This window comes from Phalacrocorax carbo, chromosome 2 (genome assembly GCF_963921805.1).
Source record: "Phalacrocorax carbo chromosome 2, bPhaCar2.1, whole genome shotgun sequence".
Lineage (NCBI taxonomy): Eukaryota > Metazoa > Chordata > Aves > Suliformes > Phalacrocoracidae > Phalacrocorax > Phalacrocorax carbo.
The window spans coordinates 90,053,606-90,186,887 of NC_087514.1; the positions used below are offsets into that span (position 1 = coordinate 90,053,606).

The 133,282-nt window shown below is 40.6% G+C and overlaps 1 protein-coding gene and 1 long non-coding RNA gene across 2 annotated transcripts; one reads left to right on the forward strand and one right to left on the reverse strand.

The window, feature by feature from the left end:
* The first annotated feature begins 6,938 nt into the window (after positions 1 to 6,938).
* Positions 6,939 to 112,729, forward strand: CDH6 (cadherin 6). Its single transcript, XM_064443430.1, has 12 exons — positions 6,939 to 7,149; positions 60,514 to 60,870; positions 82,849 to 83,143; positions 84,641 to 84,760; positions 86,804 to 86,971; positions 88,532 to 88,719; positions 90,213 to 90,466; positions 96,125 to 96,261; positions 100,814 to 100,935; positions 101,744 to 101,861; positions 101,949 to 102,200; positions 105,876 to 112,729. Exons 2-12 carry the CDS (start codon positions 60,640 to 60,642, stop codon positions 106,364 to 106,366), a joined length of 2,376 nt encoding a protein of 791 aa, XP_064299500.1. The 5' UTR covers positions 6,939 to 7,149; positions 60,514 to 60,639; the 3' UTR covers positions 106,367 to 112,729.
* Positions 15,227 to 35,591, reverse strand: LOC135311976 (uncharacterized). Its single transcript, XR_010371567.1, has 2 exons — positions 35,014 to 35,591; positions 15,227 to 16,706 (listed from the first exon to the last, which is right to left on the reverse strand). It is a non-coding gene; the product is annotated as an uncharacterized LOC135311976 (long non-coding RNA).
* Positions 112,730 to 133,282: the final 20,553 nt, after the last annotated feature.

Here is a 133,282-nt window from a genome sequence, read left to right on the forward strand (position 1 = left end):
TAGCCTACATCAGCTGAAGCATAGTAACTGTTCATGTAGGCACTCTTAGCCAGGAACAAATGGAAGATAATTCTTTTTGGCCAAGTCCACAGTGAACAGGGATTGACAAAGTCGGATTGCATGGTGTTCTCTACCTCTGAGAGTACCCACAGACAATTACTGTGGCTCAGGCAGTGAGGAGGAACTGGTTAAACCATGGTAACTTACACAGAAAGTTTGAGCCCTAAGAGAAGAGAGAGCTGATGGATACAAACAGACAGGGGACTGGCAAGAATGCTAGCTTCACACAAATAAACAATAGATTCCATTGCCAAAGTGGGACATCTTGATAGCAAAAGCAACCCTGCAGAAGAGTTCTGTGGGCTCTGCAATAAATTAAAGGGAGGGTTTTTTTCCCAGAAAATGAAGCATTTTTTGAAAAATACTTATTTTGTAAAATATTCCCAAAGCACCCAAAACTTTGACAGAGCTGGCAAAATGGCATTACCTTCTTATTCTACTGCAATAAGATTTCACGTGGAAAAGAGTAACTTCTACAGATACTGACTAGAGTCCATGACTAACAACTCCTACAAGAGCCACATCAGAGGATCACTGATAACATTTCTTATCAGTTACAGGGAAGTTATCAAGATTCTGATTGTAGCCAAAAGACTTACAGTGAAATTTGGTCGTGAGCTGATTTTATTTCATAATGATTATTCAGCTAGAGGGATAAAATCTGATTTTCCATTTGCTGCTATCCCATGCACGCAGGTATACGTTGGCTCCACAAGTGTGGAGCATCCTAATGCTTGCATCCTAATGATGCAAGGCCATTTAAAGACCATAGTGGTAGTGATGTATTTGATCTCTATGGTGTTTTGAATAGAAGATGCGTCTGTCCTTTCAGGCCTCTTCTATGGCAAGTAGAAGTACTAACTGCTTTTGGGAGTGCTGATTACCGCAATTATAACTTCATGTACCTGTTGAGGCAATGAAACTCCCGAGGTGTTAGCTGCTGTTTACATGTCTTATTTGTTATGCTCCTGTTTTTATGCTTCTGTCAGGAATGATCAGTCAGATATACTAGTACTGCAGAGGTGAAGGACTCCCTTACTGTCATTCTTAACAGCAGAGTTTCCTTGTAGTTTGTATTGAGTGAGGGTGAACCTTGAAGTGCAAAGGTTCAGTTCAGCTAAACATACCTAAACTAGATGTATGTGAAACTTACTTGCCACCCTTTAGCTTGTTATCTTCACAACACAATTCTGTAATTACTGACTCCAGAAGCAACATAACAACAGCTGTTCTTGTGATATTTCAATACCACTGGAATTAGGAGAGGTAAGAAATTCAGAGGTGTATGACAGCTTTGAAAATCTCTTTTTCAGTATGAGTTTAACTCAAAATAAGACTGGTTTTGCCATCCTTAGGCAAAAAACATACATGACTAGACACCAGAGGAAAAATTCGGGGAGGGCCATGATCATCAGAATTATTCAATTCATGAGCAAAAGCTATTTCTTAAAGAAAAATGGTACTGTCTGTAACAGTTCAGGTGGACACAGAGCATCAGAGGAATAGCGAGCATGGTCACTAGCGGAGTTCCACAAGGAATCTTAGGGCTGATACTCCTTAAGGTGTTCATGAATGGCTTAGATGCAGGACTGGAAGGAATACTAATTAAATTTGCTGACGACACAAAACTGGGAGGAGCTGTTGACACTCTCGAGGGTAAAGAGGCCTTGCAGAGAGCTCTAGACATATTAGAGAGCTGGGCAATCACCAACTGTGTGAAGTCCAACAAGGGCAAGAGCCAGATTTTGCACCTGGGCCACGGAAACCCTGGGTGTACATAGAGGCTGGGGAACGAGAGGCTGGAGAGCAGGCCCGTGGAGAGGGATCTGGGGGTTCTGGTTGACGGCAAGTTGAACATGAGCCAACAGTGTGCCCTGGCAGCCAAGAGGGTCAGCCGTGCCCTGGGGTGCATCAAGCACTGCATTGCAGCTTGTCGAGGGAGGGGATTGTCCCGCTCTGCTCTGGTGCGGCCTCACCTCGAGTACTGTGTACAGTTTTGGGTGCCACAGTGTATTAGGGATACAAAGCTACTAGAGAGTGTCCAGAGGAGGGACACGAAGTTGCTGAAGGGTTTAGAGGGGAAACTGTATGAAGAGTGGCTAAAGTCACTTGGCTTGTTCAGCCTGGAGAAGAGGAGACTGAGGGCAGACTTCATTGCTGTCTGCAGCTTCCTCACAAGGGGAGGAGAAGGGGCAGGTGCTGATCTCTTCTCTCTGGTGACCAATGAGAGGACTTGAGGGAATGGCAGGAAGATGGGCCCAAGGAGGGTTAGGTTGGGTATTAGGAAAAGCTTCTTCACCCAGAGGGTGGTGGAGCACTGGAACAGGCTCCCCAGGGAGTCAGTCACAGCGCCAAGACTGAAGATATTCAAGAAGCACTTGGACAACACCCTCATGGATATGGTGTGAATATTGGGGTTGTCCCATGCAGGGACAGGAGTTGGACTTGATGATCTTTGCTTGTCCCTTCCAACTCAGGACATTCTCTGATTCTCTGATTTTATGACAGTTGACTGGAAAACTGAATTTCCAGGATGATTTTAAAATCAATTCTCATCTTGAACTATGACAAGAAGACAGAAGTTCCAGATTGTTAAGAGGAGCTACACCATTAATGAATAAATACAACTGTTTCAAGGAGAAAACAAAAATATTATGACTTATAATATATATTAGAATAATAATATTATTCTAACTATCTTCATTTCCTGACTTTCACTACTGAAATGGGGAAAGACATTCAAGAATCCATGAAACTGCAAGAATTTTCAGTTCCAGGTTCCCTACTTGGGAGGCAGATAAGAGGTTCAGACAGCAAGCTAAGAAAAATGTTTCCACAAAATCAGCAAGCTCTAATGCAAACTTTGCTTCTTTGTTCTTTTGTACCTCTATATGGGGATTTCTTTCACCTTAAAATATCTATGCAATAGGCATAAATGGAGTAGTTCCTCATGTGGCTTATGACGCAACCAATAAAGCTGCCACTTACTTTTCTTCATCGCTGCTAGAAGGGGCTAAAACATAACAAACTCTGGGGGCCTCATTAGAAGAAGGACGTCAACAAAGAACAAAACTATTCAGTGAAGGGGAACAAATACATGATGCAGGGTTGCACGCAATCACTGGGATCCATCTGGCAAACCATCACTCCTCCAGTGGTCCAGCACACCAGGTGTATGAAAAAGAAAAGAAGGGAAAGATGGGAAAGATGGGAAAGTTGTTGGAGCTAACCTGTTTCTTTTGTATTTGCAACAGATCAGCACTAGGAAACCACAAGGGGTCATTTTCAGTGCTATGAGAAGCATGTCTGGCTTGCAGAATGGTAAGTTGCAACATTTTACCTCAGCCCCTTACTAATCCTTGATCACTGTACCTAGATCTACAGCATTGGGTTTAGAGGCTTAGAAGACATGGCATTCAAGCTTGGGAAAGCAAAATTTAAATCAATCTGAATTCTATTAGCAAGAATAAATGAAAAATATGGTGAAAACTATCCAGGAGCTCATTAGTTTCTTGATACTTAATATAAAACTGACACTGAAATTAAAAGGCTATCAATATAAAGCAAACAAAGAAACAAATACACATTTATGCTGTATGTGATTCTCCTGTGGAATTCATTATCACAGAAGGTCAGAAGTGTTAAACTGTGGATTTTTAAAGATCTGGATAGTGACGATGCATAGTGTCCGTAATGATGCGACTCCAATATAATAATTTATTCCACCTCAGAAATTTTGGGATCATCTGATTGCTTACCAGGATCATGTTAACTTTTTCCCTTATGCCACAGCGATGCAAAATTGTAGTTATACTCTTTTTTTGGAATGTTTTCTGTTTCCCTGTCCCTTCCACCACTTCCCCCCACCCCACTCCACCCCCCAAAAAAAAGGTAGAAAAGAGTGAAAAGAGATTCTCTTAGACTGAGGTTTCCTCTTTATAAATTCAGAATCAAGTTCGTCCAGACCTTTGGAAAATAAGCAGGGCTGGGAACACTCTGAAGTGCCTCATTCATGTGAGGAGTTACAAAGTGAGATTTTCAGATTGTTTCATAGACATTGCAGTTTGTAATGAACCATACGTGGCTTTTCACCAGCTTCAGGATTTCTTTCTTGGTCCTTAAATCCAACATAGACATCTTCCATTGTTTGGAAATGGGACTTCTCCTGCACAGCTTAGACAAAAGAATCACATGTTCCTAGCTCATTCTGTATTTTCATTTTGCGCTGATGGCTGAGATTCATGGACATTTTGGTCATAGTCTGAAGGCTTTGGGCATTCCACAGAGACAGAAGTTGCCATTTTGTATCTTTGTGCTGGCTAATTCCGAGCTGTGTCTGCCCAAGGGCAGGAATACTTGCTTCAGAGAAGAACCACCAACAAGATATGTGTGAGACAGTATGTTTTACATGGACTACTGATCACAACTTCCAAATTTTAGATTGGTTCAGGAGCTGAAAAAAAAGAGTTTTATCTCCTTTCCAGTCTTAGCTAGGCTCATAAACATTCAGTCCTTCTTTGAATCTTCTTAAATTCTCCACCTCATGACAGGGCAGTTGATTTCAACCAATGCTGTTCTTGATTAATTTTCACAAGCCTGGCTGAGCCTTTCACTCAGCTAATGTGTCAGGTACAGGACACTTCATGGTCTAATGACCTGATCTAGTCTGGGAATTCTATTATTATTAAAGCTGTCAACAGAACAGGGTTGAGGAGGAAGAGCATCCTCTTGACAATGTCCCTCAAAAATGGAAAAAAGTCTTCTTCACACAGCTATGGACTTAAAATTGTCAACCACAAATTCATATCATTAAAGAGAAGATAAAAAACCTCATGAACATGCTCTGGAGAACACAACAGTCCCTGCACTAACTCTTCCTTTTTGACAAAAATACAGAAGTCCATTTTGGACATAAATAACCCTGTCCCATCTGAAGAAATAATGGGGGGGGGGGGGGAGGGAGGGGGAAGAAGTCTAAAGCACCCTTATTAGAGCTAAACTGAATGAGACACATCCGGGAATGAATAATGCCCAAGGAGACCTCAGGGTCAGAGTGGGCAGTGAATCAGACATTGACAATGCAATACGCAGGGCGAAAGAAAACCTGCAAATGTGGTCTGTCATAAAGGAGAGAGAGACTGTGTCCAGAAGGCTCTTGTGGGAATACTCTGCAAATACTCACTGAGCTCCTGACCTGTCACTGCTGAAAAAAAATAAAAAATAATGAGGGAACTAGAGGAAGTTCAAAGAAGAGCAATCAGAATGATCTGCAGGCTGGAAAAACTCAGCTCTGCAGAAAGACTAAAATGTCTAGGTAAAGGCAGTGGTACCTAAGCGGCTTTTCCAGGTGATTTGCATAGAGTCCACAAAAATATGGAAAGCAGAATCCAGCCTCTTTACACTGCTTTGGCTTTTGTAGGTATCACACAGAGTCCTTAAAAGTCCAATGTTGCACTGAAAAGGGACTCTGCCAACACAGTGGCTGTAGGGAATAGCTTGAAGGCTTCCTTAAGTATCCCAAGACCAGTTTCAGGGATAACTGTGCAGTGGAGATGGTGCTGCAGCACTGTAGAAATTACAGCACAAGCAGCAGGATCGTTACCTGAACTTCTGGTGCTCAGAATATTTAAATTATACTAAAAGCCCTGAAATGGTCCAGAATCAGGAGGACACAAAGGTGGCTTGGAGCCAGCGCAGCCTCATCCTTAAGACATACAGCAAGCAGAAATTGTGAGAGGTGGGTAGGAGGAAGGGAAGAAGGGAAAAAAAAAAAAAAAAAGGAAAAAAAAAAAGATGGTTTAAGATTGACTAGCAGGGGAAAAAAACATCATAAAGGTCATACCTAAGACTGTGGAGGTATGAGAGGCAAATAGCAGAAAGCTTCACTTCTTGCAACATTTGCCATGAATCTTAAGGGGACACCATGCAGCTGCATTGGAGTGGACTCTTGTCAGGTAAATAATAAACTGGCAGGCAATTTTCATCCTGTCATTTAATATTCCGATTAAAACACCTAAAGCCTTATTTCAGGCTAGACTTGGGGAGGGGTGGGGGGCAGGCTGTACAACATGCATGTTTGTGGGGGGTCTCCACGAGTCCCAGGGCAAAAGCCGAGATTTCAGTTCTTTCTGCATTAAGATTAGTCATAGCCTCGTGAGTGGGCAGCCCTCTGGGAGAGGGGGCCCGAGCAAAGGCAGGCACCTGGAAAATCCTCCTCCACTGCTTCTCATTCACATAGAAACCGCCACATGTGATCACCCCCAGGAAGTGTCATCTCCATTAATAATTCACTGAAATTCTTGATTCATCAAGTCCAGGAAGTTCCCGGGAAGTGTGGGAAAAGACCAGTCGGGCATCTCTGGTGGCAAAAGGACTTAAAAACGGCTCCGAGGATGAGAAACCGCAGGGCGCAAACACACCGTTCACAGCAGAGGAGGATGCCTCTCCCTCCTCTTTATCCCCCCCTCCCCTGCTTTTATCCTGCGTTTACTATCACTACCAAGCGATTAGGAGGAAGCTGGCTGCTCTCCACCTCAAGCACGGAGCGGCTCTCACAGGGAAGGGGGGCTCCCCAGCGCAGCCCTCCCGCTCTGCCCTCCCACGGCATTCACTTGCAAATCCCTGCCCGCTCGGAGGAGCCCCCTCCGCGCCCGCGCCCCCTCCGCGCCTCCCCCCCCCCCCGCCCCGTCCCCAGTGCGGCAGCTCCGGCATCCGCAGCGCCAGCGCCAGGGGTGCTTCTGTGTCTCTGCGTGTGCGTGTGCGTGTGTGTGCGCTTGTGTGTGTGTGTGCGCGCCGGCCGGGGAGGCAGGCAGGCAGGGAGGGAGGAGTTTGGCTTCCCTCCCCCCTTTCCCTCCGCCCCCCCTTCTTTTTTTTTTTTTTTTTTTTTTATTAATCAGGAGCACTGAATGGAAACCAATCAGACAGAGAGCCCCCTCGGCTTGGGCTGCCTGCATGCTGGAGTTAAAAAGTGCTGCGGGCCGAGCGGGAGCCCCAGTGAGAGGCGGGGAGGCTGAGCGGCGGGAGAAGGGGCCGGGGAGCCGCGCTGCCGCCGACCCGGGCGAGGCTCGGCCCCGCCGTCCCTGCGTGCCGGTAAGGGGATGCGGCTTTGCACTTCTTTGCGAGCAAGTTTCTGCTGTCACCAGGCAGCTGCCCCCTTCCCTTTTCCTTTTTGCCGTGCTTATTGGGAATGCTAATGAAGGGGGGGGGGGGGGGGCGGGAGGGGGGGGGTTGGGGAGCCAAGCACTTATTTTGCAAAGTTGGAGCTGTCTTGCGGAGGGCTCTGCACCCCACGGCCGCGCCGGGCTCCGCGCCGTGCCCGGCGGCTCGGGAGCGTGGGGGCCGCGTTTGCTGTCGTCTTAAGTCAGGCGAAAGGATGCGGCGTTTTCCTGGGAATTGTTATCGCCCGCAAGACACTTGGGTCGAGGGGAGGTGGTGAGAGCAGGAGGAGGGGCGCGTGCGTTTGGAAGGGAATAATAATAAACAATAATAATAAAAGGAGAAGCGTGATGAATAATTAGAAAATAATAATAATTAAAAAAACCCCAAACTGTCTCGGTTTCTTGCCTGGATGCTGTGAAATGGATACAGGGCAAAACCTCTCGGATCACGAGCAAAATCCGAGGCGAAGTGCAGAGCCGAATGTAGAGCACAGTTGAAATGAGGCTTTTCCTCAGCAAAAAGAAGGGGGCAGAGGGGGCAAATCCGGGGACGTTGCAGGAATTGACAAATGCGAAATCTTTTATTTGTTAAAGGAACGGGCTGGGGAGCGATGAAGGTGGTGGAAGAAAGGGGGTAGGCGTACAGGCATTTTACAGGAGAGAAGTTGGATAATTGGAGAAAGAAAGCGCTGGATTTAGTTATGTTATAAATGTTTCTAAGGAGCTGGTAACATACTTTGCATGTCAGGTAGATTGAACTATTTATATATTCACATGTATATAACACCTACTTGCACACACAGGGAAACCGATACCCGGCATGTATACTATATATATGTGTTCTGATGCAAAAGGTTGAGTCAAGAGATAAGCAATAGCAGCAGAGGTCAGTGGCTGTGGAAAGAAGTCTTGTCACTGCTGCAATAAAATCCATATTTTATGGAGAGTTAAATGCAGTACTTTGTAAGTGCAAGTGGATGGTCACCTAAGAAACTCCTGATGACATTCAAGGATCAAGGAGTTTAATGACCAAAATTACTCCCAGCACAATGGCACAGCTGCTACTTTTATACAAACCTAGAAGATGGGGCATCTTTTTCCTTGTACTTGAGGATGATGTGGGATTTTAAAGTTCTGTTAGCACTGCATGGGAAATTGTGTAGCAAAAATTACTTACAGAGTGTAAGGTCAGTCCTTTCTCCAAAATTACTGTTTTTCTAGTGCAGCTGGAATAGAGAGTACAGTTGTTCCTGTCTATTCAGGAAGCTGCGAGGACAGTACATACATCCTACATGGGTACTTTGTGAGCTATGTGCATGAACATATGCGCAAGGTGAACACTACAATCAAGAGCAAGGAACTTCCATTCCCTTTTGTCATAGGACCGTATGTAATAGCACCCTGCAAATAACATAATTCCAAGGGAATAAAATTGCTTGAACATGCAGACCTTTTTGGTTTTAATCAAAATAGACGTAACTATCCCAGTCAAGACAAAGGCTTATCTCATGTATTTGCTGGGCTGAAATCTCTATTATGCAGTCAGTTCTGTGCGAAAGTGCTTGCATATTATTTAAAGCGTTCCATAAAATTGATTAACATCTGTTCCTGAGCAATATAATGCTATGGGTAATGGTGCATCCTTATTCATTTCTTTTTTTTCTAATTCCTGTTTAAAGGCAATAAGTTCGCATGTCACAGGAGAGTCAGTAGGGCTTGGAGGCTTTTGATCAAGATCAAGTAGATTCCTTTATCGTGGATATATATGGTTTTAAAGGCCTGGCAGCAATGACACAATTGGATAGCTCCTTTAAACAGCCCAAACATGCTAATAAAGACTGCAGGGCTGAATCCGTTTTTCCTCTTCTCTCAGATGTTATCTGACACAGCACCGGTAAATATATACTCTCATATGCTTCTGGCTTTCAGCTGCACCATAATCTTTCTGGACATATTTCTAGTGGCTTGCAGTTGACTTTTGAGCTGGGGAAGGGAGGGGGAAACCAGTCAGTCTTTTCAGAATAACGTAATCAGAGACAGCAATACTTTATTTTTTTTTCCCAGGGAAAATGGCATTGATTCAGTCCTGTTGTAGTTCTCTGCAATTATCCTTCGCAGCCATTTAAGGACCCGGGGTCCCCATGGGGACTTATTAGTCCCTCTAGGTATTTTAGCTTTCACACCAGTTCACGTGTCTTGCATATCTCTACGCCATCACTCCACAGATTACATTTATAGATATGGTCGTTGTTTTCTAACCAAGTTGTTCAGCTAGAAATATGCATCTTAACTTCTGACTCTTCCCTCCCTCCTTCCCTGCCTTGCACAGCTCTCCCATGCAGACTGTAACCTGCCACTTAAGGCAGCCTTCCTTTTCATGAAGTTTGCATTTTGCCATCTGCTGTTTCAATAATATTTAGTTGAGAGACTTCCTTGAAAGCAAAACACACGCGTTAAAAAATGTTGTGGGTTTTTTTTCCTTCCTTTCTGCTGAAGATCTCGAAACTAATTCAAACTTGGTAGGAGTTATGAATGTGCCTGTGCTCCTCACCAGCTGAGACCCTGCCAGAGCACCTTCTTTCTGCAAGCAACCCTCTACTCAAGGGCACACTGGCTTCCTTGGACCAGGATCCTCCCCCCAGTCCTCTATCCCCTCAGGTCTCCTACGTAATTTTTGCTTTGACTGAAGATTTCAGCACACTGATCTGCTGCTTGTTAATAGAGTCCTGCAGTATTTTGAGGTTTGGAAGGAATCACTCTTGGGTTTTCCAGTGGATGCCTGTGCATTGTGTAGTGGTCAAGCACATCTAGGGGGCATCGACATTTATCTGTTGATAAAGGAAATGGTGGTCCCCATCTCTTGCTTAACTGAACTTTTTATCATGTTGTCTGCCCGTTGCTGATTACTTTTAAACTATGTTCCCTTCCTAGTGCAATCTTCTAGCATTATGGCTCAAGATGGGCAGGAAATTGCTTATGGATCTCCTTAGAAATGATGGCTAATTACTAAAATGAAAGGTAGCTGAAATCTATAAAAACGACTGGGTAGAATCCATTGGAAACAGCAGGCCCCACTGTGATGGTGCCTCATCTTGCATAATGGTTGCAATTCCTCTAGTGGCTCTACTGCAATTATACCAGAATAAAGTAGAATTGGTTTTCAGTATCTTTTGATTATCATAAGCGTGCAAGAAATGCCATGGAGGGGCTGTGCCTTGGAAGCTGAGTGTTAGGAAGACTTCTTTAACCCCTTAAAGACCTAGTTAGCTGCAGTAACTGCTCTGATTTTTTCAAAGGCTTTGCATCATTTGGGGTTTGCTTGTTTTTCCTTTTCTTTTTTCTAAATAAATACGTGGGTTTGAAACTCTCAGAAACACGGCTGATAAATTTAGTTGTGATTATCCTGACTGCCATGTGGGGCCAAATTCAGGATCTTTTTAGGATAAACCTTTAAAGTGTGTCCCTCATCCTGCGCGTGAAGTGAATGTGTCTGTGTGCCGCCAAACCAAATCTCTTCTGGTGACTCTGTGCAGGATTCAACTTGCAGTATAAACACGATTCTCAAGTTTAAATATGCTTTTGTTGAGATAAAAATCTAGTAGCAGCTGGTTTGCTCATCCTGCTTGCTTAATCATGGCAGCCCTTTCTGAGGGGTCTGGAGAAACTGAGCTCTGTGAGGAGAGAGGTGTTATGACATTTGCCTTGTTTCATTTAGGATGGGGAGAGATGAGATATAGAGGGAATGTTCAGTGTGATTAAATCCAGCTGTTATGTGTCTTTATTGTTTAACAAAAGGTACAGGGCAGATTATTAGTCCCTGTCTGAGTTTTTAAAACACCCTTGAAGAATGCATAATTAATGCGAAACATCAGCAGAAAAAGTCATCCTCTCTGGGTTGTGTTGTGAGTGACACTGCAGTGGAACTAGGTGGAGAAAGTGCTGGATAAAAGCGTTATTATAGTTTGAATTTGGACCCTTCTCTTCCCATCCAGTTGGGTTTTCTTGCTGTGTATCTCAGTCCAGGAGCTTCTCTCTCTTCCTTCCCCCATGACTGGCTGATATCTGTTGGGAGTCCATCGAGCCTCAGGTTCCTAAGCTTTTTCCAGGGCGCTGCTGTGTCCCCTAATCCTGATCATCCATCAGTGGCTTTCCCGCCTTATTTCAGGCAGCGTTATCCCTCCTTGCACCTGTGACCATCTCCTGACTTACTCCAGGTGTAGCTGGTTGCCAGCATTGTCTTCCACTTTATTTATTTTCCCCGTTGTGCACTTGGCACCGAAAGGCCCAAACAAATACTGTGAATATTTATATTTATGATTTTGTTTGTTTGTTAACAGGAGCATTCCCAGAAGAAACTGGGATAATTGTAGTTCAGGATGGTTTAGAGCAATGTGATCTAATGTTGCTGGATGTACCAACCAGTCTTGTGGAGCTGCCCACTCCTCGAGTATTTTTCTCTTTCAAAACAAACCAGAAAAGACTTTTTTTCCTACAGCTGCAAAACCCTCAGCAGCAGCGAGGAGCAATGCTGATGGGGAAGGGAAACTGCGTCTTTCTGGTGAGGGAAGCCTGTGAGCCCTGCCAGGGTGGAAAAGGTATGTCTGGCATGGTGTCCTTCATGAGTTACGGTGCTGGACCTCCAAAAAGCTTTAAGTGAAGAAGTGATTGCTTAACTGTGACGGTGCCAGAGCACTTGATACCACTGTGCTGAAACATCCAAGATTACACTGATACTGCAGTATCTTTCTTCACACCCAGCCACAAGATACTCTCTCCATACCCTGCTCCTCACCAAGCACACAGACAAAAAAGCATATACATTTCCATCTGGTCGCATTCAGGAACAGTGCCAGCCTTGCTATGTTTTAAGTAACCTGTTCAATAATGGCTATACTCTGGCATTGTGGACAAATATTTTATGGATTAATTAGCCTGTCTTGTCAGGATATACATATGTATTTATATATAGTCAGAAAGTGCTTAGTTCTAGCCAGAATGTGACTATGAGATTTGATTTGCAACATAAATCCCCATCATAACCCCTCAGCTCTTCCCTAGCGACACACCACAACACAGAGAAGAGAGCACTTTATGAATGAGATCAGTCCTGTACTATCTGGGTACCTTAATTCCTCTCAGCTAAACTAATTCCATTATCTTGCTGTAATGTTTACAGCTGCCTGTGAGATAATAGGTAGTGTATCTTTCCAGCATTCCCACTTCTGCATTTAATTGTAGAGCCAGAGCAGGAGGACCTAGAAGAAGGGTCAGCAGGAATTGAAAATTAGCACAGAAATTAAACACTAGTCGAGTTTCCCCAGGTACTGCAGGTGTGTGCTTGTCTGGGTATAAGGCAGAGCCACCTAATCCCTAACTGCTGTGTTTCAGTGGTCAGATAGTAGCTTCTATAAGCACAACAGCTGCTTAATCAACACAATCATTAGCATGTAGCTCTGCTTTGGTGTGAAGGGTAAGACCAAATGTAAAGAAAATACTTGCCTCTGATGGCAGCTCTGCTTTGCGTTCTCGAAGGTCATGGGGAGCCAGACCTGTCCTGCGTGTGAGACGGTGGGGTGGTGGGAGAACGACGTGTGCCTGTGGGTCCCAGCCAGGGTGCTGACACCATGCAGCACAGGAGCCAGTCTCTGTACTGACATTCTCACCTGAGGGAATGCCCTCTCCCTTAAAAAGATATCTGTGTGTCCTCCTCCCTCATGCCCCCCCAGTTCCAGTACATTAACAAAAATAATTAAAAGCACAGTTGCTTTTAGTTTTGCCCTAAGCATTCAGGTGAAATCTGTTTCCTCACTCAATTGATTCTCTTTGAGTGCCTGGTGGTTTGTAATTTTAGGGTGTCATTAGTCTGGCAATCATTATTTGACAAAAGCATCTTCATGGACAAAAAGAAAATGAAATAGCTTATAGTATCCTGCCAAATAAAATAACACTATCATTGTGAGATGCTCTGTGGACATTTGGGAGTCTTGCTTCAAATAAGGGGCAAGGCATAGTTGATTGGCATGGGGCCCTCACTCAAAAGCTGTTCAAGTATTACACTATGTCTAAAAAGCACATCCTCACCACACGCCCCCCCCTGCAAGACTGGTCTGTATAATTGGCCTTGGTTCACAGCAAAGGGAAGCGAATCATGACAGAGGTGAGTGACTTGCCCAAGGTCACACGAGGAGGCCACAGCACAGCAGGGATGCTGAACCAGGATCTACAGCGAGTACAGCTTGCAGTCAATCCTCCTGCCTCTCTGCTGCTCACTCGAGTTGTTGGAGCTGATCAAAGAATGGATGGGGAAAGAAGTCAGATTTGGGTTTCTTTTTTCATCCAAAAGAAAGCCAATTATTTTTCTCAAGGACTCCTTGCAGCTGCTTTGACACTCTCTCCCCAAAGGATTTTCTGGATGTTTTTTGCTTGTTTTTTCAGCCGTGTTCTGTGTGGAGGTGAAGGGGGAGGCTGGGTAGTTCCAGAGCTCTCTGGGACAAGACTGAATATCTTATTCCCAGGAGAAAGTAATCTGAGCTGTCCCCAAGCAAGGTGGTGGTGACCTTCCTCTCCGCCTTGGCCCAGTTGGACTGGCCACAGAGTTTCTTTGTCATTCCTTGCCTTATCCATTCCCACCTACTTATGCCTGCGGGACAGAAGGGGATAAAAAAGTCTCATAAAAGGCTGCCTTTTCTGCATGCTGCTGCCCACGCTTTGGGGCACCCAGGGGTCACAATGCACTCTCCTGTTCACCTCCATGCCTGTGTGAATTCGTTTCAAAGCACCCCTGCTTTGTAAACATCTAAGGAGTTGTATTCGTAGTGCATAGATATGAAGGTGAGTCAAGGGAAAGTTACTTGAATAAGGACATGGTGTACACCAATACCTCCACCATGGGTATTGATCCTAGTATAAATAAATAGAGGGAGAAGTAGGAAAAGACACATAAAAAAGACATGTTAAATTTACAAGTTACATGGCAGGGTTAGATCCAAATAGTACCAGGTTCTGAGCTGCGTCCCACCTACTATGACCTAATGCTTTTGAAGCTGGCCTTGCAAACTGATCGACCACTACAAGAATTCAAGAGAGCCTATTTCCTCATTTTCACAGCGCGAGCAGTGCTCTGGGAGATCACAGAGCAGGAATATATAGTGCTAGAATCCCTTTCAGGGAGAAAATTCTTTTTGTGAAATTGGTGCTCAATTTAGCTGTCACTGCTGAAAGGGAAAAAGATGCAGAAGCAACTTTTAAGTCCACCAGCCGCATCCCTTTAAGCAATCCATGCTGTGCCAACCAGTTTTATAAAACTCTGTATTTCATCTAAACTCCCTTTAAGTCTAAATAATATTAATGCCCTGCTATGGTATTTCCCTTCTCAGTGCTGATAATTACCAAGTTATTTCTGCTATAAACAAAGCAGTGTTCTTCTCTCTCTCTGCCTTATCATACCTGGTCCCAGAGCAGTTTACTTTTAAACATACCAATAAACTGTACTGAAGTACACAAAACTGTTTAAATACTTAAGCGCCTTCCTGGATCAAGATGTCAGGATCTGGTAATGAAGTGTTTACAACTTTGCAATTATTTCCATGATGACCAAACTGTGACCTCCAGTACTCTGTATACTTGGTGTCCCTAACTAGAAGACTAGGAAAAGTGAGGATGGAAAAAAAACCTGTGTAAGGAATGATCATCATTTCCCACTCAAGCCCCTTCAGCAATATAGCCCTGCCTCATTTGTACAGAATGGAGATGGATTCTCTGCTGTCCTTCTGTTCCTTCAGCAGCTGGGGGCAGTTGCAGCGGGGACGCGGAGGACTGGACTGAGATTGTCACTTGCTGTCTGGGTCTGCTGGAACCTAGCAGAACCATCTTTCCTTTGTGCAAGTGTTGCTGTGTGTTACATCTCTAAAGCCAACTCTTAGCTCAGATTCTTCCTTTTGGTGCCTATGTCTTCAGGTCATCTGCACTTAAGAGGAAGCAGTGCGTAAGCATCTGAGGAAAAAAGCTGGCCCAGTGTTTCTTATTTATTAATATTTACAGCCATCAGCACAATTCTGCAGACAATCTAATCTCAAGGAGCTTTGAAATTCAGTGCTTTTCAGGGCAGCATTTCCCATCAGAAACAAGAGTGTGCACACTGATTTGTAGAAAGGATTTCTCTTCCTCTTGGGGAAAAAAACAAACAAACAAACAAACACCCCACAAAACAGGCTCCCACTTTCTTCAGTACAGAATTAAAAGAAATGTATTATCATATTGTAACTTGTTAGGGTGTCTTTTGCAGATTTTCTGAAGTGGCTTCTCTTTAATCTACTGTAATACATTCGTCAGGTATCTCAAAGCTACTTGATATCGCAGTTACTTTAAGGTATGACGAAATTTTCCTTAGCAACAGGTTGTAATTTCAACCAGGCTGGTAAATGTGAGGTCAGAAGCTGGGTGCTGCAAATCTAGGAGGTTAAAATACACTGCACATCCTTGTTCCCTGTTGCAATACTGTCCTGAATCCTGGATGAGCAAAAGTGAACACTGAGCTTACTCAGGAACAGTTTTTGTCCTCTTGGAATGGCTTATTTATATTGGGTGTATTTTTGTTTATTACAGAGGTATTTATGTTTGGTCAAACTGGCATTAAAACCAGCCTTCATGTGATGCAGGCACTGCAGGTGCAGATTTGGTTTCGAGCCCTGACCGAAGCAAGTATCATCTATTATATCTCAGAGGCTGTGGGTCACCACAGGATGGAGCTGCTGGAGCAGTGGTGTTGCCTGAAGAGGGACGATGGGCAGCAGGCATCCTGACACAGGCAGGCATTCCAGCCCTAGGAGGCAGCCGGAAAACTTACTTTTGGAGATTGAACTTAGCAACAGCAAGCACAAAGACTAGATGGCTACCAGTGACCACAGCTTCAGTCAGTGTTTGACCGGGGCCAAGTTGGTGCAATCCAAAACACAGGAGTTCTTTTGTTAAGTCCCAAACCTAGTGTGCTTGGCTGCCGCGGTGATAGAAGGTACTGGATTCTGGCAGCTTGTGGCAGTTTCCAGCTCTGGGAATGGTGGGGTGAGTACAAAGAGGAGATACTCAGCCAGATGGTGCTTAAAGTCCCATTCTCCACTTCCTTCGAAGATGTAATGGTGAAAGGTCAATGGTGGTGCAGGATTCATGGTTATCCCAGCTTTATTTATGGGATGTGCCATATAAAGGGTAACGAAGACATGTTTTCAGGCAGCACCCAAACTCATATGTTCCCCTTTTCTTCCATATTTCTCTTCTTCCATTGGACTGTTTCATGCTCCTCTGTTGTTTCATAAGATAATGATCCTTTGCCCAGCTCTGTGCATGTTGCCTCTAGGAAGACAAGGCACGCCAGGAAGCCAAAAGTTCAGTAGACATCAGTGTGTTGGAAGTAGGTCTTTGTCCTCAGTCGGTGTGTCACGGGGCTGGATGAACTCGCTCTGTGCTTGCTGTTTTACCATTGACTCCAACTGTCTGAAAAGAGCAAAAAGACCAAGCAGGATTCAGCTGCAAGCTGGGATAGGAAGAATTATTGTAAATAACTGAGCTGAGCCATTAGAAATAAGTTGCTAATGTAAGCAAGATTAACTTGATGTGCTGCCTAAAATGAGATATTAGAGATGATAGGGGAGAGAGAGAAAACTTTTCATTTAGATGGAAACAGGACTGATTAATTAAGCAGTAACGAACAAGGAACCTTGCCTTGAATTGATATGAGGCTTGCAGTGCTAATTTAACACAAAGTACAGCTTCCAATTTGTTATTAAATTAAAATGGCTTTTAAAATTATTTACTTTTTTTTTTCCTTATCTGCTTCTGTGTGGCAAAATGATTATTCTGGCTAGTTAGAGAAACCAATCAGAGCAACAGAAAGTGTAGGTTGAAGGGGGAAAAGATTGTCCTGTTGTGTAATTAAGAAATATACACTAATATCCATGACATCATGAATAAGCACTTCAAAGTAGTAAGTGTGCTCTGTATTGCATATTAAACCAAACAATTAGCATGCTAACAAGCTGCTCTGGACATACAGTGAAAAGGCATTGCACTGAAGGAAATTACTGCTTTTTTTTTTTTTTTTAGAGTCTAAAGATCTGCTCACCTGACTGACAACTATTATTAAGGAATAATGAGGAAGAAACATTTCTCCTTCCTTTCCCTTTTCCTGTGATTTGCAAAGCAGTTTTATCTTGGCAGTCTTTATGGTTGCCCCATACAAGGGAACTTTTGCTACCCCCATCAAAGTATACGATGGAAATGTGAGGCATTGTGTGTGATAGACAAATCATATGGAACAACAGGGAAAATAACCTTGTAGCGACATTGGTTTTTTAGTCTCAAACAAGTTTTACTCTTGACAGGAATGATTCTATGTAATTTATTGTAGGATAGCTCAACGGTAGCAATTTGTCATGCATTGTGATGTAATTTGATGGGCTCATTTCTTAAATGAGCTATGGATTATGGATTACCTCTGTATATCAACAACAGAGCTGTATCTTTTATGTAAATATTCCCTCAACTTTTCCTTCCTTTTCCAATCCATTTTCCGTCATACAGAGATGACTTTTCTTCCATCTAATCTTTCTACTAATAAGGTGTTTAATAATTTAGCAGCCTAAAAAATGAGCATATTTCAAAGGAGTTGGTATCAATGGTAGTGTAAGAGCCTCAGGCTACAAAAATGTGGATGAGGCTACCAGAGTTTTAGAGTCAGGATCCCAACTGTCTCTCTGCTTCAGGCAGCTATTTTATTAAAGTTGGTATTAAACAACACTGCCTAAGGTCTGATTAACAATTTATGACTTCCTAAGAAGGATTAGCAGAAGCCTATCATTTTTATATTTAAATCTTAATTTGCATCTAAGAGAAACTATACCCAGGTTTATATTTTCATTTATTATTTTTATTATTACTATTGCTGCATCTGAAACATTGCCTATGTGAACATTGCAGGTACTAGTTTGTTGTCCTGATCTTTTAGTACCTCGTCCCCTCACACATGCCAGAGGAAAAACTGTCCCCGTGCGTTACGCGATGGGCTTGATCCCACAAAATGATGGCTTTCGTCTCTTCCCAGGCTCAGTTGCTTTTCACTGACCCTGCAGTCCATTGGGATGGAGGGTGATCAGCACTTGGCAGAGTCGGGCTGAGGTCTGCAAGCCCAGGAGCTGAATGTTGTCCAGCTAACATTCCTTTAGAGAATGAAATCCAGATGTACATGACCAAGGCTTGCTTGACATACCTTCCCAGAGAGGAATTTTCCTTTTTGACATTTACTTTGTGCAACTAGTCGTATCTCTTGGTGATGTTTTCCTGTAAGTCTCCCAGCCCTGCTTATTAGGTTACTGCTGGGCAGCCTCTGCTAGGAGGGGAGGCAGGGGGTGATCCTGCTGCTATATTCTGGGAAACAATGGAGCAGGAGCTGTTGCATTTCGCTGCTACAGAGGCAGCCCAGGAAGGAGCGTGCTACCAGGTGGAAGGGGGTGGGGAGTAGATACCAGTAAATCTGCTGGCCAAACTTTGCTCGCTCTCTGATTATAGAATCAGGCCAAAGACATGCAGCTTAGTGGAAGAGAGTGGAATCTATTCCACTTCTGGCAAAGCTATTTTTGATATTTAAAAACTTTTAAATGTTCAAATAGAAAATAATAACAATGTTTTGTCTTGTTATCTATTTTCAAATTGGCCTAGTGCCCCCCCTTGACTTTGTCTTCTCCAAGTTCAGCTACTTCAGAAAATTGTATAGCTTTTTTTTCCCTCTGAATATTTGCATTTTTTGTTCTCTTCAGCGGATTTAACACTCGTTTCACCAAGGGTTGGATATGATGGTCATAGCCTGTAGAGCTAAGGGAAAAGATTGTCAGCTAGGGGCTATGAGGTCCACTGGCTCACAGGGGAGGTGGGTGCGGCGTTATTTTTGTCCTCTTGAGCTTCCCTAGTCAGTAAGACACTAAAAAGCTCAAAAAAATGCTGATATTTAAGCATCTTCATTCCTTTATTTGAACTCTCAACATCTCCATAGCTTTTCTTTTAATCAATAGCTTAGTTTTTGTCTTGGACTCGAGGGCTTTAAGTTTTAAAATACTAGAGCCATAATGTGAAAACTGCTGGTTCTTCAAAGGAAAAACTGAGCATTAATACATTCAGAGGAAGATTTCTCATGCTCCTGGCTTTTCAGGATGTGATAAACTGAATTTTAGTTTTAGGGCTGCATTCACATTTCAAGGATCTGCTGTTAGGAGGACTCTGAGAACCACAATCAGAATATTTTCTTGTGGCTCTTGCGCTCAGCATGTGCTTGTGGGTCTTTACTGTCAGTGGGATTTAAGTAAATGCTCAAGAGATTGTGCTGAATCAGGGACTGAGCAGTACCTGCGAGGAATAAGGCCCTTAGATTCGGGATTAGCAACACTCAGGGTTTCTATCTTATTCTTAGTTCTGACTGGAATTTTATCTACTCATATTCTCAGTCAAAAGAGGACAAATGAATATTATTCCATTGACTTCCAGGGAGCTGTAATGATAAACATGAGCTGAAAAACTGGACCAAGCAAGCAGAAGGAAATGCATGAATAAATTATCAACAGTGGACATGTCCAGGAACTGAGAGCAATCGTCTCTCCCCTCTCTCCTCACTCTCCCATTAAAAAAATCCTCAGCCATGTAGCCAGAGAGCAGGAGCTGTATCATGGAACTTCTGTGGCCAGTGACACAGCAAACAACAGCGCAAGCAAATAGTTCATAATTAATCTGTGTGATGAATTATTTATCCAAACTATTCTACAGCAACATATTATTAATTATTTGTGTTACGTTAGTGCCCACAGGTCCTAACTGTGTGAAGCGGTGCTCTAACCTAATAGAGTCCCAGCTGGCAAATATGTTCAGAGAAATTAGTCTTGGTTGCAGGATTATTTGACCAAAATGTGGCTAACTTCACAGCAAATCCTATTAGAACAGAGTACTTAAGTGAGTTCTACCCTGTAATAAATGTATAAGTTAAACATGTCAGTTATACTTTTGTCCAATTAAAGCACACTTATTAAAAAAATAGCTAAATGTCTACTATATTATGATTCATTCTGTAACCACTGGAATGATTTTAAAGTCTTTTGTATACAGAATTTTCAGGTGAGGTCAATGTGATTTTCACTCACAATTATGAATTCTTGGTTCCCTTAAATGAATCAGGAATTTTTTTAAAAAAAAAAAGTAGACCTGACCATAATGCACAAGAATATCTTATGTGAAGGAACAACATGGTATCAGACCTAACATAAGGATATCACAATTCTCTGATGAAAGGAAGAGAAAGAACTAGGAAATAAAAAGTGAGGTACAAAACGTTTGCTGGAAGCTCCTCGACGTCAGTGCAGACCATAATACATACATGCCTTAGTGGTCTTCAGGGTAAATTCTTCCCTCAGTGTCACACATCTTTCCACTGCAATTGCGGATAGGCCTGTTGTGAGGAAAATGGCCTTTTCCTTGCTTTTACATTTTATTCCTATTCTGTGACTGCATAGTCTGAACTAGGCACTAGCTAGTGCCCAGTTATATATAAGCTGTTCAGCCTTGGTCAGTAGGTGTTTTATGGTTATCCTGAGTTGCCTTCTGCAGCTAGGATAATGGAGTTTGTGTTTTGTTCCACATGAGTCTGCAACAGCATGCTACAGTTTGCAGACACAGGCACGGGATATGTGTCAAAAGAACTGCTAGATGAAGAAAATCTGTCAGCACCTGGTTTGTACACATCTCTCAACCTCTACTTTTGGATGCTGATTACTAATTGAGTTCCACCACACACCAATGCACTAAAATTTTCTCATGTGGACATCGTTCCCAGGAGAATGTGTGGATATCAGCTTGCAGTAGAGTGTCAGCTGGCCTGAATCCAAACCATAAAGCCAAATACCTTCACATGATGAAGGTGTTTGGAGACTGAACTGAGGTCTATGTTGTGCAAGTGACCTCATCTTGACATGACTGAATGAGGGAAATGCGTGAAGTTGTGCTCTCTTCACATCTGCTCCTGTCTTGTTTTCTGAATCTCTTCAGAATGAGCAGTCACCCAGCCCTGCATCCACACACCCCAGCTTTAAATGGGTTACCTATACCCATATCTGCACTTTGTGGCTTGAGTCTTTCTGCTGCTTCAACCCAGCTCGAAATGTATCCCTCCAGGTTAGCTTGCATAAACATAAAACCCCGAATTAGCATTGCAAGCAGCCATTGCCCTCAAAACCCAGTAGTCTGTCTGTGCTCAATGCATATTTGCCATCTGCTAATGCATTAAAAAAAGAAAAAAAATCCCAAAGAATCTGGGCCAAGTCTTTAATTGGAGTAAATCCATGTGTAACTCTAGTAACTTTAAGAAACTGTCATCGCCTTTACCAGCTGATGAACGGGCCTCTGCGACTGCAAAGCAGATGAAGCTTTGGAGCATTTGGGCTATGCATTGTTTCTGCCTGACTGAAGGGATGCCAAAGGGAGGGAGTACATTTTCACGAGGCAGCCCTTCTGGTTGTTGTCCGCTGGGGTGTATACCTACAAACTGCAAGCCTTCTGCACTTCTGACTGCTTGGCTCTAGGCACAACCCGCATACCTTATAATATAAATACTCAGCTTTGCTTTCTCAGCTCTAACCCTTCCCATGCAAAGTCAGAAACATGGGCACTGTGCCAAAAATAGGAAGCTGAACCCTTGGTCCTGCAGAAATGATCTCTTTAAAAGCCATAAGCAAAGAGGGAAAAGGATGAGGGACTATCTCATACCAGGAAGGACATTTTGGTTGTCTGTGGGATTTTTCCTCTATCAGGGGAAAAAAAAAAACAAACTTAAAAGATTAAAATAACCCCAGTTCTTTTGGACACAAGAGTAAGCATTTTGACCTGGCTCCTGCTCAGGACGAGTAGCATGTGACAGCCAGGCTCATGCTGCACCACTGCTATTCAGGCCACTGGCAATGGGAAAAAATACACACTGTCAAGGAAAGAAATGTAGAATGGTGTTTGTGGATGAAACTGCTTTTAAATGGATTTATGAAGAATATTATTATATTTTTCCTCTAAAATTCTCTCTATTTTCCAAAAGAAAGAGAAAGAGAGACTCAGCATTGATCTTTTCCCTACAACACGGTAGACTGGTAAATGCCCTTGGGAGAAGGATAACTGGGAACAGAGCACTCTCCAAAGCTTTTAACTAATGCTAGTTGGACAAGGTAATTCAGTAAGAGTGTTTAAAAGGTCTCATGAGAAATTTTGCGTCTTTACTTCACAGCCCACCCTCACATGCCTGTCCCTTTCAATAAACTATTACTCTGCCATTGAGAGCACCTGGCTTTTGGTGGCTGGTATCACACATCTTTCAGTATGTGGATACCAACATAGCTGGTATTCCTCAGGGGCCTGGCAAACAAACAGGTTTTGAAAGCCTTCTGCCTTCAAGGCCTGCAGTCAAGCCCCAACTAGAACAGATGCCAGCAGTCGAAAGCACCGTTAGTACCACCTAATGGCTCTTCAGAGGACCTTCTAAGCAAAACAACTATTTCCATTCCCTTTCATACAGAAAGAAAAAATAAATAGTGGGGGGTTGTAATAATAGCATCATCTGTTGAGAACTTCAGTGGCACTGGCCCATGAACCAGTAGCAGAAGTGGTGTGGAATACATCCCTGCAAAACAAGCTCTAGGCTCCTTGGCGAGTTGGGCTGAAGAAACTCTCATTGCTGCTGTTTATCCATTATCTGTTCTGTGGACAAATAAAGGTCTTCAGCTCCACAGCTGCCAGTATCTGCACTGCAGAAGCTTTGCATCAGTAGAGAGATTTAAAAGAAAAAAAAAAAAAAAAAGCTCATTCCAAAGTACCTGATTTGCAGTGGAGGCAGGCACAGGAAGGATTCCTGAACTTTTGGGCCCCTGAGTTACTCAGAAAGCCTGTGTTTTCTCATATCTGCAGACAACTACAGACAGGGGAGTCTCTTATCTCAGGGTGGAATTCACTTTTCTCACACTCTAGTCATGCAGTGAAAGACCTGCAGTGAAGATAACTGATGCATTTAGGCCACATTTTTAAGTCTTAAAAGCTTGACTTGCAGTATCTCCTGTGATGGAGGGGGAACAGGAAAGAGGGGACAAAAGACACTCCAAGTTTTGCAACCACCCATTAGAGACCAGTTTTTAAAAAGGAATTGGGTAACTCAAGGTTTAAGCATCAGTGCCCTTCCTTTCATGAGTAATCCTTACTCATGCTGAGTTCAAATTTTTTTATAAAGTGCATTTTATCACTACCTTCTAAGGTCTTTATACCCTAGAGCAGACCATTTGCAAATTTACAATGGAAAAATAATTTCATTAAGACAGTGGTAACTCACTTGAATAGGAGTTTACAGACCTGGACACTAGGATTTGAAGATTCTCTGAGTATTCATACTTTGTAGACATGCACCTTAACAGAAGCCCCTTAACGGCATGCGAAAAGAAACCATATGGCATGCATTCATAAATAGGACAGATTTTGCCTTCACACAAATAGATGTATATGCATCTAAAATGCATATAGCTGTTCATCCCATGCGGACATCTTTTTCGTCCACTTAAATCTAAGTCAGACCTAATGCTCAGCCTTAAGTTTCAGTTCATCAGACCACCAAATCAGCATTTTTTCAAGGGAAAAGCAAAGCAAAAATGTGAAATCTGTAACAGCTGAGGACATGATCCTGTTTTCTGTCATTTAAGCTGTCTGGTCAAATGACAGGACCTACATTTGCTCTTATTTACATTGGATTATTGGTCTTCCCTCTCCACTGGAGGTGCTGGCAATATTTTCATTGAACTTCTATGAGTTTGGGAGATTGAAGATTTTACCCGTAGATTTTGGTGAAATTATTCTCAGCTGATGTGACTAGTAACAATGAATCAGGCCCTTATATCTTAGGTTTTTGGTGGTGTTTGTTTCATCTTGAAATCCACTGCATATGTCATTCCTTGTTGTCCACTCTTAGCATTCATTTTCCTTAAAGCTCTGACCTGTTAAGGTAAAGATGTTATTATACAGGGATTTTAATTTTCACCAAAAAAGTAAAATTCCTAGCTCTTGCATATAAAGAAAGCCTTGAAAACATGAAGTCTACCAAGGGGAAAAAAGACAAAAGAACAATCTTAAGTTATTTTTAAGTCAGCCCAACTTATGATTTATTTGGAGACTCGGAGTTGGCAAAACAGTTCATTTAATTGCAATAACTTCTTACTTCCTTACTAACTAATAGCTTATTACATTGCCAGCAAACTTTTCTCTCAGCTCTCTGGAGCAAGGCAGGCTTCAGGACTCCACCCCTCAGTTCCTGTGGTCTCACTGTCTCACCCATGCACAGCCTGGTCAAAGGCATACAGATGCCTTGGTCACAAGCGGCTAAATAAAATGGAAACCTGTTAAAGTAAAGGTGGATGATAATGACTGTAACACTTAGCACTTACATGTTCCTCCGTGTCCAAGTGCTTCGCAAGCAGGAACTAATTACGATACGTTCAGTAATAATGGTGTGTTCAGAGACATGCTAAATTGTGTCCTTACTGTAATAAACTGCTGTGCTGGGATAAGAAATCACTAGATTACAAGATAGAAGGAGGCAGCTTTAGGATAATCCTTCTGTAACCTCACGCACCCAGGTCCCTCACTGGAGATGGCACACATCTAGATTTCCGCAGAGAGACCTACTCTTTTTTTGAGGGGAGAGGTTTACACCTTGCCTGCGTTGCCTTTGCTTCAGCTGTGTTGGTGTGAAGGGGCTGCAGGGCTACAGGAACTTCTGCCTTTGTCTATTCGTGATAAGACACAGGAGAAGGCTTGGGAAAACACTTTTTAACTGCCACAGGTTTAAAGAAAGCTGACTAACCCTGAAAGCATTTTCAGTTACATATTGCAGAGCAAGAGGGGAAAAAAAAATCCCCTCTTTGCTGCTCTGCTCGCACTGCTGTAGCAAAGTCATCCTGTGTTTTCTCCTTGAAGTATGTGGTGATGTCACAGAAAAATTAATTGCTTGAGCAAAAAGAAATAGGATTGCAGGGGAAAAACAGATTTGTAATATTATCCTGATTATAGCTACAGGTAATAGATAATCTCCTGCTTTCTCTTGTGGGAGAAAAGATAGCTTGTTTTAAAAATTTACTAAAAATTGTTCCCATTTTTTACGAGGTGTCTAGCAACAAAGAAAAGGAAAAAATGTCATCCATGGATTTTTGCATTTATTTATTTACTTGTAGAAAATCTTTCAATGGATAACTCACATTTCATTGTTGTCTCATTTTTTAACTTCAGCCGATACTCTTTTCAGGAATTAAGTCCACTGCCTGGAAGAGGTGGTGGCAGATGCTTTCTAAGAGGCAACTAATCTGTGGGGGTTGTGCTTTCTCTCTGCTGAACTGACCTCTCTCCAGGTTCCCTGGGGCTGCCCTGGAGCTGCTCCTCAGGGGTGCCAGGACATGGTGTCGCAATTCTTTTTAAAACAGAAGTGCAGTTGAACCCCAGGGAAAGATGAAATCATTCTGGGTGGGAGGGAACTATTAACCAACAAAGTTTTTAGGCATTAAATGAACTCTGAAAATGAGCAGGACGTCTGTTGACTTGGCCAAGCTCCCAAACAACTGAAGTTTATGGCATTTCTGAGCTTGCCCAGCACACATCATTGAAGGCAATTTTGCTTTTCCTTGGAAGGGATGGTGTATAGGTGAGCTTCCCTCTCAACTTGTGCTCAGTGTATAGAAGTTCTTAAAAAAATATACAGCCATTAAATGGCAGTGGTGGATATCCTAGTTACTGGCAATGTTCAGGGTTATGGAAGAACATCCCCACCAACTTTAGTTTCTTGATATTAAAAATTTATATCAAAATACTGGCCCTGTAAAATCCATTGATTACTTGTTCTAATGCAAGAGAAAAGGCATTTCAGAGCCTCTTCAGTGTTTATAATACAGTTTTAATGAAGGTGGATGTTGCCAGCTTCATGGATGGTAACGGCTCAGGTTGTATTCTTTCTGCTGGCCAATGCTTAAGCGGCATTCGATGGCAGTTTCCCTAGGCTAAGCTGCTGAACATCTTTTTCTCCTCTCAGCTTTCTAAAAATTAAGTGTAATTCAACTCCTGTGAATGTTAGCCTGCAGATTACAAGGTAGCCAGAATTCCAATTGGTGCCCATTTAAAGAGGTCATTACTCTTTTTAAATAAATTAAAAAGTTAGTCCTTTCTTATTGGCAAGAAATATGATTACTTTTCTCCTCCACTTACTCCATGTTCAGTAAATCTTATAACTTGGAGAAATTATAAAATCATTTTTAAAGGTATTACAGTGCAATGTTACTACCGATAACAGGCATGTTGAAAATTTATCCTTTTTTTTCCCCAAAAAGCTTCCTAAAGTGGTATCTCTTTGACCTAAGCTTTCATGGTTAGCAAAGCACTAAACGAGAAGACGTTAGATTATTGGCATAGTTAGCGTAGCTTATGATTTATTTAACTAGAAGAAATAGTTAATTTTCTGAAATGCTGTTTTAAGAAAACAATAGCAAACAGGAGGTGTTTATACTCAGAAGACTAGGGTAATGCATTTATCAGGAAAAAAAAAAGAAAACCCAAACCCAAAATGAACAAGGCAGGGTCGAAAAGAAACAAACAAACAAAAATGCCCAGCTACCCAAATAGACTGTGGAAAATGGGAACGATTTAAAAAAAAAATCTCTGATCAAAAAACATCTGCATGCTAATCCTGGTGTTTTCAAGTGGAACAACAGAATAAGAGGAAAAACCCACACATTTAAGAAGAAATGTGAGAAGCAAACAAAAAAATAATGATGAATGGAAAAACATGACCAAGTCAGAAAAATTCAGAGAAAGAAACAGATTGAATCTGTGCGTTCTTTCACAATGGAGCTTCTGTTGGTGTGACTGCATATTCAGCAGTGTGAATATTATAATTAAAGAATGTCAGCTCAAGCAAAATGTTTTAAACCTTCCTATTAATAAGCAGATAAACTGCTTAAAAATACTGATTATACTAGGAAAAAGGGAAGTGTTTGTTTTTTGTGTTTCAATTCCTTTCATCTGCTATAACACATTTAAATAGCAGATGTCTCTCCCAGGCAGTGTTTGATAGCAGTACTGTTGATTTCGATACCGAGGTGACTAGAACATCTTTATGGAGGGATTCAGTGCTGTCCTACTGGTCCCAGAGCTCACTGGTACCCATGCAAGGGTCGAGCCCAGCACCAGGCAGAGATCCCACAACCACAGCGAAGCTGTGCCAGCCCCGTGCCGCGGCCACGCTGGTTAGCTCTGCCCGTTAGCAGGATGCAAGAGGCAAGGTGCAACGCGGTGCTGGCACGGTGGGGCTGCTGGCAGCGCCTGGGAGGGCTGGGGGCTCTCCACATCGCACTCGGCTGCACAGCCCTGTAGGCATGCCCTTACGTGCACTGCAGACAAAGAGCGTGACTCCGAACAACACAGGCAGCAAGCACTGTGCAGGGCTTAATCCCAGGTTCAGACCAGAATGGGAGTGCGTGAGAAAGAGCTCCTGAGCACTGTGAAACCTGGATGCTAGGACAATGCAAATATCTTTCATCTCTCGAATTTGGAAATTTTTCACACTGAACTGCAATTAAAGTAGCTGCTTCTTTTTGTAATAGCAAGGGAAAGCTGTCAGGGTGTGGGACAAAGGACAGTTAGAAGCGCAAATAATTTAATTTAAGCTAAAATGAAAATTAGGTTGCAGGTTAGACCGGATGAGCCCAGTCTTGCAAATGCTTCTGCGTGGATGTATTTGTAGAGAAACAAATAGTCTCAAGCACTTATATGTGTAGCCACTCGCCTGGTCTTGTTTATTGTTCAGAAAGGCGTAAGGAAGTTCTAATCATTACATGTAGTGATCTTAAGGAAGATCATCATTACAATGTAGCTTGAAAACTCACATCTTTTTAGATCTCCTTAAGATACCATGCCAACGTAAATAACGTAAAGTTGGCTGAACTGTGAAAAATGGCAGTTGAAAAATCACCACTGATGTATATATTCATCCTGGGCTCCCAGGAAAACATTTGTCATTTGGAAAGCCACTCTGAGCTTGCCTTTTTAGCACCCAAAAGTATCAGAACATCTTAAGATTTTTGTCAGGCTCTACCTGTGAGGCTGCTGTGCACTTTTCATCCCCATTGTGGCCAAGCTCTGCGTTGTGAGCAAGATGGTTTACCTGAGGTGTGATTACAAAGCGTGAGAAAATTGTTATCATAGATCATCAATGTGAAAATAAAAGCAACCTCTGGGATTGTAGGCTTTCTTCCAAAATTTTCCCCTTGCTATGAAGTATCCCATAATCTAACACTAGGTTTCTGTCTTTCTCAGTTGCTAAAGTGCTGTTCTGCATTTCTACGTTTCCAGAGAGTCACTATGGCAGTTAGACTGTTAACCCAAGCTTGAAGAGCAAACACCAGCACGGACAACAGCCTGGTTATGAATCTGTAAACATTACCTCAGCCATTGCAGAGAAATTTTAACTCTCTTCCCCATTCATGCAGTGAGATAGAAACTGCCAACTCCAATGTCTACTGTTTAGATGCCAAAAATATTAAACATGATTAAAAATATATATATATAAGGAGTAATAAAACACGCATAACTGCAGCCTGGTGACATGCTGATTAGATAATTTCTGAGTCATTCAAAGACAAAACTAAACATATTTCTCTCATGGTATATGTTTAACTTTGTTCTGTATAAAAATCTCACAAAAAATGACCAGAGATTGGAATTTGGCAGGTGAATAGAGAGGAATGAGTTCCTCTACACATTTGAGTAGCAGAATTATGTGATGCAATATGATGCACACCTAGACAAACAAAAGGTTTCACATTCAACGGATAGGGTTTGAAAAGAACAGTACGTAATAATGTCAATGCTGAACATGATTTTCCCTTCTCATTCTTTCACCCAGCTGTTGCCTTTTTGGGCTATAGTTTTACGTTTTGGTATCAGAAAATTATTTACCTCTCATTCAGGGTCAATCTCTCTTCCTTCCACAGGCCAGTCATAACTATTTGGCCACTGTTTCTTGCTGCATGCTATTTTGATTTACACTACTTAATCGGAAATAGTTAATTGGCCCTGGTGTCTTAGGGAAGAGAAAATAACAAACTTACTCTGTATTAAGCTTCCCTAAATGTTTCACTTCATGCTAATTTCTGCACTTTCAGCTGAGCTGTTTAAAGTGCTCAAAAAACCCCACCCTTTTTTGTCACCGCTAAATACTTTACTAGGAAACAGCGAAAGGATTAGCCGTTTGTGTTTTAAAATATGTACCAGTGAAGGAGATGATATGTTTTTGTTTGTTTGTTTTTAAAGACTGTCAGTGCTTTCCCTTCTACCCTTAAATTATTTGCCAAGCTACATACCCCATTAAAGCACCGATTACTTTATATTTTTTTTTAAAGAACCAGCAGACCGATGCCGACGGCAAGTTCAGTCCCGGGCCGGCGCCCGGCTGCAAAGCCTGGAGCTCCCCCGCGTGGCGGCCGGGGCCGGGGCCGGGAGCGGGGCCGGGAGCGGGGCCGGGAGCGGGGCCGGGAGCGGGGCCGGGAGCGGGAGCGGGAGCGGGAGCGGGAGCGGGGCCGGGGGCGGGAGCGGGGCCGGGGCCGGGAGCGGGGCCGGGGGCGGGAGCGGGGCCGGGAGCGGGAGCGGGAGCGGGGCCGGGGCCGGGAGCGGGAGCGGGAGCGGGGCCGGGGGCGGGAGCGGGAGCGGGGCCGGGGGCGGGAGCGGGGGCGGGGCCGGGGGCGGGAGCGGGAGCGGGGCCGGGGGCGGGAGCGGGAGCGGGAGCGGGAGCTGCGGCCGCTGCCGGGGCGGGTTTCCCTGCACCTCCCGCCTGAGAATTTTGCGCGAGATTCCTGCCCCGCCATCAGATACAAACACGCGTCATTAAAATTGACACCGCAGCACCGCTTTTAATTATTTAAAAGAAAGCCCAACCTTTTTTTCACTGGTTTTACTAAGCCCAGTTTTGCTGCAGGGTTTTCTCCCTGAGCAATGAGGAAGGGGGAACAAATTCCTCCAGAGAGTGGTTTAGTAAGACTTTGGTGGCCTGAGCCATCCCCTTGGGTTGTGGCTCATTTCCAGCCCGGAGTCACGCCAGGGAGGCCCCTGGTGCTGCGGACCTTTGCTGTGACCCAGTGGGGCCGTGGATGCTGTGGCAATTGTAAGGCCAGGTCATGGCCCTTGACAGAAGAAGAGGAGCTCCATGAAAGAGGGCTGTGGTGTTCAGCCAGGCAGAGGGGGTAAACACAGCAAAGGCTGTAGGCACAGGCAGGGTGTTGGGGGTTAAAAAAACATCTTTCCACTGAGCATTCACAGTGGAGGCATTTGGCCGTAGGACAGAATGGTGCTGTGGGCGGATGAGCGCGGTAGAAATGGTTTAAAAGTTTTCTTGCCACCAGCCGTATGTTGCCATGCCACCACCAACGGTTAGTATTGGTAGAGTGCAATATGAAGTCCAATGCAAAATTGCCTAGACATACTCAAACCAGTCTCCACTGATGCCTAAATTAAGTGTGCAGACTTTGAACCAGAGTGGCTGAGGGCTGCGCTAACGTAGACCTCTCTGTGTGTAGGTGTGGAGACAGAGTTCCAACTGAGGTGCTGTGACTGACCTTTTGGTCTGAACCCTGTAGAGGTATCTGCATCATCTGACTATGACCCTTATCTCAGCAGTGGCCTCAGTGAGCTCTGGTGGCTGCATCGGATCAGGCTGCGCCCTCTGTGAGGAGGGAGAGGATGGTTTTGGCCCTCTCCATCACTTACTTACATTAGCAACACGCAGGCCATGGAGGATGAATATTTTTTTCTGGTAAGCACAAAAACTTACCAAGATAGTGAGTACAAGAAGTCACAAGGGCTGATAGCATCAACTCTTTCCTCAAGTTTTTCAGTATCCTTCTTTCGCTACATAAAACAAGGCAGCGTGCTTTTATCTGGACACACTGCTGCTTCTTGCAGCTTCAGTTTATACCCAGCTAGTGTCATTTCAAAATCTGGGCTTTTGAATCACATATGAAAGCGCAGAGTTTTGAGATTTTTTTCCTTCGAACAGCCAATCCTTTCTTTACTTTTTACTAGCCCTAGTGAGAATACTGAAGGAGCACTATATCATGCTCAGTACATTATGTCTCTGATCAGAGTCACAGTGCAGTAACACGGACACAATTTTGCCCATCTATTTCTATAAGATGGTTCCTTTAATGGCTTGGTAAAGCACTCATGCAATTGAGTTGCATTAATGGGGATTGAAAATGGGTTAAGTTATCGGTTTAATGAATGAAAAATCAAATACCAAACAGCCCAGCTTCCAGCTAGCTAGGTCTCAAATATCAATCTTCAGCCTTAAATAATTCTGCTGTTGTTATTCCCTTCCCATAGTTTGCGTTAATGCAGACTGGCACCATCCCTCTAGTATAAATCCGCCCTCCCTCAGCCCTGGAAGGCTTATCCCAAAACAGGTGAATTCTCAGACTGAGCAGAGCTTTCCTAGCAGTTTTCGCATTACACTCCCTGCAGAGTGTGTAAGTCAGGACTTGATCTAAAATGTCCTTTATCACCCTATGGAATCCCTGCTGTGTTTAGCAGCCGGTGCAACTTAAAATAGCCTTCAGGCTACTCTAAATATTGGTGAATTTCCTGGGAACATAGCACTAGGAGGAATAATTTGTGGCACTGAGTCCAGCTCTCCCATAATCGCAAGTCTCCACATAATAGACATCTAGTTTGCAGGAGTGCACAGCACACTTCACCCTTCGCTACATCCTGTAACCCACCTGACACTTGAAGTAGAAGATGCAGAAGAAGCTTAAAAATGGCAAAACATTGCCGTAAAGGAAAGGATGAGATCAAGGGTATGATCTGGCAGAAACTGACTAAGGACTAGTAGTACATAGGGAAGGCTTAAAGCCACCTTTAACCTTACCTTTGCTCCCCAAGCTGCTCTTAAGCCACAGCTTGGAATGACTCAGACTCCCTGTGCTGCTCTTGTGCAATGCTAACTTTGTAATCCTTTCTAGAAGTACAAAGCATCGGCAAAAAGATTTGTGGCACTCATTTTAAAGCCCGAGTGCTTTGCAACTGTGTAGGAGTTTGTACCATATGGTTTCTGCTGGATCATGTAACATCATACCAATGAGCAGAAAAATGCATGATAAAAGAGTTTTATTCGATACTGTCCAGAAGCAAGCTCTTGCTCACTGTGGTAATGTACTGCCCCAAGTCTTACGTCCCTGTCAATATATCCCCATATAAAATACAGGCGTGGCTTGTACGGCACGTGAACGCTGTTCTGCTCTCTTTATCACACATGAAAACAATGACTGAGGAATGCATTGTCCAAACTGTACCTCACTTTTCCTACTTTATTGCTACATTTCCACTAAGAAACCCCACCATGGGCAGAGTTAATATCCTGATTATTTTAAGGGCCCACTGAAAAGGATTGTGATCCTGTCATTTGTTATAGTTTCTTTTAATAAATAATTAAAAATATGAATGTGAAATATATTCAAAAATTATTTTCAGGAGCTTGAATTTTATTTGCCATTTTTTCCATTACTTACTAGTTAGCTTGACAATGAGACGTCACTGCTCACCCAATAAAATTCTATGCAATGCTGGACACAGTGGCAGAGCATCTTGTTTCACAAGAAAGGAGTAGTCCAAAAGCAATAATAATTTCTCTTCTTCAGAAGTCTAGCTGTTTGCAAAAGTCTGGAAAAGTTTATGTCCTAACTTTCCAGTATGTCTACAGGCTACTGTGCTGCAGTTGAGCCAAAAGAAGCATATCAAAATACATGTTTGTGAGCACTAACAAGAATATGGCCAAGAAAATTGTCTCATCAAGGCACACGTAGCTGTTAGAATAAGTGATAACAAGGGAAGGATCTTGAAATTTTCCCATGTATGAAATACAGCAACCAGAAAGTCTTAGGGAAAGACTGGGAAAAAAGCTGTTAGCAGTATCTGTAACATGCAGGAATCCTGCCCCCGCTCCCATTTCCTCCCCTCCCTCATATGCTTGCAATATGTTGTAAGGGTGCAAGTGTGAAAAGTACACATACGGAGTTACTTGTAGGCAGTACAGAGATACTTGTCATTTTTCTGTGTGTGTGTGTTATTTATTTTTGATGGCCAAACCTCATAATTTGGCCATTATCATGGAATGAATTGGGTGGTAGGTTTTGTACCTGGCATGTCATTGTTTGCCCTGAAATCTTGCAAAGGTATTAGAATTTAGGGTATCACTTCAGGTGGATCATAGGGACATCATTTTCCCTGTAATTTAAATTTAGTTTACATCCTTGATACGACATCACACTGAAAGCTCGCCTTGCACGCATCCTAATATAGTCATACACAGACAGTCACCATTCATTCAAAGAAAACCTTTTACGAATCTATTTTATATAAGAATATTAATCATTTCTGACTTGTTGACTTCTAAAATAAAGCAAAAGATCTTATACTGCATTGTTTGTAGAGAGGCAAGGGAGTAGGCTGGTAGGTTTTTGTTTGGAGTATTCTGACAAGTATATAATGTTTCATATGTTGTATGGGCTTGACTCGTCTTGCATGTTTATACAGTACTGTGGGATCAGCAGAGACAAATATAATTTGTCAGATTTCTGTGATTTATCAGTTGTCATTCACATCACTGTTGTAATTCCTGGTACCTTCCACTCTTACGGCTGCTTTGCAGTACGTCCTACAACTCTAAGCTTTGTGGCCCCATCCCTAACTGTATAAATTCAGGAGAGAGGAAATGTTATTTTTACTTAACAGGAGTAGGTGCTGCAGGAACCACTGCAACACATAATCCTGCTAAACACAACTTCACTAACGTCCAAAGGGGAATAGGACATGTGCGTGGACACAAACAGCAGACTGTGAATGAGAATGCCCCAGGGTCCCCATGACTGCTTTTGGAAAGTCCGTAATACCTCAGACTTTCAGAGTTCAAAGCAGTCTTTAACTCTACTCAATTAGGATTCTCTCATGGAAAGCAGATTATCCCCACATCATCCTATTGCTGGAGTCTTTGACCAGTCCCCTAGATGCTGACCATCCACCAGATGCTGGCCACTTTCAGAGAAGAGATACCAGAAGTGATCAGCCACATGTTCCTTCTCACACAGCACAATGACTCTAATCCTGTGTTCCATATATTTTTCAGTCCTTCAGGAGTTCAAATTCTGACTAAGGTTGAACTCTGCTGTAATAAAATAGCTGTGGCCTGGAAGTGTTATGATGCCCGATCTTTTAATGCACCAGCTAGAAGAGACAGAAGAGCACAGATGTAGCAAATGCCACTGCACAGTATGCTTTCCAATTACCTGGAGGTGTTATACTGTACAAAAACATAATGTCACCAAGGACTCGGGTGATTCAGCTCCTCCCCATCCTCAGTACTACCTTGTAAGAGGTATAATTGAGCTCTTTTTTCTGTTCTCTTCAGACTTTTTTTCCACGGGTTTTCGTAAAGTCAAACAAATAGGAAAATTAATGACAGCACGTGAGTGCCCCACAGAATAATGCTACTTAAGGACTGCTGTGCCTTTGGCTCCAATTAACCTCAGTGTTTGTTATAGGTTGCAGCCAGATGCATCAATCACAGTTACTTTGGTTGGGGAAAAAAAAATCCATCATTATTGCAAACACACACAGATATATACATTATTTTCCTAAAGTGTCATAATCTTCTACTTACCAAAGAGGGCCTGTGATAGCTGGGAGGAGATGAAACTCAATTTTCCTTCACATCTGCTTGATCCTTTGGTATAATCAGCACCGCATGCACCAGGCAAGGTCACAAACTATGCCAGTGTTCATCACAACATGCAATCTCCCCATTCTAGTGCCATTAACTGCTCAGCAACCTCTCCTTCTCCATCCCACTGTTTTTAATCTGCTAGAGCACTTCAGAGCAGGAACGGGAGAGCTCACCTCGCAGACCCGTTTCCAAGATCGCTGTCACAGACCACACTTTGAGAAGGAGTCAGCAGTGAACCGCTACCCCATTTGTTTCAGTAGAATAGGAAAAAGAACATCACAGTGGGATTTAATTTCAGGTTGGCTGGCCAGCACCTGCATCTACAAAGAAATTCTGATGGCACCAGCATTATAGGCATTGAAGTGTCTCCTCCGAGTAACTTCCTGATAGTTTGTAGAGACCTGTAGCTGACCTAGAGGCAATAGGACCAAAAGCGTAGTTTATTTTCTTCCTTTTATTTTTTAAAAGGGTAGAGAGTCGGTGGTGTCATTGCCCTCTGTTACAAAGGCAGTTATTTGCAGAGTGATATGGTCAACCACGGACTATGCTTTTCCTGAAAGCCTATTTGCTTAACCTGTACCGTTTTGGCTGACTTTTGTTCAAAGCCTGTAGTCTGCTTGAACCAAAAATTAAAGCAGAGCATATATCACCTGAGACAAGGGTGGGAGGTTCTGGCGTATCTCACCTAACATTATTTCACATGGCTCTTGTTGCACTGCAGTTGCTTTCTTCATTAAAGCAGCCCTCTCCCAAGCTACCTCCCTGCTGATATGGTGGGTCAGATGCACTCCCCTTGGCTTTGCTGACTACCTTTGCTATCAGGGAGAGACCCTGACACTCATCGGGCTCTCCTTCCACATAGGTGTCTCCCTCCCCAGCTCACAAGACAGCACCTCAGCACCGCGCTGCCTCACTGTCCCTGGGTAAAGGTTTGCCATGCGCAAGTGTTAGCGCAACCAGAAGTTAGCCGCTTACTTTGGAGTTACCCTTAGCACAGACAAGGTGAGGTAAAAGCAAGTAGGAACATTATGAAATAGGCAAGATAAGGCCACAGGTGCACAGAAGTAAAAAAAAAAAACCAAGCCCCTGTCTTCCAAGTAGAAACATCAGCTCTAAATAGCTCGCTCTGTATGTATCCAGCTGATGAGCTGACAGATACTTCACAGCCCTCTGGCTGAGGATTTGGTTCTTATGCAAACCTCTGACTTCAGATTGCATTCATGCAAGAGGATCCGGGATTTTTATAGAACCAGATGCATCTTTTGGCAGGAGGTGTATATGTATGTGTGCGTGTGTGTGTAGGGGGCTACATTGAAATTCAAATTCTCCTTTCTCTTCTCTTTCCCTGCAAGGGAAATTGTTAACTCAGGGAAGACATTTATGTTACCATTGTTTGCTTTTCTCATTCTCAGAAACAGTATCATACTTGGGGAATGGCAAGGTGCGGTGGTCTCCAGCATGGATGATAAACAGAGTCGCCTTGCTCTGGTCTGCCAACCTGTTGTAAGACCAAAAATCTCTTTGCCATTTGGCAAAGGGAAAGCCTCAGTACAAAGCTTCTTCCTACATGGAGCTTTCCTCCACACTTATAGAGGTGTCATTGGAGAAAAAGTAAGGCTGACCTGAACTTGCAGAACAATCAAAATAGTTCGTTCACCTTCTTCCCTCCCTGGCTCCAACACAAAATACCTGTTTGGAAGGAATAAGTTAAATAAACTTGCTGGAAACATAAAAACATTTATTTCAATGAGTGAGAGAGAAGATGCAGAAATCCATTCCTCACCTGTAATCCCTACTGTTTTTATGTGCACTGAAAAAGTACTTCTATCAGCATGATGCCAGCCCATCATTTCTTATATAATGATCAACATTTTCTCTGTTATGCTCTGCTTCTTAGGCCTTCATTCAGCAAAGAATTCAGGTACATCTTTATCTTTAGGTCGGCTAGCAGCCTTCAGTAAAAGCATACAGTTTGAAAGTAAAGTGCTCTGCTAAATTGGGTCCTTCACAGAACTAAAGACAAAGCTCACACAAGAGCAAAGCAGCATTGCTTTCCTTCCAGTCACACTTGTTTAATTCACTTGCTCTTGCTGTGTACAGCTGTGGATTGCTGGCAGTGTGCTTGGATGGAATTTGAGGGATTCACAGCTTCAAAGATGAGATGTGCCAGCCTTTCAAACAAGCTTTTGTAAACAAGGAAAACAAAAGCATCCATGTAAACAAAGGGAGGCAATACATATATTCACACCTGAGTAAACACACGCACTTTTACATGCAGCCCTGTATCAGCAATGCTTCAGCAGGTTATATAGCATTTGCTGTATCAGCAGAGGTAGCTCTCATTTCTGTATTGCTTTTCCCTTTGCTTTGTGATCAGAGAAGCACTGGGGCCAAGGCTGCTAGTTTTGCAGCACACTGTAAAATGTATGAAGAGGTTTCAAAAGCCCTGACAGTGTCTCATCTATACTGAACCAGCATTATAGTTGTGCTCAGAGGGTGCAGTATCATTGAATTCCTACCTTATTTTGTGTTGTCTGTGGACTTTTTGAGTTTCTGTACTTTTCTTGCCTGTTAGTGTGGATTTGTCAGTTGTCTTGCTGAGATTTTGGGGGAAGGGAGATGATGTTTGATTTTTGAAAAGACAATGAGATTTTAAAACATACCCTCTAATTCAGAAGCTTTGTAGAGCCTGTGTATAATCATAGAAATGAGAGGAACAGAAGTAGAAAAAAGTTACACTGCAAATACTGAGCATTTCTGAAGCCTGCCACAAAAGAGCCACCAGATATCTCAATACTCAGGGGGAGCAGCTTGCTTCCTTGTAGCCTTTACTGCCTTGGCTCCTTCCCAGCCTTGCCGCTAACTACACCAAGAAGCAGCACCATCTCCATGGCTGGTGTGAGATGAGCTAGATTTTATTTCCTGCTCCATTACAGAGTGCCATGTGAAAGTCACCACAGATGTATTAGTCTTTTGGGGGCTAGGGAGGGCCACCCTCAGTACCGTAGAATCATAGGATGGTTTGGGTTGGAAGGGACCTCCAGAGACCATCTTGTCCAACGCCCCTACAATGAGCAGGGACATCAACTAGAACAGGTTGCTCGGAGCCCCATTCAACATGACCTTGAATGTTACCAGGTAAATACTGATCCTGGATGCACAGCTACAGCATGCAGAGCCTCTCATGTCTGCACACATTTACCCAGCTAGCGCACTAGTTTGGTGGGCCCCTGCGTTATTCAGGCTTGATGTCATACCCTCAGAGTTGTATAGGCTGACCATTTGTATAGCCCCAAATCCTATGTACTTCAATGAGAGGTAGAAACATTCAGTCCTAATCACATTCAAGCCTAATCAGGCTTGACACACTCTTTGGTATGAGTTTTACAAACATTTAATGTTACTTCAAGAGACTTGCAAAATTCCCTGAGGGATTTCATCCATGGGAGTTAGATACCTTCATGGGATGCATAGAAGTCAGCCAGGTGCCTAATTCCCATTAAGTTAACTTGCACAAGTGTTTTTGTAAGTTCCTCTTGGCATTAATCCCTCTTGGCTTCCCTTTCCTCTTCTCCTTCCTTCAATCTTTTAAATAAAGATAGCACTTAGCATAAAGATGTGTTGCAAGGCTCCACTCAATACCTATAAAGTGCTTTTCAACTCTGGCAGAAGTGCCTAAGTGTACAGTATTCAGTGAAACTGGAAACAGTGGGGACTTTTATGGAGATGATGTGCAAGCTCTGTTCTGTCATATAGTCATAGAATGGTTTGGTTTGGAAGAGACATTAAAGATAATCTAGTTCCAATCCCCCTGCCATGGGCAGGGATACCTTCCACTAGACCAGGTTGCTCAAAGCTCCGTCCAACCAGGTCTTGAACACTTCCAGGGATGGGGCACCCACAACTTCTCTCAGCAGCCTGTTCCAGTGTCTCACCACCCTCACAGTACAGAATTTCTTCTGAATACCTAATCTAAATGTACCCTCTTTCAGTTTAAAGCCATTGCCCCTTGTCCTATCACTACATGCCCTTGTAAATATTCCCTCTCCAGCTTTCTTGTAGGCCCCCTTCAGGTACTGAAAGGATGCTACAAGGTCTCCTTGGAGCCTTCTCTTATCCAGGTTGAACAACCCCACCTCAGCCTGTCTTCACAGGAGAGGTACTCCAGCCCTCTGATCATCTTCATGGCCCTCCTCTGGACTCACTTCAATAGGTCCAAGTATTTCTTACGTTGGGAATCCCAGAGCTGAACACAGCACTCCAGTGGGCTATCATGAGAGCAGAGTAGAGAGCCAGAATCACGCCCCTCAATGTGCTGGCCACGCTGCTTTGGATGCAGCCCAGGATACAGTTGGCCTTCTGGGCTACAAGCACGTTGCCGGGTCATGTTGAGCTTCTCATCAACCAACACCCCCAACTCCCTGTCCTCAGGGCTGCTCTCAGTCTGTTCTCTGCCCAGCCTGTGTTTGTGCTTGGGATTGCCCGACCCATCTGCAGGACCTCACATATGGCCTTGCTGAACTTCATCAGATACATTAATCTCAAATTTTCCTGGTGTCAACATCATACGGCTAGAAAAGGGTGCTGTACCCCAAGGGCTCTCAGTGCCCCTTGGCACTGCAATTAAATCCTCGAACTCTGTTTCATGATTGAAATGAGAGATGTGGTTTGAGGGATAAAAGAACAGGAAATACTTTAGCAAAGCAACATAGCTAAATCTTAGTTATACATTGTTATCTTCAAAGAGAAGACAGGTAATATATAAATTAACTGCATTACAAACAACATGTGGAAAGAGAGTAGGGAGGAGTGGAAGCATGCAACTGACAAACCAGTAATTTGGTAACAGGGAGATGAAATACAGCTGATTTGTTTATCAGACCATTCTATTAACCTCTAATGCAACATTTCATCTTTTATAATTGACCTTTCCATTTTGTTATTAGACCTTAATAGTTAATTTGGCATCTTGCAGACCAGGCCAGGAAATACAAGCAAGCACAGGGGTTCAGGCACAATTCAGTTCCTTCATCCATTCTGCACAGAATCTGCATCAGCCCCTGTTTTACGATAGTGATGAGGTCTTTTTCCTACATCCTCTTCTGGCTGTACTGTACTGGTGAAGGAGACACCACTTCTTCACCTGCAGGCCACCTTCCCAGAGCTGTTCACATAGACCCACTCCTGGGAAGACCTCCCCACCTCCTTTGTGTCAAGATAGTATAGGTTTAGTAGAGCTCTGCACGCTACAATGAGCTTGTTTCAACTGAAATGGGTTAAGGTGTAGTACAGCTAACAACCTCCTCTCCTGACAGATGAGTCCCTGGTGACAAAAAGGCTCTTAAGCCAACACAGCTGCATCTGAGAGAGAACATGTGGACAAGACCTTGATCCCACATCTGAGCCCATTTGGTTGTGTAAGGTGGAGCTGCAGTTTATTCGCTATCCATTTAGGCAGGAGTAGGGAAAAGGAAAACAATCAGACAGGAGAAAGAACTTAAGCCAAAACTTTCCCTATGCTACTGGACCAAAGAAAGGCTGGAGAAGAGGCTTAGATGTGGTGGTTAGGGCAGTCAGATAGAGGCCCTGGGTTCTATGAATACTACAGTATGTTACACAGCCTTAGCATAACAGTTTGAAAAGGATCCAGCTCAGAGGGCCTGACTGGAGCACAGTGGCTGGAGGCGGGAAAAGGGCTTGAATGCTGTTCCAATTTGGTGGACACATTTTGATGTCCCAGCTGAGGCTCCTGAGGGGAAATAGAAAAGGAGGGTCTAGCTTGTGATTCATGCCAAGCATTAGCTGCCACATTGCCTGCCTGCATCAGATTTGCATAATTTTGCCCTTTCTCAGTAGCAGAAGTGCACACACCTGGAGGGCTTTGATGGCAGAAGCATGAGTGCCTGGGGAATTCTGGCACCACCAGGGTCAGCTGGCAGCTGAGAAAAGGTTCAAAGGCTCTAAATACTGAGCTTCAGGGCCCAAATTCTCTGTCCAGGAGAACTGATCCTATTGACCATTTTATTTCAATGGTTGGACAAATATCACTTCCATAGTTTGAAGGTTGCTTTTGCAGTTCTCAACCCACTTTGTCCCTCAAATGTCACTAATCCATTAAAAATCCCACATAATAACCACTCTTACTCCACTTCTTTCTCCTTTCTTGATGTACTCATCCTTTTAAAGGAGGACAAATTAATAAAACTTGTTCCCAAAACTCTGCCAATTATGTAAGTGGAGACTGTTGTCAGCCACATTTGGGAGAAAAAAGACATCAAATTACCTATGCTCTCAGCTAGCTAATGCCACAGTAGATAATATGTAAAACTGGTTATACTCACACCAATGTCGTGGGCAACAAACTAGGTCACTCCATGGCCATCCTTGTACGTGTAACGTGACATGTTTCATGAGATGGGGAAGGAAGAAGAAAGCACCATTTGCTAATTGGAAATGGATTCCACCCACCTCTTCTCTAAGTCCATGCAAGAAATCCTCTGAATTTAAGTAGATACAAGAAAAAGGCAAAAAAACAGTAAAGAATAAAGTATTATCTTCTGGCCAGTAAGAGGCTTTCACTAAAATACTATTGAGTGATAACAAACAAACATGAAAGCTACAGAACTGCACTTGACATTAATGTATTTTTTAAAATAAACAGACATGTTTGATTTTTTTAATCCAGTATAATCTACTGTGTAATGTTAAATACTTTAAGAGAATTTTTCTTCCATTTGTTCTCAGCATGGTTGGCCTGAAGCCAAAATGTTTTTATTTTTAAAGGGAACACTCCACTAAAGATTTTTCATTTCTTTCATGTTGGCTCTTTTTATAGTATTTTGAAATTGATTGCGCATAGCGAATTCACAAATGGCGAAAAAACTATGGCAGCATATATCTCTTGTGTAGGTAAACTCCTGGTCTCATTTCCCAGGGTTCTGCAGCAGGAAGAACTCTACAAAGTAGTTGCTAGGAGAAATAAAGCATACCTGTAAGTATGGAAGAAAAGTTAAAATACCACCTTTACACCTACAAAGCCAAAATACAACGAGTTCCTCTGTGCCTCTGCCAGAGGAGGAGAAGCAGGAAGATTTCTTAAGACACTGCAGAACTGAGGATGTCACTGGTGAAAGAACTGGGCTGAGCCTCAGCCATGTATAGAGGTCTGGAGAGAATCTGGATTGTCTATGGACTAAAACCAGGGCCCAGGTTTTATCATACAATTTTGAATACACTCTTAAGTGGTATTTGGGGGGCAAAAGGTGATGTAAATCTATCTCTGAAAGAAACCGTTTTCCTCAGTAGAAGGTAACACAGCATTTTTTCTCTGTTAGCTTTTCATTCCCTGGCAAAGAGCATGCTTTTGCTCCTCCTGGGGGCACAGCTAGCAGATAGAGTTTGTTATGACTATTCTGTTCCTCCTGGTCCCAACAGGTATTTCCCACCCCCCCAACTCTGCTCCCCATGACAGGCTGCCACAGCCCCTTCCATCTGCTGTTCTCAGTCTCCGCACATTTCAGATCTTGAATTTAAATGTCCAGAATTAACCATGACACATTTGAAAGTCTGGTGCCCACCCTCAACATGTATTAGTTTGGCTTTCCACTCAGGAGGTATTTTGTCTCAAACAATGAAAACACAGTAAGTACAGATTGGCTTTTATTGCATTCCACCTCTGGGGTGGCTAGGACACAGGTTATATTTCCAAATATTATTTGGCAAACATCAGACTAGAAACATGCTTTCCTAAATGAAAATGGAGATTCTCCGACAATCACCCATCTCCAGGAGCTGGGGCTTTAATTAAAATATCAATTATTGCAAGACTTGTAACGAAATTGCCAGTTGGCTGTGCTGAACGCCTCACATTCCTGCCCTACTCATGCAGGCTTCTAAAAAAGTAGCATCTCTTTCTTCCTAAAACTTTCTGCAGTGTAAAAAATAAGCTGGATGAGCAACCCAATTCTCTTGTAAGATATTTGTATAGGCCTATAACCTCTTTCAGGGATTTCTTCTTAATTTGTATTCATTCACAACCAGCAGAGAATGAAAAGTGTGGCAGGGAGAAACTCATTCCAGGAGTTCTGCAGCACCCTGCAGCTTAGCAAAGGTAATTTGTGTAGTTACAGTTCTTCTTTTATTGAACACATCTGCAGCAGTCATTGGATTGGGATGTTTCCTTTATGCCTCCTTGAGAGCCAGTACATGTCCTGGGTGGAAGGTTGAATTTGAAAAATGTTCATATAGCCTGTGACTGGCAATGGGAATACAAAAGCCAGACTACTTCAATCCTATCAAAGCACAGAAATACTACAATACACACACAAAAAGAGAAACAATGGAAAGGACTCATGGGTAAACAGCTATTTATTTGTTATGATCTCACCCTAAAGATTTTCTCGTTAAGACTTAATGTGGTTTGGTACAGAGGTGAGCTGGGGCATGGGGTTGGAGATCAAGCCTATAAATAACAGCAAGTAAGAAAATCAGTTTAAATATTGTTCAGAGCTTTTTTCCTTGTCTAAAATAAAATTTATAGGTTTTGCCCTTCTACTATGAGGATGAAAATAAAGTAGGATACAACAGCCTTAAAGTTCAATTAGAAGCAATTCAGGGGTAAAAAAAACAACGAAACAAACAACAAAACCCTAATCATGACTAGACCAAGCGCAGCTGCAGGCAAAAGGCAGAAGACAACCCACAGCTCCAAGGCTGATGCTACCCAACCAAAAGTACAAGGAATAGGGTTAGATATTCAGAGTGCTCATGGGACACTATGCCCTCACAGTGGCTGAAAGAGATGTGATGGCAGCACACACTCCCTTTTAAAGCCAAGGGGAAATTCTGTTTGACCAAGCCAAAGTTGTCCTCTGCTCCTTTCCCATCCCTCCCAGGCCCTGAAATGTTCTGAAGTAAAATGGTGACCCATTCTACTTCTGATTATCTTCCTGCAGTTTTGCATTTTAACAACCTTCATGCCATGCCTAGAACAAGTATTACTTTCACATATCTCCAGGACAAGAAGACAACAGACATTTAAAAAGCATAGATTCCACACTGCAGAAGTTTGTCAAAGTTTTGCACAGTCGACCAACCAATAATTAATCTTCCTTTCTCCCCCAGCCACAAGCTGTGCTTACATCTCCCCACATCAGAAAAAAACACGTTCAGTTATCTGTGTCTTTCCCATCCCACTCGAACAGCTGTAACAAAAAACAAAAAACCCACCGTTATAAATTACTTCGGAACTCAGAGGGAGATCTCTCCCTTTTGTAACATTGCTAATTTTAAATGGAATGGGGATTCTTTTTCCCCTCGTGTTTCAAGCTAGCAAATACTTTCTAAAGACATCATATTTTGTTATCAATTTACAGCAAGTATTCATCCAGATTACTACAGGGTCCTTCAGCAAATGCAGAAACAAATTGACATTAAGAAGCCACGTATTTTCTGTAGGGAGTCACCTTCTGCAAACCTTGCCTGCCCATAAGTATGCACAAAAATGCAGCTCCTGGGAAAAACATTGAATTCTTATCCTGGGGGAATGGAGGAGGGAAGTTGTACTGTTAATAAATCCAAAAGTTAGGCTTAACTCAATATGCAGATTTTAGTCAGGGATGAAATATTGTACTCCCCCATTTGAGAAGGGATGGCAAGGCAGGCCAAACATTGCCATTTTTCCTTGAAGACAACTAATTTTCCTTCATATGCTTATTCAGGATGTATGGCTCTGGTGCCTTTTAACTTGGGAGCCCCCGCAGGAACTGCATCCCAGCCCTTTCCCCACCATGTCAGTTCAATGGGCATACAACTCCACTGAAGTGAAATGCTCTCTTTCCCTTTCAAGACCAGTGAGGCATGGGTTTTTTTTCTTTTTTTATGACTGAGAAAACCAACTCATGTGTCACTCTGTACGTTGCAATTGGATACGAATAGGGAGCCATCCATCACTCTCCTAGATTGCCAGTGTTTAGTAAAGCGTCTGTTTAAGGAGCTGTAAAGGAACCTTAAAAGGCCCAGACACCACCAGGAAGGACACATTCCCTCAGACTTCATAATTTACACAGGAACTGAACTCCAGCAACTCTGCTCACGTATATTATCAGCACAGGGAACGTGTCCAGGTTGGTTTGGACTGCAGCTTCCAGATGCAGAGATCTGGGGAGACAGAGACTAAGCAGCAAAGTACAGGCTGCTGTAGTGACTGCAGAGGTCCCCAGTACTGCCTAGGCTTTTTCAGGGGCCACTTCAGGCCCCGAAGCATGCCAGAAAGCAATGCTGCTTAAAGTCACTCTCATCCACGTTTCCCTCAGGCCTTGAAATTACAGGCTGCACCTCTGAGATGTGGCTCCAAATTTCAGTCAGCCTTGACTAATGAATTAGTGCTGTCTGTTTTGGCATGGGACTTGTCCCTCCAGTGCAAAACTGCTGAGAATTGAGGGCTGCTTCAAGAGCAAAATTGATGCTGTGACCAAGAGGGCAATCAGCCCTCACAACTGCACACGGTCCCCTGCCTTCGATGCCACTCAAAGCGGACAGCACGGGGAAGAGACACCCACTCAAATTCCTTGGCAGGCTGGAACCTAAGAAAATACCTGACCCCGGCAACACCGGTCGATATGTCAGAGTGCCACCAGCATGAGCTTAATGTAAGTGCAGTGAAAATGTACATCTGGGGGTGTGCCCTGAGTCTTCCTCCTCTGGCTGTGTCCCAGGCTCACAGCTGGATAACCAGCTGTGTCCCAGCTCTGAAGTGCTGCCAAGCTAGGAGCCTCTCTGCTGCCACTCCTTCTCTTTCTCCTTGCTGCTGCTTCTCATTATTTTCCCTTTTTCCACACTTCTGCTACATAAAAATTGCCCATCTGACAAAGAGTGTTACAGCAAAAAATCTTATTATGGGCACAGGGGAACACACCTTATAGGCAGAGCCAAGAATTAGAGTTTATTGTTAGTCTAATTAATGTTTCAACAGTAAAATCAAAATGAAGCAAACAGTTCTTCTAGGTCTAGTTACGATGATGGTAACTAACTAACCAGTACAAAGATGGCATTTATAGCCCATATTATCTCGTTATTGTTAATTCCCATTAATAGTACAATCCAATTTGTTAGTTTTCAACTTCCTGGTATCTACCTCTTTTTGTCGTGTCACGCTCACTCTTCTTATGAGTAGCAACAACAAATAAGCAGCACCCTAAGTTCCTCACTAGGAGGAGTATGCTGTAGATGGTCAGAGTTTCTTCCTTGTCGGTCCTGGGTCTGCTCAGGGTTTTTTAATTGGTGCCAAACTTTAGTTACAGAGTTTGCACTTAGGAGTTGTTGGAACAACATAAATTGTATAATTCCTTTAGAGTAAAACCGTGCAATTTCACAGACGTAAGCTAACACAAAAAATAAGTTGACCATTAGTCACCTGTTGGGCAATTGCTGGTTCAGCTAAAACAGGCTAACATAAGCTCAGGACCAGACAAGGCCTGAAATGGCACATGTTAAAGTAAAACAAAATCTGCAGTTTTCGGTATCAATGGCAACATCTTATTTCCTAAGGTGCAGGGCTGCAAAAACAATGTTCCCGCTGGTACTGCTGATGCATACGCACTCTTGTACATACCAATTACGTCAATGCTTGTGTCAGTAAAACTCTGCTTACCTGATCTTTTTCCAGTTACAGTCAAATGAATTGCAGTTGAAATGTTAGATATTATTCCCCCAAACACCTGAGGTTTTCTTTCAAGCTGAAGTTGCTCAGCTCTATTCATATCTGATAGAGCCACACTTTCATTCCAAGGAACAGCGGCTTGTGGTTTTAAGCCTCCATCCTATTCTGGATACTAACGTCAAGGAAACACTTTAGCCATTCAGCGCTGAAATCAAAGCTGAATTCCCACCAGCAATAATAGCATTAATTTAGGCATTACTAGTATAGGTAGCGGTGTACAGCACACAGGTGCAGGCATAAATAAATATCTTTTTATATATGTATATTGCTATATACACATGTAAGTTCAACACCTGGAATATGGTACTGACAATATATCACACTTCCGACAAACTTCATGCATTTATAAACAGAAAGGAATGAAAATCTAAAATCATAAATCTTAGATTGCCCATTTAATGAAATACCATATTTTTTCATAGACAGCCTGAATCTTGGATAATCCCTACTGCTTTATAAGTGCCCATACTTGAAAATAAGTCCTCTTGCAACCTGCAGCATAAAACAACCTGCAGTAAATCAGAAGAAAAGGGTGTTGGTTAGAGATTGGGGGGGGGGAGCAGAGGCAGATAACTCCAGGGTATTACCTGCATGTACCTAACACCTGCATTGTTGCTAAGTTGCAAGGGCTTTAAATAGGAGAGATAATCTAATTTCTTGTTTAAAACAGATAAATTATGGATTGGTTATGTAACTGAAGAAACAACATTTCATTACAAGACAATCAATTCAACAGATAATGTGTAGATGAAGCTAATAAACTGCTGATGTAATTTTGATTGTTTTGAAACTTGTCTTCATCCAGCAGGTGAAAAATATCAAAACTGTAAGTGTCTTACAGCTTATTTAAGAAAAGACCATTAAAAACAAAGTTGTCAAGACTGGAGCGGAAATATGTGAAATCTTAGAGAGTAATGAGAAGAATAGTCGTGTCCGTATTTATGAGTTTATCCATGTTCAGTTTACAATGATTCCTCAGATTTTTTGGTCTCTGTATAGTCTTCTGTTTTTGAATTAGTGCTGAAACATCATGGGATTAGAGGCTTAAATGCCATTGACCTGATTGCAGTAAGAGTTAGGTTTCTAAATGCCTTTGAAAGTCTGGTCTTTACATTCCATTTTCAGGAATGGTAGCTTTGCAATTCTCACAAAATTACTCTGAGGATAAATACAATAAAGATTATTAAGTGATCGAACGCCTTGGTAATTGAGACTATGTGGGTACCTTTGACAGGTGGATAAACACTCATGTTTGCCTTCAGGGCAATTTGACAATTTTCAGCTTACATCAGTTTGCCCATAATTAGAGGTGAGAAGGAAACAGGAAAGCAGAAAGTGGGAGGACTTTAGGATCAAAGCTAAGTGACCTTGACAGGAAGGAGGCTTTTATCTCTCCAGAAGGAAGCCGCCTAAGCTGACAACAGTCACAATGCACTAGAAGTGCATGTAATATTTAAGAAACTGGGGGGGGGGGGACATATTATGAGTACAAATAAGTGCAATTTTTAGGAATGTTTGAGAGCTAATTAAATTCACCCTTTGTTGCAAAAGCATGGATTTCCCTAGATACAGTCAGTAAACATTTGGTCACTTCATGTGGTACTTAAGCTCCAGTGTCTTCAGCTGTAGTCATTAAAATCAGGCTAGCAGAAGTTTTGCCAATAAAAAGAATAGCAACAATTGAAAGAATCAATAGTAGAACTACGAAATATTAAAAAAAGAAAAGTTAGGACTGACATGCTGGCTCTAATGGCACAAAATTCTCACCAGTCTCAACAAGACTGGGGCTGGTTGTTTCTGTTCACTGCTTTCTGTACAAGCATCAGGGAATGTATTTTTGGCTCAAGAAAATACTTAAGACATACGGAGTAGTCTTTCCACTAATAGTAGAATAGCAGGTTTACCCCTCTGTGATGTAAAGAGTAACATCAGAGATTGTACTGACACCTTAGTTGGTCAAGTTTCATTTCTTATTGGAAATACTTTTCTTGAGCATTAGCTGCTCAGAGGAATACCTTTTAAATTACAGGATTTTCAGAAATAAGAAGGAAGTCCCCTCCTGTCCAGGTTAGTATCTCCTTGGTTTTTTAAACAGAAATAGTTCCTTTTAATTCTGCTCCTCCCAAACCACTTATCTAGTGGTTTTGATCTTGGTTATCAATCCTGGCAACTCCATGGAATGAATTCAGAATCAAAACCAAAACTCCACTGAACAAAGAAGGCCAATTTTGCTGTCTTCAGTGGCTTGCACAGAGCAATGTTCCACTCTGGAACTGAGTGGATCAAAAACAACCACTTGCATCACACATTTTGCATTTTTAGGATTAGCTCCTTCAGTTTTCTAAAACATAAGAGCAGAGCTGTCCTAGAAGCTTCTGATCCCCAATTTGCTGCATATGATGATTACATAGTTATTTACCATTAACAATATAGTTAAGCGTTGCAGCATGACTCCTGCTCCCTTCCATGGAAAACAATAGCAGAGAGTCTGTCTGGAACAGATTTTACAAATAAAGCACCATATTCAAGTCTCCATTACACAAGGGGAAGATTTCAGTAATTCCATTAGAGATCCCACTTCCAAAAAATACAAAATCTGTTTATATCTCAAAGAGATTCCACATATAATTGCAAAGAATTTAACAATACTATGAACACCAATCATTTTAAGTCAGATTGGAATCTTTCTTTTTTCACTCCTAAGAAGCCACAAGTTTATGGGGATCTGATCACATACCACTGAAGGGAACTTTCTTACTAGTTTCAATGCCCACAGGAGTATGCTTTAATAATACAAGCAAAGGGGTTAGTCACCTGTAGAGTATTTGATGTTCACAGTGTATATATGCAGAACTGTGTGAACGAAGAGAGGAAAAAAAGAGTGTGGTTCAAATTTCCTCAATATTCCTAATTAAACAACTCATTAATGTTTTTCAAAGAACTGGTGACATAAGTGGCATTATTAAATACTTCAGAAGCTATTCAGTCACAAGAAACATTATTCTTTTATACATTTTCATATCCTGAGAAACATAAAATTACTAGCAAAAACATATTAAAAGGCCTTTTTCAAAGAAGAAAGCCACCTCTCAGATTAGTGATTTGAAAAGCATGTATGCATGTTTCCTATTCAAGAAACTTCAAGAGTTTCAGAAACATCACTCACTGTTCACAAAACCTCAGTTAAGTAATGAGTCATTGTGGGCTGGAAATACACTCTGAAGTGGTAAAGTTTATTGCCTCACCTGAAGTCACAGGCAGAGCGTAGAGGCTTCTGGTGTACAGTTGTACAATGAATAAATATCCTGCCTGGGATAGAACATCCTACTAGTCAGACTGCTAGACCATTGCTGCCATCATGACATAGTATTTATTCACCCTGGATGAACAGCAGGCACGCCTTATTCCCACTTTAGTAGTCCTTATCCGGTCCTGGTAACGACGTCACTCAGAAATGGTCACTCCCTCTCCCTGCTGCAGTTTTTTTAATGATAGCCATGAGGATAGCCCAGGAGGACTTGCCACGGGCATTTCCACCCTCTGCCATCCAGTCTAGCCCTGCTGGAGAAGACCTCCTAGGTCCTTAATAGGATCCCAAGTAGGATCAAGAGAATCTGAGAAGGGAGGCCAGCAGATCTGCGTTAGCTCTCCTGCCTTTTGCTACAGCTTCTTAAGATGTGCAGTTAATAGGGTAACATTAAAAGGCTTTTAAAGAAGCTATAACGTTGTTTTAGTATAGCCTGTTACTATCACGATCAAAGAAATAATGGAATCTTTTGTCAAAAAAAGAGACATGACCTACTAATCTACGGTTCTTTTAATAGCACGTTCGTAATGAAATGAGTCTTAATGGCCATCCCTCTATTTTCCAGTTGATTGCTCCTGTTGGAGCGTATTTGCACAAATGGAGTTCACTTGCCCACAATAAGCCGAGCATTGCAGGCATTTCTGATTTGGTAGCACTCTGCGTCTATTTCAGTGGTGAACGACCATGAAAGCATGAGAAATAAGACAGCCCTTGACAATCAAGTACAAAACCAAAGTTTAGCTGTTTCTATCCTTCCCAGGTCCAGTACCTTATGTCCCACCTAGCGATTGTTTTCAACTAGCTTCAGAGTAGGAAATTAGCATATGTTTCTGTCAAGAAGTAAAGAAAAATATAGTGAGCACTGAGCCTCTAGCAGGGAGAAAGTAGCGAACAGCAGCTGGTGAATGCAAAACTGCTTAAGATAGAAAACTGCTTTGCTCTACCACAGATGAAATGGGGCACAGTGGGAATGGGGTAGCAAGGACAGTAAGGAGAATTCCTGTAAAGGGAACTGCAAGAGGCAGGCAGAAGAGATTAGAGCTAAAAAACCTAAAAAATCTTTAAAAACAAAACAAAACAAAACAAACAAAAAAAAACAAAAAAACCCAACAAACCCAACCTAAAAAAACCCCAAAACACCAAAACCCCAAACAAAAAGCCCTAAAAATAATTTAAAAAGGCAGTAGCAATCACCTGTAGGCTTGCGGCTATCCTAGAAACGTGAAGTTACAGACAGTTATTAATAAAAAAAAAAATAAAAAGAACAATCTCTTTTGTACATATGAAAAGTGCATAAGCTCTAATATGAACTCTGCTTACCTGTTTGCCCTCAGTTGTACAACTTGCTATATCCTGTTTTGTCAGTCTGTGAGTTTCTTCTATAGGAAATAAATCAGGGTTTTAGCAGTTAATGTCATGTTCGACAACAATATACACTGCCCAAAGCACAACCAAAACATTCTTGTCAAAGAATTTTCTTTTATTGGTATCTGTTATTGAACTGCCTAATTACTACTGTCAAAAATAGTCAGTCTTTGATAGGAAGATATGCTGGTGCCCATTGAAAGAGAAACCTTACCTCCTCCTTTCTTTTATTTCTGGCTATGCGTGGGGCAGTATAGCCTCTGTCTTCATTGTCACACAGCAATACTTGAGGGAAAACTGCAGTGACACTAAAACAGCTGCAAGCCCAGATTTTTCTTTTGTGTTTGGAGAGTATTGCTGACACCTTGGTTTTGAGTAATTGCTGATCAGCACAGAAAGGATCTGTTGTCCGTGGTTCTGTCTCATTTATGGGAGCTTGTGGATAACTGCTCCAATGGCATGTAGGTAGGGACCTAATAAATGGTAGGCTGAGTGTGCATGGAAAAAAAACGGACCAGGATATCTCACCTACATTAAGAATAACAATTTTCAGGGAGAAGCTGAACTTTTTTTTTTTTTTTTAATGTATCTAAAGATTTGGAATAGTTCCCTTACTAGAGATTTTTGGGTGGTGGCAACTCACACCTTTCTCAGAATGGAGTATTTTTTAAAATAGCTCTATTTTTGCTTCACAATGAAAAGCTTAAAAAGTCACTGATCAATTCTAAAAACCTGTCTAGGAGACTTTCAAGTACCAGAGACCAAAAAAAAAAACCAACCCAGAATAAGAGGTATTCAAACCAAGTACTTTGTGGAGAGACAAAATGCTTTAATTTAGGCACTTCAAGTCGCCCAAGAGCCTTTTACTTTCTATTATCTAGGTATGGAGGCTAGACTCCTTTTCAGACATCAAATTTCAATGCATAAGGTAGACTGAATTTCTTTTTGATGATACTCATGCTTCGAAGAACTTGCTAGTTCCCGATCCTAAAATAAACAAACAAATAAATAAATAGGGTTAGGGAAAACCCCAACTTTATAAAAGCAATTGCAGGTTTCATAGTAGCTTATTGCAAGTCTGAAAACAACAGTAACTTTCACAACAGTATGACAACACTGCAGACTTCCATCAAGTACTGCAACAAGGAATAAAATTTTCCTACAGTGTTTTTGTGGCTTCAAGAATACTTTCGGTACTGCTGAAAACCCTTTGGCTATGATTCCATTCACATCTGCTACTCTCTGCCATTAAGGTATTGATCAGGAATAAAAGACCCATGTACCGGATATGCACAGTGGTAGGAGTGCTACCGATTTGTTCTCCTACTAAATGTAGTTGATGGCTTAACTGTTTTAGTCTTCTCCCCATCAGTGATCAACTTAATGTAATTTACAGTATTTTTCTGTATTACCTGCGAGTCACATAACTGTTCCCTGTTTTAGATTATAATGCAGCATTAGCAGAATACTTTGCTCTGCAGGGGGACAATGAAATACCGTGGAGGCCTGTCCACATTTCACTTGCAAAAGGCAGAAGAAGCTAGAAACCTTTCACAAGCCCAGCTCCTGCTTCCTGTGTACTGCCACGCAGAGGCAGCTCACAAAGAGGACAGGGTCAGCTAGAATAGGATCTGTCCTTCCTCCCCTATATATCTGCTTGCAGAGTTGACTAGCAGAGGTTGCTGCTCTTACAGTTGTTACTGCTCTTGCCTGCATGCCCACAGAATGCCAGATCCTTTTCCAGGTGCTCCAGCTATAGCATCCACACGCCCTCCATCTCACCCCAGTGTCCATCTGGTACGTGCAGCAAAGGTGCACATGGTGGTTAAAGCACAGATACTAAGTCTTGGACTGACACACCATCAGAAAGGAAGAAAAATAACCTTGTGATTAAAATGCTGCTGTACGACTCAGGAAATCTAAGTTCAGGTTCCAGCTCCACCACAGATATTCTTGAATAACCACGGAGGAGTCATTGAGTGCAACCATACAATGGAAACATCATTTTCTTTTCTCTGCCATTCCTCTACCTTGTGTGTTAAGACTGGGTATGCACAGTGGATAAAAGATGCTATCCCAGCATGGCTAAATACAGAGACTTAGAGTGGGCATCTCTGAAACAAGATGACACTAAGGCTCTTTTCAAATGCCAGGTGAAAAAAAAAATCAAAATATCTGAGAGCAGACAAACATCATCAGTTCACCCACCAGCTACTGAATAAAGTCATACAGTCTTCTTTTGCCACTGCTATTCATGAATTAAAGAAGGCGATATACTTCTCACTTTGCTTCTTTTGTCAGTTTGTGCTTTTGTGAAGGCTGGTGTTCGTGTGCATTCAGGTCCACTAGGGTTAAAGCAGTTGCATTGTTCAAAAGGGCCATGTTAATAGATCCCAATGCAGGATGGAGGTAGTAGTTATCTTAACGTTTCTGCTGCATTTAGTTATTTTTATAGTTCTGGGCCTTTTTTTCCTGCTGAGAGAACTGAATTAAAAAATGACTTTGAAAGACACTATAATCAACCACTGCTGGCTGCAATTACATTGTGTACTTGATGTCTACAGAAAGTACCTCTAGTTTAAAACCACAAATCTTTCAGTTTGATTTCTCTCTTGGCTCTGTTCTGTTTTCTTTGTTTCAGAGGTGTTTTCACAGGAATGATCGCTAGAGTATATGGGTTTATGTAACAAAGAAATCAGAGAAAGTGAACATCAGAAGTTTAAAATTTCATCAGCTATCTTTACACTGAAAAACTGACTTTTTTTTTCTGTTTATGGCTAATATTTACAAAGGAATGCCTCATGGACAATGACGGAAAAAGGGCATTTGGATTTCAGAGCTGTAAAAGCTAATTCAGACTTGAGAAAATTATTAGATGGCGACTTTCAGATCTGACTGGTCATAAGAGAGACATAATTGTAAAGGAAGCTCAAACTCAGCAACTGCTTTTTAAGTCTAAGTCAATTATGGACAAGTCTGCAGTGTTACAGCTTCTGAGCACATGAAACTTAGCTATTAGTGAAAATATCTAACAAGGAATTCTTTGCTATATATGAAAATGTATCAATATGATATATTAGAATATATGACTCTGACACTGAAAATAAGTGAATATGATAAATTTGGATGCCTCTGTTCTTTAAGTTAGCTGGAATACTTTCTTTCCTTTGTGCAGCTATTGCTACTTTAACCTTTCTCCCCTGCCCCCATGGTGAGAAAGTAATCTTTGTGCAGGTTTTCCTTACAGCCTTAATCCTTTCCTTGCAGTCTTGCCTGCAGGGTAGCAGAACCACATACTTCACATTTGTGAAGACAGCCTCAAGGACAGCCTTGGGTCCTGGCTCCTCGGGGTCATTTAAGTTCTCTTAGGGACTTGGGCATTGCTTCTCTAGCATGGCTTTGCAACAAGGTAAAATCCAAGCAGATAGTCACCAAATCCTTACCTAGCATGCCTCATTCCGTGCCACAGACTGTCACAGCAAACACAGGGCTCACTATTTGGCCATTATCCTCCTCCCCCATTAATACGTTTCCCACCTTCCATTCCTCAGGCTTTGACAATGACGCAATGATGTCTTCCTCTCTGTGAGGCTTGATGGGTTGAGTACTTGCACATGATGTCTGAGCCAGGGGAAGGTCCTTCCAGCAGGACCATGTGAGTATGGAGAGTATCTCTCACTGCATGGTCTCACCAGGGGACTAGCAACTGACTCTCCTGCACAGGGAAACCGTGAGGCTGAAGTCTGTAACTGCCAGTTACTGTGGCTGGCAGTGTGCTCTGTAGAATTGTCTGGGATTTAAGCAGGGTCAGTTTACCTGGCCAACTCAGTTGGTGCTGGCTGAGTAAGAATCTAGAAGATATGATATCAGAATATTTTTTAGGGCATCCCTGAATCTTCTACAAAATTAAATATAAATTAAAGCTTCCAGGGAAAAACCCTTCTTTTCTTCCAAAGGCGGTGGTAGTTACTTCTTATAACATGGCTGTTGATGGAGCCAGGGACTAGTCTCCATCTTTCCACCACCAGCCATAAATCAGACCTGATTTGGGGCAGTAAAGGCACATACACTGGTGCATTCATAGTGTAATCTGCTAGAATGAAAGAACAGGGTGTTTCCTCTGCCTTTGTGCATTTCTCCCCAAGAACCTAAGCAATCTCCATGAGGATGGATGCAGTTTATTGTGTCACATAAATGAAAAAAAAAACCAAACCCCAAGCCAAAAAAAACCCCCCAACCTATAACTATTCCTGTTTGTTGAATTTTCAGATCCATATTAACCTCACCCAAGGTATATCAGAATCATTTCCCATGCTCAGTTTCCTAAAGTACTATGCCATATCATCTGTTAACTTTCACCTCCTCATTCAGTCTCAGTGTGAGAATAACAGTACATTATCAATGCTTGAAAATACAATTAATGTTCATTCCAGTGTACAATGGACGTTAATCCTAACGTATGAAGCTTTGTACCCAACCCTCAAACAATGATTCTGTACCTAGATGACTAGGGAATAAAAGATCTATTATACCGGCACTTCTGTTTGAATAAAGGTTATGTCAGAAACTTAGAGACACTGATGGTTGTTGGCATATTTAGAGGCTATTTAAAATCTAACAATCAGCAGCCCGTAACATCTAAGGTGTATATATATATACAAAAATGTAACTGAATGCATGGGATCTGAAAAGAAATTTTGCTCAAGTCCAGAGTCTAGGATACTTTATAAAGCATATTCCTTTGAGACTCTGTTGAGGGGGGAGTACTATGGCGCTGAATAGAAAGGAATAAAGAAAAAATGTTTCCCCTCTCCTTGCTGTTGCCTCTCATGGGAAGGCTGTTTGCTAGTCTGGTTTATTTAACCACTAACTGGGAAGAGCAGCACAACCCACGGTGCTGAGTGGGAGCAGAGATGGAACCTCTTCGGGGTCCCTCACGTCAAGAACTTGCACCTGATGCCTGTCACTGCACCAGAAAGGCATCTCCAGGGCAGAGGTCCCTGATTCATAGGAGAGACTCTAATGGATGCGTTTCCTCTTTGATTTATAGTTGAAATAATTAATTATTTCTCTGGAAGGGTGTAAATTTGCACTGAATTCTCACATTGGTGGCATTAAGACATTACCTACATTAACCAGATACTGGAGGAGAGGGTGAATAGAAAGGTTGACTATGAATATCATCACCATGGGGAAATAATTTTCAAGTTGATATTTATAGTGATTAAGCAATTGTCTGAGGTTTTAATCCTTCAAAGAAGCATGAACGTAAACTTTAAATCTGTGACTTGTCACATCGAAGAGAGTTCTGTGACTGCAAGTGACATTGCTTTTATGTTAACAATCATCATACCTAAAGTTAGACTGGGATTTTTTTTTTAAGCTTGTGTACGCAGATTCCTTCTTCTCCCATAAAAAGCCCAGATTTGCTATATATTTGAGCTGACAGAGCTAAGCCAGTTGTCGGAGGCTGTTGTACAGTAAAATTGTTTTTCACTCTTGACAGTTGATTAACATAGCAAGTTCCCCAACCAGCTGACCAGCTGATGGTTGAGAGAAATGCCATATTTAAAGCACCTCTTTTGTCTTATTGCCCGACTTTGCGTGATGTGAAGAAAACAAAGACATTTTAGTCCCCATCCCAAGGTCCCATAAGTTATATTTGCACATCTCCATTTAAAGAAAATAAAATGTCCCTGGTGAATGGCTTGTTTCCAAACTAAAGAGAGGAGATCACACGAAAAATCTATAACATTGCAGAGACCCCCTCTGGAGCATGAGACATGGGACTGGAGCACAAAATGGCATTTAAAAGCCACAGGAGCTCACTCGTTACTAGAGGCTGAGCTCAGAGTATAGTGCTCCCGTCCTCTTTATTCACTCAACTGAATTTATCATTATGACCTGTAAAACAGTTATCAGCACCTATAGGGCAAAGGCGTGCTTGACCTCTGTTGGTACTTACCCCAGTTGTAGGCATAAGGCGGGAGTCTGTAAAGGTATGTCTCCTCTCCTGCCACTCACAGTGAAGCTGCTGGAGCTTAGCTGCTCTGCTGCTTCATTAAGACTACCCAGTCAAGACAGACATTATGGAACCATGCCCTTGTTTCAACATTTTGGACACATCTCTGCAGAAAAGAAAAAAAAGGCTGTATTTCACAGCTATGATATCATTCTTGTGAGCTATATTTCAGCGTGAGCCGCTACAAAACCTCTCCCATGACATCAGAGCTGTGAAATATAGCTGACTTCAAGTGCAGAAAATTCCCCCACAGGAATAATTGTTTCCTGGCCATTGGCATTTGAAGGACTGATCCTTTAAAAGGCTGGCACAAATCCTGTCCAGATAATGGTGCTCCAGGCAGCACGACTCAGGAAATGTTACATGCAGGAGCAGGCGTATGGAGCCCCGCTGTGGGATTTGGCTGTAGGGGTAATGAGACGAGCACTGGGGGAGCCTGTCAAGTGATGATTTTCACTTCCTCACACCTCAGCAATCCATGCAGACTTCACTAATAGCAAACCAATAGGTTTGCTCATGTGCTGTGATCCCTACCTCACACCCTGCCTCTCTGGTAAGGCGAGCCATGTGCGCATAGCCAGAACTACCGTCTCATCCAACTTTTCACATCTTTTCACAGATCATGATGGGCATGATGTTACAGGGCGGCTCACCAGGGCTGCCACTGCCCAGGGCAATAATTAACTCACCTGGGTAGACCCCAACCTCCCCGCAAAGCAATCTGGCAAGAAAATGGAAGTAAAAAATATTGTGTGAGACATAATCTCCTCTTTCATATCATGTCAGGGAAGACGCCTGCCAGAACAGACTCCACTCAGAGCTGGGGGTTAGAGGAGTGGATGTTGGCAGCACCATAAAGGACAAGACCCTATGCAGGCTGGAAGGGTACCGGAGGAGGATAAGAGAGACTATAAAATCTGGGAGACAGTTAAAGTCACCTCAGCTTTCCCTAGTCCAGTGCCCGAATCTGCCAATGTCCTCCTGTAGTGACCTGCACGTTTATTTGCCAGTGCTCCATCAATTGCACTGAAGGCAATTGCTGAACACATTGTAGAGCTTAGTCACACCTCACACCAACTTCTTCTGTTCCTTCTCTGTGGTGGGCAGCAGGTCTGTTCTTGCTGTTATATCTCTGTGTGTGGGTGTGTGTGTATTTACTTGTATGTGTGTATACACCTATGTGTCCGCGTCTATCTCACAACACTCAAAGCCTTATGTGGACACAGCTCCCATGACCTGCACTACAGAGTTGTTTTTACTTACAGAAAGTTCACTGACATTAGTGAGAGCTAACTAGAATCCTTCCCTCGTCTCTGGGGGAAACTACACTGCTTCAGAATTAATTGTAGCTTTTCCACTCTTCCTCTTAATGCTAAAAAACTGACTCCTTCTCACCCAGAAGTTACCTTTTTACAGTATTTTACCTTGTGAAGCAGTAAAACAATATTGTTTGAACAGCCCTGTTCCATTACCTACTATCCATCTAAAAGCTAAGTGGTATTTCTTTATAGAAAATGATTTACTAAGAGGAACTGTAAGAGACTTGAGGTTATTTTATAAAATTTATTACTAAGAACAATGACAACCAGAAGACTGGCTAACCTGAGGCATTGTAAATGCTATAACTCCATCAGTGTAGCTCAAAGGCTCAATTCTGCCTGATTTACAACTTCAAAAAAAACCCAAACACATAATATAGGGAAAAAATTGGCCTTTGGTATAGAGTATAAACCAAGTAGTGTTGTGTGAAATACTTACAAAATGAAACAAAAAAATTTTCTCTTTTCAATTTGGTATAGTCACACTGTCATTTCACAATCTGTATTTACAAATCTTGGGGGCTGCTGTGTTGAATTTTGAGCTGGTTCAGAATGATTTATTGTTTTTTGATCAGCATATTGAAAAATTACTTTTCCAAAGAGCGTCTGTGTGAAACCAAATGAAAATTAATCAAATGATCCTTTTCTAAGAGTATGGATCTTTTCGGAGAGAAAAAAAAACAAAGTGTTTATAGAAAACCTATGTTGTGGAATGTTTCTGTCAACTAATTCTGATTTCCTGAGATTATAAAATGTTCCAAAGCTGTTCCTTAGGCATTTTGCATGACTGGTTACCTGAGACACATGCTGTCATTTCTTCTTGCTGAATAGAGGCTTTCAAACTTTTTTAAAAACAGAATAACTGTCTGCACTACACTGATACTGTTTGCATAGCTTTTTTTCATTATTAAAATCACACAGTCTTCAGAGATAGGGATCATTTTCATAATTATTTTGTAGGTGCACAGATATTTAGTGTTAATAATAGTAGGAAGAAGAAGCTAGTAAGAACCCACAGGTAGAGATGAACTTGCTGATTTTTTAATTTATTTTAGAAGTTATTAGTGAAAGCATTTACATATACAAAACTGTGGCAGTAGGTAACTGAGAGAACCAAAATGTCCACTTAACTTCCTATGCAGTATCAAACAGGTCTAATATGTGGGAGATATTGACAAATATGTACATTTTGTTTCTCACCTTGTTTACCTGGTCCTTCCTAAATTAAGTCAAAGATAAAACTCATTAAATGTAGGGGAAACATCCTGGAGTTATCTAAGTCCAGACTCTTCAGCCCATATCTATAGCAACAGAATGCCTCCTGGGAAGACAGTGAGCACTCTTGCTAGCCCTTCTTCAGTGTAATAAGGTAACCTCATCAGGATCCCCAGTCAGAAACTAATCAGTTACATCCCAAAGTCAAGGCAGTAAAAAGAAAAGTGCCTGGTTTGCCTTAGTTGATGAATGGAAGTAAATGGAGTTAAAAGGGGAAAAAAAAGCCCCTCAGACTCAAACATCAGGACTCCTTCCTCCTACTCAGTAGATTCATTCAGAGTTTCTGAAGGACCACTTGCAATGTTTTGAACCAGAAACAGCCCATCTTTTCAGCAACCACTGTTACTCTTCTACTTTTGGACTTATTTGCTGTAGCAACGAATGTTAAGTACCTTTGAAAATGATCAAAAGTTGTTATTTTTCTTTTCAGAGATCCTTTGAGACTGCAAAGACTATTTAAAGACACAAGACGGCATGAGACTGGAATCAGTGCAGTGAAGTAGGTTAGTTTAAGGACAACAAAAAAAAGTCATTATTTAGACCTTCTTGTGTTGCCATGATGAGAACTTACCATTGCTTCTGGCTGCTGTTTTGGGCTGGTCAGCCCCACCAAAGTTTCTTAACTCCATTATCCAGAAGGACTAGTGGCTTTCCAGAAAAGGAAAAGGTTTTGGTATTGTCTGGAAACAGCAGGAGAGACCTCCATCGTTCCAAAAGGAGCTGGATGTGGAATCAGTTCTTTTTATTGGAGGAATACACAGGGACTGACTACCAATATGTTGGCAAGGTAAGATTCTTCCGTACATACGCATGTATGTTTTGATTTTAGAAGCATTGGAAAGAACTAGATAAGAACAATGACTGCTACAACTTCTATTTCGCTTTCCTGTCTGCCCAGCTTCTGCTGAGGAGCCAGCAGAAAGGCTAGTACATTTCAGCTTCAAATTGTAACCACTAACATGATGTTCCTCATTTAACTAGCAAGTCCCATGGCCAATCGTGCACAGTTATGTCAAAGATTTTCCTTCTTATTTTTGTTTGGAAATAATGCAACTTAATTATAGGGTTGTCTAGGTCAGATTTTTATCTTTAAAATGTAATATGCGTTTTCCCCTCATGGTCATTAATTTTGCTAGGGTCAAACTATATAAACAAGAAGAGGTTTTGGTCCAAGATATTTAAGATTCACAGTACTCATATTTTGGTGAGGATGCTCTCTACCCAGCAAAAGGCAACTATTTCCCTTTTTATTCCCCACTGCACACAACAATGCTTCAGCCATGAGATTTTGTGGTGCCACTGAAGACCCTGTGACATGACCATAATACCACAAGCCATGCTCTCACAAAGGGCTGAAGTACACTGTGTTTATACACTAAGAAGCAGCAGGCAGCTGAAAATTTCTAAGCTCAAAACATGCTGACAGTTAGAAAAGGGTCTGTAAAAATAACAATAATTTTTAAAAAAATCACAACTCTGAGAATATCCACCTCCCTAAGCAGCAGACCCCCATGTAGGTAGCAACCTTTATGTGAATTATAGAGCTAATGCACCTGTGTTAAGTCTAGAGAGAGTCTACACTGCCCGAAGTGCCATAGTCTATAGGAGTCTCTCTTGCAGAATGCAGAAATTATGCTATTGATGATGACATTCAAAGCAGAAACAATACAGCTTAGTTTTCAAAACTAAAATGGAATTGTATCTGATCGAGTTTGATCTCTCAAGCCTCTTAGCAAAGGCTGCATATCACAGTGGTTCGACATTTTATCTCCCTCTGCAAGATTCTGAGTATTCGCATGAGAGGTGGTGGCTGCTTTTCTTGCCTGCCAATCAGCTGTCAGTCAAAGTTGGATGTGACACTCCTTTCCTGCTAAATGGCTGCAAGGCATGATTCAAATGAAGAGCTACTCAGCTGGTAATACTCATAGAGGTCTGACCAGGATAATCAGCATTCATGAAGGGTACCATTGAGCCAAATCTACAGGAAAAAGCCAAAGGCAGAGAGTCCTCAGAGGGAAGAAATAGAGAAGGAAGATAAGAGGGTAAGAAAAAAACCAGAAGAGAGTAAGAGGGAAGAACTTGAAAGACAGACATGGAAGAAGAGGAAACTTTACAAAGAATCAAGATGGAGGAGGAGAACGGGACATCAAATGGGGGTATTGGGAGAAAACCCCAATGGGGGTATTGGGAAAAAGTTGGGAGAAAAAGGTTACATAAAGAGAGCACAAATAAAAACAGAAGATGAGACAGTGAAGGAAAGTATTAAACAACAGGTAAGAAATATGGAGTCAAGGAAAAGAAAAGGACAAATTGCAAGATAGGAGTCCTCCACACACTCTCTGTTTCAGTCCACTGGGTGGGAGTCAGGGTAATGGGGATCTCTTTCTCCAAAGATAAAGCATGTGGTGCTGAGGTGAGTCCTACAGCCTGTCTTTTTCACTGTGATTTTTGACATTAAACCTCAACAGCCCAAAGTCCCCCATTCTCTCCACAGCAGAATTAAAGTAGAAGCTATTGGCTTCAGAGGGACTTGATAGGGGAGTGAATATTCCTGCAGGATGAGTTTGCTGAGAGACAGTTAAAAAGTGGTCTAGTTGGACCAGAAAACCAAGAAGGTTTGAACTAGAGTCATTGAGAGAAAAAAAAATGTGGAAGGTATTTTTAAAAGTTGTTCTCTGGCCTATTGGTACTTTAATACACTTACTATTACAAAGCATAGAAATGACACATAATGTATAAATGTCATTGATTCTGTGTCCCTGGGCTGTTCACAAGTGGCCTTTCACACGTCTTTCAAATGCCAGAACGGCTCACACCCTTGTAATTGAACAATTAGCCATGAGGCATGGGAGAGCAGCCATTTATTATTAAAGAAAGTTGAGTATTGGTGTGAGGATGATAGAAACAGCTGAATGTCTCCAAATTGAGATAACCAGGCAGTTTAACTGAGCAATTAAACTTGATTGGTGTGGGCAAATGAGGATAGTGAACATGTTTATGAAGCATGTTTTTTCTCAGAGGACTAAATATTAACCTTAAGTATGAACCAAAAATGGTAAGAGTATTTGGTTATAGTATTTTTATTCTCTTATATCATAAAGAAATGTGAACAGGAAAGTGTTTTCAAACAATAGCAGTATACGGATGTAAAGGGGAATTGTACTTTCATCTTACTATATAAGCAGTCAGACCTGGATCTTCAGGGTTTTTGCATTTGGTGGTTAAAGCTGGTGGGGATTAACATCATAATTATTAAAAAAATATTCCATATAAGCTACAAGAAAAAAAATCTGTTTAATTCAAACATCTACATCAAAATTTGAGATATAAATCTGTTGTGAAATATTCTAACAGCATTATTTCTATGAACTGCCCAAATTACTATTGTAAAATCTCGTAACTGTTTATACTACAAAAAAACAGGTTTATTTCATAATAGTTTTAGAGAGAAGTGAATAAAAAGTGAAGGGGAATGCATTCAGGTTTAGGATAATAAAAAAGAAAGGTAATCTCTCTGAAGACAGAGAACAAGGCAATACTAAAGACAAAGCTGAAGCATCATCCGAGTCATGGACCAGAGCGCTGCTTTGCTCCATACCCCATATACTCTATATCTAATGAACCCAAATACTTTCTGTCCTTTAGGAGACAATTGCCTAAGCACATACAAAACAAAGTAGTCCTTTTTTGGTACCCATGGGTACTGTCAGCTATTACAAAGTCCTCCCCAGTTCTGTATGCTACACAGTTTACTGTCAGCCCAAATATGCTGCTGTATCACGCTGGACAAGAACGTGCAGCTGCCAGCAAGAAGCTCCCAGTGTTATTGATACAAGTTGATTTTATACTGTGGCTCTGACACCAGATCCACCATTTTATTACTGAGTTCTTGTGTTCCTGAATGTCATTCTTGTATATTCGTGAAATAAAGCCTTTTAAAAAGAGTAGACATTCACACCTCCAGTCTTGGTTAGTCACAGACGTAATAATATAAGGAACTTGCAGAAAAGTTCTAGGCTGGAATTATTCATTGCACTGCTGAATATCTTGTGAACTACAGCTCTTCATTGAAGTGTGATTGATGGGCACAGTGACATTTTAACCTGAAGATATCTTTTCTTCTGGTTCAGAAATTATGGCACTTGGCAGGGACTCAGTCCCAGAATAAAATAAAAGGATTACATGAGCATCAAAGTAGAGAAGTGCCCAGCACTACTACCTAGGCAAAATTTGCAATATTTGAGTTGGGTTTTGAAAGAGATCTGTTTGGACCTGTAGCTGCTTAGTACAATTTTAAAGGTCTGGGGTTAATGCATCTCTGAATCACAAGTAAATTATGAAATGGTAGTGCAGCTGTATATAGATATACATGCTATGTTCCCTAGAAGTCTTCAGATGTTTCTGGGCAAAAGAGTGAAAAAATCTGCCCTGTTCCAAGATTATACTCAAAGTTATAGTTACCATTTGTATGCACTTGGTGTCTTTGCACAGCTGTCCCATTGGCTACATAAAATCGATGTATTGGCATCCATCACTGACTGCTCTTGTTAGAGCACAAACCTACAAATCATTGTTACATAAAGGGCTAGGATGCCGTTTTCTTTTAGACTAAAGAAATATCTGAACTCATTAACCCAGAAAGATCTTCTGGCAGCCTGCAGTGGAAAAGAGAAACTTGCTTTCCTAATAACAAAGGTACAACTGTGGAATGGTTCTGTCATACTCTGTCTGTCTGGCACTAGAAGGAAACTTCCAGACATACTTTTCATTTTTGCTGGGTCTTATTGATGTTCATATAGTTCAAGCAGTATGGTCGCCTGGAAGCTATCTGATGTTACTACCTGTACAACCCATCATAAACAATCATCCTCTGCTGACAAGTCCATTTTTCAAGGAAGATAAAGTCAAAGTCCTGCTGCTATGTGGCTTGGCAAAGCAGAAAGGATGCTGCATTACTCCAGGCAAAAACAGAATCCTTTTGTTTGGTGTTGAAAGAACCACTGGGAAAGATAAGTTCCCCTCTGTCAGGAATGGTTTAAGGTACTGTTGATCCTGCTTTGGAGGAGGAGGGGATGAACTAAATGGTATCACAACATAGTTTCAGTACTGGTTTTCTTTCTTTTCCTTGATTTTACTTCTGGCTACAAGTATTCTGAAAGCAAGCAGAACCGTTCTGTGCAGTGTATTTCACCAGAAGCAAATCAAACAAAAGGTAAAATCTCTCCAAACCGTTGCAAGTAGTGGGACTAAGTCACATACTGAGACAAAAATATCTGGCTGTGAGCACACACTGAGCTATTTAAACTAGGAAAATTATTGTCATGTAACACAGTCCATACATTTTCAGCATTTGAGGCAGTAGTGGGTCACATTACTCCAATGGTTAAAAGCTATCATATCCTAATTGGATGACATGATAAGTAGCAAGAGAAACCTTCACTTTCTCTTGGGTCTTTAGTATGCTAGCATTCTGTACTTATCAAAAAAACTTTTGTTCCCACAAAAAAAAGCAAGATGTGAAAAGCCAGACTAAGATGACTCTTCCCACCTGCACTTTTAACATCCTTTATGCAGTTCTATTGGCAAACACTTGCTCAGTATTTGCTTTCTTTACTTTGCAACTTGCACTATGATATAGTGCTGCCTTCGGTTTCTTGTTCCAAACACAGTGACTATTTGTTATCTTTAGGGGGCTTAAAATGGAAAGTTCCACTTGTGAATTCTATTTATTCAGGGAGCCTACTCAAAACAGCTTTTGATTTATTTTGGTGCTCAGAATATCCTTTCTCTGGGTCTAGGTTCTGCACCCTGCTTCCAGGATAACTGCAGGCCAAGATCCAGGCTTTAAGACTTTGAATGACCTCTCAGTCCTGAACAATTCCTGGCCTTGGAGCAGCTCATAGCAAAACTGAAGACAGCTATCAGTCATCCCTAGCTTACATCAGTCCATCTGAGGTGCTCTGTGGGTTAAAGCACTGCCCACAGCATACGTAAGGCTCTGGGCTGGACCCCTGTCCCTGGCAAGTCCTCAATTGTCTTCTTTCACAGCTAAAATGTGCACACTCTTGACAGACTTTACACAGTGCCTCTCAGAGGACATCCACACCCTTCACCATGCAGAAGGAGGAGGACTAAAGTTTTGCACTTTTCCATATTTAGGCTCCTTCCAGCACACCATCTGTGTGAAGGTACTGTGGTCCTCAGGGAGCACTAATGGCTGTCTGCACCACTATCTGCAGAACTTCTCTCTTAGCAGGGCATAGGGCTTCTGTGGGCCATTTATGGAACTCCTGCCCTTGCTCCTGACAAGAAAGTCACAGGGTCCTTTACTTGTACCAATATTAGTTAATTGCAATGGTATGTTTAACTCTGTGGTGAAAGAAGCATTAAGACCAGCCTTTTACACATGAGGAAACTGATGTGCAGGGAGGTTAAATGACCTTACGCACAGCTAAAAGTCAGAAATTTCTAAAGAAAGATTTATTAAAAATAAAAATCTGAGTTCTTAGCTCTTTTGCCTCCCATGTTCAAATGGTTAGGTCACCTGTCTCCCGCTTCAATAGGCTGAATACTTGTCATTCTCTTAAAAGGTGGAACAAATGCCGTGGCACATCTGCACTTCCTTTATACCTCATCCATCATTCATATTTTACGTTCCACCACTTGACTTTCCCAACTGCCCTTCATTCCTATATTGAATTGCACAAACGTACACATGCTTCTCTTATATTCCTCTTTGAAAGATTTACTGGTGCTGATAGAAGTTCTCTGTACTGTCGGTCTTTGTGGAATAGAGATAACTCTGAAATGAGGGACAGTTTAGAGGTTAGAGGCCCAGGACAACAATCCAGAAACAGCTTACAGATTTTAAACCCTCATATGGGGGCTAAGAAAGGAGATAATGAGAAATGGGTGGGATGGGCAAGAATGTTATTCAAAAATGAAAAGGCAGGAAATATAGCATGGTTAATGTTTACGATCATCATAATTGTGAATCTACTTGGCATCATCCTTGTATCTAAATGTATTACACAATATAAGAGCCTTACAACCATCTGTTTCAAACATACCACATTTCCTACATTATGGCACATGATGGTACTTACAGTGTAATGGTACATAACCTCCTCCTCTTCTTCCCTTTCCACCTAGAGAAGGAAGTAAATCCTAGGACCCTCAAGCCAATATTTCTGTTAATCCTTATTTTTCATTTTTTGTGCCCTGAACTAAACAATTTTATTTTCCATATGATAATGACCCGCTCATGACCTGCTTACATTTTGGGCCACATCTTTTCACAGATCATCCTGTCCTACCTTTGTCAACAATCTGCATGTCATCTTGAATTGTTTTTCTATAGCTAGAAGTCTAGCTATAGAAAAACAGCCGAACACATTAATCTTCCTCCCCAAGGAGAGACTTCAGGTGAAGTTCATGCTTTATTTTGGGTTACTTAGATCACTGGTCTTTGGAGCTGTGATTACCATTTCCTTATTTGTTCGTATAGCACAGTAAAGTCCTCACTATAAAGCTGCAATGTCATGAATATAGAATTTGCAGGCTAGTGATGGCTGAAAAAAAGTCCCTCTTTTAGGCTCAAGACAAAGAACCATTGTTATTCCACCATTGGTTGTTTACAGTTGGGTCACCAAAAATATTAAACCATAAAGCTTAGAGAAGTCTCTTTATTAAATGAAATTCATATCGTCTGTGGCTCCCTTTTCTTTTGCTGCCATTTTCCTCACTGGTGAACATAGGTTCACAGTGGGGCAGCAGCAGATTGAAAGCTGTGGCCACTCAGTGTAACATTTCAAAACACAAACTGAAAATGTGTTGTGATGTGAATACCTACTGTTGATCTGTATGTGCTAATGCAGACTGTGGCTTGCTTTCACCATTAATGGGGTGAAACAAACCTCAGCATGCACTTGCAAGTAATTCAGGATTCAGTGAAGCTTGTAGTTATCATGAAAGTCTGAGGAGACAGATGAAGGAAAAGGAAGAATAACCGACTGGAAGGAAAGGAGAAAGGAAAAATACCAATTCTTTCTCTCTTCTCTTCTAATTTCACAGAAAAAAAAAAAAAAACAGAACAACAAAGGTTGTAAAGGAATAAAACGCTGAGTGAGATGGAAGTTAAAAACGTACATTAAAGGAGAAAGGGAAAAACAGATCAGCAAATGTTTATGCTAGAACTATCATTCCCACTGTTTTCAGAGTTATTTTGGATTCATAACATCCATAGAAGACTGCAGTCCTTCTATCCCCACCTTAAATATGCTGTTATGTACAGAGCAGGGCTCCAGAAGAGCTCAGCTGGAATGGCAACTCTGTATAGAAATATTGTCTGTCTGGCACTACTTCTTATTTTGTCTCTGTGAAACGTCAAGTGATATTTCACCCATACTATATCTTCATGTTGGAAGGCAACGTCAAGTCAAGTCATTTGTATAACTTCTGTGTAATGACGTTATCATTAATGGAAGTTAAGTTCTTCTAAAAATATAGAACTTAACAGTGTAACTGTACCTTTGTCTTTATGACATGCTTCCTCCTACCTAGCAGCCCTTGCAATCTAGCTGATCGGGGCACCGGCAGGGGATTTAAAGGGCATACAAACAGACGTGTCAGAGCATTCGTAGTTTCTTTCCACTCCGTGCTCTCTGCGGTTTTACACATTTCAGGTCAGTTGCTTAAAGAAGAGTTAATGCTGCTTACAACTGCTAAAATTCCTCGCAGAATGTCCTGTACACATAGGGAATAACAACTACTAAGGGGGTTGCAGGCAAAGAGTTAATGCCCCGTGGGTGAAAACTCCTGCAAGTATATTCATGGTAATTTTAAGCTGGTGTAAGCTTGAGCCTTATGCTACTTCCAAGTAATAAAGCCTGTTGGGATCTACACCATTCATCTGATAAACCCACCTCATGCAAATATTTATTATTTTACCTACAGAAAATATTTTATGAAAAATTCTTTTAGATTATTTAGACTGATAGGATCACACCAATTATATGTGCTTCAGAGAGAATTCTTTACTTTTGTGAACACTAGATATGATATAATTGAGAGAGCATAGACACAAGTATTCTAGCTTTACTACCTTCTCTACACCCTCCCATTAGGTAACTGTAAACAACAATAAGATTTCTCTTCTATTCTAAATAAAAGCATTTCTATCTTCTCATACATCACATGCTCCAGCCCCCTTAACCCTCTTCGTGACCCACCTGTAAACTCACTGCAATAAGTTAATGTCTGTCTTGTACAGAGGAGGGGCAAAACTAGGTGCAGTTTTGTTCTCACAAACTCTGAATGGAAGAGAATGATCAATGCCCTCAATCAATGGGCTATGCTTTTGCTAAAACAAATCAGCTGGCTTTCTTCTGAGCCAACTTTTTTCCATGGGCAAATTGCACTTCCACATCCCTGGGCAGTTCTTCTTTATTCATGAGTAATGGGTACAACACAATGCATCCTCTGGTCAACTCATCAATCACCTGGGACAAGAAATTGTCTTATGACATTCTGCAGAAACCCTGGTTGCTTGCACACAGGCATATTGCTCACCCAGAAAACATCAGATTGATTAAAGTCCCCTGTGAGTACTATGGCCTGCAATCATAAGTTTTCCTCCATCTGTCTAAAGAAGGCTTCACCTGCTTCATCTCTTTGAGCAAGCAGTATGTAGCAGATGCCTACCGTGATGTCTTGTGGTGGTCTGTCCTCTTATCCACAAAATCTTGGCTGATTTGTGACCTGTTCCAAAGCAAATCTCCATCTACTTGAGCTGATCTTTTGCTAATCCACCTCATTGACTTCCTGGTCTGGCCTTTTAAAGGGCCTACATCCTTCTGTTGCAGCATTCAAGTCATGTGAGCTATCCCTTTACGTCCTGACTAATGCACTTCAAGGGATACTCATTTGAAAGAAGAACCTACTCAATGGCAGCCTTGGTTTGCCATAAAAATATTTGTAGCTGAGCAGTCTTCCTCAGGAGGGTCCTGTTGAGATTTAAATGGGCAGACTTTTAGATTGTACCTGCTGCCTCACACAAATCCTTAATTATCTGTTTACACAACACAAACTTTTGTTTAGAAGCAAAGCTGGGGAACATGACAGCATGGAGATATTTTTGCTTTCCCTGCCTTCTGAACTGTAGAACTAGATGGTCCAGGCATGCAAATAGATTAAAGACTCAACTAAACCTGTGGATATGAATTAATTTCCTTCTTGTTAAGTCTTCATTTAAATCTGAATGTGGTTCTTATTTGTTTTAGTGTTTGTCTATATCCTCCCTTCTCCATCTCCCAAATTTCCTCTCTGCCACACACAATTTTATATAGCATATAAAATTCATACACATATTTCAGGATTTGATTGTCAGCATCAAGTGCTCAGAATATCAAAGGGTCACCTTTGTCTGTAAGCAAAGGATAAGCATTTGCTTTCAAGCGCATCCATCAGAGAGCAGTCAGAAGCTGTTACTTGCTGAAGAAGCCTAATGTTTTATTCAACTATATCCTAGTAAAAACATTTCTGGATATTAGGCCAAGGGTTTTTTTTTTTGGTTTGGTTTTTTCCTAGTTCATCTTTAAGATACCCATACCCCCACAGGAGAATACAGATTTTCACTGAGTTAGAAGTATACTTGTTCATATACCTTACTTAAGGTGCTGTATTTGCCTACCATATAATTTCAGGGCATTTCTGAAAGTTCATGAGTCAAAAAAAAAAACCAAAAAACCCCACATTTTCACAGTGATGAAATGGATAATTCTGACCACTGATAAAGAGTAAACAACTGCCCCTGGGTAAATTCCCTGAGAAATCAAAGGCAGTCAAAGCTGGGCATATAATGCAGACTGATTTCACTAACTATACACATTACATAATTTAGATATTAAGGGATATATAGTAAAACAATTATTAATTATAGAAGTGCATGTTTGTTGAATGTACTCTTTTAAAAAAAAAAATTTTCTCATCTCAGTAGAATACCTGTTGTCATCTACTACTACGCAAGTTTCCTTTTTGATTGAGTAACACAGTACAGGACAGAAGTCCCACTATAGTCAGCTGAAGACCTTCAAATTAACTGGAAAATATTCTGATCAAACCCACAAAAGTATTCTGCCATAAAATGGCTAGGTACACAAAAACCTCTTTTTTTTTTTTTTCTGTGTAATTTTTAAAAGATTAGATATATATCCAGGCCTTTTGGCTCAGTATCTTTTTCTTGCAAAAAAGGAAAATGGGACATAGTTTATATATTAATTTTTAAGCTTAAACAGTGGAGATACATTAACTATGCTGTAGGTACCTTTTTCTGTGTACATACCTATCTCTTAGATATACAAGGATATCCAAACGTTGGAACCATTTTGCTTTGTCTTGGAAAAATGCTAAAATGAAAGTTGATGTTTGTGAATTGTACGCACAACTCTCATTGAAAAATGAGGGTTTAGGGGATAGATTTCCCAGGGAGGCATGCATCCCTTTAGGGACTCATTGTATTCCCACTGACAGTCATTACAAGTCAGGCATTTAATTTTCCTTAACCCTACAGCTCACCTGGTAGAAGTGAAAGCACATATATTCCTTTTCACTTTACCACAAAGTTTTAAGATACCCTGAAATGTTATTTGAGGTAATCTAGCCAACCCCAGAATGCAGAAACTCCCTTACCTACCCCATGCCTTGGCTGAGCTGTGGTAACAGTAACTTTCAGGTGGTGGATAATAAGAAACACCTGAGAGCCATTAGATTTTCTAGCACTGCAGCTGGATTAGGAATAGGCCATCCCCCCACCCTCTAAACGCCGCAAGCTGTGGCAAAGCTACAGTATCTGTAATCTTTACTCCAGTTAAACAATCCTCAGTCTTTCCACAAACTAATAGGAAACAAATTACACCCAAGGCTCTCAGATCATGTTATAATCCTTACATACAGAACTGGACGTTGTTAACGACCCATATTTTACTGCAGGGAGAATGTAGAAGTATCAAAAAGTGATCTAAAATTGGACAGGAAGACTGTGACAGAGACAATATTAAAACCTGCCAGTCCTGTATTTGCAGCTACAAGCCTATCTTTCCCTTGCATATCTTGTGTTTTTTTTTCAGAGACGCACACTTAAATGCGCTTCACTCTGTGTTTGTATTTTTTTTATACCAAGGAAATCATCAGTGATGCCTTAAACTAATTTTCCCGTTTATTCTTTAATACTCACACTTGAATCCAATGACTGACTATTCGGTTATGGTGCTAAATTTGCAGTGATGAGACACTCTGTCTCCTAAAACAAAATTATTTGTACAGCTCTTTATGGCTTTCAAGGATTCAAAGGCTTGAATTTTCATTCCTGATCACTGAAGTGTATACACTAGGTAAGAAAATAACTTCTAATCTCTCCTAATCTTCTGCTTAGATATTCATGTAAGAGAGTTTTTTATGTACCTGAGCTAGGCTATGACAAGTCTCGGGAGGGCTAAGTCCTTTATGGTTTTTAGTAAGTGAATGCTGATGCCTCAACTAAGCCCATTCCTCATGTCTACCAGGTACTGTTGCTACCACACAGTTTGAAACATTGGCAAAAGGGGATTATGTCAGTATGACAAAGAAATGACAGATGCTGAAATACGTGGACCAAAAAGTATAAAACAGTTTTTTTTAAACTGCCTTGGCCTTCCTTAAGGGAACAACCAGATCTCCACGCTTTTGTGACCGTAACTGCAGAAGTCTGTACAATGCTCTTTTGTTACCATCACTACAGTTTAGCTGGATAGGGCTCTTTAATCTTTCAGACAAAGCCATAATGAAAACCAACTGCAGTAACTAAAACGCGGAAAATTCAGTTTACAACCAAGGATTTTTATTTTTTTTTAGTGAGAGGTCAGTTATTGCTCAGAAGCAGAATTGTTTTGAGTTCCTTAGAGTCTAAAAGGAAGATTGGCTATCTTTCGTACTGTTATACAGTAGTTCAAAAAGTGAGAAGTTTGATAAAAGAACATGAAATTCAAGGGCCTGTATGTATAGAAATCAGACTTGACACCACAGTCTCTTGTGCCTTATAAATTAAAGACCTGTTTGTCTTTGTAAAGGCAAACTTTGCAAATTCCTGCTATAATTGTGCTTAGAGATAATAGGAAGAGGAACGAATTAAACTGCATTACCTTGGAAGAGCTGAGCAGCACTCAGCTCAGGAGACCATGAAGACACCTTTGCCTAGTTTGCGGCTTTGCTAAATATTCATTAAGATCTGATAACGAGTTGCCTCTAGAGAGTAGGGCCAACAGAATAAGGGACCTTTCTAGTTTGACGTACTGCAGTGGCTGACAAAAGTTCTTGTGGCATTGTCCCTGTTTAATCAAAATGAAGAGCAGCAGCAGCTGGGGAACCCATGAGGGAAAAGACTCAATAGGCCCTAGGCAATGTTGAAAGGATTGACACTTTTCAACTGATTTTTTGCAAAGCTGATTAGCTGTGGCTGCATGTTTGCACTTCGGGTTAGAAAACCCATTTGTGGTTTTGAAGGGTGAGTAATAAAGGTGTGAGTCACCAGAGTATGGATGTTTATTCTTAGCATCAAACATTTAAAATGGAACAACAGGTTCCCAGCTACTGTTGGGCCAGCCTATTCCATAAGCCAAGGATCACAACATCAGCCAAACTGCTGTCCCTGTCTATCTCAAGCCATGCGGCCTCACATACAGCCCTCGCGAAAAAAGAGAATGAAAGGAGCCTTCCAGCCTGCCTGGAGGGTGTGAGCTTAGAGGCTCCACTTTGCCTCTTGTCCCTGGTCTAATGACAAATTCTAATTCTAATGTCCTTTATACTCTATGTCTTACTCCTTTTTTTCGTTTTCTTTTTTTTTTTTTTTTTTAACTACAGCACCCTATACTCTTATTAAATTTTGCCTTTTCTATGTTTCATTTGTTTATTTTGAAGTCAGGTGCCACCGTCTTTTATTCTCAGTTTGCTTTTGGAGTGCCTGGTTGCTTCTGAATCTTGAAATGTTCTTAGTGCTTTTTGGTCCATTCATTTCCTGAAGTTGTTCAGCAGCACAAAACTGTTTTTTACCTTCTCTTGGTGTCATTCATTTACAGGGAATAATGACACTATTTTGAAAGTGAATGAGAAAGATCACTGACATTTTGATACTCTCAAGAAACAGAAAGATAGCATCACCCTGGTGGGGTTTTTTTCTAGGTGGTCTTTTCTTGCTCCTATAGTTCTTGTTATCAGGACAATCTTTTTTTGCAGTTGATAATCCTGTAACTGAACACTTCTATCTGACATCTAGCTTTTTTTCCCATTTGCGGTGGGTGCCATTTTAGCATTTTTTTTCTCTTTTTTTTTTGCATCTCACAGAATTTTTTTCATAAAAACCTCAGGGTTAGAGCTAAGAACCAGTACTTAGGTTAAAAGGGAGCATTATTGTTTTATGCTCTCCCTGGCATACTCTGAGGTGGTTATCTTAATAAACTATTCCATTTGCATTTTAGTAGTCTGAGTATTGGACCCCTGTATCCTTTACTAATTTCTTTTTTTTTTTTTAACTGAGTTTTTCTTTTAATATACCTGATTCCATGCAATCAGGGCTGGTGCAGTTTCTTTAAAAAATAGTTGCAGATATTAATTTTGTATAAAAACATGGTCTGTTATGTATTGTTATATTAATAGGATTCCACAGCTGAATGAGCACGGGTTTAAAGTATTTCTGGTTCTGCTATACAACCTCTTATAAACAAAACCCAAAAAAGGAAGCACAACGGAAATAGGATATAATAAATTTTCCAATAACTCGAAGAAACCCACACCCCAAAATGCAGAAATCTCAAATAACCTCAGTAATTATTCAGCGCTCTATTGCATTAATTTACTACAGATTTAATGTTTGCATGCCTGATTTCGGTACTGAATCTTATCCTTTGTTGTTGACCTGAATATCCTACAGGAAGAAAAGGACGTTCTTCAAAATGGAAGGAATAGAAACAGGATAAAAATTCTTGAAATAGGAGTTATTAAAAAAAAAAACCTAAATACCCAATGAATGGTCATAAATTAGAAACAGCAAAAGAAGAGAAAAACCTGAGTGTTTTAGTGAGTCATGGGATGATAGGAAGAAGCTAGTTTGATACGACAATGAAAACAGCAAATGTTTGTACTCATTTCTAATAGAGATAGGAAAATATTAATATCTTTCTTCAAAGACCTGTGTCCATTCATACAAAAGGAAGGCCAATCGAAATGCAGCAATTACAGAAAAATTACTAGGATCATCAGCCCTTCATATTTAGCCTTCTCTTCACTGGGTCTTTTTGAATCCACTTGACTTGAAAACGAAAGACTGAGGTTGTAAACAGGATTCCAGCTGAGGACTCAGAAGTGCCTATTTTGCAAGCGAAGACTGTATATTGGCTGGTAGCCTATCAAAGAAAACTAATGAGAGCATATGGAATTATTATCTATAAATGTTGGATGAGGAAGAATGTATATACGTGGGATGCAGTTCTTAAAACAGAAAAACAATGCTGGCACAAGAACAGCACATCTAATCTGGGAAACAAGATCCTTTCTATACACCAGAGGGGCCATTTCTTCAAGTAGGAACTGTGTACCTGTTGCACCTTTTTCTTCACTAGGCGTAGTGGGAAGGAAGCAAGTTAAAACTTCACTAACAAACTGAAACACTCAGGAATCAGTCACACAGAGCAGTATTCAGGTTTACTGTATTAGCTGTAGTATAGTAACTATACTTACTGTAGTAAACTAGTCACTTATAGTTAATTAAGTATTCTATAAACAGTGACATCTGTAAGGTCAAGAAAGTGATGAACAACAAAGACTCCGTCTTTCTCCCACTGTCCTCCAAATTCTTTTTTAACATCTATCTTGCCATTTCTAACAGAAATTTAAGCTACATTTTGGAAATGGTGGTCCATAAGGGTAGGTACCTAAGTCTTGACATAATTTTCCAGATATCTGACCTGAGCAGAAAACTAGCTTCAGCACTTTAGCCTCTTTCTCCCCCCATTAGCCTCCTCTAAATAATGTGTAAGTCAATTAACCACTTTCAATTACATTTTATAGGCGAGTAAAGGTATCAAAAACATTGATCTCATATACAGTTTGGGGGAAGAGTAGCTGCATAAGGCAAATAAATCTACATTGTGCCTTTACTCTCTGGTCAGATGGCTGTTCCATAAATACATATATAAGCCTCCACAAACCACAGCCCATGCTATTTCTTCTCCAGCCAGTATTTAGGGAACACAAGAAGTAGCAGCATTCTGCAGTTTTTGAAGAGGTTTTGAAGACATGGGCTGGAGCAGGAAGTATAAAATACCATGCAGTGAGCTAAGGGAGAGCAGGAGGCTTTCCCTTAGGGGTGAGTCAGATAGAGAGCTTGGAAGGAACCAGAGCCTAGCGTAATTGAGGCCATAAGAACATGGCACACATGTCCATAGGAAATCTGTCGTTTCTGGTGATGCTGCATCTTGCTGTAGATCTTGTGGGATGCCTGTTTAGAAGAAAGGATCTTTTATGGCTTGAAATGAACTATCTGTGTAGGTGTTTACCTGATGATACATGATATCGTGTGTGTATATGTAAGTATATGGAACACACATATAGTGGTTTGGGGGTATTTTTTGTGGATTAGGGAGAAGTCTATAATTAGACTTCAGCAAAATATACATAGATACTTATTACCTAATGTGCAAAAAACCAGAGTCACCAAGTGGAATAAAAACTTTGGTGCTGATTATTTGATGATATTGATGGTGTTGATTATGATATTAACCGAGGAGGTTGGTTGATGCTATAGGGAGGTATACGGAGCACCAGAAGAGACAGGGAAGACTGCAAAGTTATTATTATTCTGAAATAGAAACTGTGTGTAGTATTATAGTATTAGCAGTCTCATTTTGAGTGCTTCAGATTTTCTGAATGCTGTAGCATTGCACTGCATAACCTCAAGCAATATATGTAGTTGAATTTGTTCATTACTAGACAGAACTCTGCTGTTTGGATCTGTTCAATTTGGAGCGAGATCATGTGATATGAAATCTGCCAAGAGTAAACCCATGATTCTCTTTGTTAGCTACCTACCAACTGCCTACTTACTATTTTAATAATTGGTCTCTATTTCATTATTGTGTTAGGAGACAAAAAATGTGACCACAGCAAGTCCAGAATGTGAAATTCCTGTTATAAATACAAACAAATAATAAGACTCAACAGGCAGTTTATTCGTGGATAATTGTAGGTTGATCATTCAGTGTGTACACCCCAAGGTCAATTGACTTTGGTCTTTACAGAGATTCAGTAACTGCTCTGAAATTCAGCAAGTAGGGTGTTACATTCACAACAGAAAACAGAACCTGGTCTGTAGGATGGATAGAAAACCATCTTACCCACAAAATTGGCAGGTATCATAACTAGCAATATGACATTAGTGGGAGCTAAACTGCAATTTACAGCCATCTTGCATAACCTAAAGCCACTTCATAAATGAGATTAACTATGCTGTTTAAATAAGTGTTATAGAGTGAGGTAGAGGAGCAATGTTATTTCATTCTGGAGAATATCCACAGTCTGCAATTTAAAATTTTTGGAATTTAATTACCACAGCTATAAAAGTACATTTTCAGTGCAACCTTGTTACAAATACGTGTGCTTGAAAGCAGTTTCTCTTTAACGTATTCCATCTAAACACACAAAACAGTTAGTGCTTAGCCATAACCTATTTAAATATATGGGATCTCACTTTCATTATATAGTTTTGGTATTGCTGTTTCATACAGTTTCATATCAAGGTGAATTTAGTATGGTTAGAAAAGGACCCTGAGGCACTGCCAGCCCTGACTGTCCCTGCCCACCCATGAGGCTCACCCCACCTGCCCACGGCCCAGGACCCCATGTCAGATCCCTGGGGCTCCCCCCACCTGCCAGGCCCTGCCATCCCCCACCTGGGGAGCCGCCATCCCTCACCTCTGTTCAAACACACTCACGCTGCTTCTTTTGGAAGTACTACCGACATTTTGGAGTATAGCTCTTGGCTTCATAATACCAGAGACAGGCAGTAATGAGTTGTACAACTTAATGCCAATTGGATCTGCTGATTTCACGCCATATCAGTTTATAGTCTTATTGCAAAAACACATAAAAGACGCCCTTAAATTCTTCCCACATGCTTTGCTGAAGTAATTCCTGTGTGTGTAACATGGGTCCAAGTCAAATTTTAAAGCCCTGGTAAAATTTTCCTAGAGCATTGTTTTAAAAATGAAGCAATACTATCTATTGGAGATGAACAAAAGTGGTGTCAATATATTCACTTTGGAGTTAAAAAAAAAATGCTCACTATACAAATACTTTGAGCAGAGGTTTCACTTGCCTTTTCATCATGCTAAAGACACCCCATTGACACTGCCCTTGGCACTTTTGGGGGACTCTGCTAGAGACACTGAGGAGAAGGATGCTATTCCAGATGGTGGCTAATTTGAAAATAGAAACAAGAACTCTCCATTTAAAGTAGTTATGTATGTGACAACAAGCAGAATGCCAAATACAGGCAGCTAATGCTGCAGTCCTGCATGCACTTTAAACACCTCTTCCTGGATGCATGAAGCGTACCCTGTTTTCAGGCAGCTGTATTTGAATGTTTTGGGCCAGGACATTTAGGAGGGGCAGAAGAAAGACAGAGGCTGGAGAGTTTTATCTGACTGTAGGTCATTAAAGGCAAACCAGATGGTTCACTTAACAGTGGTATTAAAATAAAATGAGTAAAAGTATGCCTAGGGCATAGTAAAATCTTTAATTTGTCATTCATCCTCAGCCTTAGCCAGTGATTGATGGACAATTTCACAGAAGTGTCCAGATTAGATTCTGAATGAATCAATTTACTGTAATATTAATACAGCACAATTGCTGATGCATTTACTTTTTATTACATAGACTTACTTCCTCACAATTTTGCTTACCTTTGGGGTATTGCTCAGTTCAGTCACCACTGAGTTCCTATGGAAATAAAAAAAATCTACCTTTACGTAGAGTCCTAAAAACCTTTGTCTGAAGTAATATTGTCTTGAGGAATAATAATATGATACAGCCCAGATGGCATGAGCACTGTGTCCCAAGATGCTTTATTCTATCCCATGACTATCTGCCATGGCCCATTTATCTGACCAACTTTATGCAGAGGATAATAGACACTCTTTTGCAACATGGGTTAGCACACAGAGTGAAGCTATAATATCTTGCATTGGCTAGGATAGGTCCTGCTAAAAGCATCTGCAGTATACTTTATGCTCATATCTCATCAAAGCAAACTTCATCTGCCTGTGAGGTGTCTGAGTAGTGAAAAATAACTTTGACTTAAAAGGAAAGCGGGGGTGGGTATTATTACACATTTCATCTTCATAGCCTAACAATGGTGTTAAGGTTTATATACAGAACCATCAACTGTATTTTTAAGTGAATATCACATCCAGGCCCTTCTTTTGGCCTCAGCTTGCACCATTTATTTCTCCTTTAATTTTATACCCAACTTATATTTTTTTAATTTGGTTACAGTAGCAATTTCCCCCTTCATATAGGTCACACAGATAAACTATTGCTTCCAAGATAAACTGACACTGAAGAAAAAATAAAATAGATTATTGTCTTTACCTGGATAAAACTTTTCTACCAGGCACACAGTCAAGGACAGATAACATAAAGTAAAATAATAAATCAGTTTTTTGGATATTTTCCATACAAGTGAATGTTACAAATTTATCATCTGTGAGAAACTTCTCTAGAGGTCTGCTTGCTTTTTCTGATATATAAAAACATTTTTTTTTTCTGAAATGAAGGGAACAAAATCCAAACTATTTTGGCCCAGCTATAAAGCAGTTGATGCTGATGTTGTGATACAGGCCTATCCAACAAAATCCCTGATGACAAGCAGTTAGAAAACTATCCTAGTTTACTGAAATAAAACAGACTGTAATCATACCTTTTGAGACCCTTTGTGAACCAAGTTCTTGAGGCCACACATGATGACACACTCACTGTAAGTTCAATGTTGATTTGAAGAGCAGGCACTCAGCCAGCCTTAGCTCTATGTAATATACACCAATACGTAGGACATGACCTCCCCCAGGTCTCGCTCTCACAGTACATAATCCACAGGCAGTCTGGCCAACTGAACACTGTCTTCTCTTAGGAAAGCTGTAAAACTAAAGGTATTGAAGCTGGAAAGGATCTTGTCAGAGGGAATGTTTGTTTACAAAAGTTATTGCTTTTGCTGAAGGGCTAGAGATTGAACCTTTGATGAAGATCACTTCATTCTCAATACTGATGAGTCATTACACGAGATGTACTTTGGCTTGATATCCAAAGTCACAGTTGATCTTACACAGGTGGATTAATTGTGGAGGAGGAGTGGAAATTTCATAAACTATGGACTTGAAAAAAAACCACAAGTTTCCATTTTCAGCTCTTTAGGTGGTCTGGGTTGGGTAAACAATATTATAGAAGACAATTCCCAGTGGTTCCAACACCTTTTCTAGCTTGACCTTTTTTTGCTACCTTGTTCACTGAAACGAGGTTTAATTAAAATGATGATGATAAAAAAAAGTTTGGGAATTCAGCCTATAACAAGTCTCACAACAGCACTATTCCATGATTCATATGAATTAATGGTAGTCTGCTACCGAGAGCAGTTTTTGTCCCAATATGATACAGAAGAAGCTAAAGATGCTTTCAAGGCAAACAAAAGTTGAATTTTGAGTTTCAAAAACAGAAGTCTTTTCATGCCTCTTCTGTTGCAGGTTGCCTTTGAGGAAGTTTATACTCAAATATCCTACTGAAATCACTTTCCACGGTAGACTTCTAGTCTAATTTCTTAAAAGGCAGGTTTAACAGATATTTGTCAGAGGCTGTAGTTATATCTAGTAAATCATATCATTCCCTTGGCCCTATTGCTGAGTGTATTGTCCAACTGAATGGGACTCAGGAGACCTGAACTCTATTCCAGGTTCCAAGAGTACCCTTCTGAGAAACTTCAAGTTTGTTACCCAAAAAACAGAGCAAATGGTATTGACTACTTTTGTGAAGGGTTTTGAAATCTGCTTATGAAAATGCTGCATAAAAGCTACTTATTGGTATTCTTATTATCAAGTGAAAGGGCTCTGTGCAAAATTACATGGAATGTCCATATTCTCTCTGAAGGAGAAAAATAAGAAGAGTGCCTCAGCACACCTGCTAATGATTAAACATGCTACAGTTCTGTTATTTTGTATTATTGTACACTTTTGGAATGTGTGGTGACAAAGTTTTGCCCTTGAAGGTACACTTGTTGCATGGAGCATGCTTTCTGTAGGGACCATACACATAAGCACATATAGTGGAGCACTGTGCCATCAAGTGGGTTGTCAGTAGGCTGCCAGCATAGCACTGATCTGGGCAGAAAGTTGGAGGAAGGCCAAAACATTGACCAGAAGGTCATGCTGAAAGCTGCCCTTCCAGCATGGATGGGGATAGCCAAGCATTGGTAAAGTCTACGGCAAGATTTTCTATTTTCTTTCAACCTATAAATGTTTCTCTTCTACAAACCATCAGCCATCCAGCAATGCTAAGTACTTTGCCTGATAGTCAACTAGGTAATTTTTTTCTAGCTTATACACAGGAAAAGGGAAGCAAAGACCTCGTTGAGAAAGTCCAGCTCTCCTGACTTATAAACATGTCATTTCTATGAAATCACCAATTTCCCAGAATCTGCTACCTAATAGAGTCACTTTTTCCATTAATTTTGTCGCCTATGTCCTGACATTAAAAGCCATTTCAATGTCTTTAAGTTTCATATTTTAAATTTTTATTTTCTCTAATGTAACAACAAAATAAATTGTAGTTGATTAGCCTTGTTTTTAAGGCCAGGATAGATAAATAAGCCTATACCAAAGAAATAGCCATGAGAGTATGATTTAATCAGTCATACCTTGTGTGTGAGCTAAGCAGCATTTCAAGAGACACAGAAATCTGCTGGGAAAAAAAGGTGATTATTTGGGCAGCTCATGCTTTGTATGCTAATTACCATCATTCTTTTCTTTCCCCTGCCCCCACCATGTTTCAGCTTGGTCCATGTCCCTTTGGATAAGGCAACTGATCTCCTCATTGCCAGTGCTGGAATGGTCTAGTATGCCTGCCTGCCTCTGCTCTTAATTTGCCACATCTGCGAATACATGTATTTATCTGCTATTTTTGTATGTATTTAGTATGTTATTATGTTGTGCACTGTGTGGTATTTTATATAATGTCCATGGGATGTAAGAGCAGAGCATCCAAAACTTAAATTCAAGAAGTGGCTGACCTGGCCACTTTTTAATTCTTTTCTTACTGCAATTCCTGAATACAATGTTTTTCCACTGTAAGATCTCACTGTCCTACCTATTCCTAGGATTCCACCTAAGCTACTAGCATTTAGACCTGACTGATGTATGCTTAGCTTGGGAAAGTGATCTGCAGCTTCAGTTCATGGTTTTTTTCAGGCAATTTCTTACAATATTGCAGACATTTCAATTCCAACATGAAGACACAACTAGCAATTCACTGCTTCTCTGTGGTATCACCTCATTTCCCAAAAGCAGTGTATAGCCTTTTGGCTGGGTATTACTAATAGTAAAGCATGTATCATAGTATCAGTTAAAGTATCTAAAATTGTGTCTCAATAATTTATTTTCCTTTTTTTTTTTTTTTTTTATTCCCATTTCACCACCAGCTGCATTCAGACCAGGATAAAGGAGATGGATCACTTAAGTACATACTTTCTGGAGATGGAGCAGGAGACCTCTTCATTATCAATGAAAACACTGGTGACATCCAGGCCACAAAGAGACTAGACAGGGAAGAAAAGCCTGTATACATACTCCGTGCCCAGGCTATAAACAGGAGGACTGGAAGACCAGTGGAACCAGAATCTGAGTTCATCATTAAGATCCATGATATCAATGACAATGAGCCAATGTTTACAAAGGACGTTTACAATGCCAGCATTCCCGAAATGTCAGATGTTGGTAGGTGCTAACTAATAATTGATTTCGGTGTCTGGTCTGGGTTCTTTCTATGAACTTAATGAAGGGCCCAGAGTTTACAGGCATTGAATACAGACATCTGCTGATTGAGTCTGGAGTAAAAGCAACTCAGCCATTAAAAAAAAAAAAAATCTAAATCCAGGAGAATGGTGACAAAAGTTTGCTGGAATCAGAGGTGTCAGCTGAGAGAAACACACTCCCTCTGTTGTACCACAAAAAAATGCAAGTTAATACAATCTAGTTTAGCTCACAGTGAAAGTGAGCTGAGCTAAGCTGTGTTACATGACATCTGAAAGAGTTTAACATACTTTGTTAACCTGATTTAGTAGTAGTGTAATAATATGGAAATCCATGGTCACCTAAGTGTGTCCATACCACCCCTAGGTCTGTTCAGCAACCCTTCTTTAATTCAGGAGGGTAAAAAAATGGAAAAGGGCAGGTGCAGAAGTGGTTTTAAACACTTCAGGAATGAAAACTGTCACCCAAGTCAACCTGTCACTGATTCTAAGATATGCCATTTACTTCCTATGACCTTTGTTGCTCTTTTCATGCAAAAGAAAAAAGCTCCAAAGTCCACTGAAGTTCATTGAAATCTTTCTATTGACTTAAAAAGTATCAATCTGTAAGAATCAATCAATAAAAGAAAATAACTTCTTTGAAATATGATTTAAGATTGCCTCTTTTCCAGTGAAGTTGACAGGCTTTCATTCTTTGTCTCTGATTCTTAGGGAGGTCATTTTGATTTCTTTGTCAGACAGCGATGGATGGTTAAACTACAAGAAGCGTATTTCTAATCTGAAATAATATCCAGGGAGAGAAGCATTAATTAATCATAATCAAGAATAAGTTTAAAATAAAGCTCAAGCAATGTGAAAATAAAGACTTTGGGGCATACTCTCTCCTCTCATTCATGGGACTTGTCACGTGGATGAAACCTGATCTGGTGAAAAGAGAACATAATATTCACATTTTAATATGTGAAGTGAATACTTTATTCACAAATCTGTTTTAAATGCCAAAACCTAAGCTCATTTTTTATGTTTGTTAACACTTTGCCTGGGATTCAATACCATTTCTTTCTCTAGAAGACACATGAAAAAACAGATTTACATTCCTATAACAAACACCTTACAGGCATGAGTAAATTTGCAAAAGTACATTCTTGACCTAGATTCAAATTCTGAATGCTTTCAATATCTGGGGAAGGGTGCATTTCTGATTTCTTCATAAGAAATATGGTAAAGAGTCTACATATCCAATCAATAACTGTGTATTTTAATGAACTGAGAATAAGCCAACTATCATTTTGGTTTTGTATCTATGTCCTTTATGAAGAGAGAAACTTCTACAAAATAAGAATATCCCTAACTAACTTTTTGCCACAAGTTTGACCTGAAATTGAACTATGCTTTTTCTACATCATAAACTGTCTTGGCCGTGAAAAAAACCAGTGGATTTTTATCTAATTTATCATTGCAGGTACCTTTGTTGTGCAAGTCACCGCAACTGATGCCGATGATCCTACATATGGGAACAGTGCTAAAGTTGTCTACAGCATTCTCCAGGGACAACCATATTTCTCTGTTGAATCTGAGACAGGTCAGGGGACCTTATCTGTCATTCTGTGACAATGTCTGTAATTTAATATGACATACTAAGCCAAGCTAGGACATATTAAATGAAAACTTCAAAGAGATTACATCTTACTCAGTGCAAAATCTGACAAACTTAATAGAGCAATATATCTGTAAACATGACACCTACGTAATTTTAATCTTACCAGCAAAGTCTAATAAATACAATTAGTACTGCATGTGATCCAGTTTTCAATCATTTTTAACAAGCAGTGGGTAGAGTGACTGCTATGGATGCTTAAATTAAACCAAATAGGTTCGCTTTTACAAGAAAACGAGAAACAGGTGGGTGTGGAAAAAAGTGCTTAATCCTCGTAGATCTTCATAATGGCTAAATTAAGACTGAGGGTTTGTTCAGGTGGGGTTTTCTTTTTTTTTCTCCTTCTGCTTCTTCAAAACTTGTTTAAAGTAATTATAATTTCTGTACATCTGCAACATAACACTTTAATGCTAATTTTATGAAAGAAATCTTAATTAAGAATAATGATAGAAAAGGTAAAATTGGCTGTTACGCTACACTAGAAGATCACAAATAGAATCTGAAAGTTCTGAGTTCTGTTTTTGGAAGATGTTTAAATTATACACAGTGACTGAAATTTTTTATGGGCTGAATAACAGACAGCTTTGGAACCTGCGCATATAAAACCTATGAATTCGGGCTGACTGAATTTGTACGATCAACTATCTGACTACATAGATAATCTCGTCTCAAGATTTATAACAAACTTCTCCAAAAATCAAAAAGGGTTCTCAAGAATCTCCTTAAATGGGAACATCCATTGTGATAGGTTGCTGGAAGCTAGGGAAATCAGTTCTCCTCAGCATCCTTACAGGAGAGGAATGGATTATCCCAGACAATTAATCAGGTTTAACATTGTTTCTTAAATAAATCTTAGAGTCTGAGGCAGGAAAAATGAGGGAGAGATTAGATGTCTCAGAGAAAAACCTGAGGTGAAAAAAATGTACATAATTCTAAAAAGAGGGAGAGCCAAGATCAAAGGGAGCTTTCCTTCAAGCATAAGGTATTAGGTACTACAAGCAAGGACTTTTCAACTGATGCACTCACTCTGACTTGGACAGTACAGTATGTGCTCTTTTATCTAGAATTATAATAAGGATAATGTAGCTGGAAGTTCACCAGTAATAATCTTTTAGCAAGAAGGTTGTATGGGGCACAGAGGGGAAGCAAGGTAAACCACAGGCTTGATCTTCCTGCATGGAAATCAATTGAAAAACTCCTAGAGTGAAATAAGTCTCTGTCGAAGCTGCTGTGAATTTTGCCATGGATTTCAGTACTTGAATTTCACCCTTTTTGCCTACAAAGGAGTCAGTACTTAGCCTTAAGAGACCCAGTGAGAATGCAAACATTTTGCTTCATGGTAAATCTGAATGATTGAATTTCAATAGGAGTTGGCTTCATAACTGATATTTGTGCCTTTGAAGAAGGAAGTGACTGGCAAAATTGCTTCAACCAATGTATAAATAGAACTATATATACTTGGGCATGCTTGGATGCTCACAATTTTCTTAATTTCTCTTCTCCCATTTAATGTTGTTGTATTGCCTCTTTAATGATGTCTTGCTGAAGTTACCTTTTTTTTTCTTTAAACCACGTCTGTCAAAATAAAAATAGTGACAGAACAGGAGAGAAAAGTTGGAGCATAATATAATGAACAAAGAGCCTTTTTCCAGTTCAGTGAGAGACTTTAGCATGGAACTGAAAGGGGGTAAACAGTTATGTAAAATAACACAGCTCACAAAAGGTAGAACTTCTTTCTGGGGATTCCACTAATATTGTGTCTGTCACACAGGCAGCAGCCTTAGATATGATATGACAAGTCTGTAATTTAATGTGCCATCTCATAACAGTAAATATTTGTACTGGGCAAAGTTTACTTATTACACAGAGTGTTTTGTTCTTTAGGCTGTGGGGTTTTTTTAATAAGGATTTCTGTCAAAGTCAGTACCTTATTTGTGAATTCCCCCTCTTTAATTTTCATGTTTTCAGGCATTATTAAAACTGCTTTGCTAAACATGGACCGTGAAAACAGGGAGCAATACCAAGTGGTCATCCAGGCTAAGGACATGGGAGGCCAGATGGGCGGATTATCAGGAACAACAACTGTGAACATCACATTGACTGACGTAAATGACAATCCACCTCGCTTCCCCCAGAGTATGAAATATTTACATTCTATATCTTTACAGTAAAATGGACAAAGTAAAATTGTTTTACCTCAGATATTGTTTCTGCTGTCATGAACTTACTAAGTATCAGACTTCATTTAAGGAAGAAAAAGACAACACACAAGCAAGCAATAGGATCATGCTAAGGTTAATTGCAATAACTGGGAAACATATCTTTAATATTCTTACTCCCATTGCAGTAGATAGTCTGAGAGGTGAATTACTGTACAGAAGCATTATTTTACCTACCCATTAAATAGTTTTGACTGATATAATCTGTATTTCTTGACCATTATCATTTCTACTAGGCCTTGTCTTTGGCTGTGTTTAAAGATATTTGTCCTAATCTAACATATTTAAATTTTTGAAACATACTTATTTAAGTACGTAAAATGTTCCCAAGTGCAATTCTATCAAAATGAACACTTAAACCAAGGAAGCATTTGCCTCAATGGATTTTCCTATATTCTTTGCATACAGAAACAAAAGCATGTACATAAATACACCAGATATTTCTGTCTATTTCCCTTCCCTGTCTCAGATCACTTGGTAGATATCTCTGTAATATTTAAGGGAATCACTTGAGCCAGATCCCTTAGAAAGTGATTTCTATTAATGACCACTCATGGCCATAAGTGATTCAAAGTGATTCAGCTTTCATTAACTTCTCTTTCTCTCTTTTTCCTTCCTTCTCTTTCCCTCTTTTTCCTTCCTTCTCTCTTGCTTTCTTTTCTTCCTTCTTTGTCTCTCTTCTTTTTTGCATTGTCTAACCACTGCTCTGTGTGTGATGTGTGTGTATCACAGTGTCAGTGTGTGTCAAAGTCAAGAGCAGCTGTTAGAGAAAATAATTGCAGATACTATCAGACAAATCAGCAAGCTTTGGCAGTTAAGTCACTGGGAAATGTATTGGAAGCAACTTGTCATTTAAGTTCAAAGTCTGTTCTTAGCTGTGGGCAAAGTGTTTCCATTTAAATTAGAGCAATGTAAGAGAAAATATAGCACTCTGCCTCCAATGAATTAATTATACATCTCTGGACATAAGTGTCTACAATATAAAAGCCAAAGATACAGCTTCATAATGACAACATTCCCCAAGTAGAGCTTTTTCAGAGGAGAATTCAATGTAGCACATTATTAATAGGCATTTCACTGTATTTAGTTTTAGTTTTACTAAGCTGCATTGGCCTCTGGCAGTTCTTAATATTTGTCTTTTGGCCTCAAGACATTTTTCATATACAACTTTGATACGGCCAACAGAGACCCTGATACTGTCTCTAGACAGTATCCCTGTCTAGGAAGGGGCATATGTTGCAAAAGAAATATGTACGTAGGAAAACAAAATGCTCATCCTTCATACTAGAAAATAGATAAGCTACTTTCATCCACATGAAAGTAAGGCAGAAGCTGAAGACTGTTGCCCCAGGAAGGCCTGAAGACACAGCGACCCTCTAATTCATCTCTGCATGCCCAGCATGGACAGTGGGCTGAGAGGTGGTGTCCGAAGTACGAAGAGACTGACTGACAAAGTTTCCTTCTCTGTCTGCTGTAGGCACGTACCAGTTCAGAGCTCCTGAGTCTATGCCACTTGACTCACCAGTTGGCAGGATAAGAGCTAATGATGCTGATGTGGATGAAAATGCAGAGATTGAATACAGCATCACTGAGGGGGATGGATATGACATGTTTGGAATTACCACAGACAAGGACACACAGGAAGGAATTATAACTGTCAAAAAGGTATATATCTCAACACACTTAATTCCAGGCTTTGAAATAACAGTCAAAACTTTATCTAGCATATATTTTTATCTTCCATTATATATATAATATATATTATATTTTCAATTTTCAGTTAAACATGTGTTGTTTATTAATTTGAATGCTATCTATTAGGAATCTCTATGTTACCAGGTAAAGTTTCTTTTATACAAGAATAGGGGTCCTTCCTCTTATACCCTCCTTTAACAAACCAATGCACATACTCTGAAGAACCTGAGAGAATAAATAACCTAGGGAGTGGGACAGGACTGAGAAAAATCTCTACAGTCTGAACATATCCACAGAATAACTCAAGGAGGCACCACCATCCAACTGTGATTTTCTCCCTATGGTGCTTACAGTATTTGCTGATTTACTAGAAGGTGCTGTGTTAAGACTACAGAAACAATCAGTATCACATTGCCTATTTTGTACTATCAGAACATGTTGAATTGTATAGCTGTAATGTATTAAAGTACATAGACAAATTTCTTTTGACTTACATTTTATAAAAATGTAATTAATAAATCCATCAGCATGCTTTTGCTTTAGAAAAAAAATCACAGTGCCTTGCTGGCTCACAATGGACATCATCTACTAGGTTGCACATTGGCTGTCAGAAAAGGTTTGAGAAATATTATTTACAGTGGGTTATCAGGCAAGCTTGATAAGGTTACAGATATCATCCTCCATCAGTTCAAGTTCAGTCATCACTAGATAGACACTGTGTAGGTTTTCCAAACATGCACTTGCTTGTTGATATCAGTACGACACCTGTCATTACTTGTTTTTTAGGATGATGTCTTCCAGGGGCTGATTATGATATCAGTCTAACTCTTTCTGCATTTCTGTCTGTTGCTGACAGAAGCTGTGAATCTTCTACAACATAATCCAAAAACAGGGTGACTACTCTCTCCCCACATTTCTCCAAGTACTGTAACAAAGTGTTGCTAAACACTGCTTCTTCATACTTTTAACAGAGTGTGATATAGTCATAGCCTATCATAAAATCATGTTTTCCTTCATGGATAGTCCTGACCGTCCAGACACTAGATGTCATGGTGTTTTGTTTTAGTGATGGAACACCAATATTTAAACAAGCAGCTCCTAGAAAATCTTCCCCCCTTTAGTGTATGGTACTTAGGGGCAAGGAATAGACAAGAAAACATAAAAATGCCAAAAATGACAGAATAAAAGGCATGAAGACTTAAGGCTATTTGAGAAGGAAAGATTAACTGATGTTTAGGAGTTCCAGGCATAGAATTCCCTGAAAAAGTGTTTTTTTCTCCACCATATCATCAGTAGCATAGAGCCCTGTCTTTCTCCCTTCTGCTGGCAGTTTACTTCCAGTTCAGCCTCCTGTTATGTGGCACTGCCCTCTCCATGACATTCCCCCATTCATTTGGCTCATCTGGTTGCAAGCCACAGCAATCCCCACAGATCTCTCAAACTTATTTTTTTCCTCTTCCCAGGCATTGGATTTTGAAAATAAAAACCTATATATTCTGAAAGTGGAAGCTACCAATACTCACGTGGACCCTCGATTCCTCTACCTGGGGCCATTCAAGGACTCAGCTACAGTCAGAATCCAGGTGGAGGATGTGGATGAACCTCCCGTGTTCAGCAGACCAGCATACATAATGGAAGTGAAAGAAGATGTTCCAATAGACAGTGTAATAGGAACGGTAACTGCTCAGGATCCAGATGCTGCCAAGAACCCTGTCAAGTAAGCATAGACTATTTCAGCTTGTGCGTAAAATTTTTACAGCCTTAATTTTGGTTTTTTCATATTAGCACACACACAAAAAATTACTTTTAACAATGAAATTGTTCAGGTATGCTCTAAATATGGAGTATTGTAGAGGGTAAATGATCTCTCACAGTTGAGCATATCTAGGTATGTGTGTCTGTGTTTGCATGGCTCTTGAATCTTGAATTACATCCTACCTTCTTCAGCAACTAAAGTTTGTGGTTATTTCCAGCATGGAAGGATTTACTGTAAAAAGAGCACTAAGAAGTTGTAGTGTTCTCCTTCTACCTTTAACATTTTCCAGTGCAGTGCAGTGCATCCTCTTGGCTATATGACAGGAGGGTGATTCAACAACCCTTTCTTCTCCCATCCATCCAGACCTGCTTAACGGAGGTCACATTTACTTTGTCTAAACTGCAAGCAGAAATGCCTTAAAAGCAGCTCATGTGCACACACAGACTCTGATCTCACTTGTATCAGTGTCAGATTAGTTAGATAAGAATCAGTCTCATGGACTTCATGAAATACACTTGTCATGAATCAAGTAACTAGTCTTAGAGGAAGTGGACAAAATGTTACGGTTGGAGTAGCTAAACCTAAGCCTTCATTTTTTTTGTTAAATTAACAGCTACATTGTTTCAGTACATTTGTAAACATCCTGGAGTACTTATGTTGGACAGAGTATAAAGGAATTCTAAATAGTTGTGTGCTTTAATTAAAGTTCATTGCTAGTGACAAGGCAGTAAGAGGAGGAAATGAAAAATACAGCAATATTAAATCCAGGTCAATTTTCAGCATGTCTCTGGGTTGGGCACCTTGGAAATGCAATAGTAGTCTTAAGATCAAAATAGAACAATTCAGGTTTAATAAAAATCCAGTCCATCAATACTTTGCACTTCTGCAAACAACTACCTTTCATCAAGATACCTTACAATACTTATGAGGCATGAGTAAGTTTTAAGCTCTCTGCTCATCTTGTGAGAGGGGTAAATATTATCGTCTTAATTTCCTAGATGAAGAAACTAAATCTAAAATATTTCTGGCAGAAACCCTCTCTCTTCAGTTTACATGCAATGCCCTGCACATGAATTCTTGTTCAAGACTAAGCCTTCTAATTTTAATTAAGGTTTGTTTTCACTTATGTCATGACTTGCAACAATTATATGGAGTTCTGGACTAGCAGAGCATAGTAACTTAGAGAGCAACATAATGTTTTGCTGACTTTGGCCAGGCCCAGGGACAGAATGAACACCACCTAAAGCATGTCTTCATGGGCATGCTAGCGTGAAGATGAAAAATTGGTCAGGGTGACACCCTGGCCCCTTGCAGTCTTCATATGAACCTGCTTTTTTACATCTAATGGCACTGGAGAGTGAGGCGAGTGCTTCCCTGCTTCCCTCCGCTTCCCTGTGGTGATAACTACAACCATTTGCATTTCACACCAGCACCAGCTCCTAATTAGAAGTGATTTACAGTGCATAGGGATTATGCTGTTCATTGTTGAGTACTGCCTACTGGCTCTTTTCTATTAATTGAATGTGTGTGCTAAAACTTACCTGTCTTTCAAAGGGCAGTTCTTTAATACAGTGTAGGTACTTTGCATATTAAAGTATCAGATGATTATTAAGCAAAATTTAGCAGAGGTGTCAAAATTGATGCAGTGCAGCAGAAAACTTGTCTCCTTTTTACTCTAATAACATGTAACAATCAAGGTGAAAGGAGAAGAAAAGGAAAAATGAGGAAGATGTTAGAGTAATAGAAATAAACACAGTAAGAAGAAACATGAAAATCAGTAAGAGGGGAAGGAAATTAGTGGAGAGCAGTAGACTGAGATGTTAGCTTGCAATAAGTGTAATTTTATGGTGCTAATATCTTGGGTACCTCCTGGAACTTAGGGGCATGAGTTGAGTCTGCATCTTTTTGACAGGATGATTTTTTTTTTCCATCATGCAATAGAGATGCTAAATCCGATTTTCACTCTGAGCTTCGAGGAAGATGCAATTAGGCTGTATATATATGACTTGTCACTTGCGTGTCAATTTTTCTTGACGGTTAAAAATAAAATCTTTAGACACTTGATATTACAATGAAAACCTTCCATTTTCTCCTCTAGTCGAGTGAAGATTTCTCTTTTTAAACAAACTGAGCCGTAACTCTGTTAGATGAAAGCCCCTTTGATCTTCCATTAAAGGAAACCTTCACAATATCATTATGAAAATGCATTATGAAAAATTCACACACACATCCCTTCCTGACCCACAAATCTTCCTGACTTGTGGTTACATTAGACAGCAACCTGCTGAGCGTCAGAAAACAATGAAGCAACAGCAAAATACGAAGTGGGTATCTGTCCTGGTTGTAAGAGTGCACAATCATTCATGACCTCCATATTGGCAGAGCTGCATCTCATCAGTCCAGCCCTTATAAATAAGCTTTGCTGTGACGTGACATTAAGAAAATACAAAAATACAGCAGCAGATGTTTGGCTATATTTGAATATGCATCTGTGTGGCGACATTAATACACTCCTGAGTAGCACTCCACTGTCCAGCTGTGTTATAAAAAAAGTTTTGCATTCTGCTTGTGTTTGATGTAAACAGGAATATTATGAACCACTGCATACTAAAAAAAAAAAGAGTGCTGCAGCCGGCACTCCTGTATTGTACATCAGATCTCTTTAAATTGCTAGTTGCGTTTTTTTGCGATAGCAACTCCTCAGAGGCATAATGAAGTTCATCAGTCACTGGAACTGTCTCCCTGCTGTGATTAGATTTACTAAAGTATCCCAGATAAAAATGATCTGCAAACAAATGTAAGGCTTAATTTTGTTTTTGTATTTTACTGACAACGTATTTGCATGTGTTAGGTTCTCTCTTTCTCCCTCCCCTTCTTCCTGTTATGTACAACGGGAGACTGGAATCTACACAGATACCTTTTAACTTCCTAGCTTGTCAGTTCTTCAAGGTCTGAAAGGGATGAAGTCCTGAAATCTGACAAATACACACCAGTAATTTCATTAAATAAATGTAAAAATTAGTTTGATGATGTCCGCTTAATTTTTACTAGGTTATGATCCCTAAGTCAGAATCACCACCAATTCAACATAATTAACAGTCCTTGATCAAAGAGACTGGATTATACAAACTGAGAAACAGAAATGACAGACTAGCTTATTAAAATCATCCTTCTAGACCAGGGTTAATGGTATAATTAGAATATATTTCAACTTCATTGACCTTGTATGTATTTTCTTTTGGATATGAAGAAATAAAATTTAACATTTCATTAAGAAGCTGTTCTCTGGTTGTCGGGTGGTTTGGTTTTTTTTTTGTGAGTTTAGCTTTTACAAGGACTTACATTTTAAAATTTTTATTATCTTGAAGAAGTCATCCTCAATGTTACAGCTCTTAGAAAATGTCCAGAAAATTTTTTTTTTTTCATTTCTTCCAGATACTGTACCACAGATTGATTTTGGGAAATCTTACGAAGTAAAGAGGGTGACTACTGTATGCCAAGACATTAAAATGTGCTAAGGCAGTAAGATATTTTAAGTCCATTCATAATATGAAGCATGAGTGAAGGCATAACTAAAGAAAAAAAAAAAAAAAGAACAGACAAATGCCTAAAGCTAGTTGCTTACTTAAATATCTTGCTGAATGAGAGCCTGAAACATACTATTACAGTTGGCTGGAACAGCTAATCTATGAAAAATCCTGATATTTAATTTCAAATAGGAATGCAAAACCTAGGTTTACTGCAAAATGGAAATACCAAAGTATTTCAGCTGAAAGATATGGAAATGAGCTACAGAATATCTGAAAAATAATTGAATTCACAAAATACCAGCATAATATCATATAAAAGCCTGAATGAATGAAAGTTAAAATGAAATGTTTACCATATCAAATACTTACTTTGTCAAAATATGAGTGTGTCAGACCAGTTTGTATAAACTTGTTTCCATCAAACATTTCAGCTAAGTCAACAAATTCACATGTACTATTTAGATTTGGACAAACGACACAGCTTGCCGGAGCTGTCCCATCAGTTAGCGCTGCATGTTGCGTACCTTCTCACACGCTCTTTTCAAGCTGATGGTAACGTTACAATGCTGCATAAAGGAACTAGGTTAGTGACACGACAGCTGACTTCGTGCAGCTGAAATTGTGGTACTGTTAGTCAAGTGACAGCAACAAATAAAAACCAAATCAACTCCTGAAAAACTAGCAAGGAGTGCCTATGCAAGTCCAGCTAAAAAAAGTTAGATTTTTGTGTGAATACCAAGAGAGACATTGAGGTGCTGGAGCGTGTCCAAAGAGGGGCAGCGAAGCTGGTGAAGGGTCTGGAGAGCAGGTCGTATGAGGAGAGGTTGAGGGAATCAGGGTTGTTTATTCTGGTTGTTTATTCCTTTTTCCATGCAAGATCTTTCTCAGAAGTCAAGAGACACTGCACAGGCACTGGGAAATCTGTGCAGAATAAGGGCCATGTCACGCAGCTGCTCCTAGGGCAGAGCACGGAGCTGAAATTTTTCTTCAGCCTCTGCATTCCCTTCAGTCTGTAGTGGCAGTAAAACTCTGCCAGTCATTCTCCTGGCCCAGTTTTTATCTGACTGTGTACCAGCTCAGCCGTATCTTTATCCTTGTCTGGACACAAGGGAGAGCAGTAGCTGCCTTGTATCCATCGACGTCACCTGCAAGGAGACCAAGGGAGCACACTGGGCTTCCTAAGGCTCTGCGCTGGATTATACATCAGCACACATTCCGTCTTGAAACAAGAGCAGAATAATGCAATTGCATTCTTCCCTTCACAACATCAGAGACATATTTCTGTCCAAACCTCTGTAATTAATGCAAGAATTTTCTGTTCATGAGAAACGAAACCAAGTCACAGCTTTTGGATCAGGGTAGCAGCACCCTCTCCTGTGGAGTGGAGAGCTCCATTTTTAAAGCTGGATTCAGTTTAGCAGAAAAAGCAAAAGATCAGATTGAAAATTTGCGTCTGTATTTAGACTCTGAACTTCTCCAGAGCTTGTTAGCATTCATTTTCACATCTAGATACCATCAAGCAGGGCTGAGCATGTTAGTTTTGATGACTTACAGCAAACCTTTATGTGATATGAACTATGGAATACTGAATCTCTGTCCCGCACTGACTTGATCTGGGGGGGCAGTCCTTTTAAATTCTGGGAAGTGAAAGGCAGAAGCATACCCCAGCTGTCAAATTTTATATCAGAAACTATTTGGAACAGTTGAGATATCAAACCATAAAAAGAGGGTTTTATAATGGGAAAGCCAACTTAGCCTTAAAATAAACTTCATCTCTTTCAGGGCACAGACTTCACATTTCTCACTAAAAAATAAAAAAGCTTTGATGATTCTCAGAGGTATGTAAATTCCACAGTAATTCATTTACTCAGTGACAATGCTCCACCTTCTAAATCAAACCTCCAATGTGTCATTATCCAGTAGCTCAGAACTAGCTTTTTGTGTGAGTGTATGAAGACTCTGAAGCCTGCGCTGAAGACAAAAGGCAACCCCATTTACTAGCTGTTTGATGTCTAGTCTTAGAAAATGGTTTAAGAACATAGAAATTAAAAGGAAAGCTTTCTCCTAACCCCTTTCTCTGTATTTACAGGTACTCTGTAGATCGACACACTGATATGGACAGAGTATTCAACATCAATTCAGGAAATGGTTCAATATTCACTTCAAAACCGCTTGACCGGGAAACACTGCTATGGCACAACATTACAGTAATAGCAGCAGAGATCAGTAAGTCAAACCTAAATACCACTGCTGTCCCTGATGTAATGAATTTAACCTTCTAGCTGAGCATGTGAAAAGCATGGCTGGACAGATGTCAGGATATATGGATAGTCCACTCAATACTAATGAAGAAGGGGAAACTCTGCAAGAAGAGGTCTAGAGTTTTGTGTTTACTAGGGACACAGTTCATGAAGAGGTAACTTAGCTGGGCAGGGAGGAAAGGTAACAATTCTGTGTTTTCTAAACAGTAATAGCTATTTTCAGTTTTGAACGTGATTGTTGAATTCTGAAATTGGCATGTGCCAAGCAAGATGGTTTAAAACCAAACTGCATTCCATAGCTGAATTCAGTCTGATCCAGACTGAATATAGCACAGGCTGGATGTTTTAAAGTAAAATTAAGGTGGTTGGGCTGAGCTACGTGCCCGGATCTTAATCAGTTTTCAGGATTTCCATTTTTAACTTTTTTCACGTCCTCTGAAATTATGAGCTTTACAGATCAGTCTGTCACTTAGTTTAGGATTGCTCAGAAGAAGTAATCTTGTGATAATACTAGTCATGTTGATTTTAGGAGCAGAAATGCCAGGGAACTAGATAAGGATGTGTATGCTATCATCTTCTTTATTTTAATACATTAACTATAAGCATGTGACATGCTCAAATATTAAGGAACACAATTCTGTTTGCTTTTGCAGAGTCACAGTGCCTGTGATTGTGAAGCATGGCGAAATGGTAGACAGACCTAATATAAACACCAGTTCTATGACTGGCACAAAGTCTTTGTGCAACTCTGAGGCTGAATGGCTTTTTTTTTTTTTTAAACACAACCTGAGACAATATAAGCTCTACTTTCTTATGTTCTGTGTATGTGTATATGGCTCAGTCAGCTGCTGTACAGTGAGAAGAGTGTAACTAAGGAGTACTTGACTTCAGCTGTCTTTATTCTGTAGGTCTTTTTAAAACTGAAAACTGATGTGAAACAGTACTATTGAGGCAAACAGATGGGGTTATGTAAGAGTAGTGGGCTAGAGCCGACAGGAATTATATTTCTTAGTAGTTTTCTCTCTCTCTTGAAAGTTTGCACCTTTTTATGCTAGAAATGTGGTTTCAGCATACAAAACACTGACTTGTGGCCGAGTGTTAGGCAGGTGTTTGTGTTTCTATTAAATCTTTGAAGGAGTAATCTAGGGTCAAGAGTTGTATGCTACAGACTGAGCTCCTGGGAGTAGGAGGAGGGGAAAAATAAACACCTAAAAAGGAAAGAATAGCGAGAATGTTTAGAAAGCACACTTCTATTGGTCCCAGTGGAGATGAAATACAGTATAGAAAGTCGTATACTGTCTGAAAACCAACTTAGCATCTATATGAAGTATTCATTTAGTTCCTTGCCTCCTCCCCTAAGGACAGACTTTCTACAGGGCCAAACCCTCTCAACTAAACCTTTTGTGCCTGACACAGGCTTCTGTCTTAATTACCGTTCCTCTTTAGTCTGAATCCTTCCAGGCTGCAACAAGCTACTTCCCAGGCTGTGCTTCACTGAGCCTAGACCAAATTTGGCATAACTGGGGTAGATGCCTTCCAAAGGCAATTTTCTTGGTTGAAATGCAGCTACTGTTTAAACAAGCCTTGGTCTGATCCAGGCTACCTCACTAATTTTAGTCTCAAGAGACTAGACTGGAAAGCACCACCGCTTGATGCTCCTGGCTAAAAGCTGTGATTTCTAGCAAGGCTAGCTAAAGTCCCATTCCACTAAATTCCAGCTAATCACTGATTGCTCTCAGTGACATACCATCACGTCAAACTGCAGGTATATTTCACTGAAGTAATCTAAAAGAAACATCCACTCAAGTTTCAGGCAGGATGCACATTCAGATGAATGGGTGCTCCCTTTGATATAAAAGAAGTAAAAAAAAAAAGATAAAGTTATAAAGAGAAACACCTTTCAGTGATGACTGTTCTTCATTTCATTTTACAGTAGGAAAAAAAAGGAAAATACAGAAGTTGTTTTGCCTTTAATTGCCTAGAATTGTCAGTAAGTGTAGATAGCTCAATTTTTAATGTCCTTTTCACCAGTATGAGCTGCAGTTGCTCAGCAGCCCAGAGAGTCATGCTGCGAATGTTGCAGACAAATAGTTGGTGAAACACTGGGTCAGTACATCTGCCATTGTCAGCAGGCAAACTGGCAACAAAACTCCATACACAGGGCTACTGATTCACAGCTGCAGATTTACAGCTGATTTGCCAGAGAGAATTCCTGGAGTATTTTAAAATATTTGTTACTTAACCATTGGCAGGATTTTGAAGTGGTATTCAGAAAAAAAAACTTCAGCAGTTTGGTTGCTGGCTCAACAGAAAACATACCACTATAGAGATTAATATATTTAAGCAGTTTGTTGAGTCTGTGGAGCTATTTTTTGAGATGGAAAACAGCAGTAATTAAAGGATAATGCAAACAAATTAATCTATCTCAATTAATTTGCAAAAATAATTTGAAAGTGACAGAAAGAGACTTAAAGATGTATACATGTATTTCAACCTACATTTCCATTATATCAGGGAAAAATGCCCATGTCTATAGAACATAGAGGTTTATGAAGCTTCTGTTTATTACAGTAAAATTTTAAACGGTGAGAATCTTAAGCACCTAGAAATAAACTGGAAATACCTAGTGCATGGTTCAAAAAGCAGGAAAGAAAACAATTGTAATTCTTGAGAGGAGAAGAAACACATTTGCCAATATATTTGAATGTATTTGTTAAAAAGGTATGCCCTTATAAAACAGACTTGCCAATAGTCCTACGACTTCAAATGAGTACCTTTGATTTCTGCCTATTATAAAAATTCAACATTTGTATTGATGTATTTTAGCATAGAATTCAGCCTAGCCTATATTATACATAAACTGTTATTTTATACATTGAATGAATTTAGCCCAATGGCTCATATCAGAAAGTGGTTTATGCTTAATGAAATCATATTAACTTCAATGGGACTGTGGAGCTTTAAAGCACAATATTTTGTCCAAATGACTGAGCTCTGTAATACAAATATACAGTGCCAATTTTGGAGAAGGCATTTTCAGATTTATAAAAGTATGATAAACACAGTAATAGGACTTTTATTAAAGCCTAACTCAACAAGCTACTATAATGAATGCTTGTAGAAGCATACAGAGTTTTAGATCTGCTATATTTTACTGTACTTTTTTTTTACACTTGAATCATAGGCTAAAATGCATTAATAAACTATATTAACATGGGTAGGAAATTAACATAGCAAAACTCAGTGTGAGCCCTCAGGAAAGGGAGGGTGAAGGTATTTATTTTATATGAAACTAATTTCAATCACACTCATTCCCTCATAGATTTCATCCTCTCACATTCCCAGACCCACATACTCCCAGGCACTGACGTGGGTACATCTGGGTGACGTGGCCTAGATAATTTTTTCTGTGATATGGAGCACAAAGGACACAGATCAAGTCCTGGCAATGTCTCATGGGTTCCTTTTGGCTGGTAATGACAGACTGGTTTTGCGGCAGGTCTTGTACCTTTTAGGAGTTGATGGTTGTTATGGTGTGGCTTTTTGCCTCACAGTCTTGCCTATTTCACTTTTCACGGCTCCTAGGCAAGGTTGCTGCTGGTTGCCTTTCTTCCTTATTTTGTGTATCTTCATAACTAAAGTCTGTCTCCCCCCAACAGAAAAAGGAATGGTCCAACAGGACCAATAGTGCAACAGGAAAATGAATGGTCTATATAATGTGGTACATTTCCAAATATTTTTATTTTTATTCAGAAAGATGCCGATATTTTCATCAGTATTTTATGCTCAGGAATATCCTTGTCAAATTTAATCTCTTGGCACTGTATGGTCCATTTAAGGAAAAAAACATATTTATACATGCACATCTGCAGATTCTATGCGGTGCTTGCATTCTTCAGCTGATACATTTTAGTGTTAACGCTAGAATATCAGCCAAACCAATTCACAATGATTAGAAGATATCTGTGATCACAGCAGCAGTTATTATTTATATAACATCATGATAATCATGGTATCTTAAGGAACTGTGTCACAAGATTTGTAAGGGGCAGGATATTACATATAACAGCTGCAGAGGAAAAAAAGCACTCAGTCCCATCTTCATGACTCTTCAGCCTTCCTGTTTCAGAGTTAAGGAAGGGAATATGTTCTAGAAACTTTGTTGCCATCAAACTGTAGCAGTTAGGTTAATAAACAGATTTCATTTCATTCCAGTATTATATTCATATATCTATCTCACACATAGATTCATAATCGTACTTGGAGGCTTCAAACGAATTTATGAATCCTGGACTGCTACCCAATCTTACCTGTATAGCTTACACAGGTTCAGTAGTGATAACACAGCATGATTTTCTGGAATTCACCCCATAACACATTTCCCAGAAATCGACAGAATATAAGTGTTGTGAGTGAGAAGAATTAAGGCAATGCGCCTCTAAGTCTGTCCTTTTCTTCTCCTGCACTGAGTCAGTAGCTGGGCTAAATCTCTGTTCTTTCTGGTTTTATCATTTCAGACAACCCAAAACAAAGCAGCCGTGTCCCAGTGTTCATTAAGGTTTTGGATGTAAATGACAATGCTCCAGAGTTTGCCATGTTTTATGAAACCTTCGTCTGTGAAAATGCAAAGGCAGAACAGGTGTGTTGTCTGTCTGTACTGAGAAAATATTCCAAATTAATTGAGTTTTGCTACTACTCTTGCATCATCTCATCAAGAGGTATACTTTGCATTGCATCAAACTGTCAGATTTGCAAAATTAAACTCAACAGTGGCTGCACAGTATCTGATTAGACTTAGTATTCTTGCAGCTAATGTGACAGTATGTTTTACACTGTTGTTTTCTGTACTTCACCTTGTTATCCCTAATTCATTTTCATTCCATGATTCTCTGCTTTATTCAGGCACCTCCAGTGTCTCCTTCAAAAACAGTTTCAGGTCCGTAACCATTACAGGTCCTGCCTATGATATAACCATTTCCTACCAGATAACTCTCACTCTACCAGTCCTATTACTAAATGTTTCAAAGTAACAGATAATTTGGAAAATTCGGCCAAACAATTCCTGTGACATGAGATTTGGGTGGGTAAACATAGAGTCAGCTTGGACTGTCTCAGCTTTCATCTCTCTTGTTTGTCACATGCAAAGGTTTCCTACCCATCTGGAGTGGCATCAACCCAAGCCTGCTCTTGAATTCAACATGATTCTCCTGCCAGCTTTCAAATTCATTATGTTACTGGCTCATGGTATGGGAAACAATAATAGCATGGTGATCCTAAACAGCATCAGCAGCACATGGACCACTTTTCTCAAGGTCACCATAGCAGCATCAGCTGCATTAAAGCAGAAGGAAAAAAATGAATACAATAAGATTGCTTTACAATCCTAGAGTGCACAAATAAGTGTAGGTCCACTGGCTTTGAAGATAATTTTGTTCTTATTGTTTCAGCTGATACAAACATTAAGTGCTGTTGATAAAGATGACTCTTACAGTGGACATCAGTTTTCATTCTCCTTAGCTCCTGAGGCTGCCAGCAGCTCAAACTTTACACTACAGGACAACAGAGGTGAATTTCTAGGAAGACTTTTCTTTATTATCTCAGCCTTGCTTTCAGATCTCAGATGAATATCTAATGCATGCTTTGTGTTTCCAGACAACACAGCAGGGATTTTCACCCGAAAAACCAGATATAACCGGCATGAAATGAGTACCTACTTCTTGCCAGTGGTAATATCAGACAATGACCACCCTATCCAGAGCAGCACTGAAACGGTGACTATTCGAGTATGTGCTTGTGACCATCGAGGAAAGATGCTGTCCTGTAATGCCGAAGCCTTGATTCATCCTACCGGTCTTAGCACTGGGGCTCTTATTGCCATTCTTCTCTGTATCATTATATTACTCGGTAAGTAGCTCAGATGTGTTTTTGTTCCTTTCATGGTTGTTTTGCATTGCTACAAGCGATTATACCAAGGCTAGGACAAGAGCAAAGCGAAGACATCTTTGTCTTATGCTGCATTTGTATTATTGTATTTCCTCCTCTGGGGGCTGCTACACGTATGGTGTATAGAACATATCCTATCTAATCTTAGTTATCTAAAAGTTAACAATGTCCAAGCAGGAGGAGACAGCTAGGCTCTACCCTCCGATCAATGAAAAGAGACAGGCACCTGTAGAGAGACATTCATTCTATCCCCTTATTGGTATCTGAGGTGGACCAGACTATTCACCTCCTGCCAGTGTCCATCTCTTTCTATTGACCACAGGAAGGAGGCCAGATAACTTAGTTTTCAACAATTAACTTCCTGTGTCTAAACTGGGGAGAAACAAGTCTCAGTGCTTCTGTTCTGCTGGAAAAGGATGCTGAAATGGGGTGGCTACTAAAGCACTCTCTCAAAAGCTGCAGGGTCCTCCCTTTCAGGCACCTGTGAATATTAAGAGGTTGGATCCTGAGTGTGGAGAATGTACAGATCTCTGGCTACAGCACTTACAGGTAGTCAATACTTACTTTTTTCTAAAAAATAAGGACAGTTTGCAACGTCTCTCACTCAGGTTACACCCCTCTTGTACAGCAGAGATGACTGGTCCCTCAGCCACCAGCCATAGTCTATTCATCTGGGGATAACTGTACAATACAACACAGGCAGTTCTCAGGGAGACATTATTAGTCACCTTTAGCATCTAGTCAGGAAAGAAGGGAGTTAGACCAATTTTATAGCAGTAGAGTCAAGTAGGAGAGAAAATGTTTCCTTAGTGATTCCACTTCTTTCTACCATTCTTGTACCTTCTTTGGACATGCTTATTACCACTGCAGAATCATCCTGATCTTTACTGTTAACAAAATTTCCATCTCCAGTGATGAGTCACACACCATGTTGTGATTCTCAGACTTTAACAATATGGTCATGGCTTGCCCAAATAAGCACTATCCCATTTTCAGAAAAGATTCCCACAATGACAATCTTACCCTTAATTTGCCATTTGTCATTTTCAAAACATGGTATCATAGCCTCTAAGGACTCAGCTCATTTTTGTATCAAGTTCCTTACCAGCAAAAGAAATCTAATGCTGCAGGTAGTCTTGTACTCGTTTGTACAACTGTGCTCATTAATATCAATCTGACATTAAACGATTTCCTGTTTTATGTCAATCGAAAATAATTGATTCTGTGTGCTAAGCAGCACTTTATGTCAATTACTGCTCACGCCACCATGCACCATAAGCAGATTTTCAATTAACTCAGCTATATAATTTTCTATTTTCAGGCTGGTTGCAGGGTTTACATGTGCAACCACTACTGAGTGACAAACAATACTCTGGGCAGAACTGAATCACAACTCAAAGTTTAGCAGCAACAAAGAGTGCCTGTAAATTGCTAGGTTTGTTTGCAGTTTGAGCAAGTCTAGCTGCTTATCAGGAGGCCTCAGATAGGGCTGAAAACTGACATGCAAATAAAGGCGATGTACTTTAACATATAACTTCTAATGGGTCTTTCTGCCTGAAGTTCGGTAAAAAATAAGAAAACCCAAGTATCAGAGATGTGACATAATTACCAAAGCCTCATCCTTGCATATTCTGTGTAACACCTTTTTTTTTAATGCGATACTTCAGCAACCCTTCCATGTGAAAACTGTCATTCCTATGCTTATTCAGATTGTTCCATGGATTGCTATTCCGGAAGCCCATTCAAAATCATTGCTGTGTTTTTTAAGTTCTCAATGCTTTTCTCCAGATATCTCTGTTCTCTCACATAGACCTTTCCCCAATCCTCCCACATCGTGTCACACATTTATGCACTTAAGGAAGAGAATTCTCTCTTACTGCATTATTTCACAGCAGCAAAAAGAAGCATCAGCCAGATTAGAACCCTTACGTGACACCATAAGTAAATCCTCATCATTAGGGTGAGATCCTGAAGCTTTCACCATCTGAACCAGCCCTCCTAATTCCTTCAGTTTCATCACCTCACTTATTTACTTTCAACTTACATTAACAGACATTTTCCCTTACTCTACACTATTCCTATGGTAAAGATAGATACAGCAGGAATTAGAGCACTTCCCTACTGTAGCCTATCTTCTTGGGATCCCTATATAGTCAATGGAGAGAAAGAGCACAAGACACTTCCACAACGTGCTTAGGCATACCTACAGATAGCGTCTTGTTCTAAGCAGTCCTGCAGGGAGGCCCATCATTTAAAAAAAAATAATCAGCTTTGTCTGTTGAAGGAAGTGAAGAAAAACAAGTTTCAATGGGCTAAAATTTTGTTCTGAGGATGTCCTTAGTCCTTGGTATTGGCCTTAACAGGGTTACAGATGAGGAGGGGAGTGCCAAAAAAAAAAGTCTTTAACAGTTACTGCGCTTTGACTTACACACCATTTTAGAAACACCACTGACATGAAAGATAATTTTGAACCACCTTATCATCTCACATCAATGAGTTTAGGCATTTTCTGATTTGCTTTGCTTTGTTATGAAAGAACTATAAAGACAGCAAGATGTGTCTTTTCTCAGCGTTTGCTCAGCAGAGCTGAAACACTGGGCACTGTAGACCTCAGACTACGGAAGCAACAGTGATAATAATAGTACATCCTGGCTCCTTGCTGCTGTTCATTTGTAAATATTCAGTCATTTACCATCTTAAGGTAGAATCCAGCTAAGAAAACTGAAATTAGTTGCTAAAGGAAATAATGTCTTGAACATTCCCCTCCCACCCTCTGTGCACACTTCTGCAACAGTACCGGGGATCATTATTGATTAAAACTATTTAAATTTGGATCAGGGCCTTGGAAAGAGTTCCTGTCCTCCAAATAAATGAAGTGTATATATATATATATGGGGGTGGGCGGGTGTGTGTGTGTGTTTGTGTGTACACTTACTTTAGAATGAAATGCATAAAATTATCTCTTTGAGAAATCTCGTGCCTTTGGCAGATTAAATAATACCATTATCATATCTCATCAGTCTAAAATTTAAGCCATGTACTTTTTTAGGTGATGTACATTGCGAAGACATGCCAGGGAAGTTAATAAAATTTGGACTTTGTGCTGGCTGAAAATCCACTCCATATTCCAAGCTTTTTTCTGGAGGAGGGTAGATTTACTTACCTTGAAATGCAGCTTTTCTAATCTATCAGCATAGTCCAGTACATACTAGCCTTGTCCATAGCACAAGTTGCATCTTGTCCCAGGAGTTCAAGGTAAATAACACCTGATGTTACGTATTTTGGAGAAAGCATTTCTTCCTTCCCAGCACTCATGAAAGTAGTTCTATTCTCAAGGCAAAAAAAATTGCTATATGACTCTGGGTAAAAGCCTGCCTACTGACAAAAAGATACTCCACTTGGCTTCTTACAAGCTTGATGTTTCCTTTCTTCTAGTACATATCCATGCCATTTCATCTCCCAGAGTACTCACAGAGAGAGCAAGCATAATCTGAAAACCTGACGTGTGCATTTGCAGTTTTGCAAAACATCTTTTAAAACTTCAGATCTGAGCAGAGGCACAGCATTTCTTCTGGGTTTTAATGGAGTTAGGGATTAACCTTTCCCTTTTTCTTCCCCTGTTATTTTTGTTTCCAGTTACAGTGGTGCTGTTTGCAGCACTGAGACGGCAGCGGAAAAAAGAGCCTTTGATTATTTCCAAAGAAGACATCAGAGACAACATTGTCAGTTATAATGATGAAGGTGGTGGAGAGGAAGACACCCAGGCATTTGATATCGGCACGCTAAGGAATCCCGAAGCCATAGACGATAATAAATTACGCAGAGACATTGTGCCAGAAACACTTTTTATGCCACGGCGGACTGCAACAGCACGAGATAACACAGATGTCAGAGATTTCATTAACCAAAGGTTAAAGGAAAATGATACAGATCCAGCGGCACCCCCGTATGACTCGTTAGCAACCTACGCGTATGAAGGTAATGGTTCTGTGGCCGAGTCCCTCAGCTCCTTGGAGTCGGTGACTACAGACGGAGATCAGGACTACGATTACCTCAGTGACTGGGGGCCTCGGTTTAAAAAGCTGGCAGACATGTATGGCGCAATGGACAGTGACAAAGACTCTTAATATGTTGCCTTTTACTTCTTTTTTTTTTCCCTTCCTCAGTTTCAGAAACAGCATTGAGATATGTGAAGTGGCTATTTCTTTCTATTTCTCCACAGCTGTGTGAAAGGGTTCTCTGTTCTACCCATTTGAATTGTCCAATGACTACAGTCTGTGTGGATCAGCTGTCAGAAAACTTTTTCTAGTATCATTTTATGAGCTTCCAAGAGGCAAAATTCTTATTTTTTAGTGCATCCAGTTTACCAGGCCAATCTTACAGGCACAGCAGTAGTGGAAGGGAAAAAAAGGATCAGATGGGGAGCAATATTTTTACTTGTTCTGCTTATATTGTAAATTGGAGTATATTACTGTTTAAGCTCACTTGTTCTTTTTACTTGTATTCAGACTATTCAGCTCAGATGACTGCTCTGTCGATTGTGTATTGCACATCCCAATGTAATGAGGTACCCTCGTTTACCCTATGTATTATAGTCAAAAGTAGTGGTGATGGAATGAAGGTTTATTATACAAGTAGAGTAAGCTGAGAAAAAACATCAAACATGCATTTTACTCATGAGGTGGGTAGAAAGGCCTAATGGTCATTTAAATCTAAGTGTTTTTCTAGAACTTGCCATTGCCCCCAATGCACTGAATCATACCAACACACACTTATATATAGTTCATTGACTGCTATGTATATATTCTTCTGACCTAGCGTTGCTGGAGACATGTGTGTGCGTGCATGTGTGTGTGGTCAGTAGCCCCAATATCTAATTCTTAGATGGTTTCCCAGTTCTAACCCAGACTTGCCTTGTGGTACAGGGAAAGTCATCTAATCCAACTCCAGATTAGATCATGACTTGGAGGAAGGAGCAGATCATAACTGTGCTTTTCATCATATTTCTTCAGTTGGCCTCCATCTGCACATCAGTTCACCGATGGCCACTGTGCTGAGGAGGTGGGAGTCAGGCTTTTCATATCCCTCTACTTCTGCCTGTTCTCATGTGCAGGAGCAGAGTAGTAGACTCAAGGTGACTGACACCTGTTGGGGCAAAAGAAGCAACTGCAAAGGATGAGACTGTGCTTTTTTTGTCCTGACCTTCCCTGCCTGGATGCCCAGGGTGACTTCCTGACTCTGCCCAGTTTTGCTATCTGTAAAGTGGGGAAATAATGCCTACCTCATGAGGATGTTGCAAGAATTATAAAAGTCATCTGGAAAATGCTTTAGAGATGGAAGAAGCTGGCATTCTGCCAGAGGAAGTAATTTCTCATGTTTTTGGGGGGTGGTTTTCTTTTTTATTTTTCCCCAGATTCAAGCCCTGAATGCACAAGTAAGCAAGAATCAATTGTCATTCCAGTGGCCTGAAAAGCAGGGTTTATAACCATAACTAGTTTTTTTAAAATAAACTACTCAGCCAGGGTTGTACTAGGGTTGTAAAAGTCTTCACCAAAAGGTAAAATTTTAATCACAAATCTCTCTGTGTGTCTTTATCTGCTCTACCAAGATAAATAAATTTTTGTCCGGGGGGAGGGGAAGATGCTACAGTCTCAGGCCAAAAAAAAAATTTCTTTACAGCTTGTGCACCACTCAGTATTGCTCTTGGTTTGTCAAACACATGCTGTTGCTGCTCTTCAAATCCAGCCATCTAGGAAAGGCTATCTGGAGAAAACCCTAAGGGGCTGCCATGGGACATATCCAATTCCAGGAGCTAAAAGCCGCCCTGTGTCCCAAAGGAGGGACACAGACCATGGCACTGTGCCAAGGAAAGAAGAATTTTTTTTTCTAATGTACCTCATACATAGCTAATCTCATTTATTTCATTTTGAAACAGTATTTAATACCAGAATTACAGGCATACATCTGTTTTCCCCCCTCCCCCAAATCTTAAGTGAATCAATTTGAAAACTAAACGACAGCTCCAGTTTACTCTAAAGAGAGAAAGGAAAAAAGTTAATAAACAGAAAATTAAAAGAGTTTAAAAATTAATCCCTGGAATTCATTACTGCTAGAGAGTTAAATAAAGAGAGCTGTAAGATTTCCGAGTATTAGACTTTTACAAGCATGACGACATAATTTCAGATTTTGCGAACCGGCTCACAGCGACAAGGATGAGCCAGCCACGCTGCAGTGCCCAGCTGGGACTGGGAAGCACTCCTTCGCAGTGGGAACCACTGCACATTTACTGGTTTAGGGCAAGGCAGCTAACGGCTTGCAGGTGACCAGCATGAAAGACTAGATGGGTTTTCAGAATGGAGAATCCCAGAGTTTCAAAGGGTCCTGAGCCCTTGGTCGTGCTGACAGAGGCATCTCACAGTGCTTCAGTCCAGCAGAGCGAGGTGTCCTACTCCGTAGCTTAGGAGGCCGAGCCTGGTACACCCATCATAATGGCAATAGCAGTGGCACGACTAGGGCCTTATTATGTCCTCCATCATTTAAAATGATAAAGGCCTTTGAAAGTCTAGCCCTTCATGGCTTCCTTGAAATCAGAGCATCCAGGAGGCAACCTGTCCAAAACCTGGCTCTGGCACACCAGAGGGATCATCTGGATATCTGATATGTGGAAGAGCAGCAGACGCTCAGCACCACCTGCCACAGGACCCTCACATCAGGCTGCTATCCTCATAAAGTCAGTGGAGACAGCGTACCCCTCAGGGGGCTCTTCCAAATGTCTGCCGGACACACACCCGTGTCTCACGCTTCACTGCGTGGGGTTGCCTCAAGCAAATCGCCTCAAGCTCAGAGTCCAGTTGGACCCCCAAGTGAGCCAGTAAACTGTCCCTTCCCCTCTTCAGGGCCTTGAGGAAACAGATTTGTGTGCGGAAGGGATGGCAGAGATGGCTATGAAACCACACACGATTTGGCCCTGCAAGCCATCCCCAGCTCACAGGGAAGAGGGAGTCACCATCGCTTGACTGAAGACAGACCTTGCACCCTCAAAGGGCTGGGCCACCCTGCAGGTCAACTTGCATTAGTCAGTCCTTGGGGTGGAATAACAAGACAGGAGGATCGCTGATCTCCTTGTAGCTACTTTCTTAAGTTTGCACAGTGATTCTTGTCTGATTTAGTGATTGTTAGTCGCAGTCCAAGCTCAAGTTTGTTTTTGGTTTTTTTTTTCCCCTTTGAATTGAAAGCTGGTCTTATCTTGTCCATTGAGTAAATAGAGAGTGGCTACTCATGCCTGTTGTGTAAATATATTATATATATAATTTCAATATGTCACCACAAATATGGTGCCTGAATAACAAATGGATTCTTCTAAGAAATTCATGGGAAACTCGCATTCAAATTATTCTTTATGCATCTAGGTTTTAAGGTCTATTTTTTTTCCTGTAAGTTAGACAGATTCAGCATCTCTCACACAGCAAGAAGAGCTCAATTCTGTCTTTTCTTCTTGCTTGGCAGTACCACAAAGTGCAATTTATGAAATCAGTACTGCATATTAAATATTGAAAGTGCCATATTGCAGTGAATACAAAAAACTTTTCAGTAGTATTTATTTGCACCTTGTTGCATGCCGGCGTGCTAGATGATAGAAATGAGTATTTAACAATGCTTTCACACAATGCTAGAATTGCCATTTATAGATAAACAAATGTTAGACTATGGGCTATGAAGTGGGTTTCAAGGCTGTTTTAAGCCTGCTCTTACTACAATCGCACCTATTTGAGAAGAAGAAATGTTATTAGGAATTAGCTAAACCAGGTAGACAGATGAGCAGTGCAGTTGGCTTTTAATTTGGAAAAGCATCTGATCAAACAGGGGACCTATTAAAAGGTACAAAGGAATTCAGTGGTTGTAACATGAAACAGGGAAGGGGGGGAGCAGGGAGAGGAAGTTACATGGCAGACGTTTCCGGCCTTGCTACTGCACAACAACAACATCTCTACGCTTGAAATGGAGTAAGGCTTCTAGTATAGCTATTCCACCCCAGCTCCCAAACCAGCCACTTTATCCCAGAAAAAGGAATTTTTTACTCCAGAAGAAAGAATAATTTTTAACCTGAAATAATCTATCCCACAACAGTACCAGTATGGGGAGACACAGTAGGGGACATACACTAGCACATGCCTCAAAATGTACAAGGACATTGTTCTGTTTAGACAAGTGCTTAGAAGAGAGGTGAGGCAGAACCTTGCAGCAAGCTCTGAATAAGGGAACTTAGGGGTTTCCACAGGGCTCTACTGACAGTACTACAGGACTGGGATATGTTCCCAAAGTTGACATAGATGGATACCCTGCCGAACCATGAGAAAAACAACTTGTCTGTGTGATCCTGTTATAGCTGGTTAAAAAAATTCCTCTGAAAGATTACGAGTAGAAGAACAACACTCCACCTCTACCAACACTAATTTTATAAATTTGTCCTAAGAAACAGATATATTTTTAGAGATATTTTTTGTTTCATTAGTTGTCAGATCTTGCTTTGTTCTATGGACAGGTATTTCCTAGCTGTGAATTGTGAATGGGAGAGGCAACCTTCACATAACCCAGTTTTGGAAGTAGCAGGCTACATTACAAGACACAACATTTCCATTTACTGTCACAAAAAAAAAAAAAAAAAAAAAAAAAAAAAGAATCCCACAAAACCAACTAACTGAATATCTGTAGTACCATAAAAAGCAGAATGGTCATAAAGAGGTAGAACAGGGATAGTTGGCTTTGGGAATGTGTGTCTGCACATATACAGTATGAATAAAAAGAAGGGAAATAATGACCAGTGGAAGCTAGTGATGTTTCAAAACCAGACTTATCCCTGTTGAGCAGGGGCAACAGTGCATAGTCACTTCTAATGCTTCCAGGTTTCCTACAGCAGCCAGAGGGAGATTTTCATGGACAGGAAGAAAGACATCATCTTTTTCAGACCAAGTAAATTAAATGCAGGGTGTTTCCATGCAAATCTCTAGGAAAGAAAGTCCCTTTGTCATGGTTATTATTAAAACATGTTAAATTTCTGCAGCCGATCTACTTGGTGGCCTTCTCCAGGGTGAATTACAGCCAATGATTTTGAGCAGGTAACTCACTGCAAACACCACTTTGTTAGATCTTCCTGCCACCATCTGATTTAAATCTCTCTCTGTTTCCTTTGGCTATAAGTAGTACTGAAGTGTTTCAGAAGACCAATATCTCAACTGGATGCTACCATCCCCTGCCCATTTGTGTTTCAATTAACACTGCAGTCTGAGGTCCCTTGCCAAATGAGAGCTGACAAATTAACAGTCATTATGCTACTTCCAATGAGTATGAGCTACGTCGTAAGTTGTGCAAGGCAAGTTTTTTCCCCTCTAGACCGGTGAAACAGCAGCCTCCTCCAATGAATGTCAAGGCCACAACTTCTATTTTCAGTTTAGTCTTCAGAAAGGCTTGTTTTCTTAGAGATTGTTTCTGTACTCAAGAAAGAAGAACAAAAGCATGTGTAATGTCTACAGCATCATGCATTGCTCCAGAAGGTGAAAAAACACAGTAGCCAACGCGATGTTTTAATGGAAGTCTCTCCCTTCAGTAGTTTTATTTAGGCACAGCTGAGACAATCTTGATCTTGCCCATCATTTTGCAATATTACACTTTTCAAACCAGACCTGCCTTTGTCATACACTAAACACATTCCTGAACAGTTCATAAAATTCAGCAGTAGGTATCCAAAAGCCATGACTGGGGTTACAGGGAGTACGAAGTCAGAGCAGTGGGAGTTTCGGGAAGAAGAACAGAAAGCGGATTGCATGGGGGGGGGGGGATGTAATCAGTCATATGCACGGCAGGCCCATGGCACTTAAAAGCCACAAAGCTGTCATATTATGCATAGAGTTACTGGATTTCAAAAGAGCTTTTACAGAACTTTCTCTTCTTTTTCTGCATGTGTCTTTTTCTTTCTTAAAAAAAAAAAAAAAGAAAAAAAGAGAATTAAGGAGCTGCTAACTTCAAATTTCTCCTTCCACAAAGTCAATACGACAAATAAGGCATAAGTCCAGCATATAGATAAATCCTTTCCACTCCCATGGGCTTTTGACCTTTCCTATGTGACTGCACTATTTATGTAAATATACCTGGAGACTCTTTCTATAAGCTTTTAGTTTTCTACAATCTATTACTGTAGTGTTTATTAAAGAAACAAATGTATAGAATTATTAAGCATTCAGGTGATCATAACAAAGAAAAAACACTGCAAACACAAAATTGTTCTGGATTTTGACACATAAAACTTCAGAATCACTGTAATGTTTTAATTCTGTGATTACTTTTGTTGCTTTGAAAAATTAAACTTAAAAGAAAGGCCTTATAATAAATGCTATGTGCATCTTAACTGTGTTACTGAGCGAAATCAATCTGGCAAACTCCTATTGAAATTTGTGATTTTTAAACCCTTAAAATAAATGTCTTTTGGTATTGATTTTTTTTTAATTAAAAGTACTTCCAAGCATAAATTGAAACTGATGCCGCCACCTGGGAAGATTTACTTGCTGGCATGCTCCAGCTACACAGTCTCTCACGATGTCATCCCCTGGTTGTGCCAAGGGAGTCTCAGCATCAGATGGATCTGGTCACTGCTCAGCACAGAGGGACATTTGCGGGCAATAAGATTTTTGTCACCCAAGGGATTTACACCTAGAAGCTTTCCTGTGTTGCAGAGGGACCCATGCTGGAACGACTATCTCTTCTGCAGCGTGGATGGGCAATTTGTTATGGTCAGATGGCAAGTGTGCATTCTCTCCCTTATATTTCTTGTTCACTGTACTGGCTTCTTTTTGGGGGGCGGGGGGCAGGGGCAAATGGAATTTAAGGATTTAATGAGAAACCAATTTGAACAACAATTTCTCGCAGACAGAGTGAATTTGCCTTTTTGCAAATTGATTTTTGTAACAAGTTATTTATATGATACTACTTAATAAATTGTTTTTTCTAACTTGTTTTATTTTTTTTCCTAATTTTCTCAATCGGTGGTTTGTATTCATAAAGCTATCATAAAGATAAGCCTTCAAAAAGATTTTGCAATTGCTTTAAGAGACAGGAGTAAAGCAGCTCAGTTTTTCAAACACTCTTTGTAAGTGTCTGGCTTTCAACATGCTGTAAGAGCAGTAGGATCACTGTTCTGTGATCAATGAGGCCTCCCAAAAGAGTGATATAATTTCAGAAGGCATCATTTAGTGATGCTTACTATGAGGAGGATATTAGTATATGATCGCATGCTAAATTTTTACTAGCCAAAGTTTCCCAGGAAATCAGCGGAAGCTTTGCCCAAGTAAAGGATGCAGATTACCCTCCTCAAAGCATATAAAGATCATAGAATTTATAGTAGCACTGTTCAGTTATTTGCCTCTCATTGTGTGAGGTCCAAAAAAGGTTTAAAGGCTCAGCTCACTTACGGAGAGTCCAAATGTCATTGGCAATATCTTTTTATATAAGGAGAACAACCTCCAGGGAGAATAATGCATTTTAACCCTTCCTTAAAGACCTGTCTACATCTCCAGAAATTCCATCGTGTTTAAATTTATTCCTAAATACAAGGACAACGAAAAGAGTGGGAAAGGTCACAGCAAAGCAGTACTTCATCAAAAGCATGAGAACAAATCACAAAAAGCAAACAGTTTAATACTGAAACCAATATGCAGTTTATGAAAGAACTGAGTGACTTTTGTAACCGATGAGAGGAATTAGCCTAACCATGCACCTGCAATATTTGGTGGACCTCCAGAAGAAAACTTTTGTATGAATAACCCAGGAAACCAGCTTTTTTAGACACTCAATAGTAGATCATCAGGCTATAAATACATAGGTCTACATAGTAGTTAAAAGTGTTTATATTTAACGATCTCATTTTCTGGACACCAAATCACAGAAACTAACTGCACTGTGCATGGAGTATGCATCTACTTCCCCTCCACACCCTCCAGTAAGGACACACACTTGCAGGTGCAAGCACAGAGGCTGTAATTACCCCATCTCTTGGATCTGTTACTTTTTGCACTAAAGCAGCCCTAAAAGATGTTTTGTGACATCAGCTGGAATTTTTCTTCTTCTAAACAAAGACAGAGCAGCAGCGGGAATCCTGGTTGTCCACCTGCTGGAAGGTGACCCAGGGTTTGTAACCCTCCACATGTACTGAGGCTCTGAGTGCCAGAAGCAGAATAGAAGGACCCTACCACTTTTCGCTACATGAAAGAAGAATCTGCCATATTGCTTATGTTCTTATTCGATTTACTATACCAAAGAGCACCTTAATCACAAAGAGAAGTCAATTAAAGGCTAGCATTTCAGCCAGAAAATATATTTGATTCTCAGACATTAATTTACCAGCTTTATCTGTGTAAAATAGCTCTCCCCCAACAAGCAACACACAAGCCACAAATACCCCAATATTCATCTTTCATTAACACTACCAAAGTCATCACAGAGACAAGTTACATAGACAAACCATTAAAGCCTACAGTCTCTTACGTTAAAAAAGTTTAATCAGTCCTTATTGAATTTCAAGAACAGCTCAACAAGGAAACCAAAGAAAGGAGCAATACATTTAATTGATGCTTTAATACTTGCATTAAAATTGCAGGAATGATCACTTACATGAGCAGCCAAGTGAATTCAGTGTTGGTCCTTCCAATTCTAATCTCAGATAATGTTACTTTTGTTACTATAAATTAAATCCAAGTTTGTTGGTTAAGGTACAGACATTTAAAAAGAAAACAAAACAAAGAGTACATATTCTTATCGAAAGCCTTTGAAGACTTTCCTCTTTCTTACCAGCACTAGTATGTCCTTTCCTGTTTTTAGCACAGCCAGCTGTCTAGCAAACACCCACCCTTTACATTTTCTTTTCTCCAAACTGACCGCACCAGCTAACAGGTTCTCAGCAGCTGTCTGTCCCCACATCAGATTCCCAAGCATCTCTGTCCCTCCAAGCAGAAAAGCTGATTCCACTTTCCTTATTCCCCACAAATCAGAAAGCAAACATGAGCATTATCAGAAGTCATCAGGCAGTCACTATTTCAGAATCGCTCTACTACTCATTATGCATTTATTTTAACCTTGGCAAACAGCAGAGTGCACAAAAACATGTATATTTGCACCAGCTGTGGAGACACTCGTAGCATATTTATTTGAGTAACAAGAATTTTTTAATTTAAAAAAGCTTTTTATTAAGTAAAAAATAAAATTAGAGAGAAAAAATTATTAGGATCAGGGGAACAGAGTCAGGAAGACCATATGCAAGGGGACATACTGATCTGAAGCTTTAGCATAGTTCCTTTTCTTAAAAGAAAACAAACATAAAAAACCCCAAACAAACAAAAAACAACACAAGACCAAGAATCACCTGTATACAGCTTTCTCTGTACCCCCTGCTGGAACTTTGCCTTTCCTAATTCAGAACTTTACTGTCTGTCTGCTCATGCATGCATCTTAATTAATAAACAAATGAATAAATCCCCTCCTGATTACTTTCACATGTTTTTCTAAACATCTGCTTCTACCTATGTTGTTAGACAAAGCTGCTCTCTTCCACATCTCAGCTGGGGAACTTATTTCTCTCTCTCTCTCAGGATGCAATTGGGTATTTCACATCAATTATCTTAATTAGAAGCAAGCTTAACCCATTTCCCAATTACAGCTCCAGCTTACTACAACAAACAAACTCCCAAGCCTCCTTTAGTAAAATAAAATAAAACCAAAAACTCCCCCAAAGAAAAACCTAAACTTTGGTAACAAGATATTGAAAAGAGAACTGAATAAATGAGCTCTGGTAAGTGAAAGAGTGAGGAAGCTGGTGTAGGGACAGAGGAGAAAGCGAGGCTCCAACTGGCTCAGTCACTGACACAGCATTCCTATAAGTCTGCTTATTGTTGGCTCACAGAGGGTGCACTCTTCACCCTGTTACTCGTTTCATGTACTTTTCTGCCCCACGTACCAAGGTGTCCCTGTCAGAACCAAAATATAGCGCTAGGTGCACCTTTCTTTTTCTGCTTCTGGGCATTTTGATGGCCCAACTTTTTTATAGTTAGAGTATGAAGCTAGGTTCTCTCTGCTTCTTCCTTCTCACAGTGGTCCCAGACTATCACTCAGGTTCAGATGGACATGAACCTAATAACAATTGCCAAAGATAGAAAGCCTAAAGCAATAAAAGGAATCCAGTGACAACAGAGCCAAGGCACTTGTTTCTGCTCCAAATTATGGCTGGGTTAGCCATGCCTCTTCACAAGGCCTTCATTCTCTTGCTTACCCATTTTTTTCACAGTGTCAAATGCATCCAGCCTAGAGTTCCCCGTACCAGACACATCCTTTATTGCGTATCTGCGAAGATGACAAATTTCAACCTTTCTATTTGGCTTCCCATAGATGCCACCAGCTTTTTGAGAGGCACCCACAACTTTTATGCACATGCTGGATACTAGTCTGAGAAGCCATGCGTAGAATTTATTCCACATGTTCTATTCTCTGCTTGCACAGAATACAGGATAAACAGGCAAAATATTTAGCCCACTGGGTTATAACATTCTGCCCACCTACAGCATCTGCCAGGCACTGATCTCTGAATGACGAGCGTTTCCCCCTTGCCAAGTTCTCAGGTTCAGAAATAGTAACCGCGATGCTATTTTGATTTTGTTGTTTTCCAGTATTGTCAACATTTCTCTAAATAATTTTTACAGTTGTTTTTGAGTAACAAAGAAAAGTCAAAACTATACTTTGAGATTCACTGCTCTAATATCTTGGTATTTAATCAACCTGTAATATAATATTGATTACAAATGCCCTGGAGACAAGAGAATGGTACTTTTCTTTAGAGCAAATACTTCATTTAGCTCTTTATTGCAGAAAAAGCCTTTCAAATGTTTTGATACCAAAAATCCATCTGGCCCACGGGCTCACTCGCTTGCGCAGTCAGAATTTTATCATTGATTCTGGCAGGAGTGAAATGGGACTCCTGAAAGACAATAGAGGTTAACTGTTTGATGACCAGCATGAAGTGCAGCAGAGGACAAAGGGGCTCAGATTATACATGTTGCTCCTGAGGACTATGAAATAAAAGAACCACATGCGAACAAAGATCGCTGGCAGGAGAATATATAAAATATCGTGCCAAGACTTCAGCATTTCATTTTATTGCCCGTTAACAATTACCTTGCAAAACTGAAAAAAAAACCCTTGTTGTATGTCAGCTGAGACATCATCAAATCCTGTTAGCTGTCTCCCTTCTCTCTCTCAAATCATCTCCACTGGAAGGTCATGTCCCTGCTGCAGGCAGTGCTTGCTTTGTGCCAGCTCTGGCCACCCCTCCTGCATACCCAGCCTCCAGACCAGCTGGACCACAGCTGAACTGCAAACCTTCATTTCATTCAGCTCTTGTTCTTGCATGTCCTTTCTTTTATCCTCTGGGTAGCCTACATATATCCATAAACATTTACACTGTATACTAACATATAGAGCTGTTATGCTAATGACTTCTCAGTCTTATCATCTTATTCCATCTTGTCTTTTGAAACCTTGCTGTGTACTTAGCCCATGCTCTGGTTTACCCCTGCAAGTGTAAATGGGCTGGCTATTCACATTTCACTGATATCAACAGTTCTGGGCACTCGCTAGGTACCTTTTAACTGTTGGTAAAGTCCAACTGTACCGTATGTGCAATACTGCCAGCCCACAGTTATTCCTGTCATCGCTGGAGCTAGTATTGTGATAAAGTGAGAAAATGCGAATTCCAGAAAACATTGTGATTACTCAAGGGAAAACGCTTTCCACTTAGACTGCCTTCCCACTGCTCTATCTCTTTGGGACAGCAGTGAGTTAGAGGCCACCAGAACTCTTTCTAGGCTCCTTAGCAAATAAAGCACATTTTTTATTTGGTGTGAGGAAAGGGAGACACAAATATCATTCCTCCAACACCGAAAGGAAGGCTCAGAAAGTAGCTTTAGGAAGCCCTTTTTCCTATGAAAACAGTGGCCAGCTAGTGCTCTCTTCCTACCCCTTCCATCCGTTTAGTACCAGCCATGGAAAAGGGAGACAAGAGTCTGTCTGTCTGTCTCACCTAAGGGCAAAAGGGGTTGACACTGCAGGAAATGTAAAAGAGTGCTGAGGGTCAGCTGGAGAAACACTGTTCCTGCCAGAAGTATATCCTGGACTGTCAAAAAGGGTTAGTGGACATATTTACATCTCTCCCATAAACCTGAACCGTTAATATCGCAGGCACACAAGAGCTGATCAAGGGGAACTTGGAAATCCAAAGACTACTCAAAAAAAACATGGAGCTGTTTTCTAGAACTTGATGGTGGCTCAGAAACTGCTTCTGAATATTTTTGTAGTTTATGATTATTCAGTCTGTCAGTTCACGGAAACTAAAGGCACTAGTCCTGGTGCATAAAATGAAAAATATGCATAAATCCGGGCAAGATTGGTGCCTTATTTTCTTCAAGTCTGGGACAAGGATTCAAACTCTAACGAGTCTGAACTGTTATTTGAAAAAACACTTCCACACTTCTGAAGACATGCTGATATGCCGCAGGTATGAGAGTTTATATTTGTGACAAAATTATCACATGCACTGTTAGGCACTGTCCGTTCCAGTCCTCAAAAACCCTGCTGCTTTACTACGTTAGATTTCTCATCCATTTCCTGTAGCAACTTTAAGTCATTTACAATAAAGTCAGGAGAAGAATACTTAGACAAACAAGCTTTGGAGAGACCTCACAAATACATGACTATCCTCTAGGTCAGGGTTCATTAGCACAATTAACGCCACATTCACAAATTTGCTCCATTTGAGGGGATGGCTACGGCATTCACTTCTTTGAAACTGGTTCCATACAAATGTACTGGTGTATCCCTCTGCAATAAGTAACAAAATGACGGCCCATTTAATTTCATATTATGCCCCGGATTAACGCAATACCCTCCTTGGTCGCCAGTGGTTCTGCGCCGGCAGGAGAACGCTTGTCTAATCAGATGCTGCTTGCCGTGCTCTGGTTTTTTGAGGTTAGCTTTGTTTTGCTGTGTGGTAATTATATTTAAGTTGCACTGGGCTGCACAGTTTAAATGAATAAATAACACTTTGGCATATATTGGTTGTAAAGGTCTTTGAGTTAGTTAGTTTAGAAGAAAAAAAGGGAAGGAAATGAAGTCCCCAGTCTCCTATTACAGTGTGTGGACAGAGCGCTGCATCTGTGCAGAGTGACGGAGCAAGGCGGAGAATAATTTACCAGGTTATTAAAGAGGAAAAAATAATAATGTTGCCAAACATTTAGTGTTACTGGAACATTTATAGCCCCATCATAGAAGTTATTCTGTACCTGAACAGCCTAAAACTCACACACATGTATGTGTTTACACAAACAGGTTCTTTCTGTGTTACAGATAATTCAGACTCAATAATTACTTTTTTCAAAAAAGTGTTTTTGTCAGGGGAAAAAAAAAGGTCAAACTTCTTGTGTTTTCTCATACTTACTTCTATATGTGCTAAAGTAAATGAGTCTGCTGGGCATAAAGACGGAGTTTATGACTCAGACTTGTTAATTTTATGGAGAATTAAGATGAATTTGTATTTTGTGCTTCCTTAGCTCTGGCTGAGTTGAAAGACTTGATTCTTAATTTAAAATATTTATTTATTTATTTTAAAAATCATTTTAGTTACTCTAAAAGAAAAATTTAATCAGGGAAGCACTATCAGTCTTTTTAACTAGAGTGGCACAAATAGCATCTTCATAATGTGGTGCCTATTGTACTTAAGGCTTGAGCTACAATAAGCACAATGCTCCTTCAAATTCCCCCATATAAAAGAAAGGTGATTTTCTTTATTCAAGCCTCTCGAACTAAGAAAGAAAGGGAGACGAGGTAGATACAGCTCTTTGTAGTACTGGTTAGATGTGAAGGTTAATCATAAAGTGCAGCGGTTTTTAAATGTTTCAAAATGTAAAATAGAGATGCATTCAGACCTGCCTCATAGATGGACCGTTCTAGTTGAAACTTTGAGAAATGAATTCCTGGCTCTACTTCTTTTTACTGAGAAAGAAAACATAGTGGCCTTCTGGGGCAAGATCTTTAAAGATTTTCGATGAGATTTATGTGGCAGAAAGAGCTCTCAGAGACAAATCGATATAACTAAGTACAGCGCTCTCATACAATCACGCTGATGAGGAAAACTGGCTGCATCATCAGAGGGCTGTCATTTTCTCACCTGCATCGTGTGAGATTGCCTAAGGTTTCTCACAACATTGAAACCAAACCCTCCAGTTGACAACAGCCAGTGACAACAGGGGGTTCAGGGCGAAGGAGCTGTAGCTTCTCAAGCTCGTAGGTTGCTATACACATTTCTTTTTCTGACAGACTTGAGATTCCCATTCCCTGGCACCTTATCGCCAATACAGGCACATTCTCAGATTGCAGCTGTCCCTCTATTAGATAATTTTTATAAACAAATATGAGGCCAGAGACTGGAATGAAAAGTATATTCTTGCACTTTTTGCACATCCAAACTCTTTATTTGGGGATATTTTTAATCAGTCTATTTGCAAAGAACAGACAGAAAATGCCTCACCTTGAATTGCTAAGCAAGATGTTTCTCATCATCAGTTCTTCACTCTCTTGTCATCAGATGAACTGATTGCATAATGTCTTTTTGTTTGGCTCCTTCTACTTCATATTAATTCCCACTGCATGGCCCTTTGGCATTGCTCCGGTTTCGTTTTGCTGCTGTTAGGCATTTTCAGGTTGGTACTGCTGAGGAACTGGTAAGGGCAGGGCTCTGCTGTTCTCAGCATTGATGGAGAAAATGGCAGTCCCCACCCCAGCAACCTTACAAGGAGCAGGTAGCAGATCTCTGAAGGAATTCAGGTCTAAACTGGTAAAATGAGGAAATTAAGGATTAGGAGCTCAGCCTGCCTAGTCACTTCTGAAAATCCTGCTAGACATCTACATGCAGGTCAAGGTGCTTAAATATAGCTGTAAACCTGGCCTGGCCTTTCTTAAATGGGCAAGCATCCAAACCAGGACGTGGACACTGCATGTCATTCTTGCATTTTAATTGTGGAGCACAGACTCTGCCTGCATGTTCAAATGCACACACCAGACTCATGTATGTACCACAAGTTATGCAGAACATAGGCAAGCCTGGGCAGCTTGTAAATAAAATATGCACCAGTGAGAAATTAAAGCAATGGGAATATGAAGTCCTACCTAAAATGAGTGAGGCTTTTTGTTGTTGTTGTTTTGTTTTTTGCATAACTGCAGCAGCTGGCTTAGCAATACAAGAAGTTTGCTGCTGATGGACATTAAAAGCACAAAACAGTGTGATAAAAGACAGGCTATTATGCAGTATTTTTGTGGAAATGTCCCTCACAGCATTTTAAGGTCAGTTCTGCTACTTAACTATTAGTCTTAAACGTATGAGAAAAAGATCACATGTAAAGTTAGTCAAAATGCTTAGCTTTACTGGTGATAAAAAGAGATGGAGAGCATACAAATTAGGGGAAGAGATGAAAAAAAGAAAGGAACTGAAAAGAGCAACACAGGGAAAGAGAAACCTCAGGAGGAAAACGAACGTAGCCTGTAAATATCTTCAAGGTAACAATGTAAGTGAAGGAAGGAAATTACGCCAAGTCTCAGAAGGAAACAGAAAAAGAAGAAATGGCCAGAAGCAAAGGAAGGAAAAGTTTAGGCCAAACATGAAGCAAAATCTAAGACTAATTAGGCTAGTGAAAAATTCAAAGGTAGCTGAGGTACCGTTAATGCACCTATTTAAGAACACTGGCTCAAGATCTGTAAAATTTAAGTTTTGAGAGGAAACAAAGAAGAAAGTCCTCCCTGGCACCCTGTCTATGATTTTTCTCCACAATGGTCTGATCAACTTCAGATTGGCACAGTGTTCAAATTCTGTTACTTGCAACATACCTGTTTTCTCATTACGGCTGCTTGTTCATAATTTTTTTTTCTTTTGTGACAGCTGACATCAGTGCTATTCTTACCTTTTTTCTTTACCTTATTTGACTTCTCATCAGTTATACTTCAGTCACCGCATCTCCTCAGCTTATCATTTTGTTCGCTTTCCATCCAGCTCCTTCAATCAGTATATAGACACAGATGCCTCTTTTGCAGCGAGCACTGATTTGACTCTACGTTCCTTCAGTTGCATTTGCCTCAAGCATTTTGAATTCTGTCATGTTCCAAGAGAGCCTGTAGCTGTTCAGGTGTAAGTGGTGACTGTTAAAAGCTGTGCAAATGGATGACCCTTGTTCAACACGGGGCTGGTTTTCAACAGGTCTTTTCTTTCAAGAGACATCTGTGCTTCACTAAGTACTTTATAATTTAGTACACAGCATAGATGTTGTTTCATCAGCAGTATCTCCTTGATATTTTGACAAACTGTAAATTCATGCTTTTAAAGTCTCAGTTACTTGCATGCCAATGTTTCATTTCAAGGTTCAACTTTCAGCTCAGTATAGACGCTTATTAAAGTCAAGGGAAGGACCCTATCAACTCTGATGAGTTTAGAATGAGACCTTATACTTCTATTCAAGCTTAAGTAACCCAGAACATAAATTTGCCATTTCCATCCTTTACGTTGCAGTCAGTACAACAGCTTCCACTTCTGCTATCACAGACAGCATTCTAATTCAACAGTCTGTTTTAAGTCCTCACACAACTCTCCATACCGTTGTATGCAAGTGCTCAAGACCCATAACAGACTTACACTTCCAATCCTATAGGACCAAGAAGTGCTATTTTCTGCTTTTGCAGATGGGCAATTGACTCAGTTGAAAAGGAGTTGAGCACTTACGTAACCTTGATGACCTATGCCAAAAGGACTTCTGTGGTGTCCCAGTAGCCCTTAAAATTTTCCTGGAAAAAGCACTTGAACCCGGTTTTCCCACTGTGTGGCTGCAATGCAGGGAAAGCTGGATGGAGCCACAGCACTGCTACAGATGCAAGGGCAGCAGTAAGGAGCTCATGCCAGCCCAGGGACACTGATGGGAGGCAAAGGGGAGAGAAAGGAATGACAAAGTTCATAGTCACTTAACTTTTTTCTCCTCATTTTGCCATTCTAAAGTTGCCCTTGCTGGGGTTAATTAACAACTATGCATGGCAGTACTAGAGGAACAAAGCAGACTGCAGTTTTTACCCCTCTCCTGCATTTTCCATAGCAGTGACCAGACCTTGGGATGTAACCTCTGTAAATGCTCTCTCATTACCTTCCTACTAATTAGTCTCATTTCATTTATGAGGTATATTATCTGGGGATTTTATATAGTTTAACACATTAAAAAATAAAGCTTCTTGACATTTGAAAATACTCTTAGTTTGGAGAAACAGTCACGCTTCCTCACATCTGCACGTAAGGGAATAGTTGAAGGAGTCATCTGAGGATAAAGAAGCATTATCCTCCCAGTAAGAGCTATGCAAAGTGTTAAGGAGGTTATGCCATACTGGCTCAATTTGAGCACTTGTGTCTTATTACAGCTACACGTCACAAATATTTAAAGCCTAGATTCAACTCATCTAACTATGGGCATTGGACTAATCAGATCGATAAAAGTCCTGTCACCCTTTGGCTCTCAGACAGGAGTGGGTGATTCACTGGGCCCATACCATGAAGTAGTCTCTGCAGGTGTTGCTTTCTCTCTCCACTTATCCCAGCAGGGGCTTAGGGGCCATGCTATGACTTCAGTGTCTACCATTTGATAGCATGTGTTTCAACCTTAGAATTTAGTATGGTAGATGAACTTGCCAGCAGTTCTTGAGCTTGGAGCATTTTCCTTTTCTATAGATGCAACTTTCTGCAAGTTCTAACTTCAGACATGGTCCTTAAAAGCCTGTTGTGCCAGCCTATGCTTCCCTCCGCTGCTCTGTGTGCTTACACGCGTGCAAGCCGAAATAAAATGTTACTGGAAAGGAAAATTCATCCTAGAGCAGCAGAAGCCAAACCAGCACGCTTCCTCCACTACGTTGGCTAAGGTACTTCAAAACGCAGAGGCTATTCTGCAGAGCCAGGTATGTTCACACATCACTGATATTCACCTTCTGCAAAATAACAGCCCTCAGTCTTTTCTCCACTATCACCTCCTTGGAAATGTGAGAGGGATCAATGAGGATTAAACTTCTGAAAGTGCCATGCCAGAAATGAAAAGAGGAGCTTCTTACTTCTGTTCACTGGAACTCCTTCTGATGGGGTGTCTCCTCCAGACTTGCCTTCTCTACATATGCCTCCTTGTACGGAAAAATTGCTGAACAAAAGAAACTGAGTTAAGGTGAACATTCTGAGTTGTATTACAAGTTTTAAGACAGAAGGATGTGATCTATTCTGAAAATCCCTGATGATTTATTTAGTGGGCATATTTTTACATTGTTTCCTTTAACATCAGAGAAAAGGTGCCTTTGGAGAGGCACAGCTTTTATCTCATCTCCTTTAAAATCACACCACAGATCTCAAAAGAAAGGCTATGCCACATCAGAATTTAAAACATTCACCTTATGGCTGTCACCCAAGTAGATGAAATATGTGCCACCAAGTTCTAAGTGATTGCTTATGCTGCCAATCATAGTCAGATTCTCAACTGAATGATATAAGTTACCACCGTTTCCCTGAAAGTGATGAAACTGAATCTTTTTATACAAGAAAATGATCTGGCCCTTAAGTTTCAGCATCTTCCAAATCCAAAGTAATTTTATCCACTTGAATAATTTATCATCGTAACCTATTTTTCATTAATTTAACTATGCTGTCGTTCCTCTCAGGCTTGGTACTTACAGTGTAGCTCTTCTATGAAAACAACGATGTGAAATTAGCACTTTCTTACTCAGCAGATCCCTTTCCTGTGTGAAGTCAGAAAGAGTGCTGCTTAATTTACCATAAAATACTAAAATATTTTTTCCCCCTTTCCTGCTTTCCACCTGGCAGAACCAATACATCTGAGGGGAAGCAGACAGGACAGGATTTTTGGCTCGTGTATTTACAGGGCTGTTAACTGCACTGCAGGGCCACCTGGGCAGCCTCTGGGTCTCTGGATTGTGACCACCGTTAGACTCCCGACGCAGACAGCAGAAGGCTATACATACAAGCAGACCTTGCAACGGTGTTGCCACTAATGACCTACAAATCAAAACAACGACAGTTCCCCATCCTAGCTGATGTGCTCAACTCAGAGACAGTCGGTCACGTGCTTGAAATTAATCTTAGGCACAAGCATTGCAGGATCAGAGCCACTACAAGACTAGGGACTAAAACCCCAATGAGGCTATTTGTTGATGTGCTGCAAAAAATCTCAGGTGTGAACCCTTCTGTGCCAGTCCTGAGGGATTTGCTTAGCTAAAATAGAACGTGGAATCAGACTGGGGGTTCCAGAATCAAATCCGGGGACAACTGCTTACATTTTAAGAGAGAAACTGATTGCTCTTTCAGACAGGTAAAGTAACATTGTCATAAGATCCCTTGTGGAAGACAATACAGTTTGAGGCAATACTCCCTCCAATGTATCCAAGTTATTAGGAGTTTTTCTACTTTTCAAGATAAGTCCTTTCTAAAACTCACACTACAAACTCAGGATTAGTTTTCCCCAAGAAAGTACATGCAATACATAATAAAAATAGGAATTTTTGAAATCACTTTCAGTTTCCCTTTGCCATAAGACATCATTTATTACCAGAATGTTCTTCAGGTTTAGACAGCCTCTAACAAATGACTAAATCTGAAGTCACTTCGTCTGTCAAAAGGTAAAGGGCAAATGAGTTATAAGGGCAGCTGGGTCATCAGAAGTCATTCTCTTTGGACCCAATGTAGTAAAAAATATCCTCAGTCTTCCAAACAGTTGAAGTCCCAAAAGGCCACAAATCCTAGCTTTGCAACAGGCCAACCTATTCAACACAAAGGTCAGTATCATTAAACAGAATAAACAAACCAATCCTATAGCCAGAAATGACAGATCTGCCTAGGAGGCAAAGGAGTCATGCATCTGTCTGTCTGGGCCTCCTTCGCTCCTACACTTTCACAGTCCCAAACTTCTATACACATATACGCACCCTCATCTGTTTAACTCCATGCAGATGTATGCATACATATGTCTGTACGATGCGTGCACACATGGGACCAGGAAAAAATCCCCTCAAAACGCAAGAAGCTATGAGATAACCCGTTATCAAACACTATGGAAGCGACAGCTGATTGAACTGAGTTCTTCTGTCCTTTGTGTACTGTCCTTTGGACCTCTAGGCTTCCTCCTCACCGCCACGCAGGGAACACTCTTTTGGCCAGAGATTAACCACAGCTTGTAAAGAGAGAGGTCCTGCTTCTAGCTTTGGCTCTCACTCCTGTCTCCCAATTTCTGCCAGTCAAGGCTGGGCTAAAATCCACGCTTATTCCTTTGCCTGCTTTCTTACCAGCTGAGAACACACTGGATGCGCTCCCACTAGCCTGCCTCAGCACTGGCGCCCGATGCTCCCAGGCTGGGGACTGTGCTCAAGCATGTGGCGAGTGCTCTTGCCCCCACTTCCACCTCCCTTTACTGCCACGGGGGTTGGCGGCTGCTAATCCTCCTGCAGGAGCAAGTACACACGGCAGCACAAGGCTAAGAAGAAAGGAAGGTCGCCTTTTTTAGTGATATTAACCCCATTAACCCCCTCTACCTATCTGTGGCCATTACTGGAAGGCAACAGGTTCTCAAACAATTTATTTTCAAGGAACCGAGGAAATTGCTTGGGAACTTCGAAATTATGTACTTTGCATAAACGAGACCACAGCTGTTTGCACACTTACTTTCTTTTGTAACCATGCTGGAAGTATATTATATGTGCTTAGAGCCATACTAACATCTAATGGGTTTGGTGCGGATATGACCAGACTTAAATACCAACAGCCATAACACCTGGACATGAATCCAGAACAGAGACCTGCCTTGTCCTGCGCGCGTGTAACGGAGCTGACGCCAGCTCCGCTGCGGCACAAGTCACACTGCTTGTTACTACCCAAATGACACTTGTCATGGGGCCCCTCACAACACGCCGAACAGTGGACCTTGGAGCTACGAGCCCAAGTTGCCACAGCAGGAGCTCAACAGCACAGGCAGGCAAATATGAACGTGCTGCCTGCAGAAAGAGATTCCTACCACGCGGCACCAGCCACTTGAATTTTCTTTCACTTTTTAAAATTACTAAGATTTCAGTATGAAAGAGATTATGTTAAACTGCATTCTTGTCCGTGTGCATGAAATTTAAAATGCCCGTGTTAATGCAGAAATAAAACAATCACGGTATCTAATGCTAACTACTGTAAATAAGAAGCTATGTAGTATGAAGAAAGGACAAATCCCAGCTGGGACATGACAGGCTGATTTTGTTCTCACTTCCACCCTTGACCTGTTTGATGACTTTGAGTAAGTCGTTGCTTCCTTTCTATTTCTTTCTGGGTCAGGGACTGCCTGTCAGTTTGTGTTCACATAGTGGCTGACAACAAAAGCCCCAGCGCTAGTGAAGATCTCTGGATACTACGACAATACCATCAATATATAAATACCTGTTAAACAAACAATGATCACAGAGGAGACTTTTTTAACTTGGTAAAGAAGTATCGTGTAGCAATGAGTGAAAACTTCAGATGTTTCATAAATAAATAAATAAATATAGACAGATATATATCTGCATTTACTCCAAAGACATTTATTCAAATATGTTCCTAATTAAACTACAGATACCTATTACAGCTTTGCAAGATTATTTCCCACCTCTGTTTCTTAAGATATTAAAGTTTTATTACCTCACTTCTACTTCTAAGAAAAAGTATTGATTTGCTATACCTTATTTTTAAGATTTATACTCTGCCTTTGCATAAAGCTCAGCACTTAATGCATTTTTTAAAGCCATCATTATCTCAAGCACATGTCATGGAACTCTATTTACATTAAAATCAAACCCCTATATTTTTCAGTACATATTTGAAAGTGGTTAACATATTTTTCTATCCAAATGAATATGCTTCTCAGCAGTGTTGAAACAGGCCTTTTTCTAGTGTTTTCGGTAGCAGTTCTGCCTTTTCTTACCTCTCCTTGCTTACATGCATAAATGTCCATTTATAAGCTGCTAGCTGAAATAGACGCCAAACTGAATCCAATTGCATAAATTCGCAACATAAGCTGCAAAAAGAACATTGCTACATGCATGAAGACTTCACAGTCTCTCTTAAAATGTCTGACAGAATCCCCCCCAGATTATACTGGAAAGAATCAGTATTTTATTTGCATGGGTGTGCAGCGAGGCTTTTGTTCTCGCTGTTAGCACTTGATTTCTGATATAAACGTCGAGGCATGACTTGCAAGGGCAAAGAATTCAGGGTCCTTTTTTTCCTTTTCTCACAGTGGGAAGGAATTCATGCTGTATCTGCTAACCAAAAGTAAGGATCAGGGAACTTTGAAACAGGAGGCAATAGTGCTATGGACCACATTAAACACCAGGTAAACAAACAATGAAAACATGGAAAATGAAAAAAACCCAACCCAAACCAAAAACCCCAAACATAAAACAACCCACACTGATAGCAATGGGAGCAAAAGGAATATGAAGTCTTGAAAACCTGTTGCTGGATTAAAGCCACTGAGTTCTCTGAAAGTTTTGAGGACTTGTAAGGTTGGCAGTGTCCCACCAGTTTGGATGTCTGGTCAAGCCCTGATTCAAAATCCAGTGCGCTGTAACACACATATTGCTTTCAGTTGTTAGTGTACAGACCCCTACTGAGCCAGGATATTGGCTGTAAAATCTGACACATTCCAACAGGTGCAAAACATATTTAAAATACTCAGTTTGGTTTTTGGAAGAAGGAAGGAGACAACAGTATTGAATGACAAATTTTAAACATCAAAGATTAAACCAGTTTTTTCTTACTTTTTCCTTTGGATGGCACGACATTTATTTTTTCTTAATGATGACAAAACAAAAAGATTTTCATACATTTGAGAATGTTTACCATCACAAAAAACATAGGTAAGAGTGGCAATTTTGGATGACTTGTCCAATGAGGTCATTAAAAAGTCTTATCTTACAGAATTTTAATTAGATTTTTTTAAAAATTACTTTATACTTGGATATTGAAAAACATAAGCATTTTCAAGTGCTGCTGGGTTGGGAGATAGCTGCTTTTTGTTTGCCAGTTCAAGTATCCCTCTGGAAACAGCGCTGCAGCATTTGAATTGTAATTCTAGTTGGCAGCAAAAACAGGTCACCATGTCAGAACTGTTTTGACACAGTAAATGGCTGAAGTAAGGACAGGAGGAAATCTGCAGGGAAGGAATTTTTTTTTTTTTTTTTAAGAAATGTTGGCTCAGCTTGCATGAGTGGGGTCCCATGGGTTCCCATGACCACCATCCCCATCTTTAAATAAAGTAACAAGCTACCCCCAGTGACAAACACTCACCCTTCACTGCTGCATCACTTCTGGACCACTGTGTATGGGCTGCTTCTGCCACCAGTAAAAGTTCATGATTTGTCAGCTCAAGAGTCTGTCCTTTGGTAATGGGTTGCTTTTGAAACGTGTGCTGTAAGTGGACGTTTATTTACTTATTTACTCCTTCTAAAGATGTGTATAAGCAACATAGTGTTTGGGCTCTGGCTTTTTGTAGTAGAGGCCCCAATTTTAGAAGCCTTCTCGATCGTTGTTTCCCAAGACTCCGCAGGAAAAAGGGATGAGGGTGACGGTGCCCAGCCTGCACGGCCAAGTTCTCTTTTTCTCCATCAAAGACACTCTCAGGCGTGGGAAGATAAATGTAACAGGCTTTCAAAAAAATGAAGATACTTAATACACAGACTGAGGTGTCCACTGGATGAGGCATCATACAACAGACCTCCTGAGTCCTGGACCAAAGTGACAATTTAATTCTTGTTTTCATGTCTCAGCAACAGAATAAACACTCATTTATTGCCTCCACAGAGGTGCTGTAAAGAGCAACAGAATCACATGCTTGAGGTATTCAGGTATGATTGTATTGTAAGTCACAGGTATATGATTAATACCCTTACTCATGAAAGATTTCGGAATCCTTTCAAGGAATGCAGTGAGGATTTAGACCAAGGGAAATATACCTAATTAGCGAGGTTTCAAGTGTAATTTGGTGCTCTCTTTATTATCTGTAGCAAGCAGGTGAAGAAAGGCGCCTCTGAGGTAAACCCGCTCCCTGATGGACAGGGAAATCTGAGTGGCTGGAGCACATAACGGATTTCATCCTAGGACCCCAGAAAGAATCTGTGAAATTTGAGGGTACCTAAAAAAACAGGCATGGAAACAAAAAATCCAGGAGAGTTGGAGAAGACAGTCACTCTTTTCCTTCTTTTCTTTGAGCAGCCCTTGTCTTTTGACTTTTTAAAAACAAGGGAGATTTCCTTTTATTTTTCTTCGCAGACTCAGCCTACATGGCCGATGCACTTGGCTGCAGCTGCAGGGTCAGCACCCCTGACCGCACTGCTTTCGTGACCCCCTGGCAGATCGTCCAGCAGGCTGATACCGGCCAGTGCACTCCAGTCAGCAATGCTCCTTTCCCTCAGCTCGTTACCTTCCAAGTCAATAATTCACCCACAAGCAGAAAGCACAGACAGAAGAGCCTGAGACGGTCTTCTCTTCGGCACGCTTCAGAAAGTTGCTGTAGCTGAGCAACTCACTGCAACAGCAACGAGGTAGGCTACCATGAAGGGAAGAAAATAAGAAAAACCAACCAAGACCAGTGCAAAGTCATTGACCCTTATTTCCTTCTACATAGAATTGCTTTAAAAAAAGGAACCCAGAGAAACACTAAGGAGATGCGTTGGATGGTCTTTACGTAGCGTTTCATTGCTAGGTAGACGTAGCATGCCTGTAAACACGAATGATTTGCTAAGAAACACACCATCTGTAACTCCAGCTGGGAACACAAAATATATTAGAATATGAGGGAAGAAAAAGTCATGAAATATTTTTAAAAGGCTATTCTCACTAAAACTAAAATCTCCACCTTCCCTATACTTCGAAGTGACCAGTAGACCTCCTGGATTGCAATCCCATTTAATAAGTGTCTTCATACAGAGAGAAATTATGTCTTCAAAACAAACGGAGTTAACCTATTTTTCAGTGGTAGATGGTCTAATGAGCAGCTCTGCAATAAGAATAAATGGTATTGAGATCTTTCCATGACAGATGAGAGATCCAATTCCCTGTTCCACCTACCATATTGTTACTACAATTTTTTTGTTAGTGTAATAAGTAAACATAAGTTCATTATGTGGCCACTGGTTTATTTTGCAGCTGCTGTCCATGCTATTCATGGTATTTGCTTAACTATGAACAAAAGAACAGACAGCAGAATCCAGAACGTCTGTCCCTGGATGCCATGGCTTACTGGCAAAGAATAACGACGAGCAACCAATGATGGGGCATGTCACATCTCTTTCTGAGCCTATTCACAGCAAGATGTCGGCCATTCCAAGTGCTAAACATTTAGACTTACAGGGAACAGAAGACAGCAGAGCACCCTTGAACTGCAAGTTTTCACTACGCTTCAAGGAACAAAACAGGAACCACTTTCTGGTTGTTATTCCCCATTTACGCAAAACTATTTCCAATGGTCAATGACAAATATATAACTGGGGGAGGGGGAGAGGGGAGAAGCCAGGTAGGATGTATCACAGCATGATCCCCACCACAGACAGTGCAGAACGGTATAATGTAGACCATCAACTCCCTAAGCTCTTATAGGGCTTTACAAACTTCCACCGAACAGGAACTTTTTACAAGTAAACCTCTTACTTCATTTAAATATGTAGCCTGTATAATCAGTCTTTGAAGTAGAGAGACAGATGATCAGGATTAGCCTTTTGATCTTTCCAAATTGTTTTAGCAAGTAACAACTATGCCTGAAGTCTTTTCTGGAAAATTTTATTAGCAACAATGTTTACAGTAGTCTTAGAGCGCGAGGTTCTCTTAGCATCACTGTTAAATAATCTTACAGAAACTCAAATCTTACAAAGCAAACTTAGGCTCTGCAAATAATAATGATGACTTTTATGTAAATTCAATTACAATTCCTAATCAAATGAGCTACAATTCTATTCAATGCTCTGTACATACGCACATAAAAAGCCCAAACCCACCAGAAAAATATATTCTTTGACAGGATCTGCTGGATCCACACAGATCTCAGTCTTGTCCTTCGTTCGTCTACCTGTACCCAAATCAAGACAATGGACCTTGCATGAGAACCTCTAGATCAGAACAGATCTGGCTCTGGAGAATCAAAAAAGGACTTTATCAGTAAGCCAGAGACACCTTCACGTTTCCAAAAAAGCAGCCAAAGTTGCCTAGTTATAGAATACAGCTGTTCCACTGATTAACATCAGCTCAGAAATAATTCTTCCCAAATTTAAGGCAACTTAAAGAAACAACTTCCTCTCCTAGTGTGTGTTATAAAGGACTGTGCTCACATTACACATTCTATGCATCTCCTTACATTATCAGAAACGTTCACAGCCACTGTTTTCAGAGAGTGCGTACACAGAAAGACACTGGCTTTGACGTAGAAAAAGGAAACATGAATTTCTCTTACCTTTTATTTTGTTTTCTGCCCTCAAGACAAGGAAAACAAAATTTATTCAGGCAATCTTCCTAGCCCATTCTTATACAGTGAAAAAAGGGAAAATAGCCCACTCATGAAGTAATGGTTATCATCTATATTTTGTTGAGGAAGGCCTAATATTCGTTAACTGTAGTAATGGAATGCAAACATTTTAAAAGTTTGCTTGTTTTCAAGCAATTTATGGGTCAAAGAAGAAAAGAGAACAGTTCTGGGTTCCTCCCACCAAACAGTGTATCTGATAAATTGAATCTATTTTTATGCAAATGTTTATTAATAAGCTCACAGTCTTCTTACAGCTAAAAAGTGAAATGATGTATAGGAAGAATGAAAGTAATGTTAAACTATAAGCTAACAATTCCCCCGGGTTACTCTGGTGATACCAGACACAAT

Excerpts from the sequence above, each read along its gene's own strand:
- CDH6 (XM_064443430.1), top strand. The coding sequence starts at position 60,640 with ATGATGAGAACTTACCATTGCTTCTGGCTGCTGTTTTGGGCTGGTCAG. Across the intron at positions 90,467-96,124 it reads GCTGCCAAGAACCCTGTCAA|GTACTCTGTAGATCGACACA; the intron begins GTAAGCATAGAC and ends CTGTATTTACAG. Across the intron at positions 100,936-101,743 it reads AAAATGCAAAGGCAGAACAG|CTGATACAAACATTAAGTGC; the intron begins GTGTGTTGTCTG and ends TTATTGTTTCAG.